The 144,179-nt window shown below is 38.9% G+C and overlaps 1 protein-coding gene across 4 annotated transcripts; it reads left to right on the top strand.

Annotated features, from left to right (window-relative positions):
- The first annotated feature begins 26,557 nt into the window (after window positions 1–26,557).
- Window positions 26,558–100,940, top strand: LOC121319297 (complexin-1-like). 4 transcript variants are annotated; one of them, XM_041256605.1, is made up of 4 exons: window positions 26,558–26,577; window positions 27,966–28,081; window positions 79,191–79,366; window positions 100,587–100,940. In XM_041256605.1, exons 2-4 carry the CDS (start codon window positions 28,051–28,053, stop codon window positions 100,782–100,784), a joined length of 405 nt encoding a protein of 134 aa, XP_041112539.1. In that variant the 5' UTR covers window positions 26,558–26,577; window positions 27,966–28,050; the 3' UTR covers window positions 100,785–100,940. The 4 variants fall into 4 exon arrangements, with proteins under 4 accessions (XP_041112539.1, XP_041112519.1, XP_041112511.1 ...); XM_041256585.1 differs by lacking the exon at window positions 26,558–26,577 and adding an exon at window positions 26,735–26,841; XM_041256577.1 differs by lacking the exon at window positions 26,558–26,577 and adding an exon at window positions 26,848–27,044.
- Window positions 100,941–144,179: the final 43,239 nt, after the last annotated feature.

Here is a 144,179-nt window from a genome sequence, read left to right as displayed (position 1 = left end):
GCACAATCGGATTCAGACCTATTCAACAGGATTTTCAGTGGCCTCAGAGGCAACACATGCGAGGTCTGCGTTTCCACCGGCCACTCAACCTCTCTCTGCCCGAAAGCTGCCATTGCATCAACCTCCTTCAGATCAGCAGCCTGCAATACTCCTCCCTATTTCTCTAACAGAATCTCCATCCCTAACCCCACCCATTCTTCAGCCCCAGCTGAGAAATCTACAAGAGAAGACAAATTCGGTTGAAGAATCAGATAGCAGGAGGAAAGCAAATAAGTAACAATTCCAATTTCTGTATCTGCTCGATGAGACAATGCAAAAATATCCATATGTGCAGTTTCTGCTTGGACACCCATTCTAAAAAAGCCATCTTCCCAGTAGCTCCAAAGTGACTTTCTGCAACACTCATAGTCTCCAGTCCTGTTAATATTCCCAAATTGAAACATAAACTCCTGGATAAAATATTCGTCAACTATTTACTTGACGGACTAAAACCTGACTCAGTCAAATCCCTCCCTCCCTCCTCCTCCTTTCAAAGTAAAAAACTTTGCTGCTACTTAAGAGCCCAACACAGTAATCTTATTAAAAAAGAGATTAAAAAAGGATTTATGGTCAGCCCATTTGTAGCTCCCTCATTTCCAGTATTCAGGATTAACCCCACTGGCATTGCCACTCGGAAAATGTCTGTAAAAAAAAACGTCTTATCAATGACCTGTCAGTACCACGGGAATCAAGCACTAGCAACATCAACTCGCTCATTCCTCACGATCAATTCTCTCTACAGTACATTACCATATCGGATGCAATTAATTCAAATAAATTGGTAGGTTGCGGCTCCTGGTAAGCAAAAGCAGATATATCAGACGCTTTTAAAGTAATGCCAATTCATTCTTCTCTTCACCACCTGTTTGGAATATGCTGGGAAGAAAACATATTTTTCTATGCAGTTTTTGGCTGCTGCAGCTGGATACTTATCAATTCATATCATGTTCCATTTCTGCTCCACCTGCTTGATGATTTTCTCTCGATATCTCTGCCCTCAGATCTGCCAGCAGAATTGATCACTAGTCTTTAAGGTTTATTTTCAGAGGTTCGCACCCCACTTTCAATCGGTCCCCTTCATGCACTGGAATTCTAGGAATCATACTGGACACAGAAAAGTTCAAAGCCAGCCTCCCTCTATCTAAATTCGATAATATTCATTCCCTTATCCAGAACTTTCAGGTCAATAAAACGATCAGAAAACATGCGCTACTCAAATTACTGGGTCATCTTAATTTTGCAATTAGCATTATCCCTCAAGGTCGGACATTTTTACCTCGATTACTAGCACTTTCATCAACAGCAAAAAACTTGGACCCTACATCAATATTTCATCCGAAGCCAGGAAAGACATTAAAATGTGGTCCGCTCTTATACAACATTGGAATGGCCTGTCCATGTTCTGTGAGGATTTCATTTCAGCACCGCACAATCTGGCTTTATTTACAGACTCTTCATTCATGGGACTCGAAAGTCTTTGAAATAATCAATAGTTTTCTGGTGCATGACCATTATTAAACGAAAAACCTATCCCTGCATCTAAAATCCACAGCCCATCTCGAAATGTACCCAGTAGTCGCAACAGCACATCACGATGTCATCTTTGGTTAAAGTAGCCAATGCTCTTCTTTTGTGATAACAAATCTACAGTTCATATCATCAATAAAGACTGTTCTAGTTCATCTCTAATCATGCATTTACTGTGGCTATTAATATGAATTTCAGTATCAAATAATTTTCTAATCCAAGCCCGCCATCTACCAGGCATTTATAATAATGCAGCTGATACCACTTTTGTTTACAGATTTCCAGATTTCATAGTCTGGACCCTACAGCTCTGCCAACTCTATCAGCGACACCCCATTTCAACCACCTTATATTCAACTGAACCCAATCAGCGAACTTATCAATACAGCGCAAGCATACGTGGCTGGACCACCTATTTGATTTTCTGTTCTCAAAGCAGGAATAATCCGATCCCATTCAACCAGGACTGGATTATGGCTTTTATAGTACATACAAAGGACTCTTTACATTTAATATAATCAACCACATCAGCAGCAAGAGCAAAAATTAACCAGCATCTAATAAAAAATATGGGGCGCTGGACCTCATCAGCAGTTGAATCATACATACGTTCTTCCCCATCTGAGATATCTTCTGCACAACAGTCTGGAACTAGAATGTCCGGAGTGGGGATGACCTTTCTGCCTGGGCCACCAAAGGTTTTCCCCCTAAAAAACAAAGTTTTTTTTTTTTTTCATTTCCACTGAGTGGAGGGTCTTCACATAGTCAGTTGTTAGCCAGTTTCTAATTTTCTTTGTTATGTTAAATGTTTTCTTTCATGTTCCTTCTTAAATATATGCATTGGTGGTTCTCTTGTTTGACTGCACATATAAGAGTTTAGTGGGGAGCTGGGGGTCCATTCTTTGGGGGGGGGGGGCTGGTAGTGATCTCACTATCTCCAACCCTTGGTTAAGCTCCGCTTCCTTTACCTCCACAGGAGGGTTCTCCATGAGGGGACCCACGGCCAAACCCATTCTTTCAGCATCTTATGCTAACTGAGGAGCTAAGCTTATTCTTGCTAAACCTTGCTGTAGGAGAGCTTCCTTCGTAACACGAGGCTCTCTTCTCATTTCAGGTTCTTTGGGGGTGCATCTCTGTCCCAGCTTTGGAAGACTATAATTCACCTAATTGAGGGCAGCTCTGTGAGCCAGAGTTCCCCCTTTTCTTCCTTCCTTTCATGTCCTCAAGCCTCTATTTATGCGCAGGGGATCTCCTCTGTGTGTCTGGTCCCCAAAATGGCGGGGACCCCCCTTTTATATGTTCGGCCTTAGCAAACGACGAGCCCTCTCTTATATGTTTCAATATTTGCTAACTCTAAGAGGTAGCCTGGCTCACGCCCTGTGAAACACTTATTTGTAGTTTTTCATACGTAACGAAAAACTGACAACAATTAAAAAATGTGACATTTCGAAATCCAACATGAAATACTGTACTACTACCATTATAGCTAATGGCATTGCCTCACCCCTTGTTTGCTATATTTATCACATATTTCGTCATAGTTGTGAATACTGATAAACCACCTGATCACTTGATGTATTACCAGACCCCTCAATAATGCTATCCAAGTCATTATTTTATTACTATAACATCTCAAAAAGCTTGGCAAATATCTACGATTTTCTTTGAGCACTGGATGCGAATGCTTGATGTTTGTTTATGTCCGTGTTATGTCTGTGGTGAAGGGACTATGAGTATTGCTCACATCCTTCTCTGTTTCTCTGGCTTCTCTCAGCCACTGAAAGGTTTTCTCTGCTTATTCTGGAGAAAAAAATGACTAGGGACCAGCGAATAAGGAAATGATGGGTTTGTAAATAGAAAACACCATTTATTCTTGAATGCACAAATATTGAATAGACAACTTAATTCAGCAAATGGAACAGCACAAGTTAGATCAATGAGATAAATTAACATTGAAACAGGAATCCACGTGTGTGTGTGTGTGTGTGTGTGTGTGTGTGTGTGTGTGTGTGTATCTTTTAAATATTCTATCCTGATTGGTCAAAACAGGTAAAATGGGGGGTGACTATTACAGCATATTCTCAAGAAAAGCATCTGTGCACTCCAATGTTTAACCTCCGCAAGGTGCCGACCATAAGGCTGTGGTATATAGAGAAGAAAGAAGTCTATGTGGACTCACAATTGCTTCTTCCTGTTTTCAATTGAAGTCGACCAAGACAAGTTACACTCAAAAATTCAGACAGGACCACTGTGATTTTATATTTTAAAAGGTTATTAAGTTTATTTAATTAAAAACAAGCAAACAAAAATTAAGCAGTAAACAACATTTATATATATATATAAGATATATATATATATATATTATATATATATAATATATATACCCGTTATTATCGTGGGCATTAAAGGTAATATCATTATAGCAGGGATTTGGGAAAAAATAAATTCAGGTAGGCTCGCAGAGACACACTTTTTATTGCTAATACTGCTAAAAATACAAACACAATATAATCAAGTTTATTTTTTATTAAGATATAACAAAACCTATACATACCAATCATTATTAGTCTCATAGGCAAACATTACACATAAAAGTATTATTTAACCATTGTATTCCATTGATTGCCGTTTTTCTTTTTCTAAGAACCCAAGTAACAAATGTATTTCAAACATTCTTTAGCTATAAATCAAGAAAAAACAGCAAATCCACAACCTGTGTACCCTCTCTTGTGTGCTCTCCTCTCTTCACCTTCTCCTTTCTTCACTCGTTTCCTCTCACAAGCCAATCCCTTACCGGAGACAATCCTGTTTTCAAAAAAGTGCGCATATCAACTAATTAAGAAACAGGATCGACTTTTTCTAAAGGATACACACCTAAAAAGAAACTTAACACAAAAAACATAACAAACAGGAACATCGGCTTAAATAATTTGAGATATATATATATATATATATATATATATATATATATATATATATATATATATATATATATATATATATATATATATTTTCTTCCATTCAGAACGTGCTCACAAGTTACCAAACACCATTTGCATGCTGCATTAAGCACTCTTGGCATTATTTTGAGATATGTGCTTGCGTCAGTGATTCATTGCATTTTTCCATGTGATTACTTACACTATTACTAATGTATTTTTAAATTGTGAACTTTTGGTGTGATAAATGAGATGTACTTTATAACATCAAAACACAATTCAAAATAATGCAACATTCAGCATGACACTGTGCTTAATACTTTTTGAGGCGTCATGTCTATATATCTAGCATATATACGCAGAGAAAATTAAATTACTTCCAGATTGTCTAGTCTGTGCACATTGAAGTAGAAATATTTTGGATGTGGGGTGGGTGATGATGGCATGGAAGGAATACTAAAACAATATAACAAGACCTTATTTTTCTCCATGGATATTGTGAAGCAAAGCACCACTAAGTTAAAGTAAGTTCCCTTTCAATTCAAAGATGACCACCAGCAACATTATGTATGGGATAAGCCTGCCCATTGGGTAAGTATCACTGAGCTCTCTATATCAGAGCTGCCTGACCGTCGGAAGCTCTTGGAGCCCCAGAGCCCTTCCTCCATGAACCGTCTCAGGATCCACTGCTGGACATCCCTGTGCACAGGCATCCTGTAGCTGTTCCCCATCCCCACAGGACATTATGTACTTCAAGACACAAATTGCCGAGGTCTTGGTCCAGCCGCAGCCCCAGGGGGATCGGGGGTGAATGGGAAGAAGTGCCTTCGCTGGCACAGGAGGATACACTCTCGATAGAGCCATCCTTTCAGCATGGAGGTAGGAGTGGAGCTCGAACCCTTTGCTGAGACGGAACCTTGCTTCGAGGTGGCCTCGGAAGCCAGTGCTCCACTACTGTCGTACTCGGGATCGGCGCTGATGGGGTGCGCTGCAGCGTTTCTGCAGGCCCCATGGACACCAGTGGCAGAGATGGCCCCTCGCTCTCAAAAGTTCCTCAGACCCACTTCATGGAGGAGGTCCGCTGCTCTTGGGGTCATCCGGCCTCAGCTCCAAACATGCTGAAGTAGGCCGCACTGCTTGCCTCCCTGGAAGGCGTGGACAAACTGGGCCTAGACTCCACCATCGTGGCCTTGGTCAAAGCCCCACTGGTGGGAGGCTTAGCCAGAGACTCAGCATGTCTGAACTCAGAGATGATGGAGATGCACCTAAATGGGCATATGCAGCGGAGGCACAGGTTACCGACCTAGCGAACACGGCGGGTATACTCTCAGCCTAAATGGACGGCATCCTGCCTGATGCCCTGCTCCCTGAGCCGGTGGCCACCGAACTACACCTCCTGTCCAGCACGCTGCTACATATTTCTGGCCTTCAAGAGCAAGCTCCTGGGCGGAGCCTGGCTAGGCTAATGGTGGCTCGTAGACAGCTGTGGCTGTCACAAGCCAGAGTTCCTGGCACGGATAAGGCCGAGCTGCTAGATGCACCTATATCCTCAGGACATACCTTTGGGCCAGCCGTGGAGATCTTGCAGAGGTCCAAACAGGAATGCGAGGCATCCCGGCAGGTGGCCACATTGCTCCCTGCCCATGCTACAGCATGGGGCAGGTCGAACCGCAGGCAAGTTCCTCAGACATGGTCCTCATGGCTTGGTGACCTAAGGCATCGCCTACAGGGGCCACCAGCAGTGAATGACCCACCCCTCCCAACAAGCAGTGGAAATGTAAGTTGTGGCCAGTCCACACACCAGCGTCCCAGGAGGCAGTTCCAGGGCCATCACCCTAGGCCGCCACCCCAGACTGACCCGCCGTAACCCCAGCAGGGCACCTGAAGACTTGAGGCCTCAGACCCCATTCTCAGCACACCAGCTTCATTATTGGCACACTTGCACCTCAGACACCTGGGTGCTCACCACTGTGCACAACGGTTATGGGCTCCAGTTCTACTTGGGACCTCCTCCCTTTTGAGGAATCACGAATACTTACATGACAAACGCTCTCTAGGCCTTGGTACTTCTGAACAAAGTGATGAACTTGCTGCGAAAGTGAGCCATTCAACTTATAGACCACACCTCCCACGGAGAGGGGTACTACTCAAGGTACTTTCTGGTGCCCAAAAAAGGACTGATGCTTTTGCCCCATCTTAGACCTGAGGCTTCTCAATGGGTTCTTAAAAGAAAGGAGGTGCCAGATGCTGACTCACCATCACATTCTCCAGTCAGTCCTGTCAGGCGACTGGTTCACCACTGTGGACTTAAGGGATGCGTATTTTCACGTTCCCATTCGTCCAGAGCACAGGAAGTATCTCTGCTTCACTTTTCAGGGAACCATTTACGAGTTCGCTGTGCTGTCATTCGGCCTCTCACTAGCTCCTCGTACGTTTTCAAAGTGTGTAGACGCTATCCTGGAGAGGGAGCAGAGGCTCACACGACAGTTGTGACAGAGGATCTGGTGAGGTTGAGCCTCACCATCAACGATTCAAATAGTCGGCTTACACCAGTGCAGTGCACAACATACTTGGGGCTCCGGCTGGACTCCAGTACAATGCGTGCATATCTGTCGGATGACGGAGTAGCAGATATCTAAGAGAGCCTCTCCGTGTTTGAACAAAGATTGCAGTTCACTCTCGTATTTTGCCAAAAACTACTGGGTCTGATACTTCGCTGTGCCTGCTACAAGCGTCAAATGACTGTGTCTCACACAGGCTCAGCAGCTCTACACTGGTGGAGGACGACCTCTCACCTGCATGAGGATGTGTGGATGGGAGAAGTGTTAAAGTGTTAGTGTTAAAGTGGTGAAAACAGATGCCCCCAACTTGGGTTGGGGGGGGGGGGGGGGTGGTCTGGGAAGGCAGAGGAGTACATGGATCCTGGCCGGGACCGCTGGATGTCCCTGCATATAAACATGCTAGAGTTGCAAACGGTCTCAATTGCTCTCCACCACTTCCTCCCAGTGCTGCGGGGTTCATATGTGTTGATCCGGACAGATAAAACAATAGTGGTGGAGTATGTCAACCACCAGGGTGGCCTACAGTTCCCGGGGTTGCATCACATGGCCTTCAGGCTACTGACATGGGCTCAGAGGAAGTTGCTGTCCCTGCGGGCAATGCACATTCCCGGAGTGGTGAACTGGGCACTGGACCTCTTCTCCAGGGAGGGCCCGCATCCGTCAGAGTGGCGACTCCACCCTCAGGTAGCGGAATGCATTTGCGAATGGTTCGGGAAGGCAGAGGGCGATCTCTTCACCTCGGTGGAGCCCCTTGTGGTACTCCCTCCACCGCTTAAGCAGTCCACTCGGCGTCGACACCCTAGCGCATGACCGGTCCAAAGCCTTGTTGTACGCTTTCCCGCCAATACCACTGCTTCCGGCCTTTCTTGAAAAAGTCTGGTTAGAGCAGGCAATGGTTCTTTTAGTGGCCCCCAGGTGGCCCAGAAGAATCTGTGCCAGCTCTTACAACGCCACCCCTGGGAGATCCCGCTTCACATGGCTCTCCTCAGCCAGGCAAGAGGCACTCTTTGGCACCCAGAACTGGACATGTTCCAGCTATGGGTCTGGCCCCTGAAAGGGACTGCTGGTTAGTCCTAGGGCTATCAGATGTGGTTGTGGGCACAATGAAGAACACTAGGGCAGATTTCACTAGGTCGTTGTATGCTTATACCTGTAAGTGGAAGTAATTCCAGAATAGGTGTCTGACCAGAAGTCATGACCCAGTCTGTTGCCCCATGCCGGTTATCTTACAGTTCCTGCAAGAATTGCTTGATCCTGGTAGGTCACCTTTCACTCTAAAGGTCTATTTAGCAGCTATTTCTGCATGCCATGCCCACGTGGATTCAATATCTCTGGGTGTGCATTTTTTGGCTACCCAATTCCATAATGGCGCATGGCGATTATGTCCTCCGAGGAGGACTGTTCTCCCTGAATGGAGCCTTGATATTGTACTGGAGGCTCTCACGAAGGCCCCGTTTGAGCCCACACACTCCATAGAGTTGAAGTATCTGTCTAAGAAGACAGCCTTCCTCGTGGCTATCACCTCCACAAAGCGGGTCAGTGAGCTGCAGGCGCTGTCGGTGCACAGCTCCTGCATGCGTATTAGGAACGATGGCAGCAAGGTGTCACTGTGTACAAACCCTGCTTTCCTCCTCATTCAAAATATCTGTTGAAAAAATAAACAAAGCTCAGAATTCATAGTTTAGTGTGTGTGCACATTCTTTTTTGTTTGTTTTATATGAATGAACATAATCGCTTTGACATGGTATTAGGCCATAAAAACAGAATCAACTTAAAATTTTTGCTTTATAATTTGAATACTTAAAGGTTGAAAAGCTCCTAAATTAATAGGATTTGGTAGGACTTTTATTACTTAGCGACTTACAGTATCTGAGTCACAACCTGAACACTAAGCGCTCCCTCTGCGTTCCACCTCCAGATAGACAATCTGTTAGCTCTGATTTGCGAAAGTGTTTTTATTGACAGTCCGCCAATACTACCTTGCTACGGTTTCTTTTTCAAATCCCAGTAGAGTATATATTATATATATTATATATATATATATATATATATATATATATATATATATATATATATATATATATATATATATATATATTTGTATGTCTATATATCTCTATTTTATGAGGGTTATTTTTTATGGTGCTTATATATTTTTTATGTCTAGTCATTCAAGTTGGCTCAGAAAAAAATATGGACTTGGGTTAGGTCAGGTGCAGTTGCATCCCTTGCTCCCTCTTGAGAGTGTTTAAAGATTTCTGGCATGTTATTTTATACTGATAAGAAAGGAGGGATTAGAAAGCAACATGTATTTTTTTAATGAGAGATGGACTGGAATACATTAAAGATAAATATTATTCCAAGTGCAAGAAGTCATTGAATGTTGAGAACAAATTTTACTTACCTGAATGTTAAACAGGGTTTATGTTAATCCTGCAAAGATGATGAAAACCCCCAAGTGGGATTTACTATTAGGAGCTAAACAATTGCATACTAGTGGTTGAGCCTGGCTCATGAAGCTTTTATTTCTGCAGGGATTTACAGTAATAATTTGTTTGGGGGACAGGGTTAATTGGATAATGTAGGTAAATGTTTTTGCCTTGATGTACAGTATTTGTTGTAACCAAATAGTTTACATATTTAAATGTGTGTTAAAAATACCAGGTGAACACCCATATGATGAGGTCTAGTCCTCCAAGTGCATACTATAACATCCACTGGAGTTAATGGGTCAGTAGTTTTGTTAGTTTACCAGAAAGTCCTGCAGCTATTATACACACAATAGCACCAGAATTATATATACAGTGGCTCTCAAAAGTATTCACCCCCTTGGACTTTTACACATTTTATTGTGTTACAACATGGAATCAAAATGGATTTTTGTCACTGATCAACACTCTGGTTCAATGTAAAGGGAGAGAAACAAACACGATGGACTTAACCTCTTCTTGCCGTCTGCAGACATCCACACTTGAATTTCCTTCAGCCTCTCACAATGTACACATTTACCTTTACCTGCATTTTTTTCTCTAAAATTCCAACCCCCTAATTAAAAAGGAGCATTTCTAAAATGTAAAGAGGCATACTGTGCACATTTGAGACAGGACAGGTTTTTAAATTGGCCCTAAAACTGAAATTAATTAACATGAAAACTGAGCCTGATTCATACATTTTAGGACTAGGGATTTGGTATTGTACATTAACAGAAAGCTGCCTGCGTGAGAGACTCAGAGACCAGGTCTGCTGTAATCAAGAAGGAATGCCTAGCCATCATAAAATAAGTAAATGAACCGAAAGCAAGCTTCTATGAGCCTCTCTTCCTGTGTATGTGTACCCGGCCGCCCACATGCCGTCCCAAACAAACGTTGACCTTGTGTGGGCCCCAATTCTGCTGGGGGCCCCACACTATAGCATAATTTCTGTATAGGTTAATCCGACTGTGGTATTAGGTGTACTAGAAATAAAGTGTACTTGAGTTTTGCAAGGGCAATCTATATCTGCGGCCACATTGATGTCCATCATTGGCCTGGCTCACCCATCAAAGCAATAGAAATAATGAAGTCTGTAAAATGTTGTCAATATAAAGAAATTCTACTTCTTTTACATTTTTGTTTTTGTTCCCTGAGATACTGTGTAGCTTGCAGTTGTTATTAGGAGAACTACCACTAAGCAACTAAAAAGAAGAACATATATGGAACAAGGCAATTAAATAAAAATGGTGGCAAATGTTATACAAGCATGAGCCATTATTTCTAGATGTTTAATTTTAAAAGTCTAACTTACTTCTGGTTGGGCGCTGTAACTGATAAGACGTGGATAAAAAACATTGGGGGTAACATTTATTTATTATAAATCTGAATCAATAGCTTCCTGTCTCAAGTCTAAGAAGACTGATGATATTTCAGTCTCCTCACTATGGGAGGCCTTTCAGCAAAGCCAGATTATCTCTTATTCAGCCCTTGCCAATAAACAGTGCAGAGTTAAGTACAGACTCTATCTTGAACCTTGACGGCCTATATCCAACAGCTTCTACTCAAGAGCTATACATTTAGATCTTCAGACCCAATTTAACCTTCTGTACAGAGGCAAGGCTGAGCACCTTTTGCTCCAATTCCGGGGTGCTCTTTATGAATATGGGAATAAAGAAGGTAGGCTTCTTGCACACCAACTCAGATGTAGAACAGTTTTGCATCTAATAACACAGATCCGTGATTCCTCTGGACATCTAATTGTCAACCCATCTGAAATAAACAGTAATTTTGCTTCTTTTTATTCTAAACTCTACACTTTTGACTCCTCAGCTGACAACTCAAGCTTAGTGGAGTTGTTCGGTGATCTTGACACTCCCACAGTCGATTCAATAATTAACCAAGAAATGGACCGATCACTGGAGCTTGATGAAATAATCCACTCCATAAGGCCACTGATAAGTGGGAAAGCACCAGGCCCAGATGGCTATCCCATCGAATTCTCCAACAAATTTGCTACCCAACTTGCCTCCTACTTTTGACTATGTTCACACTACAGCTGGCATCTATCTTGCTGCTGCTTAAAAAGGACAAGGACCCTACAGATTGTGACAAGGATGCTTCTGCTAGTTTGTCTGCTAAATTCACTTTGCCCCATTCCCATTTCTTTCATTACCTACAGATTTGCATTTGTTACGCTTCTGGATCGCCGATGGATCTTGCTTGATTAGAGGTCTCCCTCACACCCCTCTAATTCTTGTTGGATTAAGGACATATTGTTATTTTTAAAATTAGAAAAAATTTAATTCACCCTGAGGGGACCAACTGATACATTGTATTATAGGTGGCAACCCTTCTCTCACACCTCTCAAACTTAAAAGTACTGCCCTCTGATTGGGAGGTTGTGGGCTGTCCCTGGGATGACTGGATGAAAATAAAATAAGTCTAACTTATGTTGTGTATATTGTAGTGTCGGGGGGGTGGGTGGTGGTCATCATATCATTGTGTTCATGAAACTTCTGGACGTGTTTTATCTCTAACTATTGCTGAATGAGTCATTTCGGCACCAGTAGTATTTTGCTGAAGGCAACTTCCAGACAATTCTGGGTGCCTTGACACTAAAGAGAACCAGTTCTTGTTGTAAATCCAGCCGGCAGGGGGCGAAATAGCAGACCAATGGAGAACAAGGGGCCGTGTCGGAATGAGAACAACCAATGAAAGACACTTAAAGTGGACTTAGGCATTGCCCAAAATAACCAGACTAACCAATCACAGGGTTGAAGAGAATCACAAAACCCGCTGACTTTTGAAGTGTGAGCAAGCCTCTGCTGCGAGTTGAGGTTTCCAGTGTGATGCTGTTAAGAAAGTTGCAGAGTCATGGGAGCACATATGCTTGAATTCACTGAAGGCAAGGAAGAACCAATGTTCTGAATAATGTCTAAAATCATCTTCTTAGGAAGGGGCCTGCCGTCTGTCCTACGAGAGACTGGATCAGTAATGGGATGCTGTATTAATCGGAAAGCGGGTCTTTGTTTCCACATATCTGCATGAAACAAACTGAAGCGAAGCCATACAGAAGAATTTCCACAAGAACACTTTTACAAACTATATAGCTTTTCAGTTGCAACAAATTAGCTGAACTGAATTACATCTGATCAACGGAGCTATTCCCAGTGGGAAAACTGCCAACAACAAAGATAATGTTGCAAGCCTTGGAGATCAACAAGCTGATCTCTATTTGAAAAGGAACTATTGGTTATTGCGAGCCTATGCTATACAATGAGTACAGCAAAATACCGTCTACATTGGAACTGAGGATCTGGAGAGCTGAAGTATTCATCGACACAAATTGACTTCTGTATATGGAAATCGATAAGTATTCAACATGTCTAATATTAAATACTTTATCACTCGAGAAAGTAACTGAAGCAAATGCTATCAAGTTAAGTGGAAACTGTTCTAGGAATAGAATATAACTTCCTGTTGGAGTGTGTAAGAAATGTATTATGTTTGTTGGAAATGTGCAACTCAAAAGGAGTTGCCTCATAAATGCAGAGAATTTCATCATTGCCCCATTTGAGTTAATTTGAATATATAATCAACTGAGGTTAATAACATATTATTAGTTTGGTACATCACGTCTAAACAAAATTAACACGGTAAAACTAATTTGCTAAATTAGGTACTGGAATGTTGGATTCCTATCTGAATGGGTTGACTTGATGTGCATATTGACATGATCGATTACAATGAGAAACGGGTATTGAAAGCATTAATGCAACATAGACACTGTGTGATAAAACACATTTAATATTAGTATATTAACCATGTATGCTAATGATGTTATGGTCGTTGCAATTGTTTGACTATGGAATCAATGAACTGCATATTACTATTTAAGCATATCTCTAACCAATAGCCTTTCCTTTCTGTAATATTAGATTAGTCGTACACCCCTTTTTTCCTTAAATAAATGATTGTTTTATAATTCTGACACGTTGTGTGGATGTCAATTGTTGTCAAGGTAATTCGAGTTCTACATGATATCACCAAACTGTTATGGTATGTCTCAGTTATTAACATTTGGACGTTCTTAAAAAGTGCACCTAAAGACTAATTTATATATAAATAAATTGTATACCAAAGTCACTACAATATCTTGCTGAATAAAGTGTGATGATAGTTTAGTAAAAAAAAAAGCTGTTTTTGAAATTAAACTTAAACAATATGACTGAGCAAAATAGAACACTTTCCTTACAGAAAAAAAATAATAATAATTGAGCAAAATAATTTGCTCAAACACAAAAATAACCTTTAATTTTGTTCTTTGATAATTTGTCAATGCTGAAATTGCAAAATGGTTATTTTTGTTGGTCATTGGTCGAATCCTAACCATTAGTCCAGGGCTCGTAATAAAACATGAATCTACGAATAATATTGTTATAGTTTATTACGTTTTGTCATTCTTTTGTCTTAGGTTCTTTTTTCTTTTCTTTTACTTTTCTTTCTTTGATTTTCTCTTTTTATGTTACTCCAAATGCAGGCAGTTGCTACTTAGGACCACTTTGCTTTTTATATTGTATTCAATTGTTAAAGTTTCTAATTGCACCACTAAATAAACCTGCTTTCAGTGGGTCTAAAGACTACTATCCACCAGATGCGATGTGGCAAGCGGAACTGTGCAGCGATGAGGCAAAATGAATAGAACCTATACTTTTTATAGTAGACAAAGCAAGAGCGGCACCAAAGCAATGAAAAATAAATAGGATTGAATGCTATTTCTTGTGGTTTGAAGTGCATCAACTAGGGCATTGAGCAATCAGAGAACAGCTTCAATTCATATGGTCCTGCAGGGTGAAGAAGTAGTGCAAATGAGAGAAAACATTAATACTTGTCATTAAAAAAAAAAATACCCATAGCTTATGACAAAGGGCATCACAATTCTAATTTACAGATTTGACAGACAATATATGGTAGTCTATTTTAAAGGAACTGGATAAGCCTGGTATGTATGATTTATTGCCATATATGCTGAAATACCATTAGAGAAGACACTCATAATTTCCACATCTTATTGACAAATATGTACCAGTCTTGATCATAGCTTTGTTAAGAGCAATTTTGAACAGTTGTATAGATCTGGCAGTTTTCAACCCTGTTGCATCCCCTCTGTGTTGATTCTGTTGTGTGGTCATGTCGCTATGAAAGTGTCTTGTCGCCAGTTAAAAAATCACATCATCAGAATCACTTCGCCGAATATGTTAATGATACCCCCCCCCCCCCCCCCCCCCCCGAAATTAATGCCAACCTGCGGCAATGGGGCTCTATAACGATGCAAGAAATGTTTTCAGAATCCCATTCACGCTTGCACTCGCATTTGCACTGTGATCAGAATACAGCCCAATATCTCAGTTATTGCTAATATTTTGTATAACATGCTAGTCTACAAAAAGTGACTTTTTAGTCTTCATTTAAACATATTATGTGACTGCATCGCTAATATTAGATGGTAGATTATCTTACAATCTGGGAGCATTGTAACTAAAAGCTCTTTCTCCTTTCCTTTTTGTCTTAATCTTTGGGATGAACAGAAGACCCGAGTCAGCCGAACTTAAAGCATGTCTAGGTACATACAGGGACAAAAGCTCTTTTAGATTATCAGGTGCCAGGCCATGTAATTGACTAAAGACTAATGTTTTGTAAGTCAAAAGTAGGATCTTATGACCAACTCTGAATCTTACTGGAAGCCAGTGTAGAGAACCAAGCACAGGGGTTATCTGGTCACTTTTCTTTTTTTCACTAAGCTATAACTGTGTAAAGGCATGGTCTGGTAACCCAACAAAAAGAGCTTTGCAGTAATTGAGTCTAGATGAGACAAAAGCACTTTGGTGACATTACAGATATGAGCCATAAAACATAAATCAGAATCAAATATGAATCCCAAAGGTCTGACCTCTAATTTTGGATTTGAATTTAAATTACTCTACACAACTGTTTTTAGAGAACTGGCAAATTCCAGTTGTTGCTGATAACCCCAAATCAACAGTAACACATGATGCACTTAGGTCTAATAAAACTAGAATGGATTTATTTACCATCAATCATTTACAGTTCTAACCAGTGCAGTCTCTGTATTAAGAGCGGGTCAAAAAAACCTGATTGGAACTTTTCAAGAACTTTATTGTTATCAAGAAACATTTTAAATTGATTGGCTACTACCTTCTCATAGATCTTAGCTATGAAAGGCAAATTGGAGATTTGCTCAAAACTGCAGGACCTCAATTAGATTCTTTGAGTAACGGCTTAACAATGGTAGTTTTAAAAGCAGTTGGTACTGTTCCAGTTGTCAAAGATCTGTTAATAATTTCTAAAACACAGCCTCATAGATCACTAAAATGTCTATGAGGACTTTCATTGGAATTGGATCTAAAAATCAAGAGTGAGAGTTGAAGCCTGAGTGAAGGCTAACAGATCTCAGACGGAATTCTGACCTTAGCATTACAGTACGGGGCATATCCTTAACAGTAAATGATGCAATATGAAGTCAGACCTTCTGTCTTGTTTGCTATTGTCCAGATGCTTGTGTATGTGTATATAGTTGTGTATAATGTGCTTGCGCTGGTCAAAAATACTTAAAAAAAAAAATCTTTTTTTTTTTTTTTTTTGCGTGTTTCACACTGTTTCTCAATTTGCCATAGTCCTTGGACAATGTTATGATTATTGCCATAGTCATTGGAGAACTCTGTTTGCATGTACTTCCAGCTCCTTTCACTTATATGCCCCTGCTTCCTATGTAGTATGTATAGTATTTTCATCTGATATCACACTGCGAAGCAGGGGGTGGTATGGTCACAGCCTGATACATTTCCAAAAAAGTTAGAGAATCCCTTCTCTAGAGGATACATTACAAGCTCAGTAGTAAGTATTTTACACTTTTACATGTAGTAATGTCAATGCCATGAAATCATGTACCTTGTATAATTATTAGAAATAATACATTATTGCCAATATGCCTCTACCTCTTATTAATATAGCAATCTCCTGTGATGCGTGGTTTAGGTATTCTCTTGGTGAGTGATCTATCACTTGCTGTTCTGACTTGCGTTGTTTTTTTTCTTGCTCTGTGCTACTGGCGCTCAAAATTATCACTTCTTTATTCAAAATGGTGACACAAGCGCAGTCTGTTTCTTAAAGGGATTGTTGCCTGGCCTCTCTCTTTTGGAGAAGCCACTCCCTGTGGGGCAAACACGATTGACTTTAACCACAGCGTGCACTCATTCCATCAGAATAGTCCGTAGGGCCTCATTTACAAAAGGGCACTAAACTTTATGGTGCTCAATAATTGCAATTACTGTGCACGTTAATGATTTCTGTTTCTATTGCAATTTTATTAATTATCGCATGAAATAGTGGGAAAATCATGGTGCACACTAATTTTATTGTGTCATACTATGGTAATCAAAATGAATATGTGATTTGTATGGTAATGCATGAAAATGTATTTAAATGAGCATCTATGGTATTTACTAAAGGGTGTTCATTTTAGTGTGTACATTAAAGTGATCATGTGTTAGTGCGTATGGGAACCAGTCTTTAACCACTGATAGGCATGCTATTTTTCAGGCCTGAAAACTAGTGATGTGCTGTTTGATTCTTTTTACTGACTCAATTTGTTTGATTCTTTCAGTTTAGTGAATCAATTCAACAAATGTGTTAGTTTGATTCATTAACGCAAAATTAATACATCTTGCTAAATTACTTAGTTATGAAAATGTGTTTGAACGGAAAAAATCTGGCATCAAGGGCCATTTAAGTTAAGGATTTAGGATCAGATTCAATATCAACATGAATATTAAAATCTCCAAGTAAAAGGACCCTACTGTATTTAGCAGAAAGCGATGACAGGAAATTGACAAATTCTGTGAGAAAAGATTAATTAAATTTAGACCGATGGTATATGACTACAATAAGAACAGGTAATTGCATATTTAACATTGATGTCAATGATTCAAATGAAGAAAAGTATCTGTTTTTTGTTCAGTTTTTTCCTACATGACTTTTTCATTATTAAGTATTAAATCAACCACACTACCTTGGTTTTAAAGCTGCTGAGTGGCTGCATTCTGTAATAAAGACAGTTGTGCTCAAAGGCACTCTGCTGTGGCTAACGAGATTGAGATTTAGAGATTTAAAAAATATACACATAATAAAAAAATCTAAGCAAATTGATTCAAATTTCAAACTGATACAATTCCGTTTAGCATATGAAAAAGCTGAATGTCTAAGTGACCTGTAATGGTGGCATTACCTAAATAGTACATAATGCCTGATAATGCCCTGTGTGTCAGGTCTTACTGCTTACTTGACAAGGTGATGAGGCAAAACAATTCCTGCAGGGCCATGTGATCACTAACAACCAATCAGTGTGCTTAGTTTGCCCAGGCTGGATTGAACAAATGGACTGTGGTACAATATGATGCATTCTTTAAGGTAATGGTGTTTCATTACCTTTACATAGGGGATTTGGGTAAGTAATTTAAAAGCAATTTTTGCAGGAGTACTTGTTTGTGCCAAAAATAACATGCATTGTTATAAATACTTAAAAAAAAAAAAAAAAAAAAAAAAAAAAAAAAAAGTAATTTTCATTATTTCCATTGTCCACGGTCCCACACAGTATAGTCAATTTGTGAAACATCCAGATAACTGTAACATATAAACCTGGTTGTTAAATCACAAGTTTGCTCACAAATGTTTAGTTCACAAACGTGTAGTCACTTGGAGTCACTTAAGTGCTTGGAGTTATTTCAAGTGTACCTCATACCCACGCTAACAGTATATTCCATTGTACAACAAAAGACTGTGATTGTAAGGAGATCAAAATGGACAATTCCTGTATACGAATATACTTTCTACTGTAATTATAACATTATGTTTTTAATTTAAATAAATACATAAATAAATGCAGGATATCTGCCCATGTAAACTTTACAATATGACCTCCTGTGCAGAAATTACCAAGTTACCCATCTCATCAGGCGGGCAAAACCCAGAGTTTGTGAGATCTTATGGAAAAGTGGTAAGTGATGATACAATATGATATGGGTCCTTTCTGGTTTCGTAACACAACCATAAACAAAGGATGAACAGACAAAACAAACAAGCACAATACTGGTCCTCCATCACGATGTAGCAATTGCTTTTCTTTGCTTTTCTTTTCTTTGCCTTTCTTTTCTCTTCACTCCTGTTCTTTCTCCCTAAGCACCCAACCCAGAGTGAGTGAAACGTGCATCTACAGTATATGTACTGTTGTGCCAGGATTCAATTACTAATTAATTATTCACTTGAATTCCAGCACGTGAACTAATTTGTTCAATCCCTGTGCTCACATACTATTAAATACTTTAAATGCGGGGAGTGATACAATGAATACAACTATATATTTTAAATCACTCCTGCGTCACAGACCCATGTCTATCCCGTGCAGCAATATCTATACACCAACATTAACACTCCACGCACAACACAGAACACATAAATACACACAGGGGCAGGCACTTGGCGACACATCTACATTAACATTGCTTTAAAAAAGTATTTCATTCTATCAAATTGTGGTTTGGAATGAAAGCAATGTACTCCATTTATATGGATTCATGGGGGGGGGGGGGGTCATCATTCAGGATGCCTAATGTCATGGGGGGGCTTTGAGCCAAGAAAGTCAGGAATCCCTTGCTCTGCTAAAACTTATTGCTTCACACCCACATGTTAACTTTTTTATATTGAAGTTCTTATTCATTTGTCTGCTTATTTTTCTCTCTTATCATGCATCAAGGAAAGCTTCCTGTTTTGCTCTGTATTACCCAACAAAATCTGTCTCTACATGGCCCTGACACTTTTAATACATAAAATCCAAAAAATCATAACAAGCTGTTGCAAAAATTATTCTTTTTTCATAAACTATATTAGGGAATTCACTGGTATGTTATATTTGCACAATAAAATGTCATCATTCAAATTAATGTATTGCTCTAATGGCTCAGGAAAGTCAATCTCTTTTTTGATTCTGGTGTTCAATCATTGAAGTCAGTGTTTTGTTTCTTTGTGGGGGTTATCTCACCATGCACCAGGATGCACTTAAGTCAAGATTCAAAGACACTAACAGTTTTGCACATGCAAAGCCCTGCTGGAGGAAAGCATTTAACATGAAGTGCGTCTTCTTTCTGGATGTAAAAGCAACATTACACATTAGGCAACATAAACAAGCCTAATGAATAGGTAAAAGGTGTTGGTTACACAATTCTTTATCAATTTTGTGGCTACAGCTGCACACAAAGGTCTCGTCAGTAGGTGATGCTGTGGTATTGCAACAAAAATTGGATTAACACGCATTTAGTGTGATGAAGAGCTAAGTAAATTGTTAAAAATACAATCTCTTTCAATCGGTGAAGATAAAGGCCTCATTTTACTTCCAGGACAAGACCACATCTCATTTATCTTATCCCTTATTATCAATGATAAAGTAAAACAATTATTTTCTGGTGTTTTTACTTTTATACCCTTGCACCTATACTTTCAAAACATACATTATTTTCTGAGGTCTCAAAATGGTCACTATTGGACTGTAGCAAACACTTAATGTATCTTTATTCCCTACACTTTGCCTTATAACAATAAAAACTGTGCGCACATTCATGTGAGTATTTTGAAGTGTGTGCTATTTATATAGCATACCATACATTGCATTTCCTTAGAAACTAATATGATCCAAATATATTGGGACAGACTGTAATTTCTTATCCATCTGGCTACTTATTTTTCTTCCTCATCATGCATCAAACAATGAAGGGGTCGATATGATCAACCTATAGCCCACCAGTATAAGCCACAGCTCGATGTTATAGTTTACAATACTGGGGAACCACCAGGATTGCATTGAGCACATTTTTAGGGGTAATACTAGGATAACCTCAAATAGGTGGCTGATTCAATCAAGGATGAGATTACCCAGTGCTGTAAATTAACCTCTTAGACACACCTTTGGGTCTTTAAGATACCATTCTTAGTTTAAAAAATTGATAATATTACTACAGGTTTATTATTTTTTTACTTGTAAATAATGAGTAAGCACTTGATGAATTGGGCCCACAGTATCTTAGTTTATTTTATCAGTACAATACATTTTTTAGTGTCGGTGGATACCCAGCACATCTACCTTGGGTTGATCCATGGTAAAAAACAGGTCAGGCAGCAAACATCTGTCCCCTTAAGATAGATTGCATTTTTGTTTGGAGATCATGAAGAAAGATATGTAACAAAGTCATGTAGAGGGCTAAGAAAACAAAATCTGGATCATGAACACTTTTTTTAATTAAGTGAAATAGACTTGACAGATGTTTCAGCAATCTCAAATCTTATTACACTAGAAAGGAGTTGAGCATTATAGCAAAGGTCTTCTGAAAAGGGAGTCAAGCCGTTTACATGGCATGAAGTAATCGGATTTCTCTGTAGTCTGATTCCACGGAATCAGATTTCGCAATCAGAATACAAAGTTTACATGGAAGTTGGATAAGCCAATGCAATAGTTACCTTGATATACATGGCGTTGATGTAATCGGATTGCCTACTTTTACATTGACGAATTTAGAGATAAGTCATCTTGTTGTTATGTATTTGTTTATATACATAAATTAATTTACAGTATTTTAAAAATGTATTTTTTTTATTCATTTTCTTACCTAGGGTGCGTTCATAAACTCAATCTCAGAGTGTCACAGTGCACTCTGACCATTCGTAAACTCCTGGAGTGCTCTGTGGTGTTGTTCGAAAACTCAAGAGGAGATTAATTTCGGAGCGCTCGGAGCACACTCTGGCCTCTCCAGCTTCAGAGCTGGATTCTCAGTGAGTTCACTTTCAAAATGTCTAACGGCTTGCTGTGGTGGATGCTGGTATATTCTAAACCTTTTAATATTTATTTCTATATTTGCCATGTTAATGTTTTTTGAGAGAAAACAAAATGATATTCCACATATTTTAAGTTCAGGTTTTACATTTTGAAGTGACTGAAGGGGAGAAAGAGGAGGAGTTGTCTACACGCTAGCCTTATTAGCACTGTCCAGTTTTTCTTTAAAAAAAAACAAAAAAACAGTATCGTCGCAAAAAAACCCCCAAAAAAACAAACTGAAGAGTAGCAGAATTAATTACAGTATATTAGACTTTTAGTTGTAAAAAATATATATAAATAAAGAAATCGGTTATATCGATCTAAGAAAAAGCCATTAAATGGCACAACTGCATGTTCATAGTTAATAATAGTTATTATTAAACTGTTTTTACTCTTTAAAACTAAAGAGAAAATTCACGCTCTGAAGCACCCGGGAAGAGATTTCTTGGACGCGTCAGCGTGTCAGATTGAGTTTACGAATGCACCGCTTATAGGGGTTAAATGCTACCAGTGATGTTTTTAGAAGCCTGCAGGAGCAGAGCCTGTGATCAGGCTAGCACAGATAAAGCCCCGGTCACACCTGGAATGATAACGATAATGATTTTTAAAATGATTCCACTTCAAATGAATGGAGTTGGTCACACCACAAAGATAAGCATAACGATTATTGTAAACGATAGCAATATTTTCCTTCAACAACGATAACGATAAATGTTCCTGGCCAATCAGGGCTGTATTAAATGTGACATCATCACCTACCTGGTCTTATTTTATATATTACACTGTGTAACAAGTTTTTTTTTTTTTTTTTTGGTTCCTGGGTAGTAAGTGTTATTTCCTAATTGCTTATGCCTCAAAAGTATAGAAAATGGCTATTATTCCCCACAAACTTTGCTTTTGTGACCAGGACAGTGATATTTTGAAATGTACCTATTTTCCAGAACATTCCAGATAGATTCAGTGCTGAGTAAACTTGAAGTAACTTCTAGAACATTCTAGAACTTTCCAGTAACATAAATAGTAGTATAAAAACATGGGCCTTAAGCCCACCAGTTCAGTTTAGTTCCAGCTGCCTAAGTGGATACATATCTGCATTTTTCTGAGATGGCATCAAGAGACTGCAAGCATCCGGCAGACGCATTTTGCTATGTCTGCGGCCAATTTATCAAGACAAGAGCGAAAAAGTACTCAGTGGAAGCATCTGCTAAGATGTGTGAGGCCTACAAGGCATATTTCGGCATGCTTGTCGGGGAGCAAGACAAACCCTGGGCACCTTATTTCACCTGCGAGCACTGCTGAAGTTCACTATCCCAAGAATTTGTCGGGAACCCACTGACCACTCAAGCAACTGCTACTTCTGCATGGTGGACCCTTCCAAACATCGGACTGGCAAGAATGCACCTGCTATCACGTACCCGGACCTTCCTTCATCCATCGTCCCGGTGCCATACTGTCATGAGCTCCCCGTACCCACTCCTCCAGAGAGAGAGCAGCCGTCTTTAGAAGAGAGCAGCAAGTCAGAGCGAGGAAGATATTGTAGATCCAGATGACAATTTCAGAGGTGGAGCTGAGGAGAGAAACCCATTCTACCCCAACCAAAAAGACCTCAATGACTTGATTAGAGATCTTGATCTCACCAAGTCCAATGCTGAGCTTTTGACGTCTAGGCTCAAGCAGTGGAACTTGTTGGATGAAAGTGAGCAAGTCACAGATCAGAGGAAGTGTCACCAACTTTTTCCAGCTTCTTCACCCGTCAAGATGGGCTCTGCTTCTGCCACAATGTAACCAGTCTGTTCGAGGCATTTGGAATCGCCTGTAACCAGAATGAGTGGTGCCTCTTCATTGACAGCTCATCCAGGAGCCTCAAAGCCATGCTGCTCCATAATGGTAACAAGTACCCGTCTCTTCCCCTGGCTCACTCGGTGCACCTCAAAGAGGATTACAACAGCATCAAGACCTTGTTGGACGCCTTGAAGTATGATGAGTATGGCTGGGAGGTCATAGGAGACTTCAAAATGGTGGCATTCCTGATGGGTCTCCAAGGCAGTTTTACCAAGTTTCCTTGCTATCTTTGCCTTTGGGACAGCAGGGACACCAAGGCGCACTACCACAGGCAGGGCTGGCCACAGCGGACCGAGTTCTCTGTGGGGAGGAACAACGTCAAGTGGGAGCCACTGGTGGACCCCCGGAAGGTGGTGATGCCACCACTGCACATCAAATTGGGCCTTATGAAACAATTTGTCAGAGCTCTAGATAAGGAGTCGGCAGCCTTCAAGTACCTTCAAGACTTCTTCCCTAAGCTGTCTGAGGCAAAGGTCAAAGCCAGTGTCTTCGTCGGACCACAGATAAAGAAGATCCTGGAGTGCAATGAATTCCCCAAGAAGCTCACCAGTAAGGAGAAAGCGGCTTGGAACAGCTTTGTCGTAGTGGTTCGGGGCTTCCTGGGCAATCACAAGGCCGCAAACTATGTGGAGCTGGTTGAGACTCTGGTGAAGAACTAAGGCACAATGGGCTGCAGGATGTCCGTCAAAGTCCATGTCCTTGATGCTCATCTTGATAAATTCAAGGAGAACATGGTAGCTTACTCAAAGGAGCAAGGCGAGCGCTTCCACCAGGATATACTGGACGTTGAACGCCGCTACCAAGGACAGTATAACGAGAACATGATGAGGGACTACATTTGGGGGGTGATTTGTGAAAGTGATTTACAGTATAATCGTAAATCTCGAAAAACTACTCACTTCTAAATCTTTTGTAGTCATTTCTGTATTACTTTAGTATAAATACATGTTAATTTGGATTCATAATTTTGTTGTTTTTTTCTGACTTTATGTGAATGAAAAGACACAAATTCGCCCGTTTTCTCATTGGAAATAGGTAAATTTCAAAATGTCACTGTCCTGGTCACAAAAGCAAAGTTTGTGGGGAATAATAGCCATTTTCTATACTTTTGAGGCATAAGGAATTAGGAAATAGCACTTACTACCCAGGAACAAAAATTGTGTTACATAGTGTAATTTATGGAGTATCGTCTATTGTCATATGACGTAAGGTGTAATCAATGATACATACATGTTCTTATTTTATGTTTTATGGGAAGTGGCTGTATCCAAGGCGACCATGCATACTTCATTGAGGCAATACCGACGGAGAAGTTTTCAATACTTAACTACCAACTAGCATGTGGAATTTCCCTAACTCCTCTCTACTCTGTAGTATTCTGTGTACCCACACTCGTCTTCTCTGTCCCCTACGCCTTCTGTTGATCTAAAACAGTGGTTTGCAACCTTTGTTTTGAAAGTGTACTTTTCACTCACTGAATGCACCACAATTGCAATAAAAGACAGAATGATCTGGTTAAAACATTTCTTTTTTCCCCCGCGTTCATTAAATATGTAAGTTTACAAGTCTGGGACTGACAAATTGCTGAGACAGAAAGCCAAACAGAAGACTTCATCCTTAAAACTGAATTACACTTCTTTGGATGCAAAGAATTAAAAGACAGTATTTAGGAATTTTTGTAAACAGTCATATTCACGTTCTATTGGGCAAAGTCATTATAAAAAATATAAAATAGTCTGCACTGTAAATGTTTATTATGTTACTATTTACTTCCCACCTCAGCATAATTTACTCTGGTGATTTGATTGTGTTTGCGTGTCTGGTTTAATGCATTTGATTGCATTGTAAATGGATACTTCATATAATCTACATTTTCAATATGTAATGTCTTGCCAGTTTAATATTCTATTATGTTGGTTCTGCATGACTATTGTTTTTGCTGAGATAATTGTTTGGCAGGTTTCTCATATTTTCAGTAAAAGCTGTCAACATAAAAAAAGAAAGATACCCATTCACTATTACATGGAATAATATCCATTACTCCAGTCATATAAAAGAAATGCTCATGTGCTAATGTAAAGATGTATATCATTAATAATAAAAGTGAAAGCACAGTACATACAGGGTGGACATGAAACTTTAGGAACATAACGTTATGTAATTGTTGTGTGCTCTCAAATTCTTCCTATTTTATGTCTTATGGTGCGCACTTTCTGAATCACTATTTATTTTATATTTCAAGCATTTAGATGCTTTGTAGGTTGTTATTGACTATTTTGAAAATACAGTTACAGAAACATTTTGGATAAAAAAAAAAAACATAATTGGTCTCTACAAAAAAAAATAAATAAATAAATAAATAAATAAATAAAACAAACAAAAAAGCATGGTTAGTATTATATTACAAAACACACCATGGATGAGATGGGTTACAAGTAATAACTGTAATAATAATTGTAATTAAGAGAAGTGATTGTAAATAATTATAAACCATTTAGACAAAAAAAAAAAAAACTAGATGATGCTATTCATTCTTAATACGTACAATAAAGCAGTTTGGTTTTTGTAATACTTACAATAAAAACAGGGAAGTGAAGAACTCGTCTTTTCACTCCTGTTTAGCTGCAATGTCATTCCTCGTTATTTTGTGACCTTGGCCCACCTGGGTGTGTCACTAGGGTGCATGTCTGATAATTGGAAAAAGGGTCAGAAACGATGGAGAGAGGTTTATACTCGATCCTGCTACATATATGAAGTAATAGTTGCTGATATTTATTTATTTAGTTTTAGTTAATTGATTAAAAAATAATCGCGGAAATTTACCGTACATAATTTACATGGGATGGTTGTTTTAGCTAACACTACTGGCATACTCATTTGTCTAGGACGAGTCCACTTATTTTTCCTAGAAAACGACCTGGGAGATAAAACAGGAATTAAGGGGTTCTTCTCATTCAGATTATGCCAGCGACACTCGCGTAAAGTAAGAGTATGCCCTGCATAATTCTAGTCAAACCTGCAACCTCGTGAACTGCTTTTTCCCAGTTATGCCACTAAAATCTCTTCACCAGAAATGCAATACGGTGACATTATTTTTGTGGTCCATATATGAGTAGTGTATGTTTTATTAGACGTTCGAATGGCCTCAAGGACAAAAAGAGGTCAGCGCTGAGTACGTATGCAATACTCACTCACATAGTCTCTTCATTGTTCACACGCCTGGAGTCTTTGCAGCAGATCAGTGAAGAAAACGAAAAAATGTACGGCTAAGAAAACACCCATATAGGGAAGATAGCAAGCGTATGTAGGTCAGAAATAAAAAGGAGGAAAGGGGGCTTTGGTAGAGGTAGGCAGGTCGAAAATACGTTGAGAGAATTGTGTGAATAGTACTAGTGAGGGGGGCAGGAAATTCCACTGCAGGAAAGAGGAGGGTGCAGTGAGAACGAACAGGATTAATATTTGATTGCTCTTTTCTCAATGTCAGAACGTGGGACGTTTCAGAAGGTAGAACTCCATATGATTCAGTGAGTGCCTTCATCAGCAGCTGCAGTTCCTTTCATAAACACTCGTGCAGTCTCATTGCAGTGCAGCAAGACACTAGGACGTTCTTTAGGCAGGAAACAGGGATGCACGAAGTGAGCAGTTAAATAGCCTAGTCTGCTGCTATCAGAAAGCTTCATGTTAGAGGGTTAAATCGTGTTTTTTAAGACTGAAGTCGCCGGGACAGGTAATTATGTGGTTACACTGTGGGAAAGCCTTGTCTACAGTTAACCTGACCGCGGGACGAAATGGGAGCTCTCCTTTTATAATGGTGCTGAAACATTTCGGCGTTCTTTAAGGAAGTCCAATAGCTTTCTTTTTAGAGAGATACACAACAGAGTTCAGCAGAATGAAGATTTTTCGGTTTAAATTTTACACTGTCATCTTTGTAGAATAAATACTTTTAGTATTACTGCATGAAATGGCATCGCACCGATTGCTGTAAAAATAGATGTCTTGCATATCTAAAGCAGTAAACTGCAGTGTACTCAATGAGAACTGCATCTTTGCATGATCACATTTCTATTAATACGATTATATAAAGTTTGTTATTTTAGGAATTGGATGATGTGGATTCTGAAGACGATTATGTCAATGCTTTGTTTGGTAAACGCCTTGATGCGATTAAGATACATAGACTGTGAAGAACTAACCCGTCATGTAATGGAGAATGCATAGTCTCAGTAGTTATCTAAGGGAATTTGTATGTTAAAGACTGTAGGTTTTGGGACATTTCGCGAAGCGATGTGCCTTTCAAATATTATGATTTAACTACCGTCAGGGGGAGCCGTATTAACCGACATTACTGCCTTTTTACTTATTTTTTTTATTAGCTTTAGGTGCAAGTACCACATTAAGGGACTTGAAAAGTATAATAATAAGAATTACAGGCACAGTGTTAAACAGCTGAGCTGCTTACGTTATTATGTATAATTTAGCTCATAACACATATTTACACGTTACAATAAATGTAACCATTCACAGAATTAAGAGTACAACTTCTACGTCCATTCTATATTCAGTTAGTTTCAACTGTTCAATACAAGTTTACGTTTGAGAATCTAGCAATTTGCATTTAGTTATTTGTTATTTATTTACGCTTTCACAGATCTGCCCACAGAAGACTACTTTACTTGTCAAATCTGAATGTAAGATTGTGAAGTAGAGGGTGAAAGGAATTAAAAGCCATCGCCATGGATTTTGTTATGAAGCAAGCTTTGGGAGGTAAGTGCAATTAGCGTGGGAGGACAAACAGCTACCTGATATCTGCAGTCTCGTGAGTTTAATCTGAGAGCCGAGGCTAGATAGGTTATAAAATGCAGACTAAGCGAAAAACAGCGCTGACCATAACAGAACTGACATTATGTCATTGCGGGAGATTTTTTGGCAGTGGATTTACACTGCTGTGTTCAATCAGATTGACACTGTAGATGGTTAGATTAGGATGAACACGGGTGCTTAGAATATGTTATAAACATATCCCATTTTTCCACCCTTAGGTTTAATAATGCGCGCGCGTGTGTGTGTGTGTGACCACACACATCACCAAACATGCACGTAGATAATATATATATATATCTATATATATATAATATATATATATTATATATATATATATAATATATATATATATATATATGTATATTATATATATCGACGTAGCTGTTACTGTGTCTTAATTGTATTTTATTGTGTATTGTTCTTGTTGTCCGATTGACTTGCTGCTACCTGCTTGGCTAGGTCTCACTCGTAAAAGAGGTTTTAATCTCAATGTGACTACAAGGATAATAAGTTATATATTTCCATACAGTCATTGTATATTCTTATTCCGTTTAAAATGTCTTCTTAAAATAAAACTACAGCTGAATGGACTATGAGTCAGCGATCGTTCTGTTTCGAGTACTTTTTGTTCTGGTGCAATTTTAACTTATAAATACCCAGAAACGCACATCAAGGCTATTATATTGAAAAAAAAAAAAAAAAAAAAAAAAAAAGTTATATCCATAGCTTCGTAAAAACTGATGTGAGTACAGACTGAAAAATACATAGCGCACAAAGCGCTTTAGCCCATCACATAAATTAGATTTGTAAAAATGAAATTAAACACGGATTAGCTTTACAAATCATTTTCAGCGCTATGAAGTAGAAGGAATAGAGGACGTATAGTATGTAAAACTATAAACATTCTAGATTACAGGTGTATAATACCCTACAGTATATTTAAATGGATTTCAGTGAATTCTGCAGTTTTTTTTTTAATTGCTTATACACGAACTGCTGCATTGCTGATTCAACTTAATAAAGTTTAGCATCATTCTTGTGAAGTATAATACTTGTCTACCTATGTCTACTCATACTTTAATTAAGTATAAACAAAAAGGTGAAGAAAAACCACATGGGACATATTCAGTATTTCCATAAACTGAGTAAACATATAGATCTTTGGGCTGATGTATAGAAACATGCAACACAAGTCTCATTCAGTGATTGATAACATTGACTGAGGGAACTAAAGTGCTTCTTAACTGTTGACTGCACTGTTCTAACTATACATTTTTAAATATATATTTTAATTGTTAACATAAATAATAAAGCAAATTCATGAAACCTTTAAATGCAATTTGATATGTTAGACTGGAAATTAATTATATACCTGTATTTAACCCAGAAAGGTGTTAAATGATGTGCACATGTATTTATTTATTTATTTTTTAGATCCTTAATGGTTTCCTTGAAATTAATGTTTATTCTTCTAGTTTATATAATCACAAGAGCAATTGGGTGGACGAGTTGATGTGATGGATCTCCTTGCTTGAACTGCTGATTGCAGGGAATATGCATCAGAGAACTGGAATGGGATTCAGTCCATTAACCAGCCTTTAGATAAGATCATTTGTCAGGCCTCTGGTCCAGTACACAGCTATATCAGTAAAGAAAATAATTAAAACCCTCTGAACTATGTGCAAAATGATTTTACTCTTGAGAAAATTGATATGTCAAAGTTTTCTTCCATGGCATTATTGATTTTTAGGCGAGCAGAACACAAAGCTGTTGTAGCGACTTCAGATTAAATATAGGGTTTAACAGCTGAATGTACTTCTACACTGTAAAAAAAAAAAAAAAAATGTTGATTTTACGATGGCAGCTGGGATGCTAGTAATATACCGTATAAAAAACAGTATCACAGTACATCATATTACGATAAGACTTTCTTGATAACCGTCATTTGTACAGTAAAAAAAAAATGTTATCTGGAGAGCAAATTACCATATGAATAATGTTATTACAGTAAAACCATGTAAAAATAATGTCATACTTCATGTTTTTACATACATTAGGATAATCTTTTTTAGAGATTAAAAAAAGATACATTTTAGTAAAATATCATAAAAACACACAATTAGTAAATTTCAGAAAATTAACTCTTAATAAAAAGAGTTTATATGCGTTACATGCCACCACAGCAGCAGCAAGTTTCAACCAGCAATAATCACACCTTGGATTTACTGCATAGGCTACAATACTGCCAGCATTGAACTCAGCAGATAACAGAGACAAAGTGAATAGAAGGCTAGCCCACTCCAAGATCTGACCTACCACAAAATGATGACCACACAAAATATGAACAAAACACATAAAATGGTGAGGGAACACAAAGGACATGTAAAGTTATATGTAATTGTGCAACCACACATCACATTTAACACACAATAACACCAATAACACTGTTAAAACACTACTATATGCAATCAGCCCTGCAATGGATTCTGGGATTCCAGTTTTAACGTAATTAGATGTAATATCTATTGTATTTAACCGTCAACGCTACATATGTTTTGTTAAAAGAAATGTGGTCTGTTAAAGCAACGGAAAATATCTGTTTTTACTTTTTTTATGTAAAAAACTTTTTTTTTTAAAGGAAATGTTCTGTAAAAATAAACATATTTTCTTCTTTTTAGTATGAAGGTAATTTGCTGTTAAATTTAAGGTAAATTGTCATTTTATAAGAGAAGGCAATTTACCTTCACTGTTTACCATAATTTTACGGTTGAATTTACAGACTTTTTTTACAGTCAGCACTTGCCTTAACTGTGTGCAGTTTCATCCAGTTGAGCTCTCCAGTGAGCACTGGATTTTATTCCATATCAAATGCATCATATGCTCAGACACAAAAACATAATTATTGGCCACCTCCCACTCTTCCCCTCATACACACTAATGTATGTCAAAGATAAGGTAAATGCTGGAATATCCTTCCCTGGTACCATACTTCTCAATCATTGCTTTCACATTCTGAGTTGTATTAAATTGAAGTTTACAACTTCAGGAGGATGGACAACCCCCCCCCCCCCCCCCACACACACACACACACATTTATCACTTAACCTAATTGAATCAAACCCTTCCTTTCTCATTTGTTCTTTCACAACCTGCCCCCATCTCCTACTTTAAATTTCTAAATATAGTTTTATGGGGGTCTCCTGCATCATCCAATGGCCAGTATGGGACCTTCAATCCAAGCAGATGTTATGCCAAATTGTTTGTTTGATGTTAATTTGCTTCATATACCACATCATTAAAGTTTGTTTATCTAATCATTAAGTTGTGTAGGGTTTGTCTTGAACTACTGAATATATAAATAGCATGACCATGGTGTAATTACATCCTGCTCTGTGGCTCACTTGTGTATTACTGTTATCAGTGTGAGTCTTGATTGAACATGTGACTAAGCTCACAGCTCTGAGTCCCTCCCCCATAGTGATAACAGGTCATGGTATGATTTTGCGCTCAAGTACCGGGTTTATGTGTATTAAAACTGTCTGCAAAATCAACAAGCAGCAGACAAAAATCATCTGGGATCATTTTGAGTACCTGGTAATTGAATGATCTATTATTATGATGTAATATGCATTAATTGATTAGCCTCCTTAACTTTAGCACTGTACAAGTAGACATTTATTGAAAGGCAAGTTGGGTTTATGTCTTCTTATATTATTGCTGTATTTTAATATTACTTAGTGTCAGTTGGCAATGTGGAAAAACATTACCATTGTTGTAGTCCTTGCTGAGTAGGCCCAGTAATAGTGTGTGAGAGGTGAGAACGCTGGCGTAAGGCAAGGCGAGTGGGGCAACTACCTAGAGCCCCCAGCATTTAGGGGGCCCTGCACTCACATGGACTGCAATGAGATTTAATGTGCTGTAAGATTTTATGTGTTTGTTACGTGTGCATAAAACACTCAAGGGTGCAAATTTGGTTTACCTCATATAGTGCCAGCAATATTAAAATCTGGCGCCAGTAGAGTATGTATGTATGTATATATATATATATATATATATATATATATTATAATATATATGTATATATATATATATATATATATATATATATATATATATACCAATAATATATAAGATATATATATATATATATATATATATAATATGTTATTGTGTGTCACCTGTTCGGACATATTTACTTATTATTTAGGACAGTATTTATTTAGCCTTTTTAAAAAAATGTGGTTATTTTACAGTTGCAAATATATACATTAATTGGGTATAAATATAATCACGCATAGGGTAGAAATTAGATGTTAGGTCATTGAAAACAGTAGTTTCCTTCTGTTACATGAATAATGATTATGATTAACCAATCAAAATACATGTTCCCCCCTGTGCTGTGTGATTCAGCTAGTTTCAAATAGTATGGTATTGCTAGCCGACCTGTCGTACTGAAATACAGCACTGACAAGTAGTTGAATATAGAAACTGGTGATAACTTGTCGAGTTTGCAGGTGATAACTGGTCGTCAGGTGATAACTGGTCGTAAGGCCTATCATATTTTAACTTACGATGTTGCAATATAAAAGCGAGCCCTAGATGTCCTCATTTTAAACAATTTACATAACCTTAGTCACCCTAGACATAAATGGAGTGCCCTGGTCGGTGAGTATTTCCTTAGGGATCTCTATCTGAAAAAACATCACCGTTAATTCCTTTGCAATCGTTACCAATGTTGTATTGCTAAGAGGTACTGGTATTGGGATATCGAGTGGCATAATCCAATATAACCAAAAGCAGTGGTACCAGGGGACTATGGAATGAATTAAACAGAGCTCGGGTGGCATTCCGGACATGATGAGCAGTGTCTGATTACAGTCGCATGTATCCCCAGCCAATAAAAACATCTAACTATCCACTCCATTGTTTTATCAATCTTCAAATGTCCACCTAACACATGCCCATAGGTCGAGTTTAACACCGTTCTCCTAGGCGGTTGTGGTTGGTGCTGTACCGTGTCAACCCCCTTTTTGTCTACGCGATACAGCAAGCCACTTTTTAATTCAAAATATGAGTATGTCTTTGTCTACTGGAGTTACTGGAGACCTATTTATAACTGTTACCTGCTGCCTAGCCAAGGCTAAAGTGGGGTCCTGTAATTGCACGTCTCAAAATGATCAGGACTTATCTCTAACTCTGGTCCCCCTCTGAGTCATTTGTACTTGAATGGCCTGTGGTCTCCTGATCTCCCTCATCTCCTACCATCATGGCTACTGGGGGAAAACAGTTGGGGAAATATCACCCCAGTATTGCCTTATATGGCAAAGTGGCCATCACACCTACTGGCAGTTCACAACCCTTTTAGAGGTCTTAATGAAAACAATGGCTGTGGAGTACTGGTGGATGCCCCCATGTATACAGGGAATACTATTTCTTTGAGACTGTTCCAATTGCATAGGTTCTACTAAACACACAGATACCAACATTACCATGCTACCTGAATCGAGTAGAGCGTTCACCTTATTTTTTTCTACCACAACAGGGCATAAGTGGTCTCAATTAGTCTGTACTTGACTCAAAACTGAAGCCATTGTATACAAGTTACACAGGTCACCTTTATGCTGTTCACCCCACATTGCACTACATGGGCTCAGGGTCACAGGGAAAATTGGCAGCGATATGTCCCATCTCCTGGAACCTAAAACATTTTATTGGCCCACCATTTATTCTCCTCATCAGGTTGTTCTGGCATACCCTGCCAGTTCCCTCTCTGCTATGCACTCAGGTAGGCTTTGACATCATCCTTGTTTGTCATTTTCTGCAAATAGGATAGTGTTCTGATCAGCTGGTCGGCATTATGTCTATTATTAACCTATGTGTCTGGGACCTTGCCCACAAGAGTTTGAGGCCTCCATTTGGTTGGCCAACTCCTATATCTCAGCTCTCGTTTGCTCAGGTTGGGTGAACAACAGTTGATTCGTTTCCTGTTGGGTGATCCGCACTTGTTGCTGCTTCTCAAAGAGCTTGGCTGTTTGAGCTTGCTGCATAGGGTTAGACTCCTGTTGTACAGCAGTGCCCTGGACCAGGGCTTTTAAGAAGTCCTCCATTATCTTGTTTGTTCTTCGTTACACACAGACCACGGATTGTGATGCCGGCATTCTCCGCCACATGCTACAAATGTTTTGCTTATTTTTTGACTTTGTCACTATTTCGGGATCTTTTTACTGTCTTCTAGTGTAAATAAGAAGTGTATACAGCAAAAATGGAGTTAAAACAGGACAGTCCTTGATTTCCGTGTTCAATCAAAATAAACAAAACAAACCAAACAAACAAACAAATACTTAACTCCGTATAGGATGCTAACTACACTTTGACACCTCTGCCTATCACTCAGACGGCTAAGCCATTTTCAGATTTAAAAAAAAAATGTATAGTTGTTTCAATGCTGTACCTTGAATGGGTTGTCACCTCCGGTCTATATTTCAGGTCTCAGCCTTAACAGACAGCCCATGCACATTACTACTGCTCTTTATATATGAGCCTGCTTTATTCCACACAGGTGTCATTATTAATGTCAGGTGATTCTCACTACTGTCTGAATTTACCTAGCGCAGTGTATGTTGGAAAATGTAGTCCTAACTTTAAATGGTATATATAAAATAACAGAAGGGCTTTAATCTGTACTCTGAAAAAAAATAATACATTGAAATGAGTGTACTTTTTATATGCATTTTTTGTCCACTCTGGGAGCATACTTCAATTGAGCCTCAATTAAACTGGCTCCATTTGTTTTATAAATTAAGAAAAAAAAAATGTAGCTGATGTTCTGTGTATTTTAGTACATGGAGATGAATTACAGAATAGTTAAAGAACTATATAGGTTTCTGGCACATCCTTTGCTAACTATGTATTAAGAAAGAAACATTTATAGTTAAAGGTACCAAAAGTCACGGTTTCAGAAAGGCTGTCCCAGTATCCCGAAACATTTGCGAAACTTGTGATTTTGTCTCGGTTTCAAATTTTTGCCCCGAGGGCTGGCTGGGCTGATGGGACTATTTTCCTGGTGAATAAATATTGTACCACGTACGTCTACCAGCATAAGTATATTTTGAGCTGACTGGAGCAGACACGTAGGCTACATGTGAGAAGAGCAACAAAAACTGTGATGTCTAAACCAAAGTGTGTGTTTTATGAAGCCCAAACAGCCAGTCATAGACAAGGTGTCAACGTGCATTGATAGAGCCTGAGCAAGGATGAGGAATAAAGTGGAATTGAAGAAACCACAAAGCGCAGCAGAGGATATGATGAGAGCAGTGAGCAAAATTTTGTCACCCCTTGCTCAGCTCAAATACATAGGAAATTACCTTTTTTTGAAATTACAGTAGTCCCTCGTTAATACTAAATGAAAAAGAAACCACTGTACGCTGTAACCAAATAAACAGCCAGACAAATACAAGTAGCCTTCTAAATCACTAAAATTAAGTACATGATAAAAGAGGGCATATAAATGAATACTATACAGAGTTTAAACTACGATCGCGATCATTTGGAAAAAGGTGAAACACTTTTGATGGACTCCAGTGTTTTGAAACACAAGTCTGACTTTCACCAACAGAAATAAAGTATTGTCTCAACTCATCTATATCACATGCTGCATGATGGCCTAGCTAGAACAAACCTGAGCAGTCATGAATTGTCTGAGCAATTGGTGGTTTCTGTCTGTATGTGTATCCTGGCTACCGGGACCTTCCAGAAGGTAGCAGGTGATACAGTGGGGATCACCCAGCCAGCCGTATCCGCCACCTTGACCGGTTCATAACCGCGTTGCTGCGATGTGCTGAGGAACATATTAAATTCCATAGTACCAGAGCAAACAGTGAGGAGGTCTATGAGGTCGTGTATCTGCCGTGCATGGTACGTGCAATTAACTGCACCCATATTGCTATCCGGATACCTGTTCCAGTTGTCCTGTTCTATCAGGATTCCAGTTGTATTCAGAATAGTGGGAAATTTGAATTGCTATTCCATGCCATGTAAACAGGGTATTCCAAATGAATCCGTCCGTATTCTGGATACCAGTATTCAGAAAAAGTGATACCAAATACCCACTTAGTATTAGGATACTATCGGAATACTAGTCCTTCTAGACACCTTATTCAGAAAAAGTTTTTTTTTTCTAGACACACGAGTCATCATTTTATAATCCATAATATATAAGACGATGGCTTGTGTGCCCAACAAAGTCTTTGCAAAAACTGTGCACAAATATATTAGTACTTGTATGACCCCAAGCTAGTTGCTGACTATGCAATATCTTCCTATTTTTATTTTTTTAAGTTTTTTAGTAGATCAACAGTCAATACATGTGTGTGTGTGTGTATGTGTGTATATATATATATATATATATATATATATATATATATATATATATATATATATATATATATATATAATTTTTATTTATTTATTTATTTATTTATTTATTTATTATTTATTATCCTTGTAGTCACGTTGAGATTCAAACCTTTTTTACGAGTGAGACTTAGCCAAGCAGGTAGCAGCAAGTCAATCGGACAACAAGAACAATACACAATAAAATACAATTAAGACACAGGCAAATCACATTTAAAACAATAATCAACATACACAAAAGTAGTCAACTATTTAAAACAATTACAACTCTCAGTCACAAAGTCATGCAGTTTACTCTTAAATTGCAATAAAGATATCTGGGTCTGCAGCTTTAGTTTGGACTGTAACTCATTCCAGGACCATGGGGCATAATAAGCAAAGGATCCTTTACCAGCCTCAGTACGCACATTTGGGATTTTAAAATGCAAAAAAGAATGAGATCTGAGGCTATGGTTACTATGGGAAGCTATAAGGTATTCATTTAAATAAGTATATTCATATAAATAGCTTTATATACCAGAATATACCAGTACTTCAACCTGTGTAATATACAATGATGAGTATTGAATCTTGTATTTGTATTGTACCTCAATGCTGCATGATATAGCAAGTCCAGTTTACCTAAAGTTGATGGTGATGCAAACCTATATACTGCATCAACATAGTCAATTTGCGGCTAAAACATACAAGAAATAAGTCTATTTTCTGTTTCTGTTCATATCATAGTGACATTTCTAGAGTATTCCCATGCCCAACAGACGAGTGTGGAAACATACACTCACCTCTATCCAGCACACTGCCTTCCTTCTGTTTCTTTAAAATGTCCTATTAGCATATGGTAATGCATCGGTAAATAGAAACACGAGATGCAAATGTAATCTAGATGGCTATTCAATATGCACATAGCGCAATCAAATTTTAACTGATTGAGCGAAAGCCCTAATTCGCTTGAATATACCAATATCTGCGCGATAATTGCGATGCGATAGTTCCAATAACTGCACACCGCTAGTTCCAATAACTGTGCACCGCTGGCTCAAATAGTGTCAGAGTAACAGTCCACTCTGGAGTTGGGTACAATAGTACAGAACCCCCCCCCCCCCCCCCCCCCCCCCCTCCCCCCTCCCCCCTATGTGGTCTACCAGCCTAGATCAGTGTCAGTTTGTGTTTTATCAGTGTATTGATATGATGGACAGCGGTTGTACAGTTATATGTGTTCTTCACTGCTCCACGGCGTATCAAAGCATATATCAGAGTATTTATAAATTAATTGTTTAAATACATCATACACCCATCTTGTGGCCCATTACTTTATTTGGCTATTCCATATGTTGCTGTGCATTACAGGTGAGGGGTGGGCAGCTGCAGTTAACGTTTTCCTAAAATCAGACTGGTGATAAGATCAACCAATCAAAGACCTGTATTTTCTCTGCAGCAGTCCAATCATAAGTTAGCTGAGGCAGGACAAACTGTTCTGTTAACTGTAAATTCTGGCCGTTTTTATGCAGTTGTCCAGTTTACTTAATGTCGGTGTTGCTAATTGTACAGAGATTGTTCATTTATTAATCATAGTAGGCTACAATTAACATTTTAGGAGCATATTTAGAATTAATTATGATTCTTACATGACACTCAAAACCTTACAAACCTGGCTTAATCGTGATGTTCAAATGGGTGAGTAGAATGAATAACGTAACACATTTCTGTGTATTGTGTATATAAAAATGCTTGATTGATGTTTACTTTGCAGGTGAATGACCTTGTTACATTTACAAATCAGAGAGTGTGCTACCACAGTTAGACTTTGTCACGGCACGACTTATATATATATATAAAAAAAAAAATCTTAAATTTTACTTCAAAAACATACAGCTGGCCTTTAAAGAAACCTATATGTTATTTCCTCATGATACAATACTCTCCGTATTGAATAAAACAGTGGCGTTATCAGTACATTAATTTGAAAACTTGGCGCCTAGCTACGGAGCATGTATGTGTGCATGATATATTGTGTGGTCTTGTCTGCTGTCATATCGGTACATACTGTGGCAACACCAATGATAGCAGCTTGTCTGGGTAATGCCATTACTATTGGTGACTGTCCATCATTCTGTATTCTCGTTTGGCTGTTGTGTGCAGTTGCTATATTGGCAGTGAATGCGTAGACTGTTTTACGAGGCACAAACAGCTTGGAGAATTAAAAAAAATGCTATTTTCCAATGTCTCGCAACTGCTTTGTGACGTTTTGGAATATCTCTCATTTTGTGCCAAAACAATATTTTTTTGCGAGGCACAAATTTAGAGAGGGGATTGTGTGAAGATTGGGACCTATGTATTGTTTATATTTTGTTGTTAAAACTACAATGGCCACTAGTGGCCAGTAGTTTTCCAAAATCTTTATGTCATGGAGCAGTTAACAATGGCAAGCCACAGCTGAGAGCACTTCCATTTTAGTTAGCAGTTAGTGGCCCAGCTGTGGCAATGGTATAAAAAGCCAGGAGGTGTAGAGCCATCTCTCTATATTGTTTGTTTTGTTTGGGGAAAAACAGGTGCTCTGTGCTGTTGCTATTTTACTTACTGTGCAAAATTCATGCTCTTAAGGAGGAGGGAGTATTGTGAGTGTCAAAAATGCGTATTTATTATTTGTTCTGAGTGAGTAATCTTTATTTATTTGGTTATTTTTAAAGAGGTAAAGGGAGTAGCCCTCTGATAGTTAGGGAGTATTTTATGTAGTTACTGCCATTGACAGCAGGGTTTTTGTTTTTTCCATATTTTTGTTAAATTGACTGTGTGTTCAATACAAATCAACGTAAGTTGTAAAAATCCTTCACCTGCCTCCTTCGCCTAGGTCAAAGCCTAGTGGGAGGTAATTGCCCTCAGTACACCACTAGGGGTAAACTTATACATATGGTGGCAGGGTGGGATAGTGCTCCCTTCTGAGCAAAGGCAGTCCCTGCCAACTCCTCGGTGACCATAGGCCACAACAAATGCCCTGCAGCCCTATCAACCCGGTGATGACATCAAAGGCTTCATATTGAACTTTGAACGCCTTGCTAGGATCTAGGAGTGGCCAGAGGATCATTGGCCTGTCTACTTGGGGTCGTCAGTGATGCTCAGGCTGTGTTCCAGGCCACCAACATCAGAGGCAGTGTCATATGCCCAGGTGAAGTCAGCCACCCTAATGCGGATGGGAGTGACACCAGAGCTTTACATACAGTAGTTCAGCTGCAGAGTCCTCGAAAGCGACGAACACCACCAACACTTCCATGTCCTAACGGATCTTTGCTGGAGATGGTTTCTCCTTTCTCTGCCACCTGATGCCTAAGACAGGGATGATCTGGCCCTTGCTCAAGAGGTCAAGCAACGGGAGGATGGATAATGCATCCCAACCCCAAGGCCCCGACACAACTTCGGACCCGGTAAGACTGTTCATGTGGGGAGTGACTCCCGAGAGTCAGGCGGGAAAATAAATTAAGTAAAGAATTACAATTGCTGTATATGCTGAATTAAAGCAGTACGGTATTGGTTTCGAGTTTGTCTCACCATGTCTGTCTGTTTTGGCCAACGAGCCGTTTTGTTTGTTTTAGTGTTTTGTGAAAAGTGTTTAGTTTTGTTCAACCTTTTATTTTCTGTTTTACAATAAACCAGTGCATCAGCGCATTATATTCACATTTCACCCTCCGTACTGTGTGTTCTTCCGTGTCTGACGTCACCACCAGACAGCCTGTTCACAGTATCCCACCGCCAAGGTAACTCTAATGGTGGCTGAAAAAATGGTTCAGATGCAAGTGGGCGTGGTTCCTACCCTTCCCCCAGATGATGATTTTAAGAAGGGATTACCCTGCTTGAGCAGCTGTGGAGGGTCAGATTTTTGAAGGAGGGTGCCTCCCCAAAATGTCAAAGCTCTGATAACTTCCTGGAGCTGTTTTCCCTAGAGCAGCGGTTCTCAAACTGTGGGAAGTGCCTTTTAAAACTACAACCGCCACTACTCTGCATTTATGAAAGTTATGCAGTTGTCCGTTTATGACTTTTGCTAAATACATGTATTAAATACCCTGTCAGCATTTGAAAGGCAGGATCACGAAAATAAGGAAATTATAATTCCGCCGGCCTAGAAACGCCAAAGCAGTCTTTTTGACTGCCTTTTACAATACATGTTTTTTTGAAATTTTATTAGTGTTTTTTTCATTTTTTGACGTAGTGCTTTGTATGTGGTAAATTAGAAAATAAAACCTTTTATGTTTAATTGTTCATTTAAATACAATGTTTCGGCTGTGCAGATGTTTGATATGATGTGCTTGAATAAAACTTTTGTGTTGTATCCAATAGTTTGACTTTCATTTTAATATTGATGTTGTTTAAAATATTATGTCATAATGACTGCCGGCGGCAGGTTGGGTATAAGTGTAATTGTGGCAGGTCTAGTGTTAATGGGGCCACAAATACTTGTGCAATTGCAAAAAAAAAAAAAAAAAAAAAAAAAAAAAAACTACTTTAATTTAAGAAACAGGTACGCAATTATTATATTAAGTGAAAAATCCAAATTTTATTCCTAATGATTCTGTTACTCTACCTGCCGGATACTGACTTTGCTTACATAGGATCCTTGGTCCCCACATTTTAGGGGGGGGGGGGGGGGGGGGTGGGGGGGGTGGGGGGGTAGGGGTTGTTGGAACAAGATGGTTGTTCATTGAGTGAGTGACATCTGAAGTAAGTTTACTGTTATGAAATGTTTAATTTAGTCTCCTGATTTACATTTTAGTTTTTTTTTTTTTTCTTTTTCTTTTAAACCTTCAAAACAGTGATTGATGGAATTTGTAAAATATAGCTGTTTTCTGGGACATGTGAAATAAATTGCATTTAAAAGTAAAATGTCTATCCATGCATTCTGGGAACTCCTCTACAGAGAAAACTAATATATCTGAAATTTAGTGTATCTGAAAGTGTTTGATTACGATAAATCTTTGTCTCCCTTCTCCAGCGAAATGTTGATGAATGCTGTAGCTGCTAAACACACCCTCTGTTTTCACTTTCTCTTCTTAATAAACTAAACATGTTATATTTTTAAACGGTTGTATGCAAATTCATAATGTAGAGTGTTCATTTAAGTACTTGCCCTGCTGACTAGCAAATCTGTTTTAAAACATTATCTTGAAAGTGTGGAGAAAGATAAAGTATCTGTAACACTGACATAATTCCATCACATTTCCTTTTGTTCAGCTTTGAGAAGCCTTTTTAAAAGCAATGTTTTTCTAGAGTAGTTCATGGTAATTAATATAGACAAAAACACAACAGAGAAGCACACAGAATGTATAATTGTAGGATTCATATAAATAAGTAAAATATTTTATATATATAATAATAGGGATATAAAATAATATATATTTATTATATATATATTAATATATATATATATATATATATATATATCTAATCCAAGGCAATCATATATAGCATGGCCAGGTCCTGTTGCAGGCAGTACCCAGGGTCTGGAAAGCATGGGGAGGATTACAGAGAATATAATGAGCATTAAAATGGCCAAGTCAGTGGATTATTTTTTTTTTTAATAGTAGTACCTGTCTACATTACAAAATTCAGCCCCTATTGTGCATGGTTGCTTTAAGGTTCAGTCATGGACGATGTAATGTTTTAAGTCTATATAACACGTACCAACGAAATTCTGCAAAAACACCACACATACAATTATATATATATATCTATATATATATATATCTAATATATATATATATATATATATATATATATATATATAGTCACATTTGCAGTTGGTTTTTTTTTACACCAGTTGTTTTATACATTTTGTTTTTATAACATCACCTCTTTTTAAGATATCTTGAAACAAAGCTCCCTCTCTACAGTAGTTACTGCATAGGGTTATATTTCTTAATGCTTACAATTTAAGGTTTAATTTAAGTGTTATATTACAGTACATGAATTGGTGAATTGGTTATATTTTATCAATAAATATATTGTTCAATATAGTTTTTTGTTAATGGCAAATGTGTTTGCAGAAACAAATATATTATTTGATATTAAGGATTATTTTGTTAATTGGCTATTGAAATGCAGAAATAAATACATTATTTAATATACCTGCATTTACCAATAAGCTGTGGTAAATCATATGGTTAACTGGTAAATGACTGAAAAGCAAGCTATTTCTTCATAATTTATCACCTTATTTAGTTAATGTTGACATTTACCAGTAAAACTTAAGACTGACCAGATTTAGTCTTTTACTGTAACATATACTGTACATGCCAGGAGAAAAACTATATTTACTGGCAGATTTAAAAATATATTTTTTTGCTTCAGTGCAAAATTAGCAAAAATTTTGTTAATTACAAAAATAAAATACATATATTTTGTTTTTTTTTTTTAATTTCTGATCAAGTTTCTCAGTTTTGAAAAAAAAAAGTGGTTTTGTTGATAAGTTGACAGTTAAATCTTTTCTCCAATTTGCCTTTTCTCAAATAGGTAAAACTAGCTTTCAGTACCTTAAACAAACTTTATTAAAAGAACACCGATATTTCTCAAATCAATCTTTAATGGGTCATGTTTACATGCATGTTTAGATTTTAAGATATAGAGTCTTTAGATTTTATTAAAAAAAAAAAAAAAAAAAAAAAAGTGCCTTGAGTCTTGAGGGAAATACAATGCATCAGTGATTTCAATCAGAAATTTGTACATTTTAAAATGTATCAGCCAGATGGAAGTTCTTGAAATAGTAGCCACTCGTATGCAACAAGGAGGCTTGATTATCCAAGCTAATTTGAATCTGTTACATCCCACAAGTCCACATGGCACAGTGACCTTTTTGTAACCAGCAATACTCTGCTGATTACAGTGTCCTGAGAGTGTGTGTTATCCGAGCTCTTTGATGCTTTTGCCTAATTTAAATTTTCTTGACGTTTCACTAATTTGATGTTATTATTAACCAGCATTGCACCGTGTTATCCCCTTCAGCTAGTTTAATGCCAAGTAACACTTCAGCTGATAGGAGCAAAAATGTAGTCGGAAAATGAAAAACGTTTTGCTAGTGCACCAGCAGGTGTTTAATTATCAGATAAAATTATACCTAGAAAGCAAGGCTGCTGGAAAATAATTAAACTAAAGTTAGAAACTAGAAGCTTGCTTGAGTGAGTAAATATATAGGATTTTTTAAAAGGTATAATAATAAATTAAGTCCACAGACCAATATATTGCCACTCTGAACTCTACTGAACTCTACATTCTTGACAGTCTAACTCTTGGCTAGAGAAAAAAGGACACAGTAATGCAAACTTTTAAGGGGGCAGGCAGTTTATAGAAATTAACCACTGACCACAAAGATGAATATTCTTACTCCAACCCCCATATGTACATATTAAATACATCATGAGTTATATACAAAATTCTATATTTATGAAGAGAAGATGTGAGAATAATGGTACATATTTACTGTCCCAAGTTAAACTGTGCGTTGCACATTAGTTCAGAATCAGCTTTTCAGCAGGCAAGTTCATTTAAAAAAGGAGTAGATAAGTGTATTAATGCATTTCCAGGATGGTTTGATGTAAAGAGACATCCACAAAGTTATTAGAGTCACTTTCACACATATAAGACTTTCAGCAAAATCTTTCCGACAGCAGTTAAACCAAATGATAAGCTGCCAGCACTTACTATATGTTACTTGTAGTTCATTTTGGTGGCTGTCTCAAACTACATACCCAGTAACATATCTGTTTATCAACCAAGGTTATATCATAAACGTAATTTACAGGGTTATGTTTATTAATGGGGTATCTCATTCGACAGAACACCACCTAAAATGGCTTTCTTATCTTAATGGGTTTTAATGTAACTTTAAAATTGCTGCTTTTGTATTATTATTATTATTATTATTATTATTATTATTATTATTATTATTATTATTATTATTATGTGTATATCTGTTATCTGTTATTGAAATGGTCTGTTGTGGCAGTTGTATGTGTGACATGCTATACAAATGTAGTGTGTTTTTTTTCTTTTTTCTGCTATGTACTGTACAGTGGTTTGCAATACCTTTGTATAAAAAGCAGTACAAAATAAATAAATAAATAAATAAATAAATAAATACAGAAAGTGCGGTAGAACCTTGGAGAACTGGGCAGGGCAAACACAAATGACCTTTGCATATTACCCCACCATAAAATACAAAACAAACATAGTTCTAAGGTAATTTCAGTATTACCTCTAGCAATTGCTGCTAATGGATTCACAATAACAAGAAAACAGCGCGGAAAAAAACAAACATTGATTTTATTCTTGTCCAATCCTGTGATTCAAAAAAAAAATAATTACTATTATATATTTTGTATATATTATGCTTATAGTATGCTTCTGCATTAAGCTGCCATTATACAATATTATGCTATCTAACTATCTATCTATCTATCTATCTATCTATCTATCTATCTATCTATCTATCTATCTATCTATCTATCTATCTATCTATCTATCTATCTATCTGTATTTCCCTGTGTTATGGTGAGAACAGTTATGCCTAAAAAAGAGGAAGGGCAATTTGAGTTGCTAGTGGTAGCCGCAACATTGCTTTGATTGGCGCAGACATTAAAAGTGATGGCAGACTGAAATGCCTACGACAGTTACTCCAGGTTCGAAGACAGTGAATAACTAGTGGTTTAGTGCTGTACTGAGACAGAGAAAGGGAAAGGGAGTAGCACAAGAGAACAGATGCTTTGCAAAAGTCTTTTTTTTAAATATAACCATTGGGTGTTTATGCTGGGGATGCAATTGCTACCAGTACAGTATATTACGGAGGTTGGTTGCCCAACAGTAAAGCTGGAGCTTGGGTAGACCCAGACCTTCCTCTTGGTCTTGGTCTCTGCAGATAATCCCTCCGGATTCTAGGGCTCTTTGCATTCCAAATAAAGGAGGAAATAATGTGATATAAAGTAATAAAACGTGTGGGGATAAAAACTGGGATATACTGAAAAAGGTAAAGAAGTTTGGGAAGTTTATTCATTTTGACAGAGTTACCCTGACCCATCAGCAAAAGAGGCAGTATAGACTAACATATCTAAACAAGCTTAATAAGGTCCAACACAGAAATAAAGTTAGTCTTAAGAGTTTTTAAAGGAGAAGTTGACTGCAATCTCCAAATATTTTAACTGGTATGTGACGGAGCAGTATCCCTCAAATTTATAACTCTCATATTTCACATATGAACTGACTGCTTTTTAAATGAAAACACTGTAAACATTTGCTTTTATTTATTAAAACCTTATGGTTGTAAAACCACAATGTATTTTACAAATAAATGTAATAAATGTCTTTTTTAGCCTGTATGCAACAACAAAAAATGCTAAAATAAAGATACAATCTACTTGCATGTCTAAAATTACACATATATGTAAAAATGACTATTCAAGTGTTATTTCAAATACTAGAAGAGACTTATTCTACGGTAATGATAGATCAGTGCTTGTATTCCTTGTCAAACTAGATTTGTTTTGCAGAACTCCATACATCAATCTGGTTTGGACAGAACATGCTCTTCACCAGTAAATAACTTTAGACTAAACAAAAGCAGTTTACTGCATTGTTTGCAAGGCATTGTAAAGAAAACTGGCATGTTTGGATGCTAGAGAGATATAATGGTTTTAGTGTTCAAAGAGCAATTAAGATAAACATTAGATTTAAAAAATGTGAAACATGCACAAAACAAAGGTAAGAAAAACAAAAGCAATTTTTCATACCTATCAACATATTTTTCAAATTTGCTTTTGAGCAGACAGGTATATTTATTTTCTCCTCCAGTAATGTGGTTTAAAGTCTGAATAGCAAATTACTTCAAACCCTAAGGCTTGGAGGAGGGGTTCAAGGTTAACATAAAGGATGCTGGCTTCCATTTCTGCCTGCATGAAATGCCTGCCTGGTGTAAAAGAGGGCATTTTGCGTGTAATAGTGGCAACCCATGTCCCACATCATAGAAACAACAGTACTTGCAGAAATGTACACTGGCTTGAAAGGACAATAAATGGAATGAGAGAAAACACACTCAACCATTATAACTTGGCTCATCTGACTGGCAGCCTTACTTCTGAATGGGGTATAAGAGGACAAGCTGCTTCATATAAATTGGTTTACAGGAAAAATTAGTTTGCATAGTGCTTACAACCAACAGTCTTAATGTACTCCTGATTTAAAATACTATTTTATTTTATTTTGTTGCATGTAGGTTCATTTTCCAAGATGTCATAGATTTGACCTTCCCTGCAAAATTATATGTCATGTTTCCTACTGCCACATATATGCTTACGCTAGAAAGGATGGGTTTATTATTGTGAACCATTTGAAGTGCTCATCTAGGGAAGGTTTGGCAGAGCTGTGTAATGGAACATTTTAATCCTCTTATTCTAAGCACAGTGCTAATTGTTCCAGTGGTTAGTTACCCTGTACATCGCAATGGCTTCAACTGAACATAGAGAACAATAGGCAATTCATTTTGATTAAAATTGTTAAAAATCCCTGTAAGCTTGTCACTCGAAACAGATGCAGTGAAATTCATACAAGATAAATAAGCCTAAGAGATAAGAAGGGATTCATTCTAATAAATGGTTAATTTCTTCCTTAATCTGACAGTATGGTCATAAATGTAATTCATGATCCAACTAAAACAGATGTTACAGAATGGGATATTTTCATGTACCACATTGAAAACATTTTCCATTTTAATAATCAGCATTTTTATGTGGATGAGAGGCATCTTGCTTTTGTGTAAATATACTGTATCCATAATAGTATGGATAGCTATTCCAGTCAAGGTTTTTAATCCAATTATGTACTGGAAATCGATGTAGACTTTGAAACAAAAACCTTGAAATCACTGTGGTCCTGCAAGACTATATTGTGCTTCTTATTTAAAACACTATGCAAACTTCAGTCTTACTTTAGGATGAAGTGTCAGCTACGTGAGCACACAGCTGTCTTCCGATTTCCTGAGGAAGGACTTGTGTCCCCTGCAGCAATTTTATTCACACTAGCAGTGTTGATTTACTCTAAGTGGCAACCAATCTGTTTTAGACTATTCAATTTACACTTGTAGCAAAAAAAAGAAAAACAGGGGTCTGTAAAAGCAACTGACCTATGCAACTTTAAAATAAGCAATCCTAACTTAGTTTTAAGCAGGCATTGCTGATTATCCCAAAATGTGTCAAGATTTTACGACCACCAAAGTAATTTTGTTTGTGATTATTGCAAGGTTTCAACAAAGGTGAAAAAATGTGTGAAAAGATAGTGAATAAGCCCCCAGAAACATGTTAAATGTTTTCTTTCTGGTAAAACAGATTAAGCAACCCAACAATCACACAGCAGAGGCAGTGTATTTGTGGATTTCAATTATGAAAGGCTGCTGGGGTTCTGTGCAGACCGAAAGGCATGGTGCAGAACTGGAAAAGCCCATCCAGTGTTGAGAAAGCTATTTTATTGCATGAATCTTGTGTCAACAGTATCTGCCAGTAACCCTTTATCAAGTCCAAAGTAAAAATAAACTGTGACAACTCCAGCTGATCCAGGAGGTCATCTACCTGGAGCAAGAGGTATGCATTAAACTTTGAAATGAAATTTATCTTTTGAACGTTGATACAAAAACAAGTGGATCTGTCCTGTGTAGACACAAGCACCACCAGACTACACCATTCACTCTGTGATGGCTCGATCACTACAAGCTCTCACATGGACTCCGCTTTCCTACCAACATCTTTCCTCCTGCTCTTTGGTAGCCGGTACGACCGCTCCCGTAATTGTACACCTGGCTCGGTAGTTACAACGTATTCTATTAAATTGGTCCTAACTGTTCCTAAAGCCTCATTAATTTAGGGTGCACAGCCAACTCCCTTGCCATGGTCTCTTCAGGGCTGGTAGGATGAGGGATAGCCATATTCTCGACCATTTGGGGAAAACAACCTGTCCCATAATCTGCCGCTGAATTTGTCTACATCCATTATGATGTACTACAAGGAGGTGCTGCAATCCCACCCTGACACCACATGTAAATGGTACCGTACAGGTATGTGGATGCATAGAGGTGACAAGAAGAAGCAAAGTCAAGTTCAAGTATGCGGTTCAAAAGTTCCACTGATTGCTTAACCATGGATTTGATAGAGCAAAAACCCTGAGCACGTGTGTGGCTGCCCTTATCAACATGGCCACCACAACCTGACTCTACACAAAGGTTATTTCAATTGATAAGGGTACCAAAGTAAGCCTCCATCTGTCAGGAGGCCAAACTTCACACCTTTTATATATCCTCACCCCGGGTATATGAAATGCTAAACTGAAATCACAAGCCCTTTTCTAAGTGTTTTGTTTAAAATGTGTAATACTCTAATTAAGTAATTGTTGAAATGACTATAATAGTCATACTTATCTTAAATGATATAATAGTCATACTTATCTGTTGAATTGTTCTGACTGTGATTTTGTAGCACAAACTGTGGATTCGTTAATCAACAATATACTGCCCTGCACTCCCCTTCTCTTCAAAGCCACACAGCCGTGTTTAGTTAGAAGAAACACACTAAGTGGTTTCGTTGGTAGTGCAGCACATTAATTCACTAGCCTTTCACCTCTAGATAGTCTATGACTGAATGGTAGTAGGAAAACAGGTCAGGAGTGAGATGAGCTTACAAAACTGTGATTAAAAGTGGTGAATTCTCAAACAGAAGGGATGGTGTGTGATGCTGTAATTTATGGACGAATTGCGTTTCCATGAAAACGATTTGCTGACTGACAGGTTTGAAAGTTGTATTCACATGATTCCTGTGAAAGGGTTATCGGATTGTAACAGCATATATTGTGCAATTTCGTGCTGTGTGAATGGGTATTATATATATATATATATATCTTTGAGATGGCTCAGTAGTGGCATTTATATGTGAAAGGGGTTTAAAACTGTCAGAAGTGTGTGTGTGTGTGTTGGTATTCATCTTGAATTCATTATTTTACCACCGTGTGCATCTAATTTTTCTTAAAGTTTGGTAGTGGAAAAAAAAAAAATCACTATACAGCATGCATTGTGTGTCATTGGTAGCAACTGGAAAATAATTCTACAATAGTTTTTTTTTTTTAATAAGAATGGTATTTATAAAGAGGTTGGAATGTAGTCATATTTTCCAAAACCTTAACAATCCATCAATTTCTCCAATTCATCATTCACCTTCAAAATATATATTTAATACAAAGTCATCTTATTCACTTTCGGCCTTTCAGAAAACAAAAACAAAGCTTTGTTGTTCTGGGTGTAAAAATGCTCAGCATTTCTATCAGTATGACCTAGAAACACAAATGAAACTAATCAAAGTAAGCAGCATAAACCAATTTTGTCTATGCTGCTTACTTTGATTAGGACCCAGTTTTAGGATATCAGTCAACATGTGATCTTCCCATTTGGATTTTAATGAAGCAAATACACAGAAAGCTGAAAAGGACATATTTAGCAAAGGGTCTTAGAACCATCACATTTATCAAATATAGTAGTAAAGTTATGGACTTTGACATTTATGCATATTATCAGTTTTGACCCATCACAACATCAGCCAGTGCTGTTCCTACAGAGAAAACCAAATCAATATTTCTATCTGCAGAAAAAAAAATTAAATCATACCTTTTCTGTTACAAATTAACATAATTACTTTCTAAAAGACAAGGTGACAGCAAAACTCAACAGCATCTGTCGTGTTGAGAAATTCTAGACAGTTGGAACGCATCCTTCACTGGGGGTCTTTTTCCCCTAAAACAACATTCAACAATATCTCTTTTGCATTTGTAGATACACATTTATTCGCCTTCAGTATCTCCCAAATTTGATCATTTCAGTGTAATCTTCCCTTGAATAAAGATAAGAAGAATTTGTGGGAACAAATTAGAGTTAAATATAGGAGCAACCGCTTTGAAAATATGATCTGGTGACTTGATAAATCAGCTTGTTTGATGTGCTTCAAAACAGAGTGTGAGAAATGAAACAAGGTGTTACAAAAGGAACGATAACCAATATGAGCTTTAGTTTCAGTGGCACCTGATGCCACAACCATGCTCTTAAGATATATAAATATCTCCAAGGCAAATAAAATGCTTTAAAAAAAACAAACAAAAAAAAAAAAAAAAACGTATTCTAGGTTATTAAACTCATGCTTTACGATAAAAAAATGCCTGTAAAATGTTTAATTAAACTGAAGTTCTAAATTGTTTTATGAGATGAAATCCAGTGCGGTTCATTTATCTATGAAAAATAAAAAGCAGGCAAAAAAAAAAAAAACGTTTACTTGATGTGACGACAGAGGAGAAGGATTATCACAGTATTATTGTAAAATATTCTTTTTTTTTATTTTAATGATATAGATGTATATCAGTGATGTTTGGTCAGGAGTTTTATTTGTGTATGTGGGGATGTCTACTGTGTATAGGTTAGTTTATCGCTTTTATACTCACATATAAGCCTCCCTTTGTTCTGATAGACTAGAGAAGGAGAAACTGTGGCTCTTATACTCTTAACAGTCACTGGTCATGTCTTAGTAATAGTGAGTCATCACAGTTGGCTGTCACCAATTGTATTTCTTCGCCCTTTTCTTAAATCTGCACTATACAGCCACCTTTATCAGGATTTAGATTTCTTAATATTTAGAGCATGGACACTTACCAACAATTTCTGTCATTACAAAATATGAGCCTGAATGATCTGTGTATGTTCTCTAAAACAAAACACTAAAAATAACATAATTCTTTGTTGAAATTAGTGCTGTCATGTGATTAAAAATTGTGATCGTTAATTTACGGGCATTTGTTGATTAATCGGAGGATTAATCCGTAGATCGCAGACACACAACCTGCGACCCGTTTATCATGCAATAGCGGCCCATCAGATTACTTCCATTCCGCTCACTCACTTGTATTTTAGAATGAGAAACTACAACTGTCGCAATTCTGTATCTATGGTTGTCAGCAGGTAGATGCAGAGGCTGCGTCATAGGGTGACGTACTCCCTAGCAATGCATTGACGCTATTCCACAGAGGGGAAGCAATATTTTTGCTATAATGTTATCGTTTCTGTCTGACTGAGAAATCTGTTTTTGCCTTTCAGAGCATTAAGAATGGCCTACGATTATATGGATATAATTAGTGCTGTTTTTATTCTTCTTTCAAAAATAGCATAAATATTAGGTTTTCTAAACTTTTTTTTTTTAAATTCAGGACTTTTTTCAATCATAGTCTACTACATTGTATTATTTGTAATTAAATAATATAGGCTACTTATTGATACTAAAAAAGGGTTATACTAATGACATGCATCATCTCACATTTTAAATATTCTAATAAACTTTACTGTGATCATGTGATTGTGGAGTTTTGCTTTTGTTGTCGTTGTTCCTATATATATATATATATATATATATATATATATATATATATATATATATATATATATATATATTATATATATATATATATATAATAATATAGTAAATAAATTAATTATTCCATTGGTGCTCTCATTTCCTTTTTAATGCCCTCATCCACTGGTGAATCACAATGTGTAATGTATGCTGTGAAACCTATGGAATTGATTAAAAGGTGACCATTCCAAGCTAATTGGATATATTCTAAGTTAGAAAATGACTCCAATGCCTTACCAAACTGCATTAGTGTCTAGGACAATATGTTAGTAATACCTAATTTATTTATTTCATATATATGTATGTATTATACATTGCTGATTCACGTGTTAGTGGTAACTAATAAATATTTGGCCAAAAGCCCAGTACCAAGTGAGGAGCGTCTTTCTTTTTTAACACATTGGACTAGACTCATGTAACTATTTGGGCTTCCTGTTCTATAGGTGTAATGGTGTTGTTGTTTGTGCATAAGCAGGTTTATTGCTATAACGTAGTTAGTTTTTTGCCCTAACCATAGAGAAACATTGGAATTTTTGACAATATAGTTCTGGGTAACTATGTATAGCATTCTGCCATAGTGAACTCTATTGAATCAGAAATGCTATTGACTGTTCAGTATGTTTGCATTCCAAGGTATTTTGAATGGCTAACAGGTATAACAATGTGTTATACTGTAAATGCTAAATTCAGGCTCCACTGTAGCTCAGGGAGGAAAACAGACAATCAGATTTTTATTTTTATTCATTTATTTATTTTAAATAATACTGGAAAAATCTGATATTTTTAAAATAATATTGGAAGCCTTTAAAATTTCAAGGAATATAACTTTTAATATTAAATAAGATGTACCATGTTAATCTGCCCTTTTACTGTTGTTTTCTATCCAGAAATGTATTTGCAGATCTTAGAACCAAAGACCAGTCAAATCCAGTCAAATCCTTGTTTCAGTATCTTTGAAGGAGTCCTTGACCTTTCCTTTCAAGTAAAAACAAATTACCCTTTTGCCAGTAATGAAGATTAATGACACAGATAAAAACAGTAGATTTTTATTAATGGGACACTTCCAACATGCATTTGAACAATATGAACAATCAAGGATAGTGTACATGGTTGGTTTACTATTGCTAAAATCTTATGACCTAGGAGAGACATTCTTTAATATACAAAGTGTTTTATACCGGTCCGTACCTTTTTTAAAAAAGCGTTTTGATGTGCATATCATTTTCTGTGATTGAATGATACAGTTAAATACATATCGGCTAAATGCATAAGTCGCTTAATTGTGTGGTCTCGAATTCATGTGTACATTGCATTTTTATTTGGATAATTGCAGAATGCAAAAGGCTTTCAACTGTTTAAAAAAAAGAGAACGTTTCAGCAATAGCAGTGACATAGAACGCTAGCAGCAGCATGACAGCAGGAAAAGCAGGAAAGAAAGACACAGAAAATGGCAAAGCGGATGTGTAAAACTCGGGCCTCAGCACACTACGAGCCTTGGAGGCAAATGATTTACCCTTGTTTATCAACAAATCAGCCGAATACTGTGCCTAATTCCATCAAACATTTTTTTGCTACGTTATCAATGTGTAGTCACAAGATCTATAGTCTACCTATATATAGTACTGTACACACCTGTTCTACATGTTTTACTGTAGTGTTATTCTATTACAATAACTTAATGTATGCAGACTGTGTAATATATGGTATATTATTTTACATTTTACATTTCATATCATGTGTTGCCAGAGAATAGTGTTGTTAGCATTGAGCATATAACATATTTCAGGTTTTTTTTTTTTTTTTTTCAAACTGTCAAATTATATACACACACACACACACACACACACACACACACACACACACACACAGTACAGGCAGGTGTGAAAAAATGCTGTAAAGTAAGAATGCTTTCAAAAATACATTAATGTTTATATTTATCAATTAACTGCAAAGTGAGTGAACAGAAGAAAAATTACATCAAATCAATATTTGGTGTGACCACCCTTTGCCTTCAAAACAGCATCAATTCTTCTAGGTACACTTGCACACATTTTTGAAACTCGGCAGGTAGATTGGCCCAAACATCTTGGAGAACTAACACAGTTCTTCTGTGGATTTAGGCACAGTTGCTTTTCTCACATCCACACACAGGGCTCTGTGGGGGCCACCATCACTTCCAGGACTCCTTGTTCTTCCAAATCATCCATGTGCAGAAATGCAGCCCCCATTTTTTGGGGTGGTTCAGTATCTTTAGCGATGGCTAACAAGTACTGTTACTGTCACTGTTGCTGGTACTGTCAGTTATGTGAAGCAGCACAGTGATTTCTAATATGTGATAATGCTTGGACTGTCCATAGCCATCCAATATACATAAAGCTGGAACTTTGCTTGACCAATTATATTGCTTGTTTCATGTTCCATTGCCATTCCTGGATTTTATATTGTTTTTAAAAATGAATGAACCAATAGTACAGCACTTCACCAGTCCAAGGCATGACATAAATGATATAACTTTTGTAGTATTAGAGCAGCTAAAATTTGACAATGCAACATATAGAAGAATAAAAGATAATAAATGGTTTTGGCAAGTGATCAAAATAATCACTATGCAGGAGATTCAGAAATGTGTTGTCACTAGTGGGACTTGTCAGTGTTGGGATGCTGGCCAGCTCTCACCTTTTTACTGCACAAGGTCAAGAAGCTAGTCAGCCAATCCTGCAGGGATGCATGAGCCATTCCAAGCACATCATCATAATAGCTGCAAAAAGTTCATCTTCATCAGTCAGCCATACATCAAACTCAGTGTAATCTGTAAGGTGGATGTCTGAATTTGTAACACATTTTCAGTGAAGAAATGTCTTGAAATGGATGTTAATAAGTAGCTACAACAGAATGACACAGGGAGCACTGTAACACTAATTGACTGTCTGAATTTGAATTACACACTGAAAAAGAAAAAGAAATGTCCTTATGGGTTTATTAATAGCAATGTCATTTGCTAGGGATAGATTAAGCAATTGAAAGGATTGTGTTTTCCTTTGCAGGATAATTTAGAGACTTTATAATCAGCACATTTTGTAATATTAGCTATGTTCATTTATTTCAGTCTAACTGACAATTTGGAGCTTCAATTATGGAAAACTGTATTGTCTATAGATAGACAGAGATAGGTAGGTAGATATTGAATAGAATATTAATCTGAAATGCAATGCATTTATTATTACAGCTGATAAGCTCATATATAAAAGGTATTGTGCATTTTATGATAAAAGCATGCCATTTTCCACAGTGTCTGTACATACCCTATGGTTTGTTTTCAGATGTGGAACCATCTTGGACTTGACCTCTGATGACTGTGAGAGGTCAATGACCTCAGGCAATGAAAGTTTGCTATTGTAACACCATGTGTCATAACAACATGATCATTACTCCCTAAATTACATAGATTTATGTGCATTTCTGTGTCCTGGAACACTATTTTCATATGTGAAATCACTGACAGGTCAATGACCTCACTCAGGGCTCAAATATGCTGTCCAATTAGGAAGTTGTAATGCTTCCCACAAATAAACGATTTTATTTTATTATACATTTAGCGTTTACATGTATATTATATGTCAGACAGATACTAGGTGCAGAGAGATGAGGAAATGGGAGGTCTGAGTAATGATCTGAGTACTATGTTAGCGCTAACATTCTCCAGAACAGGAGCAGAGGGCAGTGCGCTTGAGGGAAGCCTTGACACATTTGCATTGCAAGTGCATCCCTTTACACCCACAGTGATTGAGTTCATAGCATGATTGTGATGCTTCTGGAAGGGTGGTCCACAGTGGTTGCCACCCTGCAGTGTCCTTCCTCCAGCCCCAGTCTGATGGGACTGGAAGCTTGGGGTCAGGAGTTAGGGCATCTCTTCTAACTGATTGTGCTTTTCAAGCTCTCTGGGATGTACACATCCCAAACAACGTCCACTCGATCAGCTGCCTGTAACTGAGATGATACATGGGCCTGATCTTCGATCTTCACGCAATCCCCTCACTAAATTTGTGCCTCACACAAAAATTGTGCTTTGGCGCAAAATGAGAGATATTCTCTGAAGATGTATATTCAGCATATGCTTGGTGCAGTAGTGTGTGGATACTTGCTGGGTCTTCGTCACATGGCTGGCTCTGATGAAGGAATTTGATGTGCCAGAGCTTGCGACGTCAGCCTGCGCTTGAGCACTTGTCCATCTGCTGTCATCTAACCAGTCTCTCAGTACCTGCAAATATAAAATGAATGAGTATGTTTGATCAAAGCATCATTAATGTTGTTACTGCAGTTATAGGCTGCTGCAGTTCTTACTGGTTTGTACATAAAACACAAATCGTCTATCATTGCTTAATCATCTTTGCTTAATGTTGTGTGTTTAATCATGGGACTTAACTTCAAGATGGCCATCTCGATGTTTAGCCTGCTGAACATCATCACAAAGTGGTCCTCTCCAAGGGTGGTTGGCCAGGTCTACTGGATTTGCATGGCGAGGGCAAACAGTGGTTGGTCAGCAGCAAGAACAGGGACTTGACCAGGGCTGAGGCGCTGAACTGCTACTTGGACAATGGCCATGGAATGTTTTATCATGACCACTAACAGTGCACTGTCCAGGAACAATGGCAACAGTGCATTGATTGCTCCAGGCGCGATCACTGCTTTCTGCATGTCGGCATGGTAGGCAGCCCAAGATACCCAACTGCTGCTTCCATCACTGTATTTAGCCAATTGGACTCTGCCTCTGCAGGCCATGCAACAGTCTGCAAGTTGGGGGGTCTCGCAAGACCATGTACAGCAGGTCAAGTGAACTGCTTGGTCTTCAAGGCAGAGGGTGGAACATTTGTGTACTTTGGCAGCAGAGGAGCAAATGACCTAAGTGTTTTGATTAATGACCAACAAACCACGGTCAAGTGCTGCAAACTGATGTAATGGGTGCTGCATAAGCGAAATGCCAGTGCCATAAAATGAATTCTTTGCTGTTGCTAACTAGGAATTTAACAGATCTTGTCAACTGCTGCTGTTGTGAAGAATCCTTGATGCATATCTGATGGAAACTCAACGTCATTCATCCTAAAACGTTGGCAGACCCCATTGGCTATGTCAGATGTCAATTGCAGGAGACGGTCATATGAAACACACATCCCCAGGCTGATGAGGCTGTCAATGAGGTTTCTCTTGCGTGTGACAGCTTGGATCCTCAGTGCAATGTACAGTGGAAGTGGTGTTTCAGTCATGATTGTGACAAACTGTACCAGAGGAATCTGTAGCTTGTGCATGTTTCACACTGTTGAACATCAGGAGCTGAGATATGGAGAGAGTTGCCATTGTGCTGGATGTAGTGACAACCTGAGTTTGATGCTCGATGTTTGGACCCTCCTGTATCATGTTCACAAGATCCAACAGGGATGGTGGTACAGCATCTTGCTGGGATACATGCTTGAATGACCCATCAAATGAGAACTTTCTGTTGAACATTTCTCTGTGCACGACTTGTGCTGCTCATGCCAAAAGCATTTTGTCACTGTCTTGGTCACATACCTTCTTAAGAGCACCACCAGTGTCATAATCAAATGAGAGAAGTACATCTCTCTCCTGTGAATGTGCCCTTAGATCAAGAAAATCAAAACTGATCTTCAATCTCATAGTGTGAATTCAGCCCTCAACAACATCCAGCTGTTCAAGACGAGCCTTGTACATTTGTGCCAGATCAGCTAGCTGGAAGACAAGGGAAACTGATTTTTCCATGTAGGCCAACTCTGCAAATGCAATGCCATAGAGACGAGCTTTGGTATCCTCAACAACACCTGTGCTGTTAGCTATTCCTGCTCTATTGTAGAGTTTCACAAGGCATTTCAGGTGGTGCTTAACCTCAAGGGAAGTCATGTCCCCAGGTGCAAGCTTGGCCAGCAGAGCAGTGTCTTGTAGTTCCACTGCACATGTCCAAACCTGGTGGAAGCTTGGTGGAGGCCTGCAGAGCCAGCTGACTCATCGCAGAGGAAGCAAATGGGCTTTGTGAGGTCAGTGTTGCCATTTCTTTCTTCTATGGATTTCTTCAGTAGTTCTTTCAAGCTTGTTTTGATTAAATTTCAAACTGCATGTTTTATGCCAGATAGTGAGGTGTGTCATCATTGTGGCCTCCATGCCATCCCCATCATTAAGTCTTTCAGTGTCATGTCCATTGGCATGTTCCCACATTCCGGAAACTCACCGAGGTGACCTGCTAATGATTTGTAGCCTCTGTCAATGAGTGCCTTGGTTGATTTAGCTGGACACTACAAAGCTTCCCCAGTCTCCTTCTGACAAAGCACACAAAGCTCCCAATTAGTTGTGCCAGCTGGTTTGGGGTGCTTGGGTTTAGGTGTGGTAGGGTCTACCAGGATGTGACGTTTTGCCATGGTAATAGGGGAGGAGAGGGTACCAACACCAGTGATAAACAAGTTAGTGTGCTAATAGTTTTTACATAGGCTGCCACCACTAAAGTATTTGCAGGAGTGCTGAGGTGCTGAACATGCAAAAGAGATTCACCTGCCGCATACAAGCATATCATAACAGTGTTAATATAATACCGCACTATGGTGGCCCAGAAGTGCAAAACATAATTAGGAAAAATACATAAAATAAATATTTTGAGGACATATTTTTATATGTCCTCAAAATATATGTTTGTGTTTTTTAAAACTATTATTTATGTTTTAAAAATATTTTGTGTGTTCTCAAAATATGTTTTTGTGGGCTTTCTTTAAAACAAAAAGTGTTTTAAAAAAATTAAAATGGTGTTTTAAAATATTTTATTTATGTCCTCAATTGTTATTTTTTTTTAATATTTTATGGTTCTTAAAATATTTAAATTCATTTTTGTACTTCTAGGCCACCTTACTGCAGTGTCTCGAGTTGAAAACACTGATTGACCTCTCGTGGCCATTTTTATGATAGACATATGGCAGCTTCTACATCATTATGACAACAATATAAACTTTCTGGGACAGAACAACACCATAACTCTCATAAAAGTAGTTTATTTTTTCATTTAAACATATGTGTCACTGACCCCTCAATTTAAATACATTTCAAACATCACCTTTGAAAATAATCTGTAGATGTCTGCAGGACATAGAAACACAGAAACCCACATAAAAATTCTGTAATATAGAGAATTGATGATCATGTTATTATGACACATGGTTCTAGAATAGCAAATTTTAGCACGGTCATCAGATGTCAAATCCAAGATGGCTCCACATCTGAAAATAAACCTTAGGGTATGTAGAAACACTGTAGAAAATGTCATGCTTTTATCATAAAATGCACAATACTTCTGCTTATCAGCTGTACTATATTAACAAATCAGGTTTATAAATTATAAAGATACTGTCACCTGCTGCAGTGCCTAGGCATAATGGGATTGGGTTGAGCCATGTCCTTAACTAAATATTTCACATTTTATAAATGTTATATTTTTGTAATACATTCTCTATGTGGAATTACATCTGAATTATATCTGTTATATTTAAGACATCCATTGGGTACAGTTTGGCCCTTGGGTGCAATGTAATGATAATTTTAATAGCAAGATCAAGTCACTTCAGATTAAATGCTAATAATGGTATTATTAAGGAACATGATCCAAAGGCTAAACATGTTAGATTATGGCAGGGCTGACAGAGGCATGGAGTGATTCAATAAACCTGCTATTTTTAACTTCTATATGTCATATTGGCTTACAGCAGACCTCATCTAAAAAATAACATATAGTTGGATTTGTTATGTTTTATTGTATACTTGACATACTATAGTGCAAACTAATAACTAGTATACTGGTTATTTCCTTTAAGAAAATGGTGCAAACTTTTGTGAATCTGGCAAATGCTTTGTGAATCTGGCTGATTGTGCATTTTTGTAATGAATACTACTTGCAGTTAGGATTGTGTAGTGGATTACAATCAAGTAGATTTAATTATTTGAATACTTTCAGTAATTAGTGCTGATATGTATGTGCATGTATAACCAAAATAAAAATAATTTTACATTTTAACCTTTAACACCTAGCTAGCTTTAACAAATAGCTTCCCAGGTGCTAGGTTCACACTAAAATGTAGTTTTGAAAAAAAGTATTTTAATGCGCAATCTGTCTTACAAATGGAGTGATACCCTAAATATGGTTAATTTATTAAAAATGCTGAATGGCTGGGTGGAGCATTTGTTCTTTATTTTACTGAAAACATGATTTTCCTGAGTGGTGACTACCAAGACTGGTACACTGTTCAGTGTAGTGTTGTCCTTGGCAGTCCTGAGCCAGAAACCTATTTTTGAGGGTAAAAAGGAGAGAATACCCAGTCATTCCACACTGGTAGTAAGTGGATCATATTTGACCAATGCAAATATTTTTTTTCTTTGCATTGCTGGCACAGTTAAGGGGATCTTCTTCTGGGGGCAAGTGAAGCTCACTTCCCAACATAAAAAGTCCAGTCGCGCTGGCCTCATCCTCCACCAGGAAGGTTCTCCGCGAGCCACAGGAGACCCCCTGCCAAATCCATCTTAACTCTCTTCTTTGTTGTAGAATAAAATTAACTGAAAGCTTAATTGAACAATACCCCTGGCTTGCAGCTCTAATTTGGATTAGTTAATTAGTCTTGTTACCAAACAGTGAAGGAGAGATTGCTGCAGTGCCCTAGAGCTTGTCATATTCCTCCCCTTGCCAAGTTGAGTTCCCACAGTGAGTTATTCATCACCAGCTCTTCACTCTTGTCATCCTGACCTTGAGAATCATAGTGACTGATGGATGTAGACAGTCTTCCGAGCTTTCACCCACAGTCACACATATGCAAGTGCACACTCTCACACACACATACAACACTCATCATTATTTCATCCCTTCCAGTGTTGGTAGCTTGTTTAGCATCTCATTAACACCCTGGCACAGACCTAGTGTTTAATTCTGCAGCATAATATACTTGTAAAAGGCCCCACCAACCGAGTACTGAAGCTTGTTTGCAAATGAAAAACTTTTCTTGGGGGTGGCTTTTCTGATGTCGGGAGAGACTAGGTATGTTTATGTGTGGGATGCTGTGGCAGTGATACAAGAGTAGAGGCCCAGATTTTGTCAATCCTTTTTCTTTCCGAGGTCACTGGAGGTAAGACATGATAAAAAAGGAATCTGAACTTGCAATAATTGGCTCATTTTAAAATATGTGAATTGATCCTATAATAATTCCACTTTAATGCTATCACAGGAGTGGAATATTGGAGGTCCAATTCCACAATACAAGACAGCTGAAATGTAGTTTAGCTTCTTTGCTACCTAATAGCTTAGGAACTGATAGGGAGAGGGGCAACAATACACTACAGTAAGTTATTTTACAATAAAAGTTCAATTATTTTTGTAAAACTCTTGTTTCTGTTTAGTGTTTAATTGTATGAACTACATCTCAGCTTTTTCTTTCTCATTTATATAACATTGTTACAATCAACATGTTTCTTTTCTTGTCATTTCCTTTTAAATAGGGCTTTTACTTTCAAAAAGAGCTTTCCATTAGCCTGGTGCAAAAGTCATGCCAGGCTACAAAATGAAGGTGGTTATAAGTGTAATTTACAGTTGAGCCAGGAAACATGAACTGGAGCCAGAGGCCTAGTTCCCTGTACTTTCCTCATGGGCTGCCACACACACGCCACAACCTCCTTACACCCAACAATGTCCTATTCCATGTGATTTTTAGTAGACTCAACACAAATATTAACATTAAGATTTCGTTGCCTGGATTGACATCATAAGTCCCTGACTGCCAGAAACAAGCTTGTAGAGTATTCCGGAACTATCAGTCAAACAACCATACTAATTTAATCACTTTTTATTGGAAGCTAGTGTAACCCCCACCCCACAGGAATGCTACACTGCTTTCAATGAAAAAGTGACATTTAAAACATGATACTGTGCAATGGAATTCAGGTTCTGATTGATCAGTCACGTCAAGGGTTTATAGAAGTTGGGGGGCCAAGGCCAAAGTGTGTGTGTTGGGGGGGGGGGTAGGAGTTGCCGTTCGAGGTCAAACAGTGCACAGAAATATATTAGCATGCAACTTAAATATCCTGCAGAGTACAACTGTAGCATAAATAACCAGAATACAAAATGTAGCAACATTGTAATGTTTACGTATAATTATACTACGAACAACGAAAACAAAAACAAAAACTACTTTAGTTCTAAATATCGAAATTTATTTCTGCACTTCATGTACTGTACTTCACTTGCATTGTTTCCAAAAAACTGACTGCGTCTTTCACTGGCGAATCACTTTTCAATGAAAACTTCTGCTACTCTGTGTGCAAAAGATCCTGGTATATGAGAGCTCGAGTGAACTCTGCATACCGGGAGCCTTTGCGCACAGCGTGACGGAAGTGAAGGCGGAGTTGATCCAAAAATATTCTGAGAATATGAGATCATGTTTTCCCACAGCGCATGTGTTTCATTTGTTAAAAAGTGGGAGGGCCATAGCCCTCTGGCTCCACTGGTTCCAGCACCTCTGGTGTGACTGCAAGTCTTTTTGCAGATGTCAGTCAGTGGCATCGCATGTGTATTTTTCCGCTGAAGCAATGACCCCAATCTGTTTAACAAATCATCAAACCTTTCACCTGTCATTCTAAAAATGTATTTCTTTCTGACAACAGCAAGTCTGTTAAAGACTTGCTTGCTACTACAGCACACATTATTCTCCTACTACTAGTTGCTGTATTGATGGCACCAAACTATTGTTTTAATCCAGTCACCGGTGCATGGAAATATGAAAAAAGTTGCTTGTAAATTGGATGTAACTTTGTTATCACTGCAGAGGAGTCTTGTCCTCAGTGTATCATCCCACCGGTTCCGGCACCCGTAAGTCACTTACAATGTGGACCATCACATCATTGCAATGTGAAACGATTTCTGCATTTTAAAATGTGTTGGATCTAATAGGGCAGTGTTGTATTTGATTTGTAATTCTTTTCTTTTTTTAAGCTGATTTAATGGTGACAGGTTATCTCAGCCCAATTAAATTTTTATGTCATATTGTGAGATATATCAAATTACCAAATTATGGTATAATTTCACTATTAATGGAATATCAGTGCGATAACAGCACAGATACAAAAAGCATCCTCATACTGCAATTTATTTATTATGGGGAACAACATTAATATTTTCTTCATTATATTTAAGTGCTAAAAATAACAACAATAAATACCTGCATTGGAATTCTGCAGTGAAGGTGCATGGTAGTAGAATGTGGTTATATTGTAACTGTTTATTTGGTCCCTGTAAACGATCCGTACTTTGAGCAGCACCACCCCCTAGCCTTTGTTATAATACCTCATCAGCATAGACCGCGCAGATTAGAAAATGGCGCTGATACACGGTGTCTGTACTAATGTCATTGAGAGTTGTTTGTTCTAATAAAATACTTGAAAGATTCACCCCTTGCTTCCTTCTCAAGTACAACAGGTTTATATATATATATATATATATATATATATATATATATATATATATATATATATATATATATATATTATATTTTTTTGTTCTTGTTATTGAGGGTACAGTAATATATGGTTTCAGATAATAAAGGATTGCTTTGTACGGCTTTTGGTTATAGTAGAACGTTGCGCGAGGTTACATCACTGCCTAAGGTACGGTTTCCAGACATGTTTTTGGTCAATTGTACAGCTTTTTAATGTTATAACATGATTTGTAAATGACAGAAGACCACTTCATGCATAGTTCACATGAAAAAATCTGTTGCATCAGGGTTTAAAAATCACTTTGTTCTCGACAACTGAATGTAAATATTTTGAACATGAGAAACAAAGATGACTAATCCTTATGAACAAATGGTTATACATTGTGAAATTCATAGTTAACTTTTTTACAATTTACATGTTACATAAAATGCCACACCAAACCAGGTAATGAAGGTGTTCATGCCAAAGTACAATGTACCTTGTCTATTGATAGGAAAATAAAAAAACAACAATAACAACAACAGAAAAACAAGTAACAAAATTGTACAGTACTTCAAATACCCTTCTGAGTTTTTTTGTTGATTGTTTTATAACATCAACAATTTTATTTTCCTTTTAAAAATGGTACAGCCCGCAAGCAGACCTTGATAAATCTGTCCTAATATGTCATTTGTTTCCTCTACGGGATTGAGTCTATTAAGATAGGTAAAGAAAAGGTCCCATGGAAGAAGAGATCCCCTAAGAGTATACAGACTAGCTGCAATGCTGCGTTCTGTTGCAGTTGCTGACGACGAAGATTTCAGGTGATAGACAACATTATCAGACATATTTAGACAGCAACTGAGGTGCATATGAAGGTAATGGAAAATAAGTTAACCAGTCATGTTCACAGCATAAAGAAAACCTTACCCATTTAAATAGCATGAGTAGAATTTGAATGGTGGATGGAAAGGGGACGCAAAATAAAACCTACAAAGAAAATATTATATTTTCAAACCACTTTGTAACAGTGTTTAGTGTGTCATTGATTTAGGCTTGTAGGAATATGTTCTGATGAATATTTTATTGGTCTTGAAAGTCAGAGGTGACAATAACCTTGAACTAAACATTACCGGTCCCAGTGCAGAACTTTACAAAATGATTAACACCTGTATGACAGGTATTTATGCTGCATCAGTTATAGCATTAGTCCTTTTTATTTGTTTCACTGGCATGGTGTAACAACACAGATTGCTTACCTGGCTAAATATTATTACTGTTTTATTGAAACAAAGCAAAGTCCACAAAGAGTATCCATGCAATCACAATTTATTTTTCAAATGCAAGTCAAACTTAACAAGGGACCAGCAAGGTTTCCTTTCTGATTCAATTGCAGTTTGGTGGGGTTCCTAGCTTGATAGAAGTGATTTTCAGAGACAAACCAGACTTTGTGTACCAGGTTAGTATTGTTGCTCTTGCTCCATGTTGTGGTAAATATTTAAAAGTAAACATGCTATTCTACTAATAGCGATAATCTCTCACATTAAGTCTGGATAGTATCAGAGTACTAATTTTACACAAACTGAGTGTAAAGTCTGTTCTCTATAGCGATTATCTCACTCTCTCTCTTACACTCCCTTTAGAGTTTTGTAGCATAAAACCTGCCTTCTATGTGGATTGGACAAGTTAGCAGTACATCAAAAGTATAATACAATGACATCCCAGAGTGCTGTACAAAGTTAGAAACAAAACAAACTAGCTCAAATATGCAATACACTCCAGTTACAACCAATGACATAAAAGCACATTCAAAAAAGGTATGTTTTCAATTTAGACTTAAGAGAATATAATGTAACCAGAATAGAGTTCCACAGCCGAGGTGCACAACAACAAAGAGCTCTGGCTCCAGTTGATTTAAGATAACTTTTTGGAACAACTAAAAGTTCTGCACTTTCTGATCTCAAAGAATAAGTTGGAATATACAAAATGAGTAGTTCTTGGACAGAGGATGGCCCTAATCCATGAAGGACCTTATAAGTTATTACAGCAACTTTAACTTTTAACAACATTTGGTTGTGTAGTTGAGTAAATAAAAGCAGGTATGATTCTAAGGCAGTTTATTTAGATCATATATAAGTACAAACTCAGACAACATTGTTTCCTAGTCTACATCAATCTACGCACTTTCAGGATATCAGCACATTACAGTGTTATTTACTGCCAAGCCCCAGTACTACAACACCACACCAATGTGAGGCTCTGAGCACTGGAGTAATATGTTGAGAATCAGGGACGTCGCTAGGCTATTTTAGGGAGGCTTTAGTCGCCCTAAAATATTCATTAGCCCCCCCCCCCCCAAATAAATCAATATATCAGTCAATATATTTTCTCTGTGACTTATTTTTTTTTCCCCGTCAACCGTTCCATCGCATCATAAACGTCTTACCGGGCGGGCACTAGGACCTGGGGGAGGCTGCTGCACGCGCTAGTGACTGTTAGGTCTACTTGTAGCTAACATTTCGATTAATGTTGGCTACTGTGGCTTGAGACTGCTAGCTAACAGTAAACGGACAGGAAAAGGCTCTGACAGGACGGATTCATGCAGATAGGCTACGATGTGAATTTGTGCTAAGTTAGAACAGAGAGAGAGAGAGTATTCACTATTGTGGACTTTGGTCGTATTCAAAGCTTTGTTAACCAGTACGTTTTTATGTGAGGCTGTCTGTAAGTTACAGTGTAACAGACGTTGCGAGCTAGCTAACGGTAACGTTAACGGTGTCTTTTAAATTCGACATAAGTTATGTGGCGATGATATCTAATTAAGGTTGTGTTTAATGTAGTTATGTTATCTGTGCCAGGATATAAATGAGACGGATGACGTAACATCATGCACATATCTTTTCATACTCAATTGCTTTCATTCAGTAGGCCATTGCAAAACAATTATCAGTAGGTCATGTGTAGAAAAGGTGACATAGTGTTGATCACAATGTCATTGTATTATCCTCAATTCCTCAACTGTAGTCTAGCTAACGACTAACGTTAGAGGGATATACGGAAATTCTTCAAGAGGCAGTGCCAGCAGCTCTGCCGAAGGCCAATCCGGTGAGAAATTAAAATTTTACAAGTTCAAACAAACAAATGAAAACTTAAACTGATTAATAACCTATTAAGCCTTGAGTTATTGGAAATATGAGTTTAATAACAATACATGTCAAAACACAGCAGACACGAATGAGGGAAAAGCTGGAGGCTGAGGGAGCATGTCTGATGAAGGTTAGTGATAAAAAAAAAGCGAGCAGATGTTTAAGCGTTCAGTTAAATTTGTACAGCATATGTCTTACTTTTGTTAGGCATAAATAAATGATGTTCATGATATTACACCCGTTACTGTAAAAATACATGATGAAAAGAGGTTTGGGGGCTTTAAAACAAATCCTGGGGAGTATGCCCAGACCCCTCTAAAAGAGGCATAGCCCCCCTGTCCATGAATCTCTAGTGAAGTCCCTGTTAAGAATGACAAGTATGAGAAAACAGTCTGGCAGCTGTGTTCTAGACAAGCTGAAGCCTTCTGCATTTAGTGACAGGTATACCAACAAACAAAGACTTGCAATAATCAAGATGAGAATGTATGAACATGTTTGCATCCCAAATATCCAACACAGACTTTAATTTGGCAACAAAAATGGGGTTGGTTTCAATAAGAAACTAACTACGGCATCCACAGATGGGATATGGCTACAGTAGTATCTATTTCAAAGAGGACTACAAAAAATGCTTTGGACGAAACCATATGTGCCGTTGCTTCCTATGACATTGCTTTTGTCTGTTTGATGTTATGAAAGCAGTTAATAACCTTTAGTCACATCAATCAAAATAGATATCCTTATGTTTGCAGTGAAGGGACACATATGAGGCAATGTCTCTAACAGTGCTTATGAATTAAAATTAAGTTGAAAGGGCACCAAACTCACAATCAAATTCTTACATTAACGGAACTAAAACATATACGAGACAGATCAAAAACTATTGTGACTTAGCCCATGCTGTGAGCATATCAATTCATTTTTAACCTTAATTAATTGATAAAACATACATATTTTAAGGTTTTCTACTGCCTAGGGACATACAGCTCTGTACACACTAGCGCCAGAACCCAGTTTTCAGAACTGATCTTTTGGTTGCCTGGCGGTTTATCGAGTCAAGTCGTTCCCATTGGCCTGAGCAATGCTGTTTGCTAGTTCTGTAACTGCTATTCTGGGAAAAAAAAAAAAAAAAACTTGTGCTGTTTTCACATCTGCAAAGATTGTTTTTGCTAACCGCAGGTTGGTACAGCTTTTTTTGTGTAGACCAGCTGGCACTTGTGTCTGTTCATGCCTGAAGAGTAATGAATTACCTCAATTGATGGTACCTCATAGAGAATGGGTAATGATGGAGTAATTGACGATGACTTTCAAAAATCTCAAAGTCATATACCAAGCAGCACACTTCATGCAGCTGTATCCACAAGGTTCTGGCTTATGATGCAATCCAGATCAAAGACTCCAAAGTTAGAGAGAACTGAAAGCTAACAGGCCTAATGTGGAATACATGTTCAGTCCTTCTGCACTATGGGTAACATTTATATCTGGTGAGCTGTACTGAATTGATTTGTTCGGAAAGGTCCCTCCAGTGTATTGTAATTCCAATGTGACAGCCTGCAGTTTTATGTCAAGCCTGAGTGATATACAGCTCTGGAAAAAATTAAGAGACCACTGCAAAATTATCAGTTTCTCTGGTTTTGCTATTTATAGGTATGTGTTTGGGTAAAATGAACATTTTTGTTTTATTCTATAAACTACTGACAACATTTCTCCCAAATTCCAAAAAAAAAAAAAAAAAAATTGTCATTTAGAGCATTTATTTGCAGAAAATGACAACTGGTCAAAATAACAAAAAAGATGCAGTGTTGTCAGACCTCGAATAATGCAAAGAAAATAAGTTCAGATTCATTTTTAAACAACACAATACTAATGTTTTAACTTAGGAAGAGTTCAGAAAACAATATTTGGTGGAATAACCCTGATTTTCAATCACAGCTTTCATGCGTCTTGGCATGCTCTCCCCCAGTCTTTCACATTGATGTTGGGTGACTTTATGCCACTCCTGGCGCAAAAATTCAAGCAGCTTGGCTTTGTTTGATGGCTTGTGACCATCCATCTTCCTCTTGATCACATTCGAGAGGTTTTCAGTGGGGTTCAGGTCTGGAGATTGAGCTGGCCATGACAGGGTCTTGATCTGGTGGTCCTTCATCCACACCTTGATTGACCTGGCTGTGTGGTATGGAGCATTGTCCTGCTGGAAAAAACAATCCTCAGAGTTGGGGAACATTGTCTGTCCGATTCCAGCCTTGCTGAAGCACCCCCAGATGAGTCCAATTTTCAGCTTTGCCCAACACCTGGTCATCTAATGGTTAGACGGAGACCTGGAGAGGTCTACAAGCCACCATGTCTCGCACCCACTGTGAGATGTGGTGGAGGATCGGTGATGATCTGGGGGTGCTTGAGCAAGGCTGGAATCGGGCAGCTTTGGCATGAATCAAGCCAAGCACAGGGTTGTCCTGGAAGAAAACTTGCTTCCTTCTGCTCTGACAATGTTCCCCAACTCTGAGGATTGGTTTTTCCAGCAGGACAATGCTCCATGCCACACAGTAAGTCAATGCCATGCCAAATGTAAGTGTTAAGCAGTATGAACAACTGTGCTCTAGGGGATGAGCTAAAACCACCAAATAATTTGGTTTCAGGCTGCAGGCTCCATTACTGTCCATTTACACACTTTTCCTCCTGGTTCATCAAAACTAAAATACAACAGTCATAGGACAGGTACTGTTGGTACAGCACAAACAACAATATAGACAGTCAACCTGATTCAAAGCACTACATGTTGACAGTACCCCAATTTATACTCAGATAAACTTGTGATGAAGTACAAAACCCATGGTCTAATAAAAAATAAATATGTTTAATGAATAACAAATTTTTACAGTATTTAGAAACTGTAACAGGGCGAGCAGCCCTGAACAGTGTTCAGTTTTTATTTTAGAACGGGGTTTCCCCCTCTGCCCCTGTACTGTATTTTGTGTTTGTATTATGATTCATTACACAAACCGCCGTGTGTTTATATTTGTATATATGACGCAGAGGCCGTGCGTTTTGTTTTGTATTGTTTTGCAGCGTGGATGGGAAGCCCAATCCACAGTAAAAACCTATGCAGAAGGTGGCCATCTCCTGAGTTAATTAAGTGATTAATTTGTTGCTAATCAGGAGATGGTCACCTGCATAAATACCTGCAGCTGTCTGCACTCTGGGTGGGGTGTTCAGAGGAGGAGCAAGAGGAGATATTTAAAAAAAAAAAAAAAACCCTGAAACTAAAAGGATCTGTGAAGGCTACTTTTTTCTGTGTTGCATAAAAAACAAAGGACCAACATTCATATGCACATAATCAAATGCAGGTCCAGCACACAAATTAAACAAACATTAGGCAGTCACCAAAACTAATAACTCACCTGCACTTACCATCCAAAAATCCCAAAAGATGTTATTCTTTAAAAGGGGAATGACCATGGCCCTCTGAACAACCAGCCACCTGTTATTCAGGTTCCACTGTAGTTCCACTGGAATACAAAATAGAGTTTGAGCAGACAAAGGGGTGAAAGTCAGAAATGGGTTGGAGGACATTTTGGATATTTTTGAGTTCTCCTTCTGATCACAAAGTGCACTATCCCTTCCGCCAGCCATTAGGAAAGCTTGGCTTCAGTAGATGCACTACCTGTAGAATTGTTATAGAGGTCTTGAAATGAAAGTTGTGTTTTCTCATGTCGATGGTAAAATGTTTGAGCTGTTAATATCAAGGAATATAAATAACAAATCTCAGATTATTATCAAAGTGCTTCACTTGCCACACATACTTTTTTACAACTTGTTTTCTGTCTACATAAATTAATACGTTAATAACAGTACCTGTTTATTCTGAGCGAATACAAGACTGATCACGTAACGTGGATCCAGCATGTAGCCGATAGCAAGGTGGAAGCCTGAACTGAAGGAAAATACAGTGCTATTTAGTTCACTGGCTGTGCCGAAAAATCAAACTAAATGTAATATTGAATTTCATTAGCTGTCTGTAATGTAATGCTTTGTCATTGACCACTGAGGTGTAAGACCATGGGAAGACAATGGAAAGAGACAGAGTAAAGACTGAAAAGGAACAAAAAAAGCTTTATTAACCGATAAACAAAATCTTGAATGTCGTTTTAGTTCTAGAACCAGTGGTTGGTGGTCAAAAGATGCAGGTGAGGGGGTGAGGTCCAGGTGGCCAACCTCAGAGGTAGAAGCACTGTCCAGTGGATCTGTTTCCTGTTGGAAGCGTTACAAAAAGTTTGCTATACGATGCCTTATCCTGGCAAATTTTTCGATTACTTTATTAATAAAGTCAGGAATGTCAGCAATCGTGCCTTTTTCAATTGATAATATGACTAAAGCATTTAGTCATTCAGTTTTCATACATTAAAAAAAATAATAATATAAAAAGTGAGATGTTGAAATAAGACAGTTATATTAAACACACCAAATGAACTCGGAAATTGAAATGTGTATTTATTTAAATTTAAGTTGTCACTGAATCTAAATCAATCTCAAATTCAAAGACCAAGAACAGGAAAAAAAAGGACCTTAAATGGAAGCCACGATTAAGGCCAAAGGAAAAAACAAACAAGCGAACAAAAAAACACTAAGTAGATTTTGTATTTTATTTTCAGGAACAAGACGATAATTTATATAGACCAAATAAAAGACTGATCAGCTACCAACAAAAAGTTAAAAAAAAAAATGGTAATGGTGAGTTAGGGTTAAAAACATTAACGCCACATGTCCTTGCTTTTGTAGCAATGCGTTGAACCCTAACTGCTGCATTAATGTTTTTTGGAATTTCTATATACCAGTTGAAATTTACATACCCCAATGGAAGTTCATAATTCCTAGAAATTTTACATGGTAAATTGGATTTCATAACATACCAAAAGATATTGGCCAATCATCTGAAACCCTCCGCTACTAAACTTTTAATACGCAACCGGATGTTCCAACACAACAACGATCCAAAGCACTCATCAAAATTTACTTCAAAATGGTAAAGAAGGATAAAATCAAGGTTCTGGAATGGCCTAGTCCCGATCAAGAAAGTCCTCAGAATTTGAATGAACTGGAACAATTCTGCATTTAAAAATCTATTTCTTATAACTTTTTTTCCTCATTGACAAAAGCAAAACTTTTGCTACAAAAGATTTTCCCTATAGTTTGTTTTCAAGAAATTTCAATTTGGCCAATTCAAAAGAAGATAGTTTCATCAGAGTTTCACTTACACAATAGTAGGCTTCCTGACATAAATTCAACACAACTTCATATTATTGACAGGAATACAGATATTTTAGGCAAGCTGATAAAAGTCCAGCGAGATAGTTAGATACAGCAGTCAATCCAGATCTTTCCAAAGTTGCCTTTTTTACCCTGGAAGTTTATGGTCTCATTCAGCTGTAGGTAGATCTGAAGGTGTAATTAAAATTACAGAACACATTTATTTGGTTTGACTTCCATCACTGATGAGTTGTTGATTCAAAGCTTTTCCTTCATTGTTTTTTGTCAATGCATTTTTCACTCTGGCTGCATAACAACGGTTGTTTTTACAATCTAGAGCAACAGGAAAATGAGCTATGGGTTGAGCCTGTTTGAATAATTTTCAACAACAATGCCATAAAGTCACAACACTGAGAGCATTAGGCTTTGAGGTGGTCTTGATCCGTTTGGTAAATGCACCAAGTCTGGTTCACTTGCTAAACCTCAATGTGCAACTGCGGGACTGGGTCCTTTTGCACATAGGAAACTAACTATACATAGTAACCTGACTAGGAAGTAAACATAGTATAGTTTAGTTCATATTCTGAGGAAACAAGTAGAGCAAAAACAGCATTCGTTTTTCGTCCTGGTCGTAAACAGTAAAATTGTTAAATTGTCCCTGTTTTGCGATTGTATCACTTTTATTTTTTTAACTACAAAACTGCATAAATGTTATCAGCAAGATAACAGCAGTCATTGATAAGGTTCCGTTAGCACCATTCCAAAATAAAATAAACAATCTTACATATTATTTGTTTAATCATTCTGATTATGTGTTTATCACATTTAAATGGTAATACTTATAACTGATCTATTTTTTAAATCTGGATTTTTTCACAATAACTGCACCCAACTGTTATTGTGTTATTGTACACTTTTAATGGCTTCGGAGTAAAGCGTCAGTGAATTGAAGAAAAAAAAAAAACTTTCCAGTTTTTCATTGCAAATCTGGTAACCCTAATTACACAGACAGTGTGAGAAACTAAAGCTTTGATATAAATTTGACACCAAGATCCAACTAGAACAACTGGACAAAACAAAAAGTAAAAATAATAAAATATATTCTTCTTATATATGTTCATTTCCCTAGAACAACCATGACTGGTCAATCTGACCGACGTATTAGAAATGACATAAATATTATAATGGAAGGACAAACAATTGAATATAAGTCATAGTTTTATTTAGGAACATCATATAAAGCATCTACACAACCAAAACATTGTAAATAAACAGACATTTGAACAGAAATGTGTTTCAAAAAGCGCAACCTCAAAAAATGGTAAAAAGTGAACTAAACATATTTGAAAATACATTTGTGTATATACAGGAATATCATGTACATACAAAACTGTACAACTGAAACAATGTAAATAAGTATCAATTTTTGTTTTTAAATAAATGGGTTTATATTGCCTACATAACAAAGTGCATATGCGCAACCAAAGCTGTACATTTATACGCAGACATAATATAATCTAAATGACATGAATAAATAAACATTTGAACAGAATGGGCTTCGTTTGCAATCGTTTACAAAGTCTAAGTTTTGGCAGAGCCAGATTCGTCACTGTCCATCTCTGCTACATGAGAATCGTTGTTTGGTAAAATTTGCAGTAATTCCAAACACTGCTTTGCTGTCCTGCATATTCTGCGATCCATTTTCAATGTGTATTGGAATAGCAATGAATTTCTTAGAGAAACGAGCGACTTGTATAGTAACTAGAGTGCATACAGACAGCCTGGTGCTGTGAGCTATCAAGGCTGATTGACAGGCTATCAGGACGCTCATTGGAACAATAGAAATGTCAGAAGACCCCTCACTTGAGGAATGAAGACTGATATTATTAAACTTCAATACATGGCGGCAAGTCCCGACTGATATATACAAATAATACCACAACATTTAATTGTTTGAATGTTTTATATGTATCTGTCAATTTGATCGCTGTTGGTCAGAATAGGTATGACAGTATAATTGGATTTGGATTTACTAAAGCATAAAATAGATGCTAAGCTTATGCCAAAAGACAAACCACAGTGAGCATGAACTGCATCTCTTTCTGCAATAAATGAGGAAACAATTATATTTATAAGAAATGTTTCAGTTAAAAAAAAAAACAAGCTAATACAAAAGTGAGTATGTGACGTAGCGTGGCGGGCAGTTTAAAGCGCCTTGGTGCACTTTAATTACAAATAAACAAATAAAACATAGGAACAAACAAAATATTTAAACAAAAATATGAAGCTATAATGGAATATATGTAGTAAAAAACACTTGTGAGTATGGGTCAGTCAGTACACTGATTTCCTACAAGATCAGTTTTTACGAATTTGCAGATGTTCTCTATGTCTGTGTCCCTCATAGTTACTGTGTTTTAGAAGCAGTGTTAACCCATTCAGTTCATCATTTTTTACCACTTTTTATACTTACAGGCCTCACATTTCGTTTTGACATCGTAGCAGGATTTCTGAGAACTGCTTTCTTTAGAGTGGTGCTTTTTTAAAATGTGTCTTTTTTTTCAAATACGGTCTATGATTGCTTGTTGTGATCACTTCAACTTCCTCTGCTGGCACATGTATGTTCGAGGAAGTTTTTCTAAACGAGAATGAGGTTTAAAAAACATTTAGAAGTAAACTTTCCTCTCAATCTGGGCACTGACATCTTCACGTGCGCTTTCAGAAGTGTCATAATGATGCAAAACATATGCAATTTAGCAAAACAGTAATGAATCGTCACGAACACATGACCTTTCCATATCCCTACCTTAAACCATGCCATGTGGATGTACAAAGGGTGGCCATCTTGGTTCCCGACTCCTTCACAAAGATGGCCACCAGCCACCAAACTCTCACACACTCTTGCACTCTGCTCTTTCAAAGAGTGCCAGTACTAAAGGCAAATTAATGTAGTTGTAATATTGTAAGTATTGTAAATATTTGAGGACTGGTTTGTTTCCTCCTCAGTTGTGTTAAATTAAAACAACCCCTGAAAGGAAATTGAAATTGAATTGAAATAAAATTCCCACATTAAAGTGTAAATAGTCCTTAAAGATGCCTAGGGCATATGTCTGAATTAATGTGACTGTTAATTTAAGAAAAGCAAGGATACGTGTTCAGTGTTCTTCATTTATCTGTGTAGGCAGGCAGTATTTCAAAACTCCCATTTGTTTGAATTACTCTTCAACCTTTTGCTGATTTTTTTTTTTTTTTTTTTGTCAGTTAGTCATTATTATTATTATTATTATTATTATTATTATTATTATTATTTTTTTTTATTTATTTATTTCTTAGCAGGCGCCCTTATCCACAGTGACTTACAGTTGCATACAAAAAATACATACAGTGGCTTGCGAAAGTATTGACCCCCCTTGGCATTTTTCCTATTTTGTTGCCTTACAACCTGGAATTAAAATTGATTTTTTGGGGGTTTGTATCATTTGATTTACCAAACATGCCTAGAACTTGGAAGATGCAAAATATTTTTTATTGTGAAACAAACAAGAAATAAGACAAACAAACAGAAAACTTGAGCGTGCATAAGTATTCACCCCCCCAAAGTCAATACTTTGTAGAGCCACCTTTTGCAGCAATTACAGCTGCAAGTCTTGGGATATGTATCTATAAGCTTGGCACATCTAGCCACTGGGATTTTTGCCCATTCTTCAAGGCAAAACTGCTCCAGCTCCTTCAAGTTGGATGGGTTCCGGTGGTGTACAGCAATCTTTAAGTCATACCACAGATTCTCAATTGGATTGAGGTCTGGGCTTTGACTAGGCCATTTCAAGACATTTAAATGTTTCCCCTTAAACCACTCGAGTGTTGCTTTAGCAGTATGCTTAGGGTCATTGTCCTGCTGGAAGGTGAACCTCTGTCCCAGTCTCAAATCTCTGGAAGACTGAAACAGGTTTCCCTCAAGAATTTCCCTGTATTTAGCGCCATCCATCATTCTTTCAATTCTCACCAGTTTCCCAGTCCCTGCCGATGAAAAACATCCCCACAGCATGATGCTGCCACCACCATGCTTCACTGTGGGGGTGGTGTTCTCGGGGTGATGAGAGGTGTTGGGTTTGCGCCAGACATAGCGTTTTCCTTGATGGCCAAAAAGTTCAATTTTAGTCTCATCTGACCAGAGTACCATCTTCCATATGTTTGAGGAGTCTCCAACGTGCCTTTTGGCGCACACCAAAAGTGTTTGCTTATTTTTTTCTTTAAGCAATGGCTTTTTTCTGGCCACTCTTCCGTAAAGCCCATCTCTGTGGAGTGTACAGCTTAAAGTGGTCCTATGGACAGATACTCCAGTCTCCGCTTTGGAGCTTTGCAGCTCCTTCAGGGTTATCTTTGGTCTCTGTGTTTCCTCTCTGATTAATGCCCTCCTTGCCTGGTCCGTGAGTTTTGGTGGGCGGCCCTCTCTTGCCAGGTTTGTTGTGGTGCCATATTCTTTCCATTTTTTAATAATGGCTTTAGTGGTGCTCCGTGGGATGTTCAAAGTTTCGGATATTTTTTATAATCCAACCCTGATCTGTACTTCTCCACAACTTTGTCCCTGACCTGTTTGGAGAGCTCCTTGGTCTTCATGGTGCCGCTTGCTTGGTGGTGCCCCTTGCTTAGTGGTGTTGCAGACTCTGGGGCCTTTCAGAACAGGTGTATATATACTGAGATCACGTGACAGATCATGTGACACTTAGATTGCACACAGGTCGACTTTATTTAACTAATTATGTGACTTCTGAAGGTAATTGGTTGCACCAGATCTTATTTAGAGGCTTAATAGCAAAGGGGGTGAATACATATGCACGCACCACTTTTCCGTTATTTATTTTTTAGAATTTTTTTAAACAAGTTTTTTTTTTCATTTCACTTCGCCAATTTGGACTATTTTGTGTATGTCCATTACATGAAATCCAAATAAAAATCCATTTTAATTCCAGGTTGTAAGGCAACAAAATAGGAAAAATGCCAAGGGGGGTCAATAGTTTCTCAAGCCACTGTATCAAGAATTACAGTACAATTAAGAGCAAGATACAAAATAGAATGATTTATTCCTAATAAGAGCAAATAGAAAACACAGTACGATTTGCTATCGGGACAGTTCAAGAGCAGATAACAAAGTTGATTATTACATCAAGATTTTACATACAAGTGCAGGTGAAGGGGCTAATAGGCAGAGGGAAAGAGACCAGAGAGGAGAGAAGTGTTGAGAATGGAGGAGGTGAAGGGGAGTAGAGCAGGAGCAGCAGCTTGAAAGAGGTGAGGGGTCCAGGGCGCACATGATTGAACACCTGTTTATCGGTCTTTTGTATTTGAATTATTTTGAAAACATTCAGTTTGTACACGTGAACAGGGAGTAGGTGTTAACCAGTTCCTGGCCATCAAACACAATTCTGCCCTAATGATATCTATTTGTATACTTTCTGTATATCCCATGCAGAACCTTTATTATCCTGGGTACACCTATAGTAGTGGGAGGTGTAATATTCAAGATAAAACTCCATTTTCAGTTATTATACTATTCTTTATAAACTTGGAATCACACACATACAAACAAAAGGTTTCACCAAGTGTTGGATTATACTCCTACTAATAGGGAATGTGAGCTGGGTTTAGACCGTCGTGAGAAGTTAGTTTATCCTACTGATGATGTGTTGTTGCAATAGCAATCCTGCTCAGTTTGAGAAGAACGGCTGGTTCAGACTCCTGTGAGAAATCTTTTCCTAATAACAAACTTGTAAGACTACACTTGTGGGCATATAAGCAGTCCTATAAAGAGCTACTTGTAGTTTGAAATGGTTTCTTTCATTCTTGATGTGCCTCTGCAATTACAGTTAGGTTTCACTGGGTACTTCTATAGGCTTTGGCACTTTGTGAGTGGATATTTGTTACTTCAGGCAGCTGATTAATTTCCAGCAAGATTTTTAATTGTTAATTCTATCAACACCTTGTATATCACTTACTTGTGTAAAACAATGCTGTTATAACATGTACAATGTGATAATTTGTTGGCAGTGAATGAAGTCACATGTTCCCACCACTGCATATTGCATTGTCAAAACATGTACGTTTCTATTTTGAATGCTAGTACACTTTAAGGATGATATTCAGGTCTATCAGGAAAGTCTGAATTACATTTTTCTGAGTCAGTGAATTTGCCCCAGATCCTGATTTCTACTTCTGTATGGACGAGAAATGTAAGGCATCTGCTGTTGAAAACTGTCACATCTGGTCCCTGTGTATACCAAGGCATGTATAGCCTTACTAAGTTACAATCATAGAAAGATAAAGAAAGACAATTACAAACTAACCCGTTTGCTATTTTTATGCCAAAAGTATACACTATAAGGGCAGACATCATGCTTCACTCAGCTTAGGCTATAATTAGGCCATGAGTGCTTTGTGGTTGTTATTTTTTATTTTTTTTAAATTATCTCCTGGCTTTTCATGTTTATGTTTTTGAAGATCATTATTATCAATCATCTCCTGGCAAAGTGATAGTTGGATCTATTGTTGGCCTAGTACACTGCTTCTTGTGCACACAGTCTAGTGCTGCCTATTTAATTTTGTGGCTGTCCTAGCAAAACAAAAGACTGACAAACTTCTTATATTCCAGATAAAAATTGCATGGCTGCTTTAGACTAGTTGGCTAAGCATTTCCCTACCAAATTGCATGGACATTGATTTAATCTTGAAGAAAATACTTTTGTGCAGTCAATAGATATATCAGAAACAATGGTTTCTAGAGTGTTTTCCTGTATTTGTGTTGTGTCTTTAGTTTCAGAAACAGGGCTATCAAATACTGATTGATTACAAATACAGTACTGTACATATATAATGATATTGAAGGCCATAGCTAACATATGTTTTACGAATTTAAAACTGTGATTAATAATATAATTCTGAAATAATATCTAAGTTTTTAACTTGTTAACGTTATACTACAAATATGAAATCTAGTGAGATTTCTCTAATCAAGGTTAATGGGACTTGGTTGTTATGTGCTTCCTTATTCATTGCACACGGTTTCAAGCTTTATATTTAATTAAATCAAATTCTGGTTTCTGGCCATTGACACATAGAGAAACAGTACCATGAAAAGTGCTCTCGTTATGGGCACTGATCAAACATACAGTTATGTGTTGGGGTTTGGAGAGATTCAGAAGTTTGAGATGCTTTTGCACTGAGACCTTCTTAACTATCTGTGTAAACGTTGCTGCAACACTGCAACTCTATATTTATATTGCTTTATTTGTTCTATAGGGGCTACCAAAGACATGGGAAAGATGCTGGGGGGTGATGAAGAGAAAGATCCTGATGCTGAAAAGAAGGAGGAAGAAAGACAAGAAGCCCTTCGGCAGGAAGAAGAGGAAAGGAAGGCGAAATATCAAAAAATGGAAGCCGAAAGGGAAACAATGCGGCAAGGCATTCGGGATAAGGTAAGGACAAGTTTCTTCTTGCTACAGTTTACCACAGTAAGTTTATACTGTACATACATTATGGAATGCATTTTTAAAATAGGCTTATTTATATTTGCTACTCCCATTGGGAAAGCAAAGGTTGTATCAACGTTATTACCTTGCAGCTCATGTCCTGATATTGCTGCTTATGAACAGCCATTAAAAGGTCAAATGTGTGGGTCAAAGCACACATGTATTGTAACACATCCAAGTGGATATATAGGTGTGTTTAGAGGCCAAATTGTACTTGTTTTTCAGACTGGTCAAAGTATGCTGTAAGAAAGCTTGGCATGGTATGACAGTTGGTTTACATTGCAGTATTTGTATATGTATATACCAAAATAGTAAGCACTTGCAAGGAAGCTAAATTATTTATTTATGTATTTCTCTGTGTGAAGAGGAACACAGAAGGATTTAAGCGGAATGTTCCTTTATTAATCTTAAAATGCACCTCCAAATGTCTTCTCTTTTATGTAGTTGTTATAACCCTTTGTATGGAAAGCTTAGTTGCTGGTTTATCTCTGCATATCAGCAACATTTTAACCAGACAACTCCTGCTTCCGCAAATATGATATATGTACTGTCAATGTGGAATGGCTGGGTACAACATTTTCTCTCTGGCTAAGGACAAATGCTCCACCTAGTCATCCAGCATTGTTAGTAAATTACTCATATTTAGAGTACCACTGAACTTGAGACTGATTGTTTATTAAAACATGTTTAAAGAGGAGACAATTATCTACTCAAATATACCAAGCTTTTTAGTGAGCAAGTAGTCTGCGTGAGGTTATCCAGCAACAATCTCCCCATCCCCAGTTATACTGCTTACCTAGAATAAGGAGAACATTTCAGGGTACTATTCTACTTGTGAGATGTCTTTCTGATTACAGTATTTTGCATATTATTAAAGAGAAGATTATCTATTCAGGGATAACAATATATTTCGTAAGTAAAGGGTCTAAATGAGGAAAATTGACAATAAATGTCCTTTTAAAAATAGGCTCATATGGTACGTCGAAAAAAATACTAAATGTGTATAGGATGGTACTCTACATTGAAAAATATTAATGTTAATGCTGCTTAAAAATATGACCTTTCAACAGCAAATTATTACATTCCATTCATGGCACATAACACTTTCTTCATATTATTGTACCGAGACTTCATAGTCATAGTTCATATAGAAGAAAAACAGGGCAGCTGCATAAGAAGACAAACCTTGCACTTTAAATATGTTCACTCAATGTTTTTGAGATATTTTCAAACATGATTCATCTGTACTCCAGATAGATTCCTAAGGGAGAGGTATAATACCATTTCAGTGATTTATTTCTGATGGAGCCAGCAGTACACTAAATTTAATAGATGAGTAAGTTATTTCCAGATATTATTAACAAATAAAAAATATGCTGCTTGCAGGTATATTGTTTCATTTGTCATTATTGTAATCCAGAATACCAAAAATAATTATGTAAAACAAGTGTAAGGATTAAAGGTTATCTGTGATTGTCATCCTGAAACAATATTGAACTCCTTTCCTTAGCAAATTTGTTTGTAAGGAAAAAAAAAAAAATCTACAAAAACTAAAACAAAAACATTGACATACCTGCGATATTTAGCACACAAACTTTTGTTTAAGTATTCAAAACTTAGAGGACATTTTCCTGTTGCAAGTCCATTTCAATCATGGTAGACAAAATAGGTCCTGCTTGGTTGGCTGTTTTTTCTATCCACAACATTTTCATTGATTGATGGTTCATGAGGGAGTCTTAACTCTGATAATTTTTTTAATTACATAGAGCTATTCCAGTACATTTTGACTAATGGACTGCCATCACTTCTTCGATATCACCTTATTTTCAGAGTTTTTTAATTAAATATTTTTCAAGAGAAAATAATAATAAAACACATTCAATAACTACAATTCTGCTTTGGCTTTCCTTCAAGGCTGCTTTTCCTGGCATGTTTTAAACTGTTGCTTCATGAAACAGAAATCTGAATGCACTAAATTGGAAGTTAGCATTTACTCATCTGCAATGAGAAATTGATTCATTTTCTTCAAGTAGAGTAGCTTCATATAAAATAAAATTTTAAAAAATTACCTTTAAAATGTGATTGTGGAACAGCAGACAAACGACAAAGTTCACGGTCCAAACAGGTTTTATTTCTCTTTATAGTCCTGGTCTGGTGACCACAAAGAATAACCCAGGCAATACACACCTATGTGTATTGCGCTGGCAAAACAGCGGGTAGCAGTCCCGAAATAATAATACACAAGTTGCAGTGATGAAGACAGTAAGACACACACAAAGACACACACTATCACAAAGTGAGTGCCATAGTGCTCGCATTGAAATACAATTCATCATGAACAAAGATGCAGTGTTGTCAGGGTTTAGTGCTGTCCTGTAGCGACAGCTTTAGATCGTGTTAGCTGTCTAATAAGAACAAACAAGTAGATTTTAGATAAAACAAAACAAACAAAGCACGATAACAATGTGTTTCTCCTTCTGGTTCAGCATTTAACCATACAAAGGAACAGATCACCTAGCTACGTCCCCTTATGTAGTGTCAATCATGCCCCCTTGGTTAACAATTGCAACCGTTCCTCCAATCCGCGGCTGCCACATGGTTTCCATTCCAGGTTGATGACTTGGTCTACCATAGCTCCGCCCCTGGGAATGAATTGTCTGTCTGTCAGGGCACTCTGTTCCTTTTACACAGCAGCACCCTCACAGGTCGGGAGGGAGATTTATCACCAAGAATCATTCTGTCTCTGTCACAAAGTGTCAATAACAAGTTGCTTCCGGGGCATTTACACATGTATTGTGCACTTGCATCTGTCACCCAGGTCTATCCTGTTTTATCAAATGCAGTGTGAAAGGGTCTTGACATGGATAGGTTCTGACCTGTGTAGAGCATGCCAGTTTGAAAGGGGCTCTAGAGTGTCAATGAAATACTGGAGACTAGTAGAATAGCTTGCAGAAAGTTGTATTCCCTGGAGGAAGTAACTATATTGAAGCAGGTGTTTGTTACTTTCACTAGAAAGATAAATAAAACATTACTGGTGATAACATATGTGGCAGGATGATGAGTGGTGCAGTGAAGAAGTGAATTTCCAAACAGTATTCATCTCCCAAAAACATCCATATTCATTAAATTATCACGAATAAATCAACACGTCGCCCATATACCATCAATGGTATAAGGGAAGCCAATATGGCGAAAGTCCTGGGGAAAAGTGGTGCTCTTTGTCTGTACTGAGCTGTGCTGTGCAGTGAGGAGTGATCTGGGAGTAAGTGCTGGCTCATTGTCACTCTGCAATAAGACAAATACAAACAATAACAAACAAAACATACATACACACATGCTCCGGCTGTGAATCACGTCTCAGGTAACTGTGTTCCCTTTGTACTGCCAACCTCCTCCCTGTGATCAGCCCAGCGCCAGGATTTATCTAATTGCCACCTGTCCCACAGCTAGCCACAATGGAGTTGTCCAGCAATTTCATAGCTATGCGTTTGCCCCAAAATGGCCGACTTTCAGTTACCACCTGCTGTCGAGTCAGCCTGTCTTTGGGAAAATGTACAACCCCCTTTACACAGTGCCCTTTCTGGTTGGGAAGGAGATTTACAGTGCAGATTCCTTCTCTTCCTGTCACAATATATAATATAATTGATACATTGATTCAGGCTAAATGAATAAGTATTAAATTATATAAAAAGAAACTTTGCACATGCCACATTTTCTCAAATACTCCTTTACCTGCTGTAAAACTAAAATATTGCTGGAATCTTATTGAGAATAATGCTATAGTATAATATAACCAACCAAATATGTAACATCTGTTCAATGCCAGGCAGTTAGGAATGTCAAGGCAAGCTCTACACAAGCTCAGAGCCAGGAAAAGATACCATGTACTGTAGAAAAAGGATGATAACTCAAAATTGAACACACCTGTGTTAAGTGGCTGTGACAAAGTGGTGAATACGTGCAGGTGAGTGCAGTGCAGTGCGGATTAATCACACAGACGAATGATTTACAGGTACAAGGGTCTTTATTAATGATTATAATTTCCAGAGCGTTATGGCAAAACCTGCAAACAATAATGATGGAAGTGGTACAGCGGCGTTTTTCACTCCTGTTTGTAATCCCACGGGTTTGACCCGCAACCAAAAAAGTCCCGTCTTTCCTCACCCACACAGAACACAAACACAGACACAGTTCCTACAGTGCGTGATAAGTGCTTGTGGTGAAAAGACAGTTCCAAAATGAAAAGTGATTGTTGCTGTCTGGGTTAATGCTGGCCTGCAGCTACAGCTCCGGATCGTGCGAGTGTTCTTTAAAGACAAACGACACAAAACAAATAGTGTTACGAGACAGACGACTACACAGAACACTCACGGTTTCTATTTCACAAATGTATGGGCTCCTTTTGGGTTTGTTTACTAACCATCTGCAAAGGAACAGATCACTGAAGCTATGCCCCCCTATTTATACCCTTGCCCATGACCCCTAGGTTAACGAGCGCATCCGCGCCTCCAATCCTCGGATGCCACGCCGTCTGCTGTCCGGGTCAGTGAGCTTGGGTGCTGTAGCTCCACCCCCTTCCTAAATGGCCAACTTCCACCTACCCTACGGAATAAATTGTCTTGCCATTTGCTTGTTACTCTGTTCCTTTTTTCTAGTGCCCTCACAGGTCAGGAAGGAGGTGTAACACTAAGCGTCATTCGATCTCTGTCACAGTGGCTCACTGGTGTGAGTCTTTGTGATCAGTTTAATAGTAATGCTTTATTAAACTTGGAGAACAGCATGCAATGTAAACAAGGCAATGTTTAGCAATGTCGGAGAGACAGGACTGCAGTCTACATACTCTAAGAATGAGCTCCAAACAAGCCTTTTATACACAGCGCTTCATGTTTACATCTTAAACAGAACTTGTGTGACAATGTAATAGCTGCAGTGCAACAGTAATTAAAGTAGTTTTATAATAAAAGCAAGTTATAAACTAAAAAACAAACACACATACCATAGACTCATGTATTTTTCATAGTCACACCACACATCTGTCGGAGCTGCTACTTTTCTCATATGCAATAACATGGTTGCCCTCCAGTTTTCTATGCTGTAGACCACATCTGTTTGTCTTAGTTACGTCCTCATTATATTTAAAAAAAAACATACAAATGAGTCCTTGCTCAACTAAAACTGATTACTAACTTCAACTCTTAGATTTGATCCTCTTGCCTGACCCTCATAGCAAAATGTATGCCAAACTAGAGTATTCAGCAGGTTTTCAGGTGTATCAGATCAGAAAAGTCCCATTTTCCATTAAATTTCTTCCTGGGCTTCAGAAATAACCTTTTCTTTTCTTTTATGCAAACCCACGCCTGATTTAGCCAAAGCTCTCATTTTCCCTTCAAGAACACTTCGAAAATGTTCAAATTCTGGATCATTTAAAACAACTAAGGCTGTATGACAGCAATGTCCATACTTAGTAAATTTCCACTACTTACACAGACGTCAGATCTAAACTCAGCTTTTCAATTTCTTTCTTTCAACCATGCTTCAAACAGCTTCACAGCCCATCTACTTTTTGCTCAAGTACTTTCCTAAACCGATCTCTGGCAAGGATATTTAGGTCTTCATAAGTTTTAGGTTCAGCAAAACATTCAGTACTTAACACTTTCTAATTTGTTTTTTTAATTATTTTTATTTTTCAAATGTCACTTTCATGTTCTAGATCTAAAACAAACTCCTCATTGCTATCTTCACTTACAACAGAAAATGTTGTCTGTGTAAATGGGATTTCAGACTCTGGGATTTCAGACTCTGAGGTACTCATGATGGCACACCAGCAAAGTGACTGATACACAAACATATTCAATCTAGAAAAGCCAATTACCAAATGACTAATCAATTGAATCTCATTATTGAACAGTTAGCAATTAGGAAGAAATCTTTTAAGTGGCATAAACCACTATACTTACTATAAGTGCTGAATCATTGTTTCTCCCTTATGTATTGCTGTAGTGGCAGACTAATGCATTTTAACTTCAAAAAAGTGCTTAAAATAATCTTTTTGTTCACTGCAGCCTTTACAGTGAGTTACAAACCTGAAATCTTAAATTCCTGTTGCCAGAGCCAGTCCATTATTTAATATTTACAAATCATAGTGTCATGAAAAATGGATATATTGTATGTTTAATCCTGTTATCGCCATGGTTTTTTTAAATATATTTTAAAGGGTAATTTATCATAATGTACTATTCAGAAACCCTTGTTTTGGCAGTAATCTATATTTTCAAGCTTAACATTTTTTTTTTCCATAAAGAAGACATCAAATTGCATCAGAATGGTTGAATGACCCAGATCTAAACTTTTTCACTCGGGGTCGTCCTAACTGATTCGAGCCCATTCACATTTTATTTCACGTACCCTGAAATGAGATGGAAAGCAAAGACTTGGAGCAGAGAAAATAGACATGTATTTGAGTTTCTAACGACCTAGCTGAACCCTTTTTGATCAGATTCATTGCTTTGCATTAAGTTAGGGATCTGAATTTTTATATCATATACATTTGAAGGCTAAGTTTAAATGTCATTTCCTGTCAGAACAGAGGGAAAACTGACCTTTTCAATCTATTTTTGTCGGCATTACTAATGGCACGTCAATCACCATGTCAAGCACTGGGGAATACACCTCTCATTATTGACCTTTCTTACTTCGGTAGTGAAGGTTAGGAGACCATTTTGTTTTAGTTGCTTAGTCTCCATATTTAAGTGTTTTGTTTCTATGATGTGATTTTTGTTTCCATAGACAAAGAAAACAATTTCTTTTTGTACAAAAATGTTATATCAAGATGCAGTAACCTATAGACTTTATTTTAGAAGAGGTAGCCCAACCTGTTTATTTTGGCTTTGTGTTTTCAATATATTTCTAAAAGTCAGTTAATCACAGCTAAGACATAAACTATCATGAAAGCTAAAGTGTAAATTGCTTAAAAAACACAATTTATGTTTTGTACTGATCTTTTACCTTTTTAAATGATTGTTATTGTCATCTGGTTAGCATTGTCCAACAGGGCTGTCCAACTGATGACTTGAACCATACAGTACATAGCTCATTGAGCTTCATAATGTATCTCTTGAAGTATCCCATTTGAGATTTTTATTGGGTTTGAAAAGACTGCAGGGGCAATCTGTAGTCTTAAAGAGAAACAGCCAAATGCAGCAAAAATGCACAGTCAAAATACAGCAACATTTATATTGTGTTATAAACATTAGCTATTGAGAACTAATGAAAACAGTGTCTTAGTGTAATTGCTACTGTTAGATGTTTTTTTTTTTTTTCTTGGAAGAACTCCTACGTAATGAGTATGTCTCTTTCAGCCAGAAAGTTTAAACATCTGATCTAGTGCAAGATTTGAGCAGTTGCAATGCTTACTTAAAGAGTAAGTAGCAGGTTTCTGAAAAATATAGCGTTATGTTGAAACAATGTACAATTATGTTGATAAATAACGTACCTGTCATTTTTATTTTCATTGTTAACGTCCTGACAACTTTTTACACTTATAACTTAAGGCTCTCTTTCAAAGCTCTTTTCAAAATGTCCACTCTAGTGCACTGATAGTGTTAGGATTATTGCCCACATTGTCAAACAGATAGCACAGCAATAATGATCCATGATGTGGTACAGAACAGAAAAGTCTGAGCAATTTTTTTTTTTTTAAACGCTCTACAGCGGATATTTTGAATAGAGCTTTGAAACAGACTTTAAAGTTACAGTGTAAAATGTAGCAACACGTTGGGATCTATAATACTATTTTTTGGAACCCTGCTACTTATTCTTTAGCAAGCCCCTCTATAAATACTGTATACATCATATTATTTACAAAAATAATTCACAGCAGTTTTTAGTCAGTTTACAAAACAAAACTTTTCCAAAGCATGGTACCATTGTATTCCATGATTGTTTCCAGCTGAGCTGTACGACCATGTATTGTACCAGTCATGGGCTGTCAATGTGGTTTAAGCATGAATTTAAGTATGTGCAACATGGCTTAAACATGATATAAATATTTATATTGAAATGGTGCCATTTGTGAAGGTATGAGTATGAATAAGTAGCCACCTATCTCAGTAGAAAATGGTCCAAGATCATCCATGCATTTCACATAGGCCAGTAGCAGTGCTCACATTGAAACCCAGTGGCTACCATCCTTTGTACAAAGGGATGTCAGCTTTTACACACATTTTGACAAAATCTGAAACAATTGTTTCACACTGTTCTTTGGCAGTTTAAGTGTTTTTGTTGGCCCTACTGTTTTGGCCTCATCTTGTTTATGTTTCCTTGCATTCAAACTCGTTGACCCGGTTTTCGGCATCTTTGAACAGATCTGAATACTGAAGTAAACTGAACTTGAATATTGGAAGCAGTTTTATTAGACAGGTATGTTTATGTAAATTTAAAGCATTGCCTGTGTTAATTTTTATCAGAAAAACAAATAAAGCCTTGCATGTTTTTGTCCTCCCCCTAATGTAAAACTAAAATATCTTCGAAAACAGAAAATCCACGTTTTTCCATGTTATTCTCCAGCAAATGGAGTCCTAGGATCCCTGACTATTAAGCTAGTTTGCTATTTATAAACTAGTTAATAAATACAATACACCTATTAACCAATACATATATTTGCCAATTGATTAAAAGAGTTGACATACGGTACAATTATGTTGTGCTTTTTTTGTAGCAGCTGCTATAAAAATGGATACAAACAAAGTAGAGGATCTGATAATTGAGTAGAATTCAACAGAATGCAATCAGATACACTGTGATAATCCACTGCAGTACCATTGCACCATATCAGTTGCAGTGTTAAGAACACAAAATAGAAAGGTTACAAATGAGAGGAGGCCATTCGGCTCTGTTGCTGATCCAGTATAACACTGAAAAACTCTCAAATTTACCATACAAATACACTTCCCCTCATGTTGCCCTGCATGCAGTTCCCCACCCTCCACCCAACAAACTGACGCACATCAAACGTGTGGATGCCACACTAGACATTAATCATGGCAGTGGAATATACACCCCCAACACACTGGCATGGCTGTTGACCTCGTACACCTAGTGGACCATGATGGTGGATGTCTCTTGTGTTATCTGCAGAGTTGTATGTTGTTAGTCTTAACTGATGATGGCTGTCAGTGGTTGCTTGTGTTGCCTTGCCCCTTCCACTGCTTATAAGGGGGTTGGAGGGAATGCAGAGTTATGGTTATCATCGCATTTCCGTGCTTTTGTCATTTTAATTGCAATCATAACTGATGCATTAACTAAGATTTTTGCAAAAAATGTCCTTCCTTTATTTTAAACACTGATACAGGTTTTATATATATATATATATATATATATATATATATATATATATATATATATATATATATATATATATATATATAAAAATATTAAAGAAGTGGATAAAATATTTCTTCACCTATTCACACACGGTGTTTAGTGATCTTAGCCCCACCTATTTATTGGGTGCTGGTGCAAGGCTACACCCGTCCCCGTCCCTCTAAACATGGATTTGAGTGCTGGTGTTGTAACATGTATGGGTAATGCTGTCGCTATTGCTGGCACTGTCTCTAATGCTGTAATAAATGAGGAGCATGAAGTTCACCCTTTGCACCAGGAGCCAGCATCACTGCACTGTGAACAACAATAAAATGTCAGACAACATTTGCAAAGTGGTATTTATAGGCCATGCATAAATATATTCAACCTTCCTGACAAGGACATCATGCAACTGTTCAGATTAGATCAGGCCGCAATGTTCGATTTGTGCGAGGTACTAAAAAATGACTTTGAAAGTCTGACAGCCAGAAGCCATACATTACCTGTGCATGTGAAAATATTAATGGCCTTGGGATTTTATGCAACAGGGTCTTTTCAAAGAGCCAAAGGAGACAGAGCTGGGGTCACCAGATAACAGATGCATTAGTTCATAAGGCAGGCAACTATATCAATATCACAAGTACATGGTGATTATATAAATATATTAACATAGCTGAAACTGTTGCATATACACCTGCCTCATAATCTTCATATATCCCGGACTGTCTGAGGATGTACGAGTACATTGGAACATTGGAACTCGAGTCACTATTGAAACAATCTTTAAAAATGAAACAAACTCTTGCTGGAAACAAGAGTCATTAAAATGGTCTGTGTTGGCTGCAAAAAAAAGTAACAAGCAGACAAAATAATTACTTTAAATCTTGAATGACATTTTCAGCAACATTTTCGAGTTAAACCTTTAAAGTATATGTTGACACATTAATTACAATGACTGTGTAATTTCCATAGCCTATTTTGCTGCCTTTAATCCCAAAATATTGAAAATGTCAAAACCAAAGATTTTTTGTTTTTCTTTATAAAAACAGAAATTATTTTTTATGTTAAGTTTTAAAACCACAGATACCGTCAAATTATTAGTACATGATATGACATCATATATGCCACTGGAGCCTATCAACTTAAAAAAAAATAATAATAAAAAAAGCATATACAACTAAGCATAGATGTAAGCAGTGAGTATTTCTTCCTGTTACATTGTCTACTAGAAAGGCAGACACAAAGATGAAATCAATGCCATTCTTCACACGAGTCTTAATGATATCCTGACCTACTGTGTGGTCAAAATGCAGTATATCTACTAAGCGAGCAGTAGGTTCAAGATTACAAGTTGAGCAAAACAGAATCCCACCATCTGCATGCAATGTCCCCTTTTCATAACTCTGAACACAATCTTCTGTTGAAATTAATGTCACTTTTTTTGATTAGTCAGTGTCTGCATTTTTTATGTTAATCATACACTGCAAGCTAATAAATCATCATTTCAACAACCATTTTAAACTTCCTGCTTCTGACTTGCATGTTATGTCTGTACAGAATGACGAGTTCACCAATCATGAAGCTGGTATTTGTTTGACTCCATTGCCGTAGTAACCAAATGCACAGCATTGACGCTGTGTAAAAAAAAAAAAAATGCATATTTTCATGGTAGGCAGTCCGATACAGGATTTCTGTGAAATTCGTGATATTGTGAATTTTCTGGGGCCCTACATATAAGCCTAGTATGATCTGTGCTCTATCTGTACCTAGTAATTACCTGCTCCTCACACAGCTCTAGTAACGTCTGCCTTGTCCGAAATACTCTCTCCCTGACTCTTCTTCTTGCTCTCCTGTGCAACTCTTCTGCTGATTCTGTGATGCCGCCTTGTTTCAATAAGCGGTACTTTTAACACATGCTGAGGTATCTAGTAAAGTTAGAGCCCTTAAATGAATATGGTTTGCATATCAAATACCTCCGTCGTGGTATTTTGTGACGTAATCTGCATACATTTCCACACATTTACATTATTCATTATATTTAAATGACTCAAATGCAGTACTTTTCCGCACGTTTTTTTTTTTTTTTCCCCACTCGCTAAGTTGCCCGCCACTGGTTAGTGAATACAGCAGGTGTACAAAGCACGCAGTAAGGGGGTTACTGCGTGCAGTCCCTCCCCTGTCTATTGATATGTGTTTCAAGCCTGGACTGCAAAGTACAATGGCCCTGTAAGTCATCAAAACAAAGTGCTTTTTTTTATCGTATTTACACAATCGTGGTCCTAGAAGCCCCTTTAGTATCCTTAAAGGATTAATATTTTTAAATAATGTAATGTGCAGTCTATGCAAAACACATTAGTATTATGTCAGTGCAATGGTTTACATTTAAAATGCATTGAGCGCTATATACGTATGTGTGTGCGATTTTATTGTATTGTTTTTAAACCTGACACCTCCTTATGTCGGACAAACATGTCCAGTTTAGCCAGGGTTACAGTAAGTAACGTTAGGTTATTTCCATAACCCTGGTTCCCTGAAAGAGAATGACAACCATTACCGAATGGGAAGAGCCCTCTCTGACCGTCAATCACTGAGCAAATATAAAAAAAAACTGCCCTATTAGGGCCCTGCTGTGAGGGGGAAGTCCCTCCCACCTCCTGCTGAAGAGGTACATCCTCATAGTAGCATATCGCGATTTTCTTTCGAAATCAGAAGTCACCCGGGGACACGACCTCGAAGGGTAATGGTTGTCATTCTCTTTCAGGGAACCAGGGTTATGGTAATAACCTAACGTTCCCTTTCAAGGAATGACAACAATTACCAAATGGGAAGCTGTACCAAAGCTCTCGTGGCTCCAGATTACCAACAGTACAGCCTCACGGCGATAGCCTCAGAGCCCACATGATGCCTAAGGACATGCTGCCAGAGAGAGTCTCTCCCGGTTTGCAACATCAAGGCGGTAAAAACGTGCAAATGTCTGACTACCTGTCCATGTAGCAGCATTGCATAGTTTATCTAAGGAGGCACCATGAAGGAAAGCCCACGAAGTTGCCTGGCCCCTGGTAGAATGGGCCGTAATGTCCCCTGGTAAGGACGAGTCCGTCTGTTCATACACCAAGCGTGTAGCATCAGCCACCAAGTGCGCTAGACTTTGCTTCGATAGGGCCTGACCTCTAGAGCGGGACCCATATAGACAAACAGCTGGTTGGACTGTCTCCAGGATGCCATCCTATCCAGGTAACAGCTCAGAGCCCGAGCTGGGCAAAGCGTATGCTGTCTACGGACCTCCTCTGACTCGTGTGGGAGAGGTCTGAAAGTTTCCAAAACCACTGGTTGGTTAATATGGAATGAAGATACCACCTTTGGCAAAAAGGCTGGATTTGTTCTTAATATTATCCGCAAATCATTTCCAGTGAAAGCCATACATGTGTCATCGATGGACACTGCATGAAGCTCACTTACTCGTCTGGCAGACGTAATGGCTATTAAAAACGCCACCTTCAGGGAAACAGGGTGCAGTTCTGCTGACGCCATGGGCTTGAATGGGGGACCCATAAGGACCCGCAGTACCAGTTCTAGATCCCACTTGTGGACCAAACATTTCATGGGAGGACGAAGCCTCCGAGCCCCTTTAATAATTGCAATGCCAGGAAATGTGCCCCAGGAGACACTGAGTCAATTTTGTCGTGGCACACTGATATTGTTGCCAGGTATACCTTCAAAGTGGACGCTTATTTTCCTGTGTCAAACAGGTGTTGTAAGAAGGTTAATATAGTCTCAATAGGGCAGGTCACAGGATCGTGACCTTCGGAAATGCACCAGTCTTGGAAAACTTTCCATTTGGGCTCTAGTGCTCGGTGCCCTAGCAGACTGTAGTGTTTCTACTACTGCATTTGGCAAACCTCGTCTGACTAGACAGCTCCGTTCAATGGCCAGACCCAGAGTTGGAGCTGAGCTGGGTTTGGGTATCATAATAGCCCCTTCTCTTGGCTCAGGTGGTCCTTCCGCAGCAGGAGCTGCCAACGGCTGACCCAACAACATGTCGGAGAGGCGAGCAAACCAGGGGCGTCTTGGCCATCTGGGTGCAACCAGCGAAACCTGTTCTTTCTCCACCCTGATCCTCTCTAGTGTCAGGGGTAATAATGGTAGCGGAGGGAACGCATTCAAAAGCCCCTGTGGCCAGGGGTGAGCTAGCACGTCTACTCCCAGGGGGCCCCCGTCTCTTTCCATGGAGAACCATAGGGGGCAATGAGTGGACTCGGCTGTGGCAAAGAGGTCATCTCGTGCAGTACGAAACCTCTCCCAAATCTGTTTCACCACTGTCTCCATTCCGAGCTGTCTGGAGCTCTTCTGGACAGGAGGTCTGCTGCCTTCTTGTCCACACAGGCAAGTTTCTGTGTGTCTAGGACAGGAGTCTGTGCGCTGCTTGGTGAAGGCCTGGCGAGTGTAGACCGCCTTGGTGGTTTATGTAGGCTACCACTGTGGTATTGTCCGTCAAGACCAGCACATGTCTGTGTACTAACTGCTGGTGAAAATGAGATAACGCCAAGTTCACTGCTTGCAGCTCTTGGGCATTTATGTGCGCTTGCTGCCATTGTCCCTTTCACTGACTTCTTATTCCTCTCCCATTCCAGACTGCTCCCCAGCCCAGGCTACAGGCGTCTGTAGTGACCACTTCCCTTCTGTGAGGGGAACCGAGGGGAGATCCGAGGCGCAGATTGCCAGGATGGAGCCACCACTCCAGTGTCTTCCGGCATTGTCTGGACACTCGCACCAGCCGGTACCGATCTCGGGCATTCTCAGCAGCCCTAGTGGAAGGATTCTTGAGGCAGCTGCCATCAGCTCCAACAACCTTTGATATATTTTGACCTGTAGGAGAACGTGTGCCCTCCAATGACCCAATCCTGTCTTCTGACAGTGAGGCAAGCATGCACACAGAGTTCAGTTTGATCCCCAGGAGCACTGTGGACTGAGGCAGTACAAAGTTGCTGTTCTGTTGGTGTATCGAGAGCCTTAACTTCGTCACATGATCTATGACCTGTTTTGTGTGTGCCTCTGCACATGCTTTGGAATGTGTGCAAACTCGCCAATCGTCCAGATAATTTAGGATTTGAATACCCCGCAGCCTGAGTGGAGACAGTGCTGCATCCATGCACTTTGAAAATGTGCAGGACGCCAGCGAGAGGCAAAATGGCAGTTCGCAGAATTCGTACGTGTTGCCTTGAAAGGTGAAGCGCAGATATTTTCTGTGCGCGGGATGGATCGGGACATGGAAGTAGGCATCTTGCACGTGAGTCGATGTGAACCAGTCGCCCGGTTGGATGGACTGGAGGATACGCTGTGCTGTCAACATATTGAACTTCCTCTGTTTGAGGAACAAATTGAGGATGCTGAGGTCCAGAATAGGTCTGAAACCGCCGTCTCTCTTGGGCACCAGGAAGTACCTGGAGTAAAAGCTGCTGAGGGCATCGCTCGCATCTACCAAGCACACAGCGTTCTTCTGATTGGCGATCTCCTGCAGGAGCACACCCTTGAAGGGTGGCGGACCTAAGCGGAATTGTAGAGCTTATCCGTGTCTCATTGTTGATAGCACCAGGGAGTCCTGGGTGCCGCCTTGCCATGGGTCATTGCCTTTGGTCAGTCCAGTTGTGAGGGGGGTTGGTGGCAGCTGGGGCCTATCAGGAGCGGTCTCCCTTGTTCTTGAGAGGGGGTGGGTCTTTCTTATGCCCCGGCCTCGGTCTCCAGGGAATGTCCGTGGCTGCAGCTGCATGCTGCATGAGTGCCCGGAACTCTTCCCTTTGTGATACATGTGGCAGGGGCGGAAAGGAACCCCCTGTTGTGGCTTGCCCTATGGCTGTGGCTGGGTCAGACACGTCTGACCCCGATGAGTCGGTACCGCGTCTATCGATGCCGAGGTCGGTGCCGAGAGAGAGCGTGGTCAATGCCGAACGGTCGGTGCCGAGTTAGTCTTCGTCGAGGTCGGTGCGGTCGATCCTGGGCTGTAGATGGCGCTGAAGGTGGTCACACTGGTGCCGAGTCAAACGGTGCCGTAGGGGAGCGTGGTCGGTGCTAGGTTGTAGACGGCACCAAAGATAGTCACACTGGCGCCAAGTCAATCGGGGCCAGGGATGGCGTAGTAGAGCAGCGCTGTCAGTGAAGAGTGGTTGGTGCCGAGTCAGTTGGCGGCGAGGTCGGTGCCGATGGGGAGCGCAGTCATTGCCGGGTTGTAGACGGCGCCAAAGATGGTCACACCGGTGCCGAGTCACTCGGGGCCGGGTAGGCTCTGGTTCAAGCCTGAAGTCGGTGGGTAGAAGCACGGTCGTTGCCAGGCTGTGTAGCCGATTCAGTCTGCGTGGGCGCCAAGGGCAAGCGCAGCCACGCTAGGAAAGTCCTGAGGCTTGAAAAGGGCTACAAGGCCCGAGCTGTTTTTTTTTTTTTTTTTTTTGGGGGGGCGGTTCGCTGTGGCCTATTAAATCGGTGTAGAGGATGACACTGCGGGCCCGCGGGGTCTCCTTACAGCACCACAAAAGCTCCCAACCCGTATAGCAAACTACACTGTGCCTTGTGTAGTGAAAGAGAGTAATGGCCGCTTACCAATCTCAAAAGAGTGGTCGAAACCAGCTCTAGTCAGTAAACTGACACGAGAATTAGGCAGGAGCACTCTCAATAATGCTTGAAAGCGTGATTTTACCGTGGATGAAATTAAATTTGATTGCATTATACCGACAAATCAGCCAAATTTGGACAAACAAAGCACAAAGGAATGACCTGTGACCTGTGACCTGTCTCAGTAAGTCAGAGAGAAAATGGCGATATGCTACCTTGAGGACTTCCCTCTTTAGCAGGAGGTGGGAAGGACTTCCCCCTCGCAGCAGGGCCCTGATAGGGCAGCTTTTTTATATATGCTCAGTGATTGGCGGTCAGAGAGGGCTCTTCCCATTCAGTAATGGTTGTCATTCCTTTGAAAGGGAACCTTATGGGAAAGTATACCAAAGCCATCGCAAGGCAGAAAGGATGGCAGCACATGAGGAACGCATCAGAACCGTATGACACATGGGAGGAACCCCAGCTCCACCCCCCAAAATACACAGGTTTCTACTAATACTATGCTTATGAAAAAAATATTGCCACTGTGGTACCAAAGGTTCATACCATTTTTTAGGAATAATAATTTAATCATGCACTGAAGCGGGGAATTTATTGAGTATGTGGAATCACAGTAAATGCAACTTTAAATGTACCGTTTACACCACCAAAACCAAACTTTTTATAATATAAATAGTCAAAATTCCAGTAGTGTTTATAAGTTTAAATTGCAATACTGTCTGCCTGCAGTTGAAATCATGTTTGCCATTCTTTAAAAAGCTGTTGGCCTTTTAAAACTACATCCATTACTTCCTGAAATTAATTTATAATATGTATTTCTTCACCTTAATTGTAATGCCCTCCTGTATTTTTAGACCCCTGACTCACAAGACTTATTTTCAGCATCATAGTTAAGGAAATTAGCTGACAGCCTATGTATTATCATTAGACTGTGCTGGGATTTGCTATTAGCCTTACTGGACAGTAAGGAAAAAAAGCAAAACAGCCAATTGCTGTGCTCCCAAACCCTGAACTAGATTTGACATTTGGGACACTCTACTTTCAATGAAACTGGCTCTGACCTACAACAGATGTAGACTTTTTGCGATCATTGAGCCTCCCCCCGAAAAATGATATGTCGTCGCCGCACCCCTCCTCCCCAACACAGATTTATCAGCTGAGCAATGACAATTCTCCATGGTTGGCTTAGGTACAGTAGTGAAGGTCATTCCATTTGGAAGGGCTGGCTTTCATTTTACACTTCTGTGCATTTGCATCAAGCAATACACTTGACTGGATATCTGTCGTCTCTGTGTCCCTCTAGCACAAAGTTGATTCTCACTTTCCTCATGCATACAGATGGGGTTCAGTCCTGCTTTTTCTGCACACTCACAAAGCCAGATCCAGTTTACTGGAAGATAGGTTGTATTGGAGATTGTGTGTGGATTTGATGGTCGGATGGCATCTTTTCTGTTTTGTAACATCAGTGACTCTGGAACTTTTTTTTTTGGTCAAATATCGAAGTATAACACACATCAGTGTGGAAGCTAATGTATTTTCTTCCTAGTGCAGGCAAGTTTATTGGCTAGAGTACCGAATATAAAGACTGGCACAGCAGGAACACATACATTATATTTGAGTGGCAGTCATAATGTTAATTACCATCCCCTTGAACTGACAAAAGCAATTATTCTCAAACATACAGTATTGCATAGTAGTATGTGTTATAGTGCAAGTGGCTTTGCTGGTTCTTCTCTTTTGGTTACACTCTCACCAAAGGCTGGTTAAGCCAGGTGGAGGCCTATTTTAAATGCCTCACTTGTAAGCCGTAAGGTTAATTACCAACCACATGAACCGACAATAGCAAGTATTCTGATAATGGGAAACCCCTTCCTGATTGCTGAATACAAAAACAAAGCTGCAACCATTTTGGTCAGAAGACCAAAAAAAAGCTTGCACAGCTGAAGGACAATTTGGTATTTTGTTTTGGTATGCATGGCAGCTAGAGAAATGCCTTGTAAGTAGCTGAGGATCAGACAAGATGTACACTACAGGGAGAATAAAAATGTAAGCATTCAGCTGTACTGAAAGGTAAGGTGTCCTTCTGGACCCCATATGGTTGCTGTTTGTTTTAATATTTTTATTTTTCTCATTTGGTTTGTGTTTGTGGTAATTTTTTCAATTGCTTATTTTCCATGCATGAGTCATGTATCACACTTTGATTGGTTGAGAGGGAGTTAAAATGAGGGCCCAAACTGTAGGTATCTGTGCCACAGGTGGAGATGGAAAGCTAAGAGAACTTTGAACTCATCTAAGAAACTGTAAATATTAAAACAAACCGCAGTTGGTGAGAAGACATTATCATACATGTAACATATTGAGTAAATGGTGTGATACATATATTGAAAGACCCTATTTTCAGAAGGTATTAGAATTTAAAACCACCTAGTTTTCTCCCTGCTAGAATGCTTTACTTCAGGGTAGTAAAAGACTTACAGCATTGTTGCAATTTAAGCATTGATTATATATCACCTTTTGAAAAAGCATCTTATTTGTAAAATGTGCTATGCACATGAGGGTTGGGCTGAAGGTTTGAATGTGTTGTACTGCCCATTTGTCTGTGTGGCAAAGTGGTTTGTAGTGCGCAGGTGTAGGGGTGATGCAGTGCTCAAGACAAGGACAAAAAACAAAATACTGATGAAATTAACATTAACCATAACAAAGGAACAGATCACCTCGCTATGTCCCCTTATATACCAACAATCAAGCCCCCTTGGTTAACCATTGCAACCGGTCCTCCAATCCGTGGCTGCCACATCGTTTCCCTTCTGGGTTGATGATTTAGTGTACCGTAGCTCCGCCTCCTTTCTAGATGGTCGACTTCAGCCTAACCCTGGGAATGAATTGTCTGGCCATCCAGTCCAGCGCCCTCACAGGTCGGGAGGAGATTTATCACCAAGAAGCATTTTGTCTCTGTCACAGTCACATGTCATTCCCAAGCAATGCACTGTATTCTTTATGTATATAGGTGATATGTAAAAACATAGCTGGTATGTATTTTCGCTGGATTTCAATTTATGTTTTTGATTCAAACCTTGTAGATTTGAATTGCAAAAAACAACATCAGTAACATATTACACCTACCTTATTCTATTTGTAAAACATTTTTGAAATGGCTTATTTTAGAAAGCAGTAGCTTATGTGTGAATTCATCGGCTTGCAGCAAAAAACGATATGTCTCAGTATAGAAGATTGTGTGGGTGTATTATATTTGACAGGTAAACTATTAAACTTGACTTCCTAACAGTAAGACAAAAGCTGGGGTTGGATATTAAACTGCTGCATGTCAGTCCATTCAGGGTGGAAAACTGCATTAAACTGTTTTGGAAATATTTTATTAATAAATGTAAAACAGAATATATACTATTGGATTACCTTGCAAAATGTGTGTAAAATATAATAATAAATTAGCCAAGTATAAGGAATAATTTATATAGCTGTCTGATGCTGTATTGTAATCTAGTTCAATCTGTGAAACACATATCAGTCTAATTAATATTATATATTGTTAATGCTTCAAATGTTTTGATTCTATTACATTCCATATTGCCAAAGTAAGTGTGTTTCTTTTCTGATTTCTGAGGATTTACAGTAGTGAGGCAAATAAATACAATCAGTAGTAATTTACAAGTAATTTGGCATGGTCTTCATGCTTGTGACCCTTGAGGAGCAGTAGTAAAAAATACTAAACCATGCAGCTGTATTTTCCAGAAAACAGGGTAGTGTATATATCAGAGATTAATTAAATCAAAGACAATCAACCAAATAATGGAAACGCTAGATTAGTAGAATTAGGGGGTGTCCATCTAGAGCCTGGCCAGGTATATATATGCTTTTAATGCAAAGATTTCACATGTACTATAAAACTGTAAAACTTAATCATCTCATTCTAATATCACACTGAGGCTGCTATTGGGTCCAACCATAGCCTACAATCCATTCTACAATTGAACAATGTCTCCCAAATATGAGACATCTCCTATACTGTATGTATAGCATCCCCCAAATATCAGACTTCTCCTATACTGTATGTAGTGTCCCCCAAATATCAGACTTCTCCTATACTGTATGTAGTGTCCCCCAAATATCAGACATCTCCTATACTGTATGTATAGCATCCCCCAAATATCAGACTTCTCCTATACTGTATGTAGTGTCCCCCAAATATCAGACATCTCCTATACTGTATGTAGTGTCCCCCAAATATCAGACCTCTCCTATACTGTATGTAGTGTCCTCTAAATATCAGACATCTCCTATACTGTATGTATCACATTTTTTACTGTTCTCATTTATACATTTCTTCACCTACCTCCAGTTTTCCCTCATGGTAAAAGTATTTGATAGGCTGCCATTTTTTAAACTTTTTTTTTTTTTTTTTTTTGTGTGTTGTTCAATGTTAGATTCTAGAATCACATTTCCTCCACTTTGGATCCCCATTAGATACATCATAGCAAGTTACATATACTATCTTCCAGTGAACAATTCTAACAGGAGCTAACAGAGTCCCAGTGTAAACGTTGGTCTGCAACATGACTGATTTTCTAATCGCTTTCAACTAGACTTTCTAACATTGATATAGTGTTTACAGCGCACGTCTGCCTGCTTTTTAAAATCGGTGTCTCTCCATCTGAAACACTAATTCACAGGTAATAATCAACTGACAAGAAACTCTTGGTTAGAAAAGCTAACCCATCAAAGCAGCACCGGACGAGAGTAGAATCTTACACTGTTCAGAAAATGACTATGCATTACAGTTCATTCTTTTTAGTTTAGAGTCCCTTGATATATTTTTTTTTTCAAAGGAAGTATACAGCTGAAAGTTTCAAACAAGCATTGTAATCTGCATATACTGTTTTAAAAAAAAAATATTTATGAAATTACGGAAATATTTCAGAAAAGTAGTATATTATACAGGAAATATTTTGCTGTTCCTATTGTTTTAAGTGTTTCATTCTACATCCATTATAACTTATTTTCACAGCGCTGATAGCACCCCAGTCCTGACCTGAACTCATCTGTGAGTTTTGGTTCCTGCATAAGTGAGACTGCCAGTTGTGCAACATTTTGGGGCCAATATGCATGCTGAATAATGGCTACTAGAAGAGCCATTTTAAAGTATATGTTATACAAATTGTAACATTTCTCTAATTCTATCTTTCAGTACGGTATTAAGAAGAGAGAAGAAAAAGAAGCTGAAGCTCAGGCAGCCATGGAAGTGGCAGCAGAGGGGAGTCTTACCCGCCCAAAGAAGGCTATACCTGCAGGCTGTGGCACTGAAGAAGAGGAGGAGGATGAAAGCATTCTAGACACTGTCATGAAATATCTTCCCGGTCCCCTCCAAGACATGTTCAAAAAGTAACAGGGCTAAAGCTATTAGATTGTTACCTTTTGTTTATAAGGCAAATATATTCTCCATAGGAGATTTAGAACAACATGATCCACCTGTTTTTTTTTTTTGTTTGTTTTATTTTTGTTTGTTTTGTTTTGTTTGTGTATCTGTGTGCGTGTGTGTAAATAGTCTCTGGTTTAAACAAAATAAATAAATAAATAAATAAATAAATAACATTCTTTAAAAAAAACCTCTAAGAGTATAAGCCATACTTTTACCTTTGAAGAAAAGATCACAGTCATATCATGTTGTTGTATAAGTGTTGTTGTTATTGTAATCATTTATCTATCCTACAGTGCTAATTAAATTGTATTTAGAAACATATTTCCTAATACACCCCATGAACACTAAATGTAACATTATATTACATTATAGTAAAAATGCAAGAACGTATGCAGTATATTGGAATAACAACTCATTTAAAATTTATTTTCAAGCATGCCAATGTTCAAGTCATTGTGAATATCTGTACAACTGATTTTCGGTGAATTGCATAAAGGATTAAAGCAATAATTCTGGCATTCTGTTTGATTTTGTTATCTCGTGGAATATAAAAAAAATGTTTCCTCTACATTACATTAACTAGCATGGAACATAAACCGGTCATTAGAATCAGTGCCAATTAGTTTGGATAACTGACTCTCTACTGTAGTGGTTTACTTTTTGAATGTCTTCAGCAATTTTTTTATGTCTTGAAAATAAAATGACAGTGTGGATAATTAGGAAAGAACTCTTGTAAAGACCTAATAGTTCCAGAAACTGGAGGACTCAATTTTTTATTAATTTGTTTTCTATTGCTTCAATTTAAATACGGTGCTTCACTGGTAGCTAGATAACTTTTATTGTCATCTTTTTATCTAAGCTCACTCTACAGTATCAGACAGTGACAATGGTAAAATATTTTAAGTTGTCCTGTATCTATTGATAAACTAAGGGGAACTCCCAAAATGGGCACTAACAGACAATCTTCATTATTGCTGTGTTCAGCTAAAGCAAACGAATAGATTGTATGGCTTTGGTGGTTACAGTATTCTTTCTAGTACAATAAGATTTGTGATTATTGTTAGCAATTTAACTCACCAGTAATAAATAAAGGAGCATATTCTCAATGGAGTGACAAAATATAATTGTTATAGTAATGTATTAATTACACTGCAGAGAATAACTAATTGAAATTGTACTAAAATATAACCTTATTCAAGTACACGGGAATTAATTAAATTAGCTGCCAACTTTTAATTATACATACAAAAACACTTGCTTGTCAAGTACATTGTTACATGGTCTTACCTTGTTTATTAATAAAATAAAAGGGAAACCAGCAATTCTAAGTTTCCAATGTCCCAGATGTGGCAAAGTGGTTACCAGTGTGCAGGTGCAGGTGATCAATAAGCATACAGACAATAAAAATCCAGTTGCCTGATGGCGTAACAGCAGTAAGTAGTAACAGTGTTAACAGGCAATACAGCGGCGTGTATTGCTGTTTTAATCCCCAGGTTGGTCCCATTAAATAATAGTCCTGTTCTTTTCCACCCACATGTAACACAAACACAAGCCCTCAATGTGTGCTCTAGTGCTCATAGTAAAAATAGCTATTTCATGAAACAAGGTGAAGTGTTGTCCAGGTTCGTGCTGGCCTTAAGCAACATCTCTGGGATTGTGTTTAGCTGTCTAACAAAACACAGACAGTCTATTAATAACAACAAACAAACACGCTATTACAGCACAGTTCTCCTTTCAGTTACCTTGTTAACCATTTACAAAAGAACAGATCACTTAACTGTCAACTATGACCCCTTGGTTAACGACTGCAACCGCTCCTCTAATCTGCGGCTGCCACATCTTTCCCTTCCGGGTCGATGATTTAGTGTATTGTAGCTCCCCCCCTTTATAGGTGGCCGACTTCCACCTAACCCTAGGAATGAATTGTCAGGCCATCCAGTCCAGAGTACTCTGTTCCCTTTACACCGTGCCCTCACAGGTCGGGAAGGTGATCTAACACCAAGAATCATTTGATCTCTGTCACTTCCAACCTTGTGGATTAACCCTTTGCAGTCCATTTATTAAAATATTTTTTTTCAGAGTAAAACAGTTTTAAAAGGCCCTGCATAGCAAAAGGACATCAGTACTGCATCTCCAGCCAAGCTCCACCCCTTGTTTGCTGTATTTTTCACATACCTCTTTATAGACATGCATACTGATAAATCTTCTCCTGATCACTCGTTTTATCACCAAACTCCTCAATAATGGGATCCAAGTCATTATTTTATTATTATAACATCTCAAAAAGCTCTGCAAATATCTGTGATATTCTTTGAGCGCTGGATGTGGAAGTAGCTATCTCCTTTGTTTGTGCCTGTGTTATCTCTGTGGTGCAGTGGCCATGTGTATTGCTCACATATGCCCTTTTTTCGGCTTCATTCGGCTCCTATCGGTCTCACTCGGCCATTGAAAGGTTTTCTCTGCTTTTTCCGGAGAAAAAAAGACTAGAGACCTGTGCTTGACGTCTTTCTGATGACCCTGTCCAACATCGGACTGGAAAGGGAAAATTGTAATGTCGTAAAGGGTTAAAAACTGTGGCAAAAAATACCAACCCAGCAGTCGATGCCTACCATAGTTTTATTTCCTTATAATAAAATATAAATAGTTTCAAAAATTCTAATGGGATTGGGTAGTACTGGACAAAAAAACAGGAGTGTGATTATTACTGTGAAACCCCATGCTGTTTACCTTTTATGGTTTGATTGCATTACCTGCTACATGCTGTTTTTATTTATCACATTCATCAAGTGGTGTCCTTGTTTCCAAGAACTAACCCTTGTTGTTTGTTCATATTACTCCCTTTTTAAAGTGCCATTATGTAAGACATTGTTATGTCAAATCTTAAATTGGCCAGTGGGTTCATAACAGTGAAAATAATATAAGCTCTGGTTGATTGGAAATATCAAACTGCCCACTAAGTTTAGCCTTTTGTTGAAAAATGTTATGCTGACCATTCAGGTTGTTATCCAAGACCTTTAATTAATACTCTAAATGAAAGATTAACTAAATATAGTCAGAACATCCATCAAATTGTCATTTTAATGGAAATGTATGTACAATTAGATTATGATAACATAAATTATATGAATGAGGGTGTTAACTTTATATGGGCTATTTTGGCATTAAGTACACCAAGTTTACCATCTTCAATTAACAATTATGCTGACATAATGAAAAGGGAAACATGAATTTGCTATAGTGCCAGCAGTTTGATTTTTAGACTTTTATTTGTATCTGGGACAAACATTATTGTAAAGGGCTTTACCATTTGGAGGAGAATCCAATATTCAGTCTGTATAAACACATATACACATGTGAGCCTAAGATTGATGAACAATGACCTTTACCTTCATGTACAAATTAGGCTTGCTAATATTATTATTATATTGTAATATGTGTGTACTGGGATGTGTGGTGCCAAAGTTGGTGGGTCCCTCAGACACAAATGCAATTTGACTTAAATCTTTCACAAACACAGCCTCATTAAAGTGTAATCTTTCTCAACACTTCTGTTTAAACGAACAATCGGTTCCAAAGAGACCATTTACAAAACAGTATATTTATCTGTCGCACTGCAGAAGATGAAACACCAAGGTATACAGTTAGGAAGTAGAGAGTAAATATGTATAATGTGCCAGGTGATTAAAAATACCCAAGCAGTTCTTACACAGTTCTCATTGGAGCCAGCAAACTGCATTCAAATTTTTTCAAGGTGAAACAATATTAAGGGTTTGTTATGTTATGCTTCTGAAAATATATTTTTTTGTCTTTGTGAAATGTCAGGCTTTTTACTTGGCCTTTTCCCTACAGAGATATGAAATGTACACCCCCTTCATGCCTTCAGGGCTTACGACCTGACGTTTTATTTTTTTTCTTCTTCAGCTCGCCTGTGAAGGGACTGTACTTTCTTGCAGTGTTCACTGGCTTGTCACATTCCATTAAAACTTCTCCTCCCCCATCCTGCCCAGAGCAAATCAACTTACTCTCTCCTTCTAGTCTTTCAGTATTTTTTTTTTTATATAACACAAGAGTAGTTACTTGCAAAGAAGTGTGGTGTGTGTACGTATATACTTGTTATTTGTTGAGAAGATCAACACAGATACCAACATTTTCCCATTTAAACTTTATCAAAACCCAGAAAAGAAGCTGCATTCCTTAACCATAAACACAAACCCACACATAAATGCAATGGTTTTTAAATAGATAGCATGAGCAATAAGATTGCATTTGAGATTTAAAGAAGTTCGAACTGTGCTTTAGTACCCCGATAGAAAAATGCATTGTGTGTGAATAAGCATGATTTAATATTCTGTCTAACTCATGGAAATGTTGTGACGGGGTGTATTAGCACTCTAAACAATATATTGAGGAATAATGAAATAGAGCTCCATTAACATTTAATTCCCTACCTAGCTCCATACGTATTATCATAATCATTTCCTTGTGCAATTTAGGTAAGATGATATATTATAGTATGTGTGAATTTGCTCTAAATGGTATTTATCAAAAACTGTGTATACTTTATTACCAGTGCATTTTTCAAATACAAACACATACACAAGTATCTGTGGCAAAGTGGTTTGTAATGCACTGGTCCTGTTGGTACCTCTCCTCTCTCTTGCTCTCCGCCTCCTCTCTTCTCTGGACCAGTGCTTCCAGCAGCACGGACAGTGCTGTGATATCCATAGTCCTGTTTCTGACACCATGGTTTGTAGTGCATGGGTGCAGTGGTGATGTGCTGCCCAGGAATGATAGACACAAGAGAGTTCACTGTGAAAAAGCAATAATAATACTGTGAATTATAACACCTGGCTTTACACAATGATGTGTATCGTTCAGGCAAACCACATTTTATCTCAGGTATGGTATCTTGTATGTGTGTTTCTGCATTTTTTTTTTTTTGTTTTAGTTTGTTCATAGGCTTGTTGCCTGGAAAATAAGGCTAAAAAACCTAGAAATTAATGTTGGCATCACCTTTCAAGAACTCACTTATATCAACAGCAAAAGCCATAGAGAATAAGATTATAATATTTATTATGAATGTTATTGTGAGTAAAAAAACAAAAAAATCTTTAAAAGGAAGCAACTAAATACATGTGCCAAGTCAATTATTGTCTCTGAATCATCATTTTCATCTTATGACAGCCTCTGTCAGATACAAACATGCTACTGTATGCTCCTTATTACACTGGCTTTTTGAATATAAATAAACTCTCACTAGTTATATACAAATCAATTGATGTGATGTGAATGTAATTGTCTAAATGCTATTCTGCATTGCTTGAACATGTTGTCTTCTGTTTTCATAACAATAAGTTGTTTTTGATGTACTTTTATGTCTGTAAATGTTTCTGTTTATGTCCTTTGCTGCTTGTTACCAGAACTCTGTACTTTTGTTTCCACTTGAATGCATGCTTACTGCGGCAGCAGGAAAGTGATTTAAGACACTTTTGTGAATGTCATTTGTGTTTATATTTCTCCTGTTAACTCTCACTGCATGCCATCAAAACTAATACTCAAGACTGTAATGTTCCTTTGAAAATGGAATCACAGTGAACTAAAATAAAGTGATTTCGTACTATCAATGTTCCTGCCTCTTGCACCCAGCCAAGCATTATAAATATTGGCATGAACAATGTATTTTCATTCTCCTGCTTCTGTGGAGGATTTGCTCCGCAAACATAAAGAATTGGAATAATGCTGATGGAAGTCTAAGGAGACCAGGTGACACACTACCTTATTTCTTTGGGTAGCAGGGCCACATAACAAAGTACTTCAAATTGATTACCTTTTGAGCATACAGATTTGGGATAAATAGCCCCTAAAAATTCCTGGCTTATGAGTAAAATTTGCTTGCTCCTTCTTCCCAGAATCTTTCTAGAAAAATAGACTAAATATGTGCAGTCAAAGTTGGTTTGACCTTTATTTCCAATACCCTGCAGAATGGAGATGTAAAAATATGTCTCAATCCCTAGGGCATAATAGTCCATTGAAAAGTATTGGACCCCACACAGACACTTCAAAATGTTAAAATGTTAAAAAAAAAAAAAAAAAAAAAAATCGGAGCTTGACATCAGATTCATTCATTAGAAGGGAACTAAATTAAATGAAACAAGTTGGTTGGTTCACAGTTCAGGTGTCCACACAGTTTTTAAGAAAGAAAATGTTCTTAAAAATGGAGTGTTCCAGGTTTCTGTTCCACTTGGCCCTTTTAAAATGTTGTGAATTTATATTATTCTGGAAGAGCCCCCTGAGACTTTCCTTGACCGTGAGAAACACAACAAACCTGAATATTTTTCATCTATTTTGTAAATGTCAAGTACAACCAGTTCGTAAAGAAGTGTAAAATTGCTTTAAAAAAAAAAAAAAAATCATCTACAATACAACCCAAACTCAGAGCTAGCATACATGTGAAAGTGACTTGGAACTTTTGTATTTATTAATTTGACTGAGATGTTATAACTGCATATACATGAAGAGATCTCAATGGTGACAAATACAATGCCTATCCTTATCCCAGTAAGTGAGGAACCAGTACTAGATTTCTAGATTACACGTTGTGCCAGTTGTTATCAATCAGATCATGAGAAGAGATCAATAGAATGCCAGACCTTACTGTACCTTCCTGGAATCGAGGACAAAGCAGTTGTTGTAGAAAGATTGAAGCTTGGAGGAAATAAATATAATGGGACTGCATCTGAAAGTAGCAGCAGCATTTGACATACTAAAAGTAAAAGGCTGGTTGTTATGTAATACACTCTGGGTGTTGTTTTCCAATATGGGGGGAATGTTAGTTTAAAGTACTGAAGAACAGAATTTACATAAGGGGACTACCGTGGTAGCCAAAACCAGCTATAAAAATTGTGAAATACATTAGTTTAACAACAATCATTTTGGCTAAAATGTTGCCTAATAGTAAAAAAAAAAAGTGTTGTTAAAATGTGAATGCAGACCAACCGTAAGCACAGCAAATAAATCAATATTCAGCTTCTCATTTGATGTAAAAATGTTTTTGTGTATTTATTCAACCTACAGTAGTTGTAAATACACGTTCACCCTTGATTTTCACTTACCATGCAGTTGTATGCACGTTTAAGATGTAGTCTGAGTAGATGTACTCAGAAGTAATTTATGAGTTTCTTGTCAACAACGCATTTCTTAAGGGTGACAAAAGTCGACAATGTACAGTAAGAATTAAAATTCTGGACTACTAGTGAGTGCAGGAATTCATTATATGTTATGTATTATTTTGTTATCTAGTTTAACTATTGTATGAAATCCGCTTTGCTGGTGACAGAACTAGCACTGTGACCCTGCCCCCCATTTAAAAAGTATGAAATGTATTGCTCCTGGAATATTTTTTGAAGCGTACTGAATCAGATGGCACAAAAACTGCAGGTTTTACAAATTTTATCGTTTCCTTAGAAGCTTAGGCTGAAATTCGGGGAAGGATTATTGAATGATTGCTCCCTTATCTCTTATGTTATATAAATCTCAGGTAAACTCACCTGGGGGTTGCCGTCGTAATCCCAGTTGTCATCCTACAACTGTGCTGCTGATTAAAAAAACAAACACCACTTGTCATTTTCATTTCTGCAGTCTGTGCTTCCCCATACGTCACCAGGCCTTTGCTTACATAATTACATTTTTCTTTACTTTGGTTGTGAGAAACTTTGTAGGAGCAGTTTGTCCTGGTTTATCTACATGCGTTTTGTTTAGGGGACTCGCCATGCCTCTCTCGGCTTTACAGCACCGCTTATGTTCCGGAGTGCTTTGTGTTTTGTTGTGCTTTTACTTGCTCGTACATGCCTCATCCTGTCGCTTCAGCCCTGCTGACCAATCCAGGCTCCAGAATTAGTAGCAACACATCCTTTCTTACTGAGGTGTTTCATTACCACCTCACCCCCTGCACTCATGACTGAGTTTGTTCTGTCTATATTCATTATGGCAGCATGGATTCACCATCTTGTTCTGGCTTACAATACTTCCCTATGCAATTTTTTGAACAAATGTATAAAATTTGAAATTGAAGGAAACTCAGTTTCTTCTACTGTCTCTGCTTTGCCCTCCACCTCTAGAGGGATCCTTGCAGCTAATGGTACCTGTAGTGATACATGCATTGAATCATGGGATAGCACGATTGAACCATGGAATTGATTGTCCTAAGGGGGATTGTCTAACCAGGGTCAAGAGTCGCACCAGGAGGTAGTACTGGAGTGACTCAACTGCCCACTTTACTGCGAGACACTCCTTCTTGATGGTACTGTAGGTTTTCTCGTGGGGAAGGAGCTTCTTGCTGATATACAGGACCTGGTGCTTGCTTTCCCGCAGCTCCTGAGACAACACTGCCCCAAGACCTGTCTCTGATGCATTTGTCTGCAGGCTGAACCTCCTACCGAAATCCAAATTGCATAGCACTGGCTTGCTACACAGCCTTCGCTTCAAAGGCCCTCTGACACGTCTCCGTCCATTGAACCGTATTTGGGGCAGCCTTTCGGGTGAAGTCTGTCAAGGGACTAGCAAGCGTGGCGAAGCTGGGGATGAACTTCCTATAATAGCCCGCTAGACCCAAGAAGGAGCAAACCTGGATTTTGGTATTATGGACTGACCAGTCAGCCAAGGCTTTCACCTTAGTAATCAGCATTCTGATCTGGCAATTCCCTCCTTGATACCCCATATACTCCCTCTCACTTCCCAATGGCACATTTCTTTGGGTTACAGGTGATTCCATCCTCTGACAAGGATTGCAGTACCGCCACTACCTTACACAGGTGACTCGGCCAATCCTCGCTGTGGATAACCACATCATCTATTTAAGCAGTGACATACTGCTGATGGAGTCGTAAAATGTGATCCATCATCCACTGGAAAGTGGCTGGTGCTCCTTGCAACCAAAGGACATGGTCCTAAATTAGTACAACCCGAAGGGAGTCGAAAATGCTGTCCTCTCTCTGGAGTCTGGGGTCAGGGGTATCTCCCAGTACCACTTCGTTGAATCCAGTGTCGTCATAAAATGAGCCGTGCCTAGAAGCTCCAGCAACTCATCTACCCAGGGCATGGGAAAAGCATCAAACTTCCATTTTTCATTAGCTTGCCTGAAGTCAGTGCAAAATTGAGTTGACCTGTCTGACTTATCCACTAAAACAATCAGACTGTTTCAGTCACTTTGGGACTCCTCTATTACCCCTAGTCTGAGCATCTCGTTAATTTCCACCTTTATAACCTGTGGTGGATGGGAGAAAACACATCAGGAAACTCCGCCACCAGCTCCTGAGCCTGACATTTCTGTGTTGGTGTCAGATTATCTGCAATCTGTACCAACCCGTTTTTTTGACAACACAGAAAGATCAGGTCACAGGTCTGTGATGTTATCTGCTTGGGCCATTAACAAAGCCTGATCAGCTGGTCCCAGTAGTAGTAGTCACTGTCAGTAAATCAGAGCAACATGCTTTTGAGGGTCTTATTAAAACACTCTATAAGACCATCGGTCGGAGGGTGAAAAACTGAGGTCCTAATAGTTTTAATCCCCAAAAATGTATATGTTCCATGGACTAGCCGGGACATAAAGTTGGTGCCTTGGTCGGTCAGTATTTCCTTGGGGATCCCAACCTGGGAGAACACCTTCAATAGCTCATTGGCAACAGATTTAGCAGTTGCAGATTTTTGGGGAATGTGTAGAGTAATCCAAAATGACCAACAGGCCGCACTCCTTTCTAGCAGTCCAACTACAGTATATCTACTCCAATATGCTCAAATAGAGCTTCCACTAGAGGCAATGGCACCAGTTCTCATGGGACTACTCTAGAGCCTTCTGACTCTCCCAACAGCATTCTGAAAAATGCTTAACGTCACCATCCAGCCCCAGCCAATAGAACTATGTCACAATCCTAGATTTGGTCTTGTCCCTTCCCAATTGACCAGAGAGGGGAATAGTGTGAGCCAATTGCAACCAATCCTCCTTAAAGGGCTGAGGAATGAACCACTGGTGACACATTTCCCCTGTCTGGGGTAATTTTTGTTCTTGATCAATTTCAAAGTGAGGGTACGTGGAGACGTGTCTGGGTTCGACCACCCGACCTTTAAAACAGAGCAGCTTAGTCAAAGAGCCTGCCCAGCACGTCGTCATTCCCTTGTTCGAGTCGGAAGTCATGGAAGTAAGCTAAAAAATCAGCTCCCTGTGCTGGCTCCGCGACCTCCCCCCCAGACTCTTCACTAATTGCCCCCACCTGAAACTTCCTCCATTGCCAGCCCTCATTGTTAGCGATCTGGTGCTTCCATTTAGTTTTGTGGGGTCTAAATCTATGGCAATACCATGTCAGCTCATGAAATGGGAATATCTATCCAATTAGTTCCTCTTTCTTAGCCAATAGAGAGGAGGGGGCCGTCACAGCAGTCGCAGTCCCACCCCAGAACGACAGGCACTGTCAACCGAGTACACAAACCCAATTGCACTTACGTTACCTGCTGGCCAATTTTCAAATTCACATACATTTTGGGATAAGTGTGCACATCCCCATGAATACATTTAATGTGCACCTGTCCCATTATTTGCTTATTTCCTGGTGAGATTAAGCTCTCTTGTATTAGAGACTAACTACACCCTGAATCTAAACTGGCTTCTCACCATGAAGCTTCAGTAGGAGGTTGAAACACAGGAGCCATCAAAGGGGCTCGACAGTTGGGTGGCCACGCGAGACCCCGGTCCAAAACCACAGCAGCCCGTGGGTGACCCCACTCTTCACTAGTTCTTGGGCTAGCAACTCCCACCGCCACTGTCCAAAAACCTGGCAACACCTTCCCTCCGGTCTCTTTGCCTTCCCTGGGCCAGTAGAGGGGGTGATGCTGGAGTAACGCTGTTTCCAGGCAGCTTAGCGGACAAAAGTTCTGCTGCCTGGTACTGTTCTGCCAGTTGGATCGCCCGATCCAGGGTGGCGGGTGCCTGTCATTGCACCCACAAGCACAGCCCTGGAGCCAAGCACTCCAGGAACCACTCGACTACAATCACCTCCACCAGTCTGGCAGTGGTTGTTGCTCCCAGGTTCATCCATCCCCAGGTGTAATCCTGCAAGCAGTGTGCGATGGCCCTGGGGTGTTTCTCCTCCACAAACCTCTCCTCCCAGAATTTGCGGTGATAACCTTCCGGAGTCACCCCCACGCAGTTGAGAATAACTGCCTTCAGCGTGGAGTAGTCCATCATTGCCATTGATTCCAGGGTCCTCGCGGCTGTGGCAGGAGGTAGCTAGCCCATTGTGCCTGGTCCCACACAGCAGAGATCGCCATAGCCTTGAATATCTCAAGGTAGGCTTTGGGTCGATCCTCTGCCGTCATTTCCGTCGGCCGTAGTAATCCTGGGTCCGGTCCCACAGGTCGGCCAGTCCCCTGCACTACCTCTGTTAGGGTTTGGTGCAGGAGGTCATAGCGGCGAATTGCTACGGGTCCATTCTGCCTCCCTCTGCTCTTGCATTGCTTTGGATGGTCAATGCCAGTGCATCCCACCCCTCACACCATAAGTGGAAGGGTGGTAGGCAATTCACTGACATACAGGAGACAGAACTGCAATTAAAACGCCACTCCGGCACACTGATTTATTTTCGCCTGTAGAGGGTGCTGTTGTCCATGGCCTGAATACCAGCAATGCCAGCAATACCAGTAATCAGGAGCACAGAGTTACCAACACAGGTATACAGTAAGGTTGATGCTGGCACACTCGCAGGTGCTCAAAATAATAATGAAAACAAAAGGTGAAATGAAAAGGGAAAATAAAACACAGTAATAAAACTATAAAATAAAGGTGCTGCTTATGCAGTGCCCCCACTGCCGCTAAGGCGGTCAGCTCGGGTCTCTGTCCTACACTCTGTAATGCACTATACACTGGGGTGGCCAAGGTTCCCCTCTAGTCACACATGTTCCCTTGGGTACATAACAATTTATTTTATTTATTATTTCTTTCTCTAAACAGTCTTCCTCAGCAGTGCTTGCCTGTTTTGTTCTCTCTTTGCAACCACTGGAGTTTGTTTACACTGGCCTTCTCAGCCAGTGTGTCTGGGTATTCCCAATCATGGTCAACCAAATGCATAACCAAGTGCAGTGCTTATGGGTCAAGCAATCCCCAAGTGGTGTTTTGTTTTTGTCTCTGCTAGGCTGCTGTAAACTGTCTCTGCCCTTTAGACACCAAATGCCTCTCTCAGTGGTATTGCATGAAAAAAAAACAATTAGGAAGTTAACTTCAGTCCCTCCCCTATCCATTGATGTGTGTTTCAAGCCTGTACTGTAAAGTATGGTCGCCCTGTCTAAAAAACTATGTGCTTTTTTTTGTGTTTACACTATCGCGGTCCTAGAAGCCCACTTCAGTATGATCGTGTTAACACAATCCTAGTCCTTAAAGGGTTAAACAAGTACAAAGGTGGGGAAGAGGGTTTGTTGGCTTTCCTTCTCACTAAGTGGCTGAGCGGTGAACCTTGGGGGATTGCTGACCCTATAAAATAACGCTGTGGTGTTCCCTCAGCCTGCCCCTCTAAGACGAAATGAGCTAGCTGATGGAAGCTCTGCTGCTGTACCGAGCTCAGCCGAAGAAGAACATGCTAAATAAATAATGAATTAAAAAGAAAAAAGAAAAATAATTTTTAGGAATGGGAAACGACTTGGGCAGAACCACCGAACAGTAAGAGTAGGTTAAGGGTCATACTGTGTTTTATTTTCCCTTTTTCTTTTTCACCTTTTGTTTTCATTATTTTTTTGAGCACATGTGAGTGCGGCAGCACTGAACTGTTTACCTGTGTTGGTATTCCTGTGGACCTGTCTACCATCACTGCTATTCAGGTCATGGACAACAGCGCCCTCTGCAGGCTAAAATAAATCACTGCCAAAAGAAAAAGAAACAAATAAAACTGGGCACCTGTGTGGTGTTTCCAAATACACCTTTCTGTCTACTGTGTCAGTGAATACCCACACCATTACACAATATCTATAAAACATTTTGAGATATCTCAAATTGAATTACAGCTATCTTTTTTAAAAAATGTTAATTTGCAAAACCAATTATTATTATTATTATTATTATTATTATTATTATTATTATTATTATTATTATTATTATTATTATTATTTTCCTCCACGATTCCCACACACCTTAGAGTGCAAATGAGATGATGGAATATATGCGTTGTGAACAAGTAATGAAGCAACTACAATCAACAACCGCACGTAACCACAATGAAAAATTTTATAAAATGAGAGCAAAAACTGCAAACATGTCATTTGTTGAAAAGAAGGCAGCAGGTCATGGCAAGTTAAACTGATGTCAAGTTTTCTCTGCTAAGACAAAATAGACTTTGAAAACAACCTTTCCTTGACTTATGGCTTTGTCAAAGCAAAAACCCCATTTACTAATGCAACAATTTTAAAGACAACACTACTAAAATGATCCTAAAGTTCCATTTTATTTATTTATTTATTTAATTACATTTTTTAATCTGGAATCACCAATTATTTTTGCCTCTGATTTTCTCCCATTTTGGGAAGCCCAGTTATTCAACCAAGATCATCGCTGCAACACCTGCACTAACCTGGGAGAGATGAAGATGAGCTTTTTTTGCACTGCAAGCCTGCTGTAAAGCCATTACAGAACTACAGCATTCGAACTGGTGATCTTCAGGCTACGGGGTGCCTCCTTTACTCCGGGCAGAGTGCCTTTACTGGATGCGCCACTCAGGAGCCCCCCTCAGTTCCTTTTCAAAGACTCCACAGCAGAACCAGGACTGTTGCAAGGAATACAGAAAAAATAGGGGATGATATTTTTGCTGAAAATTTGGATCGCTTACATCAAGCACCATTTGTACATGTAATATGAAATGAAAGCACAGATACCAGTGACAAAAGCCAATTAACCATTTGCGGTCCTATGTCGGACCCTGACCCTGTCCGACATCATCAAAAAGATGTCAAGCACAGGTCTCTAGTAGTTTTTTCTCCTGAAAAAGCTGAGAAAACCTTTTAATGAGCGAATGATACCAATATGAGCCGAGAGAAGCCGAAAAAAGGGGCGGATCTGAGCAATACACAGAGGCCCTGCACCACAGACCTAACACGGTTATACAAAGACAAGATAGCTGCTTCTGCATCCATCACTCAAAGAATATCACAGACATTTGCAGAGCTTGTTGAGATGTTATAGTAATAAAATAATGACTTGGATCGCATTATTGAGGAGTTTTGTGATAAAACATGTGATCAGGAGAGAATTTATCAGTATGCACTACTATGAAGAGGTATGCGTTAAATACAGCTACAAGGGGTGGGGCTTGGCTGGAGATGCAGTACTGAGCATCCTGTTGATATGGAGTGCCTTTTAAACCTGTTTTACTGTTAAAAAATACTTTTAAACAGAGCTTGTAAAATAAACAGCGTGTGTGAAAATAAATTGGACCTGACGCGCCTGACAGGCGCTGAATAAATTGACCGCTAAAGGTTAATACTGTTTCACCGATTTGTTGACACTGAAAACAAAAAACAAAAACAGTTGTTGCGCCTAATTGAAATAAGCGAGAGATGCTCTGCAGAAAATATATCAAATGCAATCATTGAATTCTTTGATCGTGAGTATTACCCAGTGGAAAAGCTAGTTGGATTTATTTCAGATGGTCTGTCTTACTTCAGTGGCCAAGCAAAAAAGAAAGAATATGCTTGCATTTGTGAGCTAAATGATGAGGAAATACACCCACCTTGTAACCTACAAAAAAATTATATGGCTGAGCCTTGCAGCTTGCAGTGAGTGATTTGTAACCTTAAAAATTGCACATTACTTTGAAAGACAGGCAAATTGCAATTAAGGTTCAATTCGCTATCGTGAAAACTGTGGCAATTTGTATGAGATGGTGCAAAATCACAAATGAATTTTGTACTTCCTGTTTTTGGATTGGATTTTGACACTTCATCATATGAATGAAACCATACAGAAAGACAATGTTGACTTGTATTATCAATCAATCAATGTTTATTTTATATAGCACCTTTCATAAAGTGCTTTACAAGATGCAGTAACAACAAAAAAATCCATAATACTTTAAATACAGAGAAATGCATAATACATGATATACAGTAAAAAAAAAAAAACAAAACAAACAAACAAAAAAACAATGCATAATACATTAAATACATAGGAAAGTGCATAACACATGATAGTAACATAATACATGAAACAGTAGCAGCAACAGAACAGCTAATAGCAGATTTCGGGCTTAAAGAGCATGGAAAGCAAGAGCGAACCATGTAGGCAATGATAACCCAGTGTTTTTTAATCCAAACCAGTTGAAAATCCCTAAAGATAAATTCAACCCATTCTTTGAAGAATGCGAATCAGAGCACCACCTCTCTGATCTAGAAATCTTAGTAATAAAAGTAAATTAAAATGACCTTTGTCAGGTAAGCAGAAAGACTGCACAGCTCATTTCAGAAGAGATTCCCAGAGAAATAACTTGATAAATAAATGTTGTTTTTTGATCCCCTCAACCCCAAACTCCCTGTAACCAAGCTGTCTAAAATTGTGCAAATATTTGCCAAAAACCTACCTGTTCTTGAACTGGAAATGCAATATGAAGTGTTTTGTGAAAGTGATGCAGTAAAGACATTGTTCCAGTCTGATGGATGCAGTAATGAGATTGTAAAGTTTTGGTGCCACTTCTTTCAAAATAATGATGGATACAAGTGGTTAGTCAGGCTTGCCATTCTTTTGCTAATACGTTAAGTCCAGATACCTGTAGTTGTGAACTGGGCTTTAGCCATATAAATAGGATTTAAACCTTCACAGTAACTGTCACAAATGATGAAAGTTTTAATTGTTTTATTCACTGGTGGTTTTATTGTATACTATTTTAGTCACACTAAGTATTGTATTTTTTACACTGTGTGTTTTATTTATTTTTATACCCAAAGGGAGACTCCAATAAGGAGAATTATTTTACCACAGGCACGGTCACAAGCAATTGGGACCTCAATTATAGTCAGGTGCAAGTCATCAGCACCACTTTGTTAGTTTCTCTATATAAGTGGAACCAATAGAACAGAGAGGGAGAACACTGGGGAGAGGGACACATTGATACTGGACTCTGGCCATTTTTGGACACTGAAGGAAGAAAAGCAGCACTAGAATCTAAACAACAAATACAATGGAGAAGCATAAGGAAATAAACCTGCACAACTAAATGCAGTGAAGGCCATGGCACAGAAAAGAAAGTTAAGTACACTTTGCATTGGTGAGACTAAAAGAATACTGTTTAACAGCTTGTGTTACATATGTAAGCATCCCTTTTGATGGATGCTAGTGTTCTAGTTATTGTTAACTGTTACATGACTCCAGTACATAGGGACAGTGAATGGAGGAAGAATGCTGTTGGAGTGGAAGATACAGTGCCTATAGTAAGTATACACCCTTGTTGGATGTTTTCACAGTTTGTGTTACATCCTGAAATCTTGATGCATTTAAATGTTTTTTTCCTTTGATTTACACAACCTACTCAACACTTCGAAGAGACAAGAGAATTTTTATTGTGAAAGAGTTAATGAAAAAAACTGAAATGCATTAGTTAGATAAGTATTCACCCTCCTGAGTCAACTCTTGGTAGAACCACCTTTGGCAGTAATTATAGCTTTGAGTCTTTTGGGGTAAGTCTGTACCAGGTTTGCATGTCTGGATCATGCAATATTCACCCATTCTTCTTGGCAAAATTGTTCAAGCTCTGTCAAGTTGGATGGGGATCGCTGGTGGACAGCAATCTTCAAGTCTTGCCACAGATTCTCAATCAGGTTCAAGTCCAGGCTTTGACTGGTCCACTCTAGGACATTCACTTTCTTGTTTTTAAGCCACTCCAGTGTTGCTCTGGCTGTGTATTTCGGGTCATTGTCCTACTGAAAGGTAAATCTCTGTCCCCGTCTTAATCTTTTGCAGACTAAAGCAGGTTTTCCTCAAGGATATACCTGTATTTTGCTCCATCCATTTTGCACTACCCTGACAGGCTTCCCAGTCCCTGTTGATGAAAAGCATCCCCCATAGCATGATGCTGCCACCACCATGCTTCACAGTAGGGATGGTGTTACCTGGGTGATGTGTTGGGTTTGCGCCAGGCATAGTGCTTTGCATTTAGGCCAAATAGTTCAATTTTTGTTTCGTCGGGCCACAATCTTTTGCCATATCTTTTCACAGTCTCTCACATGCCTTTTTTCAAATTCCAAGCAGGATTTTACATGGGCTTTTTTCAGAAATGGCTTCTTCCTTGCCAGTCTTCCATACAGGCCAGATTTGTGGAGTACCTGAGCTATTGACACATGCACAGTTTCTCCCATGGAACGCTGTAGGTCTTTCAGAGATGTCATTGGCCTCTTGGTGGCTTCTCTGACCAATGACCTTCTTACCCAGCTCCTCAGTTTGGGAGGACAGCCTGCTCTATATGCCTTTGAAATCTTTTTATACCCCTCCCCTGATTTATGCCTTTACACAACTTTATCCCGGAGTTGTTTTGAAAGCTACTTGGTGTTCATGGTAGTATCTTTGCTTTGAATGCACTACCCAACTGTGGGACCTTACAGAGACCGGTGTATTTAATCTGAAATCATATGAACCACTTTTTTAAACACAGATGGACTCCTTTTAACTTACTGTTTGAATTCTGAAGGCAATTGGTTGCACCTGAGCTTACTTAGGAGTGTTATAGCAAAGGGGGTGAAAACTTATCTAATGTTTTATTTAATTGATTTTTTGGTTTTTTATTTAATTTGTCCTTCCCCATTTTTTCACACATTGAAAGTGTTGAGTAACAAGGGGGGGGGGGGGGGGGGGTTAATATTTCCTATAGGCATATCTTTATTGTATTATGAGTTCTGATGCACTGTAGTTTTGTTTGTCTCCCGGGCTTGCCTTCTCCCTCCCGGCATTCCAGAAGAATGGTTGCAATGAAGACTAACTGCTGTATTGCCTGCAGACACTCCATATGTGAGGCTATCAGTGGGTGGGTCAAAAGACTAATGCTCTTGTAGGGAGGGGCTGAATGTGGGGTGTGTGCATTCACTCATCTCAGAGTGAGATGGGGGGGGGGGGGGTATAGTAGAGAAGGTTGTTATAAAAAAAGATACTTGCCTGTAAAGTCACACAAACATAACCTCTGACATTTTCTGCTATCCACCTGGGGCCATGCCACTTCAGGATTGTCATCTGCTCCTACACTAAGCAAAGTTCACAAAGCAATCCTAGTTGAGCCTAGCAAACAAAGTTGAGTTATGTTTTTGTTATTTAATTGTAAAGATATTTTTGTCTTTGCCATTTTGTTGTCATAGTTGTTTAACACAAGGTTTCGGCACAGGCACTAGAGAAAACAAAATATTAATCCAGGCATTCTTGTTCCACCTACAGAAGGCTATTTGCATATAAATTACTCCTGTATTGTGGAAGTGTCCATTTTTTTTTTTTAAATGTCCTTCATCACTCATTGTGCTGATGATCCCTTGAGTGCGTTCAATGAGCAAAGCACCTCAGGGCATTATCTGCCGCTTCCTATTGAATGATGTGCACACCCCAAGAGTGTCCTAACAGTAGCGAGTCAAGCTCAGAGCTGCCTCGCTGGAGGTTCAATACGTCTGACCTGCATTATCAGTGCGGTGGCTGCAAATTGATTTTTTCAAATATGGATTTGTATGACCGACACGAAGTATTACTTGTTGTCATTTTGGCTTTTTAAAACTGATTATGGTATTTTTTTTAATGTGACTATTGTATTAGAAAAGTAAGCATGGATCATTTTAGAACTTCACAAATATGACTCAAAATGCTAAACCAAAAAAGTGTTCATAACTTTACATTAGAAGTAATTGCATTTAAAAAGTATACACAAATTGCAAAACTCACTTAAAGCAACTGTTTTAATGCACCTGCTATTATGAAACTGCTCACTCCTAACAAACAGTTCAGTAACTGTTAACATGTGTTACGGGGTGCCCCGAGACAGCGCTCTGCCTATTGAACTTATCTCTGGTCTCTACTTTCTAAAAAATGAATGTATTTATATCTTTTAATTTGGAAATGCGTTATGAAAAAGACAAAGGAACGGTAACCTAAAAATGTGAATTGTACTTTCAGGTAAAATGTGGCACAAAGCGGCAGGTTGTGTTTGTTAGTGTGTAGTGTGCTACCTGGAAGTAAGGATGGGCGTGTGCATTGTGCATGCTTTTGCAGTCTGTTAGGAGCATGCATGTTAGTCTATTGAGGGAGCAGGGGGGAATAAATGGAGAAAACACTATTTCTGTCAAAAGTACCTCATCCATAGTAACTCTAATATATAGCTTACTAGTATGACTACTTGGGATATTATTTATATCCAGGTTTTAATTAAGATTAAATAGTTTTCTATTTTATACTGGTATGTTCCAGGCAGAGGGGCTGGGAATTTTAACCTATAAAAATCCTGCCCTGAGCTCCAGTTGAGCCATGAAACCCATCAAGTCAGATAAAGAAGGTTGTGTGTAATAGGTGAAAAGCAGTGCCTACCTGTAGCAGTCTCCAGCTACTCATTTAGCTATTTGTTTTGGTTTTTGCTTGCCTTATTTTGTTTCATTTTGTCTTAACTGGACAACCACTGTAAACATTAACTCAATCGTTTCGGCCTCTTCCTGTTCACTTTTGAAAATAAACAGCCGCTTTGATTTGCAATACTCCTGTGTCTCTGCCTTCTCTTTGCAATGCAACATCCACCACATTGGCTGCTTTACAACCTCAAGATTATGCACCGCTGAGTTACAAAATTGAACGGACAGTCATGAAGAGTGATAACTCGCAAGCTAATGTTATGAGCCTAACATAAATTTAGTGTTTTAAAACTGCTTTGAAATGCAATTCATTTTGTGCAAGGCACTTATCTATAGAAGAGGATGTTTGCTGCTGATGGGGAATGTATTTATTGTTTATAGCAGTTTTTATAAAGAGCTGTAGTACATGACCTCATTTACTTTACTATTTCAGTTGTTCTCAATTCACTTGTTATCAAGGCCTAAAAAACGATGTGTAATCTTGGAAACCTGCTTGTTTTGCCTACAATGTCATGACAGCAACTACTAACACTGAAGCTAGTCATAGCCCATCCATTAACTAAAACCAAATCTAAAGCACTTATGCCATGACAAGAGTGTGCATATAACTGCTGGGGGATATAGGGTAGACGGGCATATTTTACTATAGTAATGTTACTACCAAGGAACTGTCAATGCAACTGTAGCCTACGTGAATTCTACATAAGCTCATTATGACAGCTGACATCTACTGTAGATTATTTGAATTACACAACTGAAATCTTGGTATAGAAAATTGCATATTACAATAGTTTCTTTGGGTGATTTGTGGATTTGCAATGCATCCTTGGCTTTTAACACCTATGTCTTAAACACAAGAACAGGCATACAAGGGCACACAGGTCCACTAGGAATGTGATTGAGATCATTGACATAGAATTTGCTTAAACACTTCCCATGTACACTTTCACCTTCACATGTTTGTATGCATATAAAATGTTCTTAATACTCTAAGTGTTTGGTGGCTACTTTTAATCATGTTGAGTTTATTCATTACGATGGCGGGCAAAGAGTACTGGAGAAAATACATGAAAGGTTCATCGAACAATTATAAACAAAGTGTATTAGGTAGGGAGATCAGTTGTCATTTTAAAAACTTAAATATATAATGAAGTGTTACATACATGGTATAAATAACTACAAACACTAATAGCACTTATTGACACTAATGTTAACATATTTTATAGCCTACAATCGTACATACTAATGCAGACAAAAGTAGATGCCAACATGAGCGTGAAACAGGGAGCAGAGAAAGTGTAGTCCTGGGAGCACAGAACTACAGTTCCCAGAAGGCCATGGGTTCTGACAAGCCTCCCATTTGGAAAATTATCACCAACATCTGACTATGATTGCAAACTAGAGCCAGGTGCAGGGTTTAAAAGGAGTGCAGCCAGTCTCTTCTGGGCTGTTAGAGTGAAGAGCCAAATTGGGAATGTGCTCAACCGTAAAGGGGGGGGGGGGGGGGGGGGGAACCTTGTATAGTGTTTTGTATTACAGGTAAACGGCTTAGCTGTCCTGTTTTATAGTTAATTTTCGGTGTTGTGTGTAGTTAGTGCTCATTAGAGCTAGGTGTTTGTTTTGTTTTTGTTATTAAAATAAATAGTGCAACCGCTCTTAAAATCAATTTGTGTGTGCTGGGTCTATAGTTTCTAAAGGGGGAAACGAACCTCGGTGACTGTCGTCGTGTTACATAGACCCAGCACACAGATTGATTTTTCTGTTTACCATTATTTTTCAGTTCAGTTTCAAAGCATTAACACTAGAACCGCCTAGTTTTCGGAATATATCCACAAAATGTGAGGCTCCATTTGTGCGGCTTCGATATGAAAAACAAACACTCTGAATCAACTTAATATTTTTATTTATGGACATCATACATAACATTTTCAGCACAGAAACACAGTATTTACATTGAAAATTAAATATTTGTCTATTTTCAAAAAGAGCACATATACATAAACATGAAATGCTGTAATAGAATATACTTTACTCAAACTTCTGTGTAGAAACCTGTATGCACATATACAATTGTAAAACATAAATAACTCGCTATAAAAATAGCATAAAACTAAAATAACAATTTATTGCACGTGAAAGCACTTTGAATGAAAGCGAGTTCAAAGTCTCGGTCTGTCTGTTCTATTACAGCTTTCTAAGTACAATCTACGCAGAAAACACAATTTTCAACTGTACCAATGCATTTGCCACATTCTGTCTTTTCACAACGGGCGCAGACATTTATAAGATGTTAATGTCTTGTGTAGGGTATCTCTTAAGAGACGTCATCTCGCATAGTTAAAGCAACCTGAAGAGAACTGTTCAACTGCTCTTCATGTGATCCTTATCTTAAGACTAATGTTTGATGCTCTGTTTCATTTCTGTCTGAAAATTAAATCAATTTTTAAGCTTAGTTAAGCTTAGCATGAACCATTCAAGTTCCTTTGATTCCTTTGAGTGCTGAGTGTGAAAAAAGGCAACTTATTTAATTCAAACTGAACGCAAACAGCGAGTGAAATTAAATTGATTTAATTAAATTGCAATTAAGAGGAAACTTATTTGCAAAACAGGTTATAACATTTTTGCAATGAGTCATTAAGATTTTATATCTGTGAGGGGGAGCAATTTAACTGAACTCTCTTTTTGTGTTAGGTGAATTAAAAATAAGGAGCTGCTTTTTTTTACCTTATCAATGAAACGGAATCATTGTTTCAACTCTTTTCCAAGAGAATAACTATCACATGACCAAAATTAAAAAAACAGAAACTAAGAGCCATAAGTGTATGTCATGAGGTAATGGATAATAAAATCCCACACAAAAATATCAGCTAATCAGAACACTTTGCGGCAAATGGATTTCAAAATATGTTTCTTCCCTGTTAAATGAAGTTTCTTGAATGATATTTGCTTTAAGTTTATTTGGTTTGATAAAATATATAAGCTGCTTATTTCTTTAACTTGGCAGACTTTAAAATATATTACTTATATTTCAACTATTAGCTAGAGTTTGCGTAAGGCCATCTTTATTTTTATATGAAGTAGTTAAATATTTAGGCTGGCATGTGCTTTGACCTAATGGTCTAATGTGGACAGTAGGTGCATGCACAGGTCCGTCCTTGCCATGTTGTGGGCCCTGTGCGGTGGACAGCAGTTTTTTAGTGTGGCACAGAGTAGGTTCTGAAGCGGGACCTCCCTTTTAGTGGAAGCAGCGCTAAGCCAGTGTTTGGCAAACTTTTGTTTTTAGCTGTTTTCTCATCGTTTTGGAGTTATTATTTTGATTACACCATCTGTGTATGTTCTCCTGCACTAGGGCTATCATTGCTGGTACCCTAGTGGCAGCCACCTGTTTAATTGAAATGAAACCTGGATGCCTGAGTGGTGTTGTCAACTGCATGCCTCTGTCTCTCTCTCATCATTCAGCGGACACCCACATCAAAAGTAGCAAGTACTAACACCCCCTGTTACAATTATGTAAAAGAGAATGTGGTATCAGTCACCTTGGCGAGTCAGATGTGAAGTATCATGCTGGTGGAATACAACATTATTGTCATTATTTCTTAGCAGATGCCTTTATCCTGAGCTACTTATAGTTGTTTCAAAATAGCACAGTAAAGTATCACATTGCAAAATATTACATTATGAAATATCATATTACAGATAAGAGTAGTTATACAATAACATCAGTAGTACAGATAGGCAAAATCGCTCTCAATGTAATTATTTACTGTATTTTTTATTTTCTCTTATTTGATTTTATACAATAAATATGTACTTAAGTAGTAAATACAATAAATGGATAATGATTTCAAATAAGAGAAATTACAAAAAAAAATGTTAATACGGTTACCTTTTAAGAGTAAAATTAAGTACAAGATACAGAAAAGTCGTAATTGAGTGCAGTAGTAGAAACAGCATAGTGTGGAGAAGTTAATTGCAGGTACAGGGTGATGCAAGTAGTGATACAATTGTGTGCCATATAGTCCAATATTGCACGAGGAATTGAAGCAGTATTGATCTGGTGAGGTGCGAAACGCAACATGAGCTGCAAGGAGTCATATAGTTATGTCATCGGCAGAAAGGATGTTATGCACATGGCCAAGTGTGACAAAGAGAAAATTGATTTTTCTTTTAGATTTCCCTTCTGACCGGTAAGGACGTTAGGAAGGAAGAGCAGTCACCCCCATGGGAAGTGGAAGTCGTCCACCTGAAAAGAGCAACGTCATTGACCCGGTCGGCAAGCGCGGTGGCAATCGGGGATTGGTTGATGGTGGTTGCCCTCGCTGACCAATCGAGACGGGACGGAGCGTACAAATGGGGGCGTGGCCCATGGTTCTGTTCTTTCTGGCAAGGTACAGAAAGAAAGAACGAACGAACGAACGAACAAACAAATGGGTCGTTTTATTGTGGCCTGCTAGCCCCTCTTCTTTTTATCCTAGAGCACTAACGGGACGCTCCGGAGAAGTGTGTCGGAGGAGCGAGTACCTGGAAGTGCTGGGGTCACGGAAGCACGTCGTTTTGGACGTGGATTGCGAAGGGGAGATGGAGTGTTTTTCGTTTGTTTATTTATTGTTTGGGACTGCAACCCTGTTACACTTTGTGTGGTCGGGTTACACATTGTTGTGTATCCCAGCTTCCTTATTGTTTTATTATTATTGTTATTATACTTATTATTTTTGTTGAATGTGCTTTCCCTGACCTGGGGAAGAAAATAAAAACCCCAGGCACAGAAAAACTGGACTGGAGTCTCCTGATTTTACACCACCGCTACGCACATTCTGCCACAGGAAGTCATGTAAGAAATACAAGACGGATGGTGCTGACAATTAGGGGGCATATGATTTGCAGTACATGGTATGTTCACGTTCTATTTTATATAACAAAATTACAGTATATTATAACCCTAAGATTTCAGATATCTGTAACACTTAGATCTCTAACAGAAATCTCTAGACATCAAAAGCAGTGTTGAGTAGAAACCCGTTGCTGTTAGGTGGTTGTGGTAATGAAGAAAAAAATCATGATAATACATTCAATCCCAGGCCTTGGAGTCTGAGGAGTAACTTTTTAAAACGGTACACATTACACTTTGTTGCCTTTATATGCCACCATAACCTCTGTCATTTTACATGTATGTTTGTTCAGTACTACGTTATCAACATCCTAGTTCTTTGTTTCAAGCTTTTCTTTGTTTAAGTATAGTTTCTTAGGTCACGATTAGTATTTAAGGAGACCCAGTTACTTCTATTCAGGTTCTTGTAGAGCTGATCATCATCAAATTCACCTTCATGCTGGATTGTGAGTGCCTTCTTTGTTTGGAGAAATAGCTTTTATGTATTTAAACTTATTTTTCTAACATTTGCAGCATTCGATAAAGTGGACCCTTCATCACTGTTTAATGTTTAAACACATGTTTCGTTGTGTAAATCCCTCACAGAATACTTACCCAAGAAAAACAAAACTATTTGTTGACATCACTGTAGTTCCTATGCAAAAGTATTTCGTAACGACTTTATAAACACTGTTCTTTCCTTGATTTATGCTACAGTGGGATTTTTTTTTTTTTTATGAATTGGGATTTGTTTTGAAATTCAATAGATAATAAATCTTGTTTTGCTTACTGTGTGCTTGATGGTCCAATGTAAGTTTATCAATCTGGTTTTGTGTTCTGTCAAAAACAAACAGCTGGTGTAATATTGGTTAGTGTGCTAGGGAAAAATAATGTATGCTTGGACTTTTTTTTTCCTATTGTAAGCTTTACAATAGTGTGTGATTTTATATATATATATATATATATATATATATATATATATATATATATATATATATAATATATGTAATTATATATTTACATTTTATTTCTTTACAAATGAGAAAGAGAAACAAAAGAAAAAAGGAGTAGGCTTAAATAGTACTACACAGTGATGTACTACAATTGTCCTTACAATGAGTAAAGCAAAAAATGTGTTGTACTTCTAAAGAAGTTCAATTCTAAAGAACACACTTTTAAAATAAGAAATTGTCCAACATTGGCTTTTTACAATGTTCCACCTCCCGTTGTAAATTCATCTCAATTTTATGTGCAGCTTCATAGCCAGTTTCAAAGCCACCATTCTGCCTCAATCCGCCAAATACGCAGTTGTAAAGTCAGTGTGTTATAAAAACTGCATGAAGCATGCACATAAATCATGCAAGAGCACTCTATAGCACTGGCAACTAGTAATACAGTTGTCAATAAGTGGTGTGCAACTGCTCATATCAGAATTCCATTAACATTAAAGTCTATGGGATAGGATTTCCTCCTGGGAAAATGTTACTTGTATTTTGCTAATAACTGTCATCTACTCTGTGTGTGTGTGTGTGTGTGTGTGTGTGTGTGTGTGTGTGTATATATATATATATATATATATATATATATATATATATATATATATATATATATATATATATATATATATATATATATGAACATGTATATATATACTGTGTGTATATATAAACTATTTAGAATCTATGGAATAAAATTATCATACCGGTAGGTTACATCCTATTTGGTGGATGTGTGCTTTTCTACCCGTAAGCTGTTCTAGGAAAAGAAAATCATTACTGGTCCAGCAGATTGATTTTTCCATAACTATTTATATCTATGTGAAGTCTTGACATCTATTTAATTGATGCACTGTAAAATGTGGAGGACAAAAAACAGCTTTCATTTAATCTTCATAAGAAACGGTCCTATTTTAAACAACCAAACACTGGTGGTATTTACTATAGATGTGTGGCAAAGTGGTTAACTGTGTGCAGGTGAAGTTAATGCAGCAGTGATTAATAAACAGACAGACAATGATAATCCTGGTGTAATGTTGTTTTAATGGTTTTTAAATCCATGCCTGATGGCAAAACAATAAATAACAATGGTAATGAAGCAATACAGCGGTGTGTAGTGCTTATTTGTAAGAGGATTAAAATAATAATGGTCACACTAAATTGGGAAGAAAACCAGGTTAAAAAAGTAAATAAAAAAAATACCATCAACCATGACCCGTTGGTTAACGAGTGCATCCGCTCCTCCAATCCGCGGATGCCACTCCACTTCCTGTCCGGGTCATTGATTTAGTGTACTGTAGCTCTAACCCCTTTCTAGACGTGTCTCCTTCTGTCCTCTGGCCGACTTCCACCTAACCTTGGGAATTAACTGTCGGGTCATCCAGTGCAGGGTACTCTTCCCTTTAGACAGCGCCCTCGCAGGTCGGGAGGGAGATCTAACACCAAGAATTATTCGATCTCTGTAACAAACTGCCAATGTTTATATCAATTGAATAGACCCCTTTTTTTTTCTTTGTACAGATACAGTATCTACCCTGAAAATATGATCATATATGGCCAGAGTATAGGAACAGTACCATCAGTGGACCTCACCGCACAGTATGAGAGTGCAGCTGTCATTCTGCAATCGCCTTTGACCTCCGGATTGCGGGTAGCTTTTCCAGATACAGAGATTGTGTTGCATTTCCAAAGTAAGTATGTTCCCATTGTAATTGGTGTAGGCAGTCTCTATCTTCAACTGGCTCTGGTTGAGATGAAAAGATTCTGGTTGGGGACCTCAAGCACAGTAGAAAGATTGCAAAGTCGATAAAGGAAGGTAAGTAAGCTGAGCTTAGATGAATGGGGGATGGAGGCAGGTGATGCTGGGACTCCAGAATCACTGTTGAGACCTCTTAAGGGGTTGTGGGCTAGTCGATGAAACACCAAGGATGCAAGGTGCCCACCCGAAGAAAACCCAGAGAAGTACCCTACTCGGCTCAGTCCAGACGGTTATCATGGTGATGCACTAGGGAGGCCTCAAATATATTTTAATGTAATGTATTATCGGTCCGCACTGTTATTGATACAGTATACTTTTGGAAACCTGTCTAAATGCATCTGCAAGTAAATATTTTGAAGCAAGAATAAGAGCAATTGTGATTTATTTATGTTTATTTTTGCAGGTTTTACTGATTATATTTTAAGGAGCTGTCAGTTGACTTTTCAGGAAAAAATAAATGAGATAGAAATAGACAATTCCCTTGGAAACAACTTGCGCTAAATTCAGTCTTGTGCTAGATTGTCAGTCTTGTAAAATGAATCTTGTATCTCAGGATTTGACAGCTTAAGCTTCATAAAACATTCTCTGCCAATATAATATGCAACTTTATGGTACAGCAAGTTGTTCAGTTGCCATGCAATTTCATGTGTTTCTGAAGACCGCTAAATTAAGGTCAGTTATAATGTGTAAATCCAGGGTATTGTTTAATAATCTAGACAGGGCATGGATAATGAAGTTGTGCTGTTCAGTGAAAGAAGTTTAGAGCTAAAGCAGGTGTTGAATTTTCAGGACAGAATGAGTATCTGCTAAACATCTTTAGACCAGGGAGCCCATGGCTCAAAGCAATATTATTTATTTCTCCTGGGAGACTGTGAGGAGTGTGAGTAAAAATGAATTTTCCAGACAGTAATTCACGTGTAAAATAAAAATTTTATTTAATATTACACGGGGAAAAAAAAGTAAAAACAATAAAGAAGGATGTGAGGGAGGGAGTGCTGGAGTAATCAAAATAATAAAGGAACGGAAGCCTCTTAGTCCTCTTCGTGATCTGCTAAATCCAAAATGAAACAAAAAGGAATAAAAACAGAAAAGAGCAAAAAGTTAGTAAGGCCTCCGTCCGTAATTAAAAGTAAATAACACAGTCCACCCGGCACGTACTTCCCTCCAGCCTTTTTTCCCCCGGCTCTATTCATCAGGACCAAACCCCTGAACACAGTAGCACGTTCCCTTTAGTATGCAAACCCCACCCCGGTAGTCAGCGGATCACCAATCCCAGACTGACAGGTATCCTTAACTTCACTTGACTCCAGTGGCTGGAATTTACATACTCGTACTTCCGCCCCTCACCAAGGTGCTGCCCCTCATAAAGATAGCTTTTGCCAGGGTCACGAGACCTTGGTAAGGGAAGTCCCGAGTTGGTTTGATGCCTTCTACTGTCGAGAGGCTGAATTGCAGACCGAAACCCCTTTGACTCATCACAGAGACTAATAAAAATGTCCTTCAAACTCGAAGATGCATACTTTGAGTTTCTATTATTGCTATCAGTCACCCAGAATACACTGTAAATAACTTGCCTTTTAATTATTGTTAGTCACATGTTCACACGAGACAGTGTTTGTGTGAAGTCTCACAACATTTTCACTATATAAATAGATTGCGATAAAAAAAGATGCATTTCATTGAAAGTATTTCACGAATGTTACAGAAAGCGCTGTTTATTTGTGACAAGAATATGTCGCTATAACTTGTGCTACAGTTACAGTGTGGATTATTATAATCCAAATATTAGTGTTATTGAACAGGCTGTAGGGTTTGATAAACCTGTCCCTCACTTTTCTGAACCCATACCAGAGTAAGCAGGTAGGATAGGTGAACCAATCAAAATGCTGAACTTTGTGAAAGGCATCAGGAACCAATGACATTTCTGAAGAGTTTGGATTGAAGACACCAATGTTGTGAATGCAGAAGACATTTTGATGGGAAGACCTGATCAAGAGGTGCAAATCTAGCTTTATGGCACCAGATTCTAACGCTAGGGAACCTTGGACCTCATTTACGAAACAGCGCTAAATAGTGGGCATATTATGGTGTATAATGATTTTATCGTGCCATACTATAGTAATCAGAATGAATATGTGATTTGTATGGTAATGCATGATCAGAATAATGAGATTAATTGTATTCACATGGTATTTACTAAAGGACGTTCATTTTAGTGCACGCATTAAAGTGATAATTTATCAGTGCATATGGGAACCAGATTTAACCACTGATAGGCTCGCTATTTTTCTTGCCTGAAAATGTTAGGTTATTACCATAACCCTGGTTCCCTGAAAAGAGTATAACAACCATTGCAGAATTGGAAGAGCCTCTCTGACCATCAATCACTGATCATACATACAAAAGCTGCCATATCACGGCCCTGCTGTGAGGGGGGAAGTCCCTCCCACCTCCTGTTGAAGAGGGACATCCTCACAGTAGCATATCGCCATTTTCTTTCGAAATCAGAGGTCAGCTGGGGACACAACCGAAAAGGGTAATGGTTGTCATTCTCTTTCAGGGAACCAGGGTTATGGTAATAACCTAACGTTCCCTTTCAATTCGAATGACAACCATTACCAAATGGGAAGCTGTACCAAAGGTGCCGTGGTTCCAGATTAGCAACAGTACAGCCTCACGGCGATAGCCTCAGAGCCCACATGACGTCTAAGGGCATGCCGCCTGCAGCACCCTAGAGCCCAGAGAGGGTCTCACTCAGTTTGCGACATCAAGGCGGTAAAAATGTGCAAATGTCTAACTACCTGTATATGTAGCGGTATTGCATAACTCCTCTTAGGAGGTACCATGAAGGAAAGCCCACGAAGTTGCCTGGCCCCTGGTAGAATGGGCCGTAATGTCCCCCCGTAACGGGGAGTCCATCTGTTCATATGCCAAGCGTATCGCATCTGTCACCCAGTTCACTAGACGTTGCTTTGATAAGGCCTGACCTCTAGAGTGGGACCCATAGCAGACAAACACCTGGTTTGACTGTCTCCAGGATGCCGTCCTATCCAAGTAACACCGCAGAGCCTGAACTGGGCATAGTGTGTTGTCTATGGTCCTCCTTTGACTCATGCGGGGGAGATCTGAAAGTTTCCAAAACAACTGATTGGTTAATATGGAATGACGATACCACCTTTGGCAAAAAGGATGGATTTGTTCTTAATATTACCTGCGAGTCACTTCCAGTGAAAGCCATACATGTGTCATCAATGGACAGCGCATGAAGCACGCTTACTCATCTGGCAGACGTAATGGCTATTAAAAATGCCACCTTTAATGAAACAGGACACTGTTCTGCTGACGCCATGGGCTCAAATGGGGAACCCATAAGGGCCTGCAGTACCAGTTCTAGATCCCACTTAGAGACGATACTTTTCATGGGAGGACAAAGCCTCCGAGCCCCTTTAAGAAATTGGTCTGCCAGGAAATTTGCCCCAGCGGACACAGTCAGTTTTGTCATGGCACACTAATATTGCTGCCAGGTATACCTTCAAAGTGGACGCTGATTTTCCTGCATCCGAACAAGTGTTGTAAATAGGTTGATATCCTATCAATTGGGCAATTCACCGGATCGTGACCTTCGGGAAGGCACCAGTATGGAATACTTTCCATTTATATGACTACTGGGCTCTAGTGCTCGGCGCCCTAGCAGACTGTAGTGTTTCTACTACTGCATCTGGAAAACCTCATCTGAATAGACGGCTCTGTTCAATGGCCAGACACAGAGTTGGAGGTGTGCTGGGTTCAGGTTCCATAATAGCCCTTCCGCTTGTCTTAAGAGTTTACTGCACAGCGGGAGCTGCCACTTCTGATCCAACAACATGTCAGAGAGGAGAACAAAGCAGGAGCATCTTGGCCATCTGGGTGCAACCAGCAAAACCTGTGCGCTCTCCACCTTGATCCTGTTTAATGTCAGGGATAGTAATGGTAGCGGAGGGAACGCATGCAATAGTCCTTGTGGCTAGGGGTGAGCTAGCGTGTCTACCTCAGGGGGTCCTCGTCTCTCTCCACGGAGAACCATAGGGGGCAATGAGTGGACTCTGCTGTGGCAAAGAGGTCGACTCGTGCAGATTGAAACCTCTCTTAAATCTGTTTCATGACCTGAGGATGCAGCCTCCACTCCAAGCTGTCTGCAGCTCCTCTGGACAGGAGGTCTGCTGCCTTGTTGTCCACACCGGGGAGGTGAACTGCCCTGATGGAACGCAAGTTTCTGTGCGTCCAGGACATGAGTCTGTGCACTGTGTGGTGAAGGCCCGGTGAGCACAGGCTGCCTTGGTGATTTATTTAGGCTATCACTGTGGTATTGTCTGTCCGGACCAGCACATGTTTGTGTGCAAATTGCTGGTGAAAATGGGATAACCAGCGTCACTGCTTGCAGCTCTTGCACATTTATGTGCGCTTGCTGCCAATGTCCCTTCCACTGACCTCTTATTCCTCTCCCGTTCCAGACCACTCCCCAGCCCAGGCTGGAGGTGTCTGTAGTGATCACTTTCCTTCTGTGAGGGGATCAGAGGGGAGATCTGAGGCGCAGATTACTGGGACGGAGCCACCACTCCAGTGTCTTCCGGCATTGTCTGGACACTCGCACCAGCCGGTACCGATCTTGGACCGGGTGCACCTTGAGCATATTCACCCAGGCTTGAACCTGGAGCATTCTTATCAGCCCTAGTAGAAGGATTCTTGAGGCGGCTGCCATCAGCCCTAAAAAGCTTTGATATATTCTGACCTGTAGGAGAGCGTCCTCTCTGAATAGGGAGTGTGGTCTCCAATGACAGATTCCTGTCTTCCGACAGTGAGGCAAGCATGATCACAGAGTTCAGTTTGATCCCAAGGAACACTGTGGACTGAGATGGTACAAAGTTGCTCTTCTGTTGATGTATTGAGAGCCCTAACTTCGCCACATGATCTATGACCTGTTATGTGTGCGCACACAAACCAACCAATAATCAGATAGTTTAGGATCCAAATACTCTGTAGCCGGAGTGGAGCCAGTGCTGCATCCATGCACTTTGAAAATGTGCGGGGCAGCAGCGAGAGGCCAAATGGCAGCATTCAGAATTTGTACCCGTTGCCTTGAAAGGTGAAGCCCAGATATTATCTGTGTGCGGGACGGATTGGGATGTGAAAATAGGCGTCTTGCAGGTCAATCTGTGAACCAGTCGCCCGGTTGGACGGACTGGAGGATACGGTGTGCTGTCAACATGTTGAACTTCCTCTAAGGAACAAGTTGAGGACCCTGAGGTCCATAATTGGTCTGAAACCGCCGTCCCTTTTGGGCACCAGGAAGTACCTGGAGTAAAAGCCGCAGATGGCATCTTGTGGACTTACCAAGTGTACAGCGTTTTTTCTTCGAAGATTGTCTTTCTCCTGTTTGAAGTTTCGCCCTCGCTGGTTCGACGGTGGTGAGGAGCACACCCTTGAAGGGTGGCGGACCTATGTGGAATTGTAGAGCGTATCTGTGTCTCATAGGCGGTAGCACCCAGGAGTCGTGGGTGTAGCCTTGCTATAGGTCATTGCCGTTGGTCAGTCTGGTTGTGGGGGGGGGGTGGGGTGGGGGGGGGGGGGTTGGTGTTAGCCGGGGCCCCTCATGGGCAGTCTCCCTTGGGCTTGGGAGGGGCCAGGTCTTTCTTAAGCCGTGGCCTTGGTCTCCAGCCGTGGTTTGCGTCAGCCACAAATGCCGGCGAGCGGCCACCATCGCCGCCAGTGACCTCCCTGATGCCTGGCCTCACTCCCCCATTAGGTAAGTCATCGCCCTTGCTACCGCCTGGAGCTCCCCTGTGTCAGCCTCTGTTGCTCTGTCCTGGAGCATCTCCACCAACTGATTCTGGTAAAGTACCAGTATGTCCATGGCGTTCGCTGCTCGCACAGACAGTGATGCTGACGCATATGCCTTCAGCATCATATTCGTTGTCTTGCAAAGCTTTGACGGGCAGGTTGGGTCCTTAACCCCCTTGGTGAAGGTGAAACCTTGCACTAACACCGTGACCATGTCCCCAATAGTGGTGAATGTGCCTAGGCCTGCTGCTTGGTCTTCTGCAATCAAAAGCAGAGACTCTGCTGTTCTGGAGGCTGAGGGTGCAGACGCTGGATTGCCCCAGAGGAGTGCACCAAATCCAGGAGTTTCTGGCTTAAGTGGAGGGCGTGGTCTGGGTGCCCTTTCTGCTGGAGGAAGCGGTTCCACTTTCCCTCCTGTTCTGCCGGCCAGGGGACATCCGTGGCTGCAGCTCCACGCTGCATTAGCACCAGGAACTCCACCCTCTATGGCAAGGGCAACAGTGTGCTCCCCACTGTTGCCTGCCCGACGGTGGCTTGGTCCGATACTTCCGACCTGGACGCCGTGAAGTACAGTTTGTCTGGGCTAGGAGGTCTATCCAGAACGGATGGGGAACGAGACTGTGGGGGCTGGGGCTGCCCGGTGATAGGGGGCAGCCTGTCCTAAGATTTCAGTAGGGTCTCCAGCATGGTCTGCTGAGCCCTTGCAGTCTCCTACAACTCCGCGAAGCACTGCTCGGCTAAGCTTGGGCGCCTTCAAGGCGACTGAGACGGTAATCGTCTGCGTGAGGAAGGGGAGTGGTGCCTGCGTAGCGTCCTCCTGTCCTCTGGAGCAGGGGAGAGGTGCCTGCGCAGTGACCATCTATCCCTTGGTGAGTGTACCCTCGAGTGGTACTGCCTTGGCAGTGACCATCTCGCCTACCCTGAGAGGTGTCTGCGCCTCTGTACTGGTAGTGGGGAAGGGGAGGGTGACCCAATTGTGCGGGAGAGTTCCCAGGTCACTAGCAGGGAGGGTCTTGGATGACCTCTGCAGAGGCTCTTGAACCACAGATATCATTCTCCCATGGCTTGAGGAGAGAGACTCTGCTGGGGATAGGTCTGCTCTCTGTCACTTAGTTTTCCTCAAACTTCCGACATGGAGAGCAGTCCAGCTAACCTGCCAGTGCCTTGGCCCTAGGCACCTGGCACAGGATCGGAGGCAAACGCTTTCGGTGCCAAGGTCGGCGTCGAGACGTGCACGGTTGGTGTTGAGTTGATTGGTGCTGAGGTCGATGCCGACGTGTAGCGTGGTCGGTGCCGGGCTGTAGACGGCCTCGAAGCTATTCCTGGTGCCAAGAAAAGCTCTGTTAATGCCGAGACAGTCGGTGCCGAGTGGACCTGATCCAAAGTCGGTGCCGAGCTGTAGGTGGCGCCAAAGATGTTTACACTGGTGCCGAGTCAATTGGGACCAGGTAGGCGCTGTTTTCTCAACCTCGCAATTGGCAGGAAAAAACGTGGCCGATGCATGCAGCCGATTCAATTGGCGTGGTCACTGAGGGCAAACACAGCCGCTCTAGGAAAACCCGAGGATTGAGAGGGGTGCTCTTGGGTGCTGTGACCAATTAAATTGGCATAGAAAGCAACTCTGTAAGCCCACAGAGTCTCCTTACAGCACCACAACAGCTCTCCACACAGTGTATCAACTACATGAGGCCTTGTGTAGTGAAAAGAGCAATGGCTGCTCACTAATCTCTTTAGAGGTTGAAACCAGCTCTAGTCAGAAAGTATCGCGAGAATATAGGGAGAGCACTCTTTAGACATGCTCGAAGCGCGATTTTACCATGAATTCAGTTTTTTAAATTTAGGGATAAATCCAAGAAATCATTCAAATTCGGTAGAAGAAGCGAAAGCTATCCACAAACTAAGAGAGAAAATGTCGATGTGCTACTGTGAGGACGTCTCTCTTCAACAGGAGGTGGGAGGGACTTTCACCTCACAGCAGGTCCCTGACAGGGCAGCTTTTGTACATATGTTAAGTGATTGACAGTCAGAGGCTTTTCCCATTCGGTAATGGTTGTCATTTGAATTGAAAAGGAACTAGTGATGTGCAGTTAGATTCTTTTTACTGATGTGATGCATTCAGTTTAGTGAACCAGTTCAACAGATTTGTTCGTTTTGATTCACTGATTCATGAATGTGAAAAAAATACATCATACTGAATTGCTTGGTTATGAAAATGAGTTTGAACGGAAACATCTGGCAGCAAGGGCCATTTAAGTTAAGACTGTTCACTTGCTGGGCCGCACCATTAAAAAAAAATATATATATATATGAATATGAATGAGATATATTTAACACACATCCGGTTAGGCCAATTATGTGTGAGTTTTTGTCCGTACAAAGTTAGTTAATAGTCGTAATGAACTACATCATATATGCATAATTACTTCATGTATTTTATAGTAATAGAACAATATATATATATATATATATATATATATATATATATATATATATTAATATATATAATATATATATAATATTATATATATAATAATAATATATATTGTAATATATTTTATTTAGAAGCAGCTTTCCTAGAACATTAACAAAAACACTCAATATCACAAATGTAATATAATGGGAAATAGTTTTATTTCAGTGGATATCTCAAACAACAAAAAAATAAATAAAATATTGGTCAGAATATATAATGTTGAGTCTCAATATTTAACTTGTATTCCAAAATGTAAGATTTAACAGAACACACTGACAAGCTGTGAAAATGCATAATAGTAAACAGTACCACTATGAAATGTACCTTTCTTACCTCGTATGATGAACTTCACACACAGAGTGAACGCCCAGTCTCCTTGTCGCATGGGTCAGGAGAAGCCGATCTTTCCCAGAGATCCTTTATATAATCCTTTTTTGATGCCAAGTAATGTCCCTTCACTATAAAGCCTCCCTTTCCTTAAGTATCTATGTCCAAATTTCTCCTGCGTATGCTTGGTGTTATGTACTTATATTTTCTTGTCTGTCATTAATAAAATCACATATATATATATATATATATATATATATATATATATATATATATATATATATATAAGATTTCCCTGGTGGCTATCTGCCTTTTCACACACATGCCTTCTGTGTTCACTATGTGGTTCTCCTCTTTCGCCATCTTGTGGTAGAGAGGTCTGTCTTATGTGTGTCAACATGTCAGATACACCGATTCAAAGGGCAAAGCTCCTTCTCCCCCAGTTCTGAAAAATCATGCACTTTACCAGTTAAAATGTCAACTAAATGACAAAGTAACTCCACACAGCATCGGAGCGCTGCCCAGTTGTTACATTTATCTGATGTTCTGTTTGTTGTACTTTGGAAATCAGTCAATGCTGTGTGGTTGCTAATGTACGTATTCCCAGATGATGTTGAAGGTGTGTCGTGCTTGCTGTGTGGTCGTAAGTGAGTGAGGTTGTGCAACTGCACGTTGAGAGATCATGCAGTCAGAGTTCTAGACACTGTAGACGGCACAAATAAAACAGCAATGTTATATTACAAACACTGTTTGGTGTCCATTCCTACAATAAAACACCGGTCTCCCCCGAAGTGTGAATTCACTCATTCCTGCAGCAGCAGGGAGAGAGATGTAGTTATGTGACAGAAATATGAGTTCTGGTGATAAATCTTCCTCCTGACCTGTGAGGGCGCTAAAGAACAAGAGGAGAAGTATTTAGAAGGGCTGGCCTGACAGTTCGTTTCCCGGACCGGGAAATGGGTCAGCCTGGAAAGAAGCGAGACTCGGGTCGACGAACTTTTAGACAGACTGGGAAAAGCGAGGTTTATTTCCACTCTGGACCTGATGAAGGGATACTGGCAAATCCCTTTAACCTGCAGCTCCAGAGAGAAAACCACGTTTTCAACACCAGAAGGGCTGTTCCACTTTAAAACCATGCCATTTGGGCTACATGGTGCGCCCGCTGCCTTTCAGAGACTGATGGACCAGGTTTTATGCCCACATCAAGAATATGCAGCAGCGTATATTGATGATGTGGTGATTTACAGCTCCACCTGGTGAGAGCATTTGGCTAGGGTTACAGCCGTTCTTCAGTCTCTAAGGGCAGCCCGGCACTCAGCTAACTTGAGGAAATGTGCTTTTGCCAAAACAGAGACTCAGTATTTGGGATTTTTAATGGGGAATGGAAGGGTGAGACCTGTAGTCACCAAAATCCAATCTTTGGTTGATACAGCGATCCCCAAAACCAAGACTCAGGTGAGGTCACTACTGGGCTTAGCCGGTTATTACCGCCGCTTCATCCCCGAGTACGCCACAGTGGTTAACCCGTTAGTCGACCTCACCAAAAAGAGTGTTCCAAATTTAATTAAATGGTCAGCTGAGTGTCAGGGGGCGTTTGATACATTAAGCATACACTTTGCCAGGCCCCCACTCTTATTACTCCAGATTTCACCAAGAGATTCATCCTCCACACCGACGCATCGGATGTAGGTTTGGGTGTAGTCTTGTCCCAAAAATTAGCTGGAGTAGAGCACCCAATTTTGTACCTGAATAAAAATATTACCTCGGGAACGCAACTACTCCGTAGTCGAAAAATAGTGTTTGGTCATTAAATGGACTACTCACTCTTTACGATACTACCTGCTGGGACACTCATTTGATCTGGTCACAGACCATGCCCCACTCACGTGGTTAAGCACAATGAAGGACAGCAATGCCCGGTTAACTCGGTGGTATCTGGCATTGCAGCCCTTCATGTACCATATGATACACCATGTGGGGAAAGACCACTAAAATGCGGATTATTTTTCCCGGGAGGGGGGAGTAATGGGGAAGGTAGATTTAGCCGAGTGTTCCTTCGGCTCCACTCTGAGCGGTGGGATATGTGACAGAAATACAATGAGTTCTGGTGAAAAATCTTCCTCCCGATCTTTGAGGGCACTAAAGAACGAGAGGAGAAGTATCTGCAAGGGCTAGCCTGACAGTTCGTTTCCAGGATTGGGAAGTGGGTCAGCTTGGAAAGAAGCGAGACTCTGTTGTAAGACCGTATTGACTTGAAAGGTAAACGAGAGGCAGCTGCAATAAGGCAGCTGCAACCGTTTACCTAGATATCATGTGGGATTACATATAGGGGCCAGGGTAACGCTGATCTTTTCCTTTGTTTGGGTTAATGCTAGGACAGAAGGGCTGAGAGAGGAGCTCTCAGAAAATAAGAGAAATAAGTGTTACGTGTTGTGTGTTACTTCTGTCTGTCTGTAACTGTCTGTCTTTGTCGCACCACGAGACAGTTAAAGCACACCTCCGGAGCTGTCGTCATGGAAGCACTATCCGGAACACCACTGCACAGAGCACCTGCACATTTGGATTCACCCAGGACTGGTGACCGTGCCTTTGTTTTCTGTTCAGGACTATGTTGTGTTATTCACGCTCCCCGTGTGTTACACATTGTTGTGTACTGCCGGGGATTTATTATTTGACAGTCGCCAGACCTGGAAACGGCACAATAAACACTTATTCACTAAATTACCGTTGTCTGCCTGTCACTCCTGCATCGCATCACCATTACACCTGTTCCCCTTACCAGCCACTTTTCCACAAGTGACCATTACTGAGACCCATACTGAGGCTGCCCAGCCGATTATGCCTCAGGAATTCCTGCCCCGTGTAACCATGGATATTCTTTTTCAGTTGCTGCAAGAGTTTGAAAGCTCAAGACAACCTGTACCTCTGCAAAAGGGAATACCAGTGGCTGATATGACATTATCTTTCCACCAGGTGTCGCAGTGTGAAAGAGACCGTACCAGATCCTGGAAAGTCGACGAAGTGGCGTTCGCAAAGAAGTATGGGATATGCTCGAGCTTGGGGAGATCAAGCCTTCCAGGAGCGAGTGGTGCAGTCCAATTGGGTGACAAAGTTCCAGCTAGATCAGATCATAACTTTCAGATTTTTTCCCAAAACTGCATAAATCTAAATCAGAGTCCAGACAGCACTAATTTATGTCAGAAGAGCACTTAATTTCTACATTCATAGAACATCAACAAAAGACCATCTGGACAGCTCTTTGTAGCTTTCAATTCACAATATCAAGGTAAACTGGTCTCCAAATAAACAATCTCCAGGTGTATTGAATGTTGCATCATGTTTTGTTACTGGACAAGAAACTGGTTCCAGGAACGGTAAAAACTCATTCAGTGAGAGGGAAAGCTAGTACACGGGCACATTTAAAATCGGTTCCATTTCAAGACATTTGCAATGCAGCCACATAGGCCTCCTCTGAGACCTTTACAAAACACTACAACTTAAATGTGTCATCTTCTCAGCCAACTTTTGTTCACTCTGTATTATCTGTGGCTTTGGGCATTACTATCTAACCTACCATCCTTTTTCTACTTCCTATGGTAAGGTTCACTGTGTGTATGGAGTTCATCATACTACGAAGAAACCATTTTACAGGTAGTCTTCGTCTTTTATGACTTCTGACTGGACACTTGGCAATTCTTTTCTCGCACACTTGAATGTTCATTACATGTTCTAATTCTGCAACTTTTCCACATAATGCCTGTTGATGCAGAATCCAGTGAAAGAAAATAGGTACTTATGCATTTGTTTCTCTTTTCCAGCTAGCCAGTCTACTCTTTTGTTCAGTCATATGGTGCACCCTCCCAGTTACTTTCTTCCAAGGTAATTCTGTACTTTCCATGGCTTCTTGAAGTTAAAAAAAAAAAGTTCAAAGCACTTTTCAGAAACTTTTCTTTGACTCCATAGCTGCTTTCATTTCCAGTAAACTCAAAATGTGTTGCTTTGTGCAGCGTGTCATACTGACATTGTATGTTATAATCTTTCATAACTGCAACCATTGCCCTGCAAATGAGACATATTGCCTTGCCATCAAAATTATTCATTGAACACATAATCATCTGGCTAACAATTTTGGAATCTTCTGTGTCCTAATCAAAATTGTGTGCTGTGGGCGTAAGAAACCGATCCTGTGTGCCATTTGAATGACTATTTTACTACCTCCTGTGAGCTGCCATTGGCTTAATGGGAATGTTACTCATACAATGCAGACTGCTCATGTTGAATATATGTGTGTGACGGGGTGCCCACCGTGTGTGTGTGTGTGTGTAATTTATTTATTTATTTATGATTATTGTTTTCCTTTGTATTACACTATGTAACACAATTTTTGTTCCTTGGCAGTAAGTGTTATTTCCTAATTGCTTATGCCTCAAAAGTATAAAAAATGGCTATTATTCCCCACAAACTTTGCTTTTGTGACCAGGACAGTGATATTTCAAAATATCACTATTTCCAATGGGAAAATGGGCAAATGTGTGTCTTTTCGTTCACATAAAGTCAGAAAAAAACAACATATGAATCCAAATTAACATGTATTTATACTAAAGTAATACAAAAATGACTACAAAAGATTTCGAAGTGAGTAGTTTTTTGAGATTTACGATTATACTGTAAATACAGCAGTTTTGTAGACTCAAGTAATTCAAGTTCAAAGTTTATACAACTCAAAGGGTTAAAGAAGAATTCCAAAACGATAATTCAGTTATGGTGCCAGTTGACATGTTATACATTTTTTGTATTTTTATTTATTTATTTATTTATTTATTTATTTATTTTTTGTATTCCTTAGCAACCATACGTTGGTATAACAGGATTGTCCCCGTGATCATGGTTTTATAAATGCTTCACAAACTGCCAATGAACACAATACTAAAAGCATTTATTACACTCGTTGGTTAAACATGTGTTAAAAGATCAGGCAACAGAAGGGATAAGAAAAACAAGAGAGAGAAAAAAACATATTAACAGTAATCTCCCAGTATTGTTTAGATTCCCAGAGCCCTGAACTTTTTAATACTGAATATAACAATCTTTAGCACTGCCAAGCTCTCTCAATTCATGTACCCAATACAGAATGAGGTGTCATTCATAAGGTAACTTATGAGAATCATCAAGTAACTCATGAGTGAATATTTCAGGAGGAGGAGCAAGGCCGCCTAATGTAATGTTTAGGACATGTACTTAGTAACATATATAAAAAACTAAGCTGTGAGGCGCTGCCTCTTTGAAGGCCCAACGCATAGAAAGGGGGTTCCGTCATTGAAGAGACCCAACAAACAGGAGGGGGTCACTGTCTCTGAGATGACTCGACGTGCGAAGAGGGGTCACTGTCTCTGAGGTGTCCTGACATAATGAAGAGGCTCAAGAATCAGATTGATTAGTAATATTAAACACATGAGAGGTTCCGGCTCTTCAATGGCCGAACAAATGCAGTAGGGGAATTCTGTCGCTGAGGATACTCGACAAAGACAGAGGGGACACTGTCTCTGAGGTAACCCGACATACCAAGAGGCTTGTGAACCAGAAAGAAAAACATGTCGGAGTTCTACTGCTTGGGTGCCCTCACATAAATAGAGGCATCAGAACCTGAAAGAGATGAAGACAAGGGATCATGCGTACTAAAGGAAGGGTTTGCCGGGGATCCCCTCTGGCTCCTGGAGAACCCTCCTCTAAGAGGGAAATGAAACGACACTTAATAAAGGGTTGGAGAAAGTGGAAACACTAACCCCCCAAAGAATGGACCCCCGGCTCCCCGCTGAAGAAGTTTATGAGAAGAAAAAAGGGGAACTGCCATTGCGTATAGATAACAAGAAAACGAGAGAAAGTATTTAACACGAAAAGGAAAGAAAACACTTAACATGACAAAAGGGTTAGTAATCTGTACCATACTGACTATGTGAAGACCCTCCGCATGTGGAAAGGAAATACCCTCTTTATTTTTATTTTCTTTTTTAGGGGAAAACCTTTGGTGGCCCAGGCGGATAGGTCGTCCCCACTCCGGACATACTAACAATGGATTGATGGGCATATGCTATTTCGGAGGGTAAAAAACAAATCTAAGCTGAGGTCTAGCATTCCATATTTATTTATTATTAGATGCGGGTTAATCATTGCTCTTCCTGATGAATGAATTGTGGAGGAAATCCTGCTCTGGAAACCAAAGTGGAGAGCTGAGAAGAAAACCAATGCCTTGATACAACAGACTGGCTTGCATTGATAAACAGGGGGTTGGAGGGAGAATTAGGTATACGTTCTGTGACACATTTCAGCATGGAAGCATATGGGCATAGAGGAGAGTCAGTTTTTGAAAGCTGATCTGTTTTTGAAATGCGCAGGAAGAGAATAAAATGGGAATCTAGAACATATACACTACAGCGAATACCCACAGAAGGAAAACTGGAAATAGAAGGAACTGTATATTTGTAGCATCTCAAAACCCCCCAAAATGTATTATAGGCATATGGCTTCCATTGTTAGATCATCAACTGGAGAAAAGCAGGCTTGACTGAGGCTTGAAATCAAATTGCGGAGAATGGCTATAGAGATAGGAAGACGAGAAGGAGAAGCGGCCGGAGAGCTCTTAGAGATTCTGCACAGGAAGAGACGGACAACTGGTATTGATAGTAGAGTTGGAGAAGTAATGGACATCAAATTGATATTGTATTCCTGCCAGATAGGATTTGATTGTAACTGGAGCTAAATATAGAGAATCCTTTGTGTAGTATGAAAGCCATGATCGTGTCCCAATTGAATGGAGTCGGATTAATCCTGCTTTGGGAACAGAAAGTTAGAGTAGTAACCCAGCCTGTTGAGTTCTAGGATCTGGTAAACAGAGAGAGTGCTGAAGCCATGTAAGCTTGCAATGAATTAAGTAGTTTGCTGACAGCTGGGTTCAGTTGAAGATCTCTTGGATGAGAAAAGCCAGCTCGTGAGTTGCTGAAATGAATCATCATTGAACATATCCGTTCTAATTCTTTTATAAGAGCAGACCACATTTTAAAGTCTTTCTTAGCGTCTGATTAAATATTGATCTAAGGGTCCAAGTTTTGCTGTTGATGAAAGAGCAAGTAATTGGGATATAAAATGTCCGACCTTGGGGGATAATGCAAATTGCAAAATTCAAATGTCCCAGCAAAGAGAGCAGTGCATGTTTCTGATTGTTTTACTGATCTGAAAGTTCTGAATAAGAGAATGAATATGATTGAGTTTAGATACTAGGAGGCTGGCTTTAAATTTTTCTGTGTCCAGTGTGATTAGCAGAAATTCCAGTGAATGAAGGGGGCAGTTATTTTCTTCTGAAAGCGGGACGTTGGCTTCTGAAAATAAACTTTTAGATTGGTGATCGCTACTGCTGATGGGTCTGAAAGATCAAGAGAATTGAGTAGGTGGAGGAAAATAGAAAATGATATGAATTGAGACATAACCAGCATAACGCTTCTGATACAATATGAAATACTTT

The sequence above is a fragment of the Polyodon spathula genome, chromosome 1, assembly GCF_017654505.1.
Source record: "Polyodon spathula isolate WHYD16114869_AA chromosome 1, ASM1765450v1, whole genome shotgun sequence".
In the NCBI taxonomy this organism is placed as follows: domain Eukaryota; kingdom Metazoa; phylum Chordata; class Actinopteri; order Acipenseriformes; family Polyodontidae; genus Polyodon; species Polyodon spathula.
This window is presented reverse-complemented; position numbering and strand designations above follow the sequence as displayed.

What these genes read in the sequence shown, in the direction of transcription:
- LOC121319297 (XM_041256605.1), top strand. Translation starts at nt 28,051, where the DNA reads ATGGATTTTGTTATGAAGCAAGCTTTGGGAG. An exon ending in TATGAAGCAAGCTTTGGGAG is followed by an intron (nt 28,082 to 79,190) that starts GTAAGTGCAATT and finishes TTTGTTCTATAG; the next exon opens with GGGCTACCAAAGACATGGGA. An exon ending in GGCAAGGCATTCGGGATAAG is followed by an intron (nt 79,367 to 100,586) that starts GTAAGGACAAGT and finishes TCTATCTTTCAG; the next exon opens with TACGGTATTAAGAAGAGAGA.